General features: G+C 44.8%; 2 protein-coding genes and 1 long non-coding RNA gene across 4 annotated transcripts; 1 reads left to right on the top strand and 2 right to left on the bottom strand.

Annotated features, from left to right (window-relative positions):
* Positions 1-12,064: 12,064 nt before the first annotated feature.
* LOC126991775 (uncharacterized) lies at positions 12,065-75,895 on the bottom strand. Of its 2 annotated transcripts, none has more exons than XM_050850453.1 (13): positions 75,729-75,895; positions 69,096-69,138; positions 54,267-54,401; positions 53,510-53,694; positions 53,111-53,380; positions 46,208-46,303; positions 26,460-26,567; positions 25,981-26,039; positions 25,533-25,782; positions 25,233-25,337; positions 24,960-25,121; positions 13,307-13,499; positions 12,065-13,170 (listed from the first exon to the last, which is right to left on the bottom strand). In XM_050850453.1, exons 1-13 carry the CDS (start codon positions 75,801-75,803, stop codon positions 12,533-12,535), a joined length of 2,319 nt encoding a protein of 772 aa, XP_050706410.1. In that variant the 5' UTR covers positions 75,804-75,895; the 3' UTR covers positions 12,065-12,532. The 2 variants fall into 2 exon arrangements, with proteins under 2 accessions (XP_050706410.1, XP_050706409.1); XM_050850452.1 differs by having other exon boundaries at positions 12,066-13,170; positions 53,510-53,697.
* A 5,735-nt stretch (positions 75,896-81,630) lies between these two features.
* On the bottom strand, positions 81,631-83,501 carry LOC126991776 (uncharacterized). Its single transcript, XR_007745841.1, has 3 exons — positions 83,342-83,501; positions 83,105-83,188; positions 81,631-82,011 (listed from the first exon to the last, which is right to left on the bottom strand). It is a non-coding gene; the product is annotated as an uncharacterized LOC126991776 (long non-coding RNA).
* Positions 83,502-84,235: 734 nt separating this feature from the next.
* LOC126991777 (28S ribosomal protein S10, mitochondrial-like) lies at positions 84,236-119,952 on the top strand. Its single transcript, XM_050850454.1, has 5 exons — positions 84,236-84,381; positions 93,478-93,678; positions 94,447-94,586; positions 106,035-106,233; positions 118,953-119,952. Exons 1-5 carry the CDS (start codon positions 84,334-84,336, stop codon positions 119,007-119,009), a joined length of 645 nt encoding a protein of 214 aa, XP_050706411.1. The 5' UTR covers positions 84,236-84,333; the 3' UTR covers positions 119,010-119,952.
* Positions 119,953-144,179: the final 24,227 nt, after the last annotated feature.

The following is a 144,179-nucleotide window of genomic DNA, read 5'->3' on the forward strand; positions in this document are numbered from 1 at the left end:
GCCTATCGGCGCTATAGACAGCTCGTATAAAAAATAAAAAAAATGAAATGATAAAAAACAGGATGCACACATTTTCAATCGACCAAGGTAAAGTTAGAGGCATACGCTAAGCTGCGCGTGGCCTCGGTGTTCATCTCCGTCTCACTGGCCCTTGCGCTTATGTTAAGTAAGAATCATTACCCCGGGATACAAGGCCAGTGTGACATTCGGGTTACCACACTTTACGGGATCATAAATATTTACATTTTTCTTGTTTCATAAAGATTAAATCCAGCCCTCACTTGACTCAGCAGCATTCACGCAAACACCCAGCGTAAAAAGATCAAATATGACCATTCTTGACTGAACATATGCACACGGACTCTCGCTCGACTGAAAATAAATCACACAACTAAAGATTAAACAAGACTCATTTTTATCACACTTACAAGGATGACTTCCATTTGACTCGACGCAGCACGGAGATTCGCTTGACTATAAATAAAATCATAATATAGATTCTCGCCTGACGACAGCAAAACTAACAGTCACACCATTTATCCTACCATGAATTTATATTAATACCTCTTAGATTATATTTTGTTCCCTACAATTATATTTTTTGTGTACATTGTTAATGAGCTTATTCGTTATTTTCAAAAGTTGCTGTAATATTAACCATCGGAGTTATTAGGCGAGGACCAGAATGGAAATAAGTGTTTATGAATAGGTAGTTTTGTTTCATCCTTAGTAATTTTGTGCGTGTCATCATCTTCATCATCATCATTACCAAACATCATTAGCTCACAGTTTGACAAAGGCCTTTCCCAACGTTCTCCACCTGGTTATATGTCTGATGTTAGAGTGCTCTATTTTGTTCCGGAACATTCTATATTTTTCCTCTGCACCTGGTTATCTGTTGTCAGGGCACTTCATCCTGCCCCAGCATAGTTCCAATTTCAACTCTCTACCTGGGTTTCTGCCTGGTGTTAACACACTCCATACTGCTCCGGCAAAGGTTCTGATTTCATTCATCTATTATTTTTCTCTGCCTTGATATCTACAGTTCCAAGGTTGTCCCTCCGTTCCTTTGGCTGTACATCTGTTAACAGTGATATGCATGATGTGAATATACTTTGCCAATTAAGTTTCCAGTCATGTCAAATCATCACATTAACTAAGGGTCAGGTCTGCATGTAACGGCTAACTCGCCTTCTCATTCGTCGCGGTCGCCAGTAATTGCACAGCCGTCATGGCAACCGCCTTGAGGCACACGGTGTATTAATGAATCAGGCGCTGGACGGCCGGAGGGGGTAAGCCACTGTTGTGGTTCAGATACCATGACCCAGAAATCTCTGGACTCACTCAGGAATAAAAGGAGATAGATAAATAGATAAACAATTAAATAGATAGATATCTAAAAAGAAAACATATGAAGAAATTAACAACAAAAAAAAAAAGAATATTGACTACCTTGACCTGCCAGCTTTAAAAAAAAATACTATTTAAAGCAAGTACTGTGATCCCAACGCAGTCATCCAGTGACCCTCTTGTATCATTCCCTGGAAGATGATAGCTGAGTGATGGTCTTCAGCTGTGTCACCATCACTTATTGAGGCCGCGTGTGCATGCGTTCATAAATCAGACATTGCCAGCCCCGTGGACTGGAAGGAACGGTTCAACGTCCTGACTCACTCGTTCCCCAGGCATTACTTCGATGGGCATGTTTTTTAGCTCTGTGGTAACTACATCGTGTACATAATAAGGACCATCAAGGCCCTGAAACAAAAAGTCACTGACGCCGCTACAAGCTGGCCATTTTAAATTATCGCCCAGTAGCCGAGTGGTTGCCGTGATGACCACCCTTCAACCCGGGGTCTAGTGAAACCCTGAAGAGGATCAAGTGGAGTTCCGGGGGGCAGCATGAACCAGACGAGAATGGCGCCACTATAAAACACTTGCCTGCGCCACTAATACCACTACTACTACTACCACTACTACTACTACCGCTACTACTATATCTACGGCTACTACTACCACAACTACTACTACTATAAACACTAATTATGGGACCACCAATTACGAAAACCTATCTGCGATGTTAGGCCATAAAAAAAAAGAATAAAAATAAAAAGTGAAGAATTTACGAGTTCCAGTTGACATGTTTGGAAACCGACTGCGGTCTTTAGATGTTCTTCATGTAACAAAGCAGCCCATGGGGAAGCGTGATATATATTGTAGACAAGAAAAACTTACTCTTGCTCTTCATTATGTAACAAATTTCATCGATTGATCATTTTATTTGTATATATAAGAGATATTCGAAAATGTAAAGAGGCTTTGTGGTAGATTTCGTAATGCAAAATAAAACATCAACGGGTTAGATTGGTTTCTGCCAAACACTTCACGGACAGTGTCGATAGATTGAGAAAGAAAAATGTATATAGACATAACTTAATACAACGAAGGCTTATAACACCACCGCCAATAGTAGTTTGTATAAAGAGAACAATGCAGGCGATCAAAATGACAATGCTAAAAACTAAACCTGAAATTAAACCTAGGAACGCCTTCTAACCTGCGAGTTCCAGTCAAGAACAACGAGCAATAACAAAAACAAGATCAGGACAGCAGCAGGAGCAACAGAAAAACAACAACAAGACCAAGAAAAGACACAAAAAAAACATGAACACGAAAAACAAGAAAACAAGAAAAAAAGGCGAACAAAAACAAACAAACAAAAAAGATCAGCGAGAATCAAGAAGTAAAATAGAAAGAAAAAAAAACAAGCTCCTATGTATATCCTGGGAGACTAGTGGCTGGGGATCGCGAGGTAAGAGCGTGATTAGACAATGTTGAATTACACACACACACACACACACACACACACACACACACACACACACACACACACACTTTTTACATAAACAGGAAACACGAATATGAGAAAGAGAGAGAGAGAGAGAGAGAGAGAGAGAGAGCGAAGTGTCAACGTCTTTTAGTTGTCCGTTTTTTTTTCCATTTTCTTTTCTTTTTCCTCTTTTTCTTTTTTCTTCTTCCTTTTCATTATCATCGTCGTCGTTATCATCATCACCATCATTTTGTCTTTATCCATGTACCGAAATAGCTCGTCCCTTAAGGCACTGGTGAGAACTCTTTGCTCTCTCTCTCTCTCTCTCTCTCTCTCTCTCTCTCTCTCTCTCTCTCTCTCTCTCTCTCTCTCTCTCTCTCTCTCTCTCTCTCTCTCTCTCTCTCTCTCTCTCTCTCTCTCTCTCTCTCTCTCGTATACAAAGGATGTTGCAAAGTTTAAATTATCTTGTTTGACGTAAGGAGAGAAAGGTTGGACAATTCCTTTCGTTCCGCCCCCCGGGGAGAAAAAAAAAGGAGGTTTGTAAGATTAGATTTATCTCTCTCTCTCTCTCTCTCTCTCTCTCTCTCTCTCTCTCTCTCTCTCTCTCTCTCTCTCTCTCTCTCTCTCTCTCTCTCTCTCTCTCTCTCTCTCTCAACACACACACACACACACACACACACACACACACACACATTGTTTACTTTACACAACAAGGAAACGACACAAAAAGAGAGAGAGAGAGAGAGAGAGAGAGAGAGAGAGAGAGAGATTATCATGGTATTATTAAATTATTCACCTTCTAATACTACTACTACTTCTACTACTACTACTACTTCTACTACTACTACTACTTCTACTACTACTGCTACTTCTACTACTACTACTACTACTACTACTACTACTACTACTACTATCACTGCTACTTTACTTTTCTTCTTGGTTTTCCTTCACACACACACAAGCAAACAAACAAACACATACACAAGCACACACAAACAGACAAATAATCTCGTGTTCTTTTTTTCCTTTAACAACACACACGATGCCCTCGGGGAGTGGAACAAAGAGTGGCAGCAGCTGACGCGCCGCCCGTCCCGTGTTGCAGCGTCATCATTCCCGTGTTCATCTTCAATTTGGAACCATCATCGTCATTCAGTTTCTTATAATCATATTCAGCATTATCATCATTTTTTACTTTTATTTTTTCTCTCATCATCGCTATAATTTCGTGTCTTTCTCATCCTCATCGTATTTATTTCTTCTTCTTTCTTCGTCTTTTTTTTTTTTCAAGCAAGCTTCTAGCCTACATACGCTTTGTGTGTGTGTGTGAGAGAGAGAGAGAGAGAGAGAGAGAGAGAGAGAGAGAGAGAGAGAGAGAGAGAGAGAGAGAGAGAGAGAGAGAGAGAGAGAGAGAGAATGAAAAAAATCAAATGAAGACAAAATTAACAACAACAATGTTTTGTTGTTGTTATTGTTGTAGTTGTTAATTTTTTGTCATCATTTGATTTTTCTCCCCTGATCCGGCCACCGGCCTTTGTATGTGGTTAATATTTTGATTAAGTCAGCGCTCCATCTGCTTCGTTTTCTCTCTTTAGTTCCACATTGACGGCCAAGCATCACCATCACTAACTGTTTTGTTATAATATAGAAATATAGTGGATCAGATTGTCGGAATGACTAATAAGGGGATTGACTGGCCTTGACTCACTCTACACGAGTAGCAAATGGCGTTGCCGATATTCTTGCAGGCGAACAGAAGTTCGAATCTTTAAGCCACTTTTGCTCTGTCTCACTGTGCATGGCTGTGAGACACGGACACTGAGCAGAGACGTGGAGAGGCGTGTCGATGCCTTTGGTACCAAGTGCCTTCGCAGGATTGTGGGGTATCACCAGGATGACTTCGTGTCGTACCAGCGACTACTTCGTCAAAATTAATCAAGAGTTGTTACCAGCCTAGTCAGTGACCACTAATTTCGGCCATATGGGCACGTGGCACGACTCCCGGACATTGATCCTGCTTATAGGGTTGTTTCATTACGAGAAAACCCTGAGTGTAGGAGACCAAGGGGACGCTCACGTAACTCACGGCTGTGGCAAGTTGGTCGATCCTGCCAGAAATGGGTTGTATGGGATAATGGGAAGGCGTAACTGAGTGGGGGCTCGGTCGGAGGGACCGTCGTTGGTGGAGGCGGCGGGTGAGTGAAGCGATGCGTCCCCAGATGTATGCTATTGTTTACTTGTGATTATATTATGCTCTTCTAGAAATCTCGTCGATTGTTTCTTTATCACTTTCTCACACATTTTACATACCACACTGTAATTCAGTTTTTTTTTCCTTTTTTCCACTTTTGTATATAGTGACCACTTCAGCCCTCCGCCACTCCTTTGGTACTTAACCAGTTGTTATTGAGCATTTTATGGTATCATATACCGGACCAACCAGCTGATTTCTGCATTCTTTCAATATATATCCTGAAACTCCATCCGGTCCTACTGCTTTCCTCTCTTCCAGCTCCTCCATTATTTTATATATCTCCTCTTTAGTTACAATGACTTCTTCCATATGAACATTTATCTTGTTATCTTGTGGTTCGTTGAATTGTGATTCTTTTGTAAAAACTTGCTGGAACCTTTTGTTTAGCAACTCAATCATGTCTTTAGGATCTTCGATTATCATATTCCCATCACTCAATTTTTCTATTGTTTCCCTTAGTTTGATTTTTCCATTTATGAATCAATAAAACAGTTTAGGTTCTTCCTTGCACTTTTCGACTATTCTTTTCATATCATTTATCTTCTTCTCTCCTTATTTTCACGTATTCACATCTTGCTATCTTAAAATCTTCTTTATTCCTTTGGTTTTTATTTCTTTTCAATTTCTTCAACGTGTGTGTGTGTGTGTGTGTGTGTGTGTGTGTGTGTGTTACCTAATTGTAGTCTACCGGGCCCGAGCTAAGCTCTAATGGTCCCGTCTCCATATCTCAGTGACATCTCAAGTAATGGACGGCTTAAGGTGCGTCCACACTAGCAACATTTTGTCTACCGACATATTGACAACAAAGTCCGAAACCTTACAGTCAACATCTGGATACATATCGACAACAATGAATGAAACTTTAGGCGAATTTTCGCCGTCAACATTGTATCAACATCGTGTTGGAATGGTGTTGGCCAACATCAGCGACCTCGCCAGAACGCGCCCTGTTGCCTCTGGTCAGCTCATAACAACAAGCAAAATGGCGGGAGCAAGGGATATCGAAGATCTCCCTTCACGTTTACGACTAAGAAGAATGAGTAGACAGCAGTTGGCGAGCCTAATACCGGAGTTCTTCGCCAGCGGTGCCACTCAGGACGCCTTCTTGAGTGAACCAGCAACTGTGATGGCGCTTTATCAAGAATACTTGACGCCACAGTACCACAGGGTGCAGGAATGCCTAACTCTTGCCTTGGCTGCAACTGAAAGGTATTGTACATCTCATTTTTTGGGTATTGTTGAGTAAACTTGCCTCCAATTTTCTAGGCCTGATTGTTGGCGGTAGCGAGTGTTCTAAGGCTAATTGGTTCACGGATATAGAAAGGCAATATCCGTCAGGGTTGCTTTATTGATAAAAGTACACAGGTCATCGACACGGACAAGACATACAAGGAACGTGTTTTGTGTGTATATGCGTGTATGTGAATGTCGTTTAGCGTGAATGACATTTACGTGTTGGTGTGTGTGGTTAACAATATGTAGAAAGAGTGTACAGCAGGACGAGGACAGACGGTAGAAAATAAATGAGTAACAGGAAGAGTTAACAATGAAGACGTGACACAACGGACAGGGCGACGAGGACAGCGACAATGAAAATACATAGACGGCACAGGAGATACAAGACGAGGGGAGACGAAAACATTGCACGCGAATACACTTAACGAGTCTGTGCTGCAGCGCCACATTTTCTTGGGTCACCGGGGAAGCAGAGCACACGGCTTTCAGCGGTGGCTGCTACATGATTATATAAATAGTAATTTTTAATATAGATATCTTATAATGGTTTTAATACGATAGTCAACATGTTGAAGTGTTCATATATGATTTTTTATGCAGATATATCAATTTTTGTGGCGTCAGGAAGGTTTTTCGTCGCGGCGCAAGAAATGAGTCAGATTGGCGAATTTTCGTCGCGACTTCTGATCGAGCTCGAGCAAAAACTACTGAAGCTAGGAAGGCATGCTTGCCGGCAAATGAAAGCTCTATTAATACAGATTAATGATGAGAAAAAAATTGGAAAGCATTATATAAATAAATAAAAAGTTAAAAGCAAAAAACTAGGACGTGTCCAAATCGCGGCAAAAGGGCCGAAAAACAGGCTATGTTGTAACGGCTCGACGACGAACTTGGAATCGATATAAAAAAATCCTTCGAGTTAGTCAAACTACATGCCAAATTACAGCCTTCTAGAGGCAATAGCAAACCCACACTAGACGAAAACGGCAAAGTGTCTGGAGTTCGTTAAAATCGGTCTCGACAGGGTTTACGTTTCGAGCTCTAGCGACGAAACTACTGGGAGTAGGGAAATGTTATGCATCATATTGGAAAGCACATTGGCAGGGCTAAATCATTTGTTAAATACGTTTTTTAACTTCTCAAAAAATGAGCGGGTTTCAAGGATGGGAACTCAAAAACAGGTTTTTTCCGAGTCGTTTTTTGCGAATTTTTCGGTTTTTGACCCTTTCGAGTCGGTTTTCGAGCCCGGTCGCAAATTCAAATATATAGCCCCTTCATTTTGACGTCGATGATACCAAAAACTTTTCTGGACCCCTAGAAATAAGGGAGTTATAGCGATTCGCACCAAAGCGGTTGATTTTCCAAAATTCGTGGTTTAATGACAAGGCTGGGGCAAGTGTCCGTTCCATAGTATAGGGTTCATTGCATATCTACATTCATCCAACCTTTCTTTAATTTTTTGAACACTGCTCGCCTCCACCACCTCTTCCCGCAAGCTGTTCCATGTGTTAACACTTCTAAGTGGTTCTTTTATTAAGTTTCTTTCCATGTCCTCTCAACCCCTGCGTTCTTGCAGTTGAGAAGAGATCATCTCTATTCACCTCATCAAACTTATATACCAACTTATACAGCGTGATCAGATTCCATCTCCCATAACTGGCTCCATCTATACACTCTGTCCAGGTCTTTTCGCAGTTCTTCACAGTCTTCCTCCGTCCTCACTTTTCTTATTAACTTTGTATCGTCTGCAAAAAGGCTCATATAACTTTTTATACCTTTCGGCATATCATTTATATATATTATGAACATTATGGGTGCCAGAACTGAGCCTTGAGGAACTCCACTCTCTACTCTCCACCAATTTGATTTCTCCTCCCTAATCACCGTCCTCATTTCTCTTCCTGTTAAGTAATCCTTCATCCACTATTTAATGTGTGTAATTCACCACGGCCTGATCATGAGTTGGACTCGCTTTCGCCAGCAGGTACCCTCAAGACGTGAGCAAGTGCTCATTGATGTCGATCTCTGGGTCTGTCTACTTCTGTGTGTGTGTGTGTGTGTGTATTTACCTTACCTAGTTGTGACATACGGGAAAAGAGCTACGCTCGCGCTGTCCCGTCTCCATATCCTCTCTTATCCAACTTTTCCTTAAAATCATGAATGTTTCTTGCACAAACCACCTCCTCCTCCAGACTATTCCATAGCTCATTGCTTCTGTTTGGGAAGCTAAACTTTTTCACATCTCGCCTACACGTGGTCGCCCTCAACTTCTTTCCATGTCCTCTCGTTTCTCTCTCGCTCCGCACACACGTCATCTCAGTCCAGATTCTCCACCCCGCTCGCCACCCTGTACACCACTATCAGGTCTCCTCTTTCTCTTCTTCTCTCCAGGGTTGTGAGCCCCATGCTATTGAGTCTCCCCTCATAAGTCCGATCCCTAAGTTTCGGTACCATCTTAGTTGCCGCTCTCTGTACTCTTTCCAGCTTTCTTATGTTCTTCTTTTCGTGAGGAGACCAGACCACTGCTGCATACTCCAACCTTGGCCTTATCATTGTAACTATTATTTTCTTCACCATCTCTTCGTCCAAATACACAAATGCCTTCCTTATGTTCCTCAGCAAATTCATAGTTTGTCCCGTTATCCTGTTGATGTGTTTGTCCGGTGACATGTTCTCTGAGACAGTCACTCCCAAATCTTTTTCTTCCACTCCTCTGCATATTATCTCACTTCCCATCTTATAGTCATATTCACATCTTCTATCACTCCTACCAAACTCTATTTTTTTACATTTCCCAAGGTTGAATTCCATCTGCCATGTACCACTCCACTCCCATATTTTGTACAGGTCCCTCTGCAATGCCTCACAGTCTTTCACATCATTGACTCGTCTCAATAGCTTTGCATCATCTGCAAACAAACTCACATAGCAGGTCACTCTGTCCACCATATCATTTATATAAACAGCAAACATTATTGGTGCCAGCACTGAACCTTGTGGGACCCCACTCCTCACTGGGCACCAGTTGGAAACCTTGTCTTTGATTATTGTCCTCACTTCCCTGTTAGTTAGGAAGTCCTCCAGCCACTTAATAAGTCCATCATCCACTCCACCCCTATTTTAATATTCCAAATTAGTCTTCTGTGCAGTACTTTGTCGAATGCCTTTTTCAAATCCAGGTACACTCCATCCCCCCAGCCTTCTCTCTCTTGTATTAAATCTGTCACCCTTGAGTAGTAACATAACAAGTTGGTGACACAAGATCTCCCTCTCCTGAATCCAAACTGGCAATCCGAGATAATTCTCTCCCTTTCTAAAAAATCTGACCACCTGTTTTTAACTAGCCTCTCACATATCTTCGCAACCACACTAGTGAGTGATATCGGTCTGTAATTTAATGGGTCCTCTCTCTTTCCTCCTTTATATATTGGTACTATGTTTGCTCTCTTCCAATCTTGTGGTACCCTTCCTTCACTCAGGGAGGCGCTCATTATGGAGTGCAGTTTCTCTGCAAGTTGCTCACTACATTCTTTCAGAATCCACCCTGATACTTCATCCGGCCCTGTCGCCTTTCTTACATCCAGCTTGTTCAAGCTTTCCTTGACCTCCTAACTGTATCTCCTGCATAACCCTTCCTCTTTCCTGGCCCAGTGGTTGTACGAATTCGTCTTCCTTTGTGAAAACTTTTTGAAAGCTGTTGTTCATCACTTCTGCCATCTCTGCTGGGTCTTCATATGTAGTTCCATCCATTTTCAGTTTATCAATTGTTTCTCTATTCTTTAATTTGCCGTTCACACGTCTATAAAATAATTTAGGTTGGTCTTTGCATTTGTCGATTATATCTTTTTCATATTTCCGTTTTTCTTCTCTTCTAATCTTTGTATATTCATTCCTTGCTTGTTTGAAATTGTTCCACGCATTCCATCCCTCCAGGCTTCCTCCTTTCTTTTTCTAGCCGCCTCACATCTTTTGTTAAACCACTCCTTTTTACCAACATCCTTTTTGGTTACCTTTGGGACATATCTATTCTCGGCTTCTTTGTACAGCTTTAAAAACTCCTCCCACTTGTCTTGCGTACTCCTGGCTTTGTACAGCCCACTCCAATTTACATTCACAAAAAAAGGTCTCATATTAACAAAGTCTGCCTTAGAGTAGTTCCTTCTCCCTATTTTATGATCCTCTTTTCGGTCAATCCTTCTCTTTTCTTTTACTTCAAATTCCACAATCGCATGGTCACTCTTAGCTATTGGGCAGTCAATTTTAATATTTTTTATTACTTCCGGTTCCTTGCTAAAAACCAGGTCAAGTCTTGATGCCTCTCCTTCTTTCCCAAATCTAGTATGTTCCTTAATCCATTGTGTCAGCACATGTTCCATTGCCAGTTGCAGGAGTCTTCCTCCCCACGACTCTTCTGTTCCCTGCGTTTGCCAATCCTCCCATTCTACCTCTTTGCAATTAAAATCACCCATCAAAATTATTCTCTCACTCTCTCTTAACATTCCATCCAAGCAACTCACTGTGTCTTGGATCATTACTTCATATTCTCGCGCCTTCCATGCATTGGTTCTTGGTGGCACATACCCTACAACATACTGCCTCCTTCTTCCTTCAGCACCCCCAGTTTCCACTTTCAGTACCTCTGCCAAGCCTTCACCCTCAATCACCTTCTCCACCTTAATGCCTTTCCTTACCATCAACATCACACCTCCTCCCTGTTTTCTCTTTCTGTCTCTCCTCCATATATTGTATGAACCTTCTCCAATCTCCACCACCTCAATTGGGTCATACAACTTGGTTTCCGTCAGACCCACAATATCAGGTTCTTTGTCTCTCAAATAGTCGTTTAACTCTATCCACGATGACACTATTCCATTGATATTCGTATATGACACTTTCCATCCTTCCATCCTGCGTGTGTGTGTGCATTTACCTAGTTGTATTTACCTAGTTGTAGTTTTACAGGGCCTGCCTGGGCTTTATGCTCGTGTGGTCCCGTCTCCGTATCTACATTTATCCAACTTTTCCTTAAAGCTTTGCACACTCCTCGACGATACTACATCCTCACTTAGTCTGTTCTAAACCTCTATATTTCTTTGCGGGAAGCAATATTTTTTGCCTCAAGCATCTTCCCTTCCTCAATTTTTTACTATGTCCTCTTGTGTTCCTGGTGGTAATTTCTTCTTTTAATAGTAACTCCTCGTTATCTACTTCTTCCATTTTGCTCAATAATTTGTAGATTTGTATTAGGTCTCCCCTTTCTCTTCTTTGTTCTAGTGTTGGTAAGTCCATTTCCTTTAGTCTTTCCTCATATGTCAATCTCTCCAGCTCTGGAACCATTTTTGTTGCCATCCTTTGTATTCTTTCTAGTTTCTTTGTGTTTCTTCTTATGGGGAGACCACACTGCCCACACTGCCTCTGCATATTCCAATTTTGGTCTGATCATAGTGGTAATTAATTTTTTCATCATATCCTTGTCCATGTAGTGGAATGCTATTCCTATATTTCTCACCATGTTATACGTATCACCGAATATCTGTGTGTGTGTGTGTGTGTGTATGTGTGTGTGTGTGTGTGTGTGTGTGTTAGATGTAGTTATGAATGAGAAAGGAATAACTAATAGGTGACTTTGTAAGCCAAATTTTGATAGAGGGCAACCCTTTCTGGATTCCCAGCCTGTAAGAGATGTGAGGAAAAGTATGACATTTCATTCCAATAATTCAAATGATTTTGCATGAAATTTTAGCAAAAGAAGACAGTAATGCTCAGTTTTTTTTTATTTCTTGTTAAACAAATGAGCTTATAAGGAAGTATATATAAATATTTTTTTAAAGCAAACATGTCTCCACTTATTCCATACAAAAGATACTGAAATGCATTCTATCCTCACTATATCAGTAAAGGAAAGGAAGGAAGGATTATAATAAAGTTCTCCCTGAAAATGTCAAAATAACTTAATACATTCAGCATGCTTAAAAAATGATGAATACGCATACAGTCAGACAACTTTGTGACTCCCTAACCCTGTGCTCACTATCAAATCATGATATCTTCCATTGTAAGAATGTATTAGATGTGTACTAATTAACTACATTATATGCAAGAAACACTCAGTAATAAAACTTATGACTGTAAATCTGAAGAAAATCTTTGAATACAAAAAATAAACACTCCTTCAGAACTCTGTTCCTTAGGGAAAAAAAAAAACAAAAAAACTATGCTTTCTCTGTTGGTGTGCTGGGAGGGGGCACATCCTTGGCCTCCCTTTCAGCACTCAGCAGGCTGGGAGGATTACTTCTGGGAGCCTCACTTTCCGTGGTTTCATTTCCTGATTCCTCCTCAGTGGTTGGCTGGAACATGCTTTCTGACTCACTGCACACCTCCATCTCTGAGGGCTGGTCAGAGGTCTCCTCCTCACCCTCAGCAATACACATGTCACTGAACACTTCCTTGAGGTGGTACTTAAGCGGCATGCTGCACCCCTGGCTGCTGGAGTGGATGATGGGACTGTTCATACAGACCATGGACTCCACTAGAGGGCGCTTGTTCGGGTCTTGAGCCATGATCGTCTTGAGCAGGGCCATGTTGCAGTGGAACTTCATGGTTGCAGTCCTGTAGCTGTCAACTCCTATGCATGCCATCCACAGGACCAGCAAGCCAAATTTGAACACATCACCTGGTTTGCCCAAGTCTTCTTTGGCCATCTTAACACTCCCAAATGGCCAGTCTTTCCCGATTGTACACTCGTGCAGGTCATCAAGGGTTCTCAGTTCTGCATGGCCATTAATCACAAGCACATTTTCTGGGTGTAGATATTTGTAGGCTATCCCCCTCATATGGTAGCAGTACAAGCCTGCAAAAATACACTCTCATTATGCAGTTCCATATGAATCACTGCATAATCACAGTGCTTCATATAAAGAATACTTATATGGAAAAAATATCATAACACAGTTAATAAGTATGAAATGAACGCTCAGTTTGCTCACCCTTTAGAATGTCCTTGGCCAGAGTGTCCAGAGCAAGAGAATTGATGTTTCTGCTGTTGATGATGAAATGATGCAGTGTCTGGGCTCTTTCTCGTGTTTGCATGAACCCACTGCCAGAAGTCTCCAGTTTCTCAATGGCAGCCATCAGCTTTGTGGCCACAGCTGGCACAATCATTTGGGCCAGGCCTTGCCCCTGAATTGAAAGAGTAGTAATTTTCAAATGCAATGTCCTATTTCATTGTGAAGTATAACTGATCATAAATATTACTATGCAGTCATTGTTTTTACCTTTAAAGGCATGCATTACTAGTGTATGAAGTAGCTGCCTATTCTTGCTTCCGAATTTTAAAAAATTCATGTATGTACGTAATTTAAAATTAAACTTCAAAGATTTACAATTACAGGTTGAGAATCCCTTATCCAAAATTCCTGGGAGCGAGAGTGTTGCGGATTTCGGATTTTTTTGGATTTCAGAGTATTTTCATTTGAGTCTAATTAAAATGAAAACTGAAACAGGATTATTCACGAGAGGGTAGCCTACTAATTTTGGGATGCCGACTGCTTATTTCTGGATAAAATATGATACTGTTTATAATGGAGATAGTATTTTACTCCGGAAATCACTAAATGATTGACTTTTCAATTGCCTGTTCTGCACCCGCTGCCGCCCGCCACCACTGTCGCAAAATAGCTCGCAGAGAGGTTCAACTTGCTTACTAGCTGTTCTATATTTTACTCACCACTCACAAATATCACAAGTGAAGAAACTAGGACAAAACCAGGCAAATTGATGTTTTCCCAGCTGTGTATTCGCCCAGTGTGCATGCATATTGAACAGCAGAGCGACTTATTTCTGCGAGGAGGTATTTCTCGCAACACCGAAACGCATATTATGGACTGCTGCTGCCATGTCCCGTCCTGCGCTGCTTTACATATTTCCGCTGCTCCACAATGTGTGCCGAATAAATTTAAGCAAACCAAACCTGACTTTGTACGCCACTTCTTTCCATATTTGGCTGTCTGAATGGTTAAGTAGATAAAATTCATTATTTTAAAACTGTAGTGGGTGCATTTTTCAGTGAACCACAAAATCAGTCCATAAAATTGTTTGTCAAGGGGCATCCTGAAATACGTGTAAAATACACGTCGTAACGTCCCTCCCCCCCTACCTCCTGCCTCCTCCAGCATCGGGCAGTGGCTGTCAGTCATGGCAGGCTAGAGAAATTTTAGGGGTGCCACCCATTCCTTAAATTATGGATTCGTTCTGTATTGGAGAATGGGATGTTGCGCTCCTTATCTTTTTAATGAACCCGTATTCTCCTAGCGTTGCCATATGGCAACACGTTAACTGAAATACTCAAATACTCTTGGCATCTGAGCTAAGTGTTGCCACCAACTTTTGTGCAGTGTGATATGTTTTCCTCTATCCTACAGATATGCTGAGCCCAGTAAACGTTGATTAGTTTCGTGCAGTACTTCATATTGACACCATATATGTTTTCTTTCTATCCAAAATGGCAAGCATGAAAATGTATGTCTGTGATACAGATGGTGTTGAATATATTCTTTTTTCTCGTGGTATTTTAAAGAATAATTATCTGGGCCGGTATTAACCCCTTCCCGGCGGAGGATATATATATATATAGAGATGTTTCGAAATTGGGACTTTTTGTCAGCGCGTCTATATATTGACGTTTGCTCTCATTTGCCCACACTAGATTGTAGCATGGTCTATATATAGATGATTCCTTACCACTAACAAAATTAACAAAATAAATCGTTATTTGGCATCTTAAACCCCGACACACCGACATTGCCTCTCAAGGACAGTCACCACCTGTGCTTTGTCGGTGGTGGATGTGCTATGCACATCAGCTAACACTGGGAATTTATGCATTTTTTTCCTATTTCATTTTATTATTAGTTTATCATGTCAAGGAGAAAGGGACCTCTTAAGCCGGAAGAAATGACTTCTTTGATAGCTGAGGATATAGATGCTGATTTTTTGGATGATTTTGATGATTCTGACTCATCTACTGTCAGTGAGCACACTGATACAGAATCTAAACCTTTATATAAATATATCAATATACATATAACCAATCAAACTTAAATAACATCTATATATAGATTCAAATGTTTGTTCAGTTTTGCGGCAGTCTATATACAGACGTCAATCTGGAATGCCCACTTGCGGGGAATCTATATATACACGTATGGGTGAAAGTTGACAGCGTCTAAAAGGAAACAATTTTTGGGGGGGTAGTACAGACATCTGCCCTGCCGCCAGGAAGGGGTTATTAAAGGGTCCTAGGAGTGAAATTCAACTTTCAAAGGGAGTTTCCTCCTAACTTTGCTGCTAACTTCGGGAAGTCGCGAGTTTACTGCTAGAACTCGCGACTTTACTGCTAGCAGTTGCCGAAAATGTAAAGCTCCTCGTGGAGGACTTTTAACGCTTTAACCTTAGATTACTATCGTTGTCAGACTAACGTGGTTACTATCGATGTCTGGAATTCCAGACAAACTTTGTGGGCTTGAAAGCACATATAGGAATGGTACAGAGTTTAATTACAAAATTTTTACTTAAACTAGAATACGTTCTTAATTCTATGACCTATAAACTTAACATATTACCCAAACATAAAATTACGAAAAAAAAAAAGAAAAAAAAATGTGTGAAACTTGAAAAAAACGCTACCTTTCCCTAATGAAAGCACCACTGTCAGGCAGTGTTGGCTGATTGTCTTGAGTTGTGCCACACATGGAGTTCACACGTCCCCCAAAATGTTCCAGCCTCGGAAGCCCTATTGCCTGCATTATACTTGATATGTTATAATTTCTATTGTATCCAGAATTCCGGACAATTGGGAACAGTTCAGGAATTAAGCACAGGAAAACACAAACGTACCTCAGACACCGAGGGCAGAATGCTAACTGAAATGTCATGACCATACAGCACCGTACGTCTAACAGATTTCCTTTCGCGACGCAAATTAACCCCCCATGCCGGGATTCAGGACAGCGATAGTAATCTAGGGTTAAAAGCTAATTTTTTGGATCTCCTTCAATATAATAACAATAATTGCAGTTGAGTGACGGTCCCTGCGCACTAATTATCATGTCAGACGTGTTGTGCCAATAAAATTACTGACTCCGAGCTGGTGAAAAGGGTTACACAAGACATTAACGCCGATAAGTGGTGAAGATAAGTGGTGAAGGGACCGTGGGCGTCGATGTCGGAAAGGCAGGCCCCAAGGGGCATGGGCCCTTGGGGCCTGTCAGTGATGCTACAAACACAATTACTATGCAAAGTAAAACAAGAACTGGCAAGCTGAGTAACCTCCAGTGAATCAAGCCCAAGACCAAGACGAACAGCTGTTCAGGGGCCCAGGGGAGGCGCTCAGCTACACAGCCCGGCCCAGACACATCAACAGGTGTAGTGCGGTGACTATGCCTGATGAACAAGCCTCCCATAACCCACTTAGCCTGTGGGGTACCTCTTTGGCCGACTCAGTAGGGAGTGGCTTTCTCGTCACGCTGGTCGCGGGTTCAATCCCAGCCCAGGCAGCCGGCGAATACCCTCTCCTGGTCTTGATTAATTTCTCGTGTATTTTTCGATACACGCAGAGGTTGTGTAGAAAAATAGAGGAAAAAGAGGAAATGAAGCTCTCGGGGCTTGACAGTGGTGGCATAGCGGTGGGCATCCTCTCCTGCAATTCTGCTGAGTTTCCCCGAAGGGGTAACAGGTAGGATATGGCCCATGCTCTCCGAGGGTAATAGAAAATGGGAAAATTGGAGGTATGTCTGAAAGGAACATTGTGGAGTTATGTCTCAAAGGGACATTGTCAACACACAGAAATTAATCTGCATAGGGGGAAAAGCCGTGTAGTGCGGCGACTATGCCTGATGAACAAGCCTCCCATAACCCACTTAGCCAGTGGGGTACCTTTTTGGCTGACTCGGTAGGGAGTGGCTCTTTTGTCACGCTAGTCGTGGATTCAATCCCAGCCCAGGCAGCCTGGAAGCTTAAGAACGCTTAACCTCAGACCTTGCTATCATTTCCGATTGGGGTAGAAGGAACCTTGTGTCCTTCAATGCCTCAAAAACTTAATTTCTCCACCTATCAACTCGACACAATCTTTCAAACACCTATCCCCTATTCTTCGACAACACTTAGCTGTCACCTTCTTCAACACTAAATACCCTTGGTCTATCCTTAACTCAAAATCTCAACTGGAAACTTCATATCTCCTCTCTTACTAAATCAACTTCCTCGAGGTTGGGCGTTCTGTATCGTCTCCACCAGTTCTTCTCCCCCGCACAGTTGCTATCCATATACAGGGGTCTTGTCCGCCCTCGTATGGAGTATGTATCTCACGTGTGGGGGGGCTCCAATCACACAGCTCTTCTGGACAAAGTGGAATCTAAGGCTCTTCGTCTCATCAGCTCTCCTTCTCCTACTGATAGTCTTCTACGTACCTCTAAAATTCCGTCGCGATGTTGCCTCTCTATCTTCTATTGCTATTTTCACACTGACTGCTCTTCTGAACTTGCTAACTGCATGCCTCCCCCCCCTCCCGCAGCCCCGCTGCACACGACTTTCTACTCATGCTTATCCCTATACTGTCCAAACCCCTTATGCAAGAGTTAACCAGCATCTTCACTCTTTCATCCCTCATGCTGGCAAACTCTGGAACAATCTTCCTTCATCTGTATTTCCTCCTGCCTACGACTTGAACTCTTTCAAGAGGAGGGTACAGGTAACTCTCGATTTACGCGAGTATTGTGTCCTTGAAGCGGTCGCGTATATCAAAAACAATGTAAATCAAACAAGAGGTAGGTTTCTATAGAAAAATAAATATTCACTTCATTCAGTGGAGAGAGAGAGAGAGAGAGAGAGAGAGAGAGAGAGAGAGAGAGAGAGAGAGAGAGAGAGAGAGAGAGAGAGAGAGAGAGAGAGAGAGAGAGAGAGAGAGAGAGAGAGAGAATATCCATATTACCGAGATATCCACTCAGGCATTCAGTCTCAGCCTCACTCATGTGAGGAAAAAATGAGGGACACCATGAGCGAGTGGCTAGTATTGGTACCGGTACCGAGCAGTCTGGTACTGTACAGTACCGTATAGCTGGTACCGTTAGTACTGGTACTGGTACCGGTACCTGCCCACCCCTATTGCTGAGTAGCGTGGCAGCGTGGGTACTGTATTGTTGTTCAAGTGGCGCGCGGGAAGAACTGAGCTCAGCTGTGTGGTCGAGGTGCTGTGTGAGTCCAGTTGGGTGAGACATCCGGTGGCCACTCCATAAAATATCGCGCATGAGTGAAAAAATGTATAAATTAAACATTTATTTGGATTTTGGACCCTGCGTTATTTCAAAAACGCGTAAACCAAACTCGCATAAATTGAGAGTTACCTGTATCAGGACACCTCTCCTCCCAATATTGACCTCTCTTTTGGCCACTTCTTTTGATTCTTTTTATAGGAGCAGCGAGTAGCGGGCTTTTTTTTTTTTTTATTATTATTGTTTCCTTTTTTTGTGCCCTTGAGCTGTCTTTGTTGTAAAAAAAAAAAAAAATAATAATAATAAAATAAAAACCTCCTGGTCCTGATTAATTTCTCGTGTGTTGTTTTGATACACGCAGAGGTCGTGTAGGAAAATAGAAGAAAAAGAGGAAAATAAGCTCTCGGGGCATGACACAGGTACGTTCAGTACATAATATAAATATGTGTTAGTGTAGGTAAAAAAAAATGGTTTAGAGGCACCTCGCCCTCAGCTCCTCCAACTTAAGTTGTCAGGGGAAAGCAAAGACTGGATTTACTGAGTGAGTGAAGCTCACCTACATCACTGACCTAATCTAACCCACCCAAGGATGGTAACCTATCACAGTTAAATTAGTAACTCCACAGCATAACTTGAATTAGGAAACTAACCTTCTGCTGCCTATTCCTTGGAATTCCATATATTTACTGTTGTTATCCAGAGATAAGTAGGCAGCACACTGTGCTATGAAATAAATTGAAATTAATAATCAATGACTCAGAAAAGGACTGCTCAGTTTATTTAAATAATAGCATCTTAGTACCCACTCACCCCACAAATCTTGTGGCTTAACCAAATTTTACAATTACCTGGGACCGCCTAACTGGAGTTTGTATTATATCTAGACTGTAAGAAGTATATCACAAATGTTTATGAACAATGTTGCAAAAATTGTCCACCTGTTTATTTCTTGTCACCTACTTAAACAACAGCTCTCCGTTGTCATATATGTCTTATTAACCTTCAAGCCTCATTGAAAACCATAGAAGAGAATGTAAAATCAAAACAAGTGTGAAAATAGCCATGTGATTGCGTGGGAACCCTCACAGCCGAGGGCAGCGGAGTAACCCATTCCAATGAAATGTGGAGACACAGGGAGGTCAAGGGGGGTGAAGCCCCTCCATGAGGAGGTTAATGTGTATTGACCTGTCTTTTAGTTACCCTAAGAAGGGCTGGGGGGAATGAAGCCCCCTTATTGGATTTTAGCTGCAGCGAGCCGCAGGTTTTGGCTGCCACTGGACATTGGTGGCTAGTCAGCTGCCTGCGGCTGCTTGGGTTCCCACACATTTCATGGCTATTCTAATATTTAGAGAATAAAATAACACATAACACTAGAAACTGCTTTAGTTTAAGGTAGGTACTTGCGTGTTCTTGTTTTTATATTAGGGTATTCATCTCAATCTCTTCAAGCCGAGGCCAGATGCAGCTATAGCGTATGCCGCAAAATTGCTTCTGAACACTAAAAAATTAAAATGACTTTTGTTGAATTACTTTTTGTTCTTGTGCTTTAGTTGAGGCCTTGAGGGTACTTTGTTAACATTCAACACTTCTTAAGCATTAAGTATAACATCAATAATTAATTTTGATTACTGATTTTCCTACAGAACACATAGGATCAACATGATGTTGATGATGGTGGTGGTGATGATGCAGATGCAGCTTATGGAGGTGGGAAAGTCCACAGTGCTGTGCCTCCAGCATTCCCTGTCAAATACGAGGAGGTGAAGGAGAGAGAGAGACAGGAGCACGTCCTGCACAGCTTCATGAAGGAAGCCGCTAACCAATACCCACCTGGTTACCCTGAATGGGGAAGAATGACTGCATGGATTCCTCCAACAGAGAAGAAGAGAACATCTGCTCAACGTCAAGCAGAGGAGTAAGCAGGTGCCAGGATTATTACTGTTACTCTAGATTGGCCAAGATAAAGTGAGCCAAACTGACAAATTTTGTGGGGCTAAAGTGACTTTGTTACTAATGTAATGGGGCTAGGTTACAAATTTACTTACAGGTTAATTAATATCATAGATAGGTTACATTAGGTTGGTCAGTTAACCCTTAAAGCGCAGGTGTCAGCAATAGTTGACAGCTGGTGTCTGGACTCAACCCGCAGGTGTGGACATTAGTCAACAAGGCATTTTTTGACTTAGCGTGACATCAAATTTAATTTGTTTATGGTGAAGTACGGTAAGCATGTTGTTTTCTTTCAAACAATACCCAGCCATGCTCCCTTGACTAATTATTGGTCAGTGTATGCCTTGTGTTAGCTTTGAGAAGATGTCCGCTAGACATCCCACCTATTCTCACCTTCCAGTAAATTTCATCTCAAGATGGGGGCCCTTTGACCTCAACACCCATCAAGGGCATCAGGAAGGCCTGGAAGTAAATTTTTTAGGGGTGCAGTTCACATAAACTGTATATAAGTTATGCTTTTTATTACTATATCATAGTAGGGAAGTCCACTTGGGGTAGAAAACTGTCCACAATAAAGTGTTTTCAGTGATCCTACTTCAATATTCCGTACTCGCTCTAGCAATGGTTATATAGTCTTCAAATTAACGTCAAAGCCCGCACTTTAAAGGTTAATTAGTATTTAATTGATAGTCACTATGCCTACTCCTTTCTGGGGGAAAAAAGGGTGTCAATATACTATTTTTTAAACAGTTGTTCATTTACTGCAGAAATATATTATCACTTTACGTAGGAAAATCTCTCGTGAACACAATAGTGTGATCAGAATACAGATAAAGCTCCACATATTAAAAACACAGAGTTATTTATAGCAACATGTCACTTGCCGTAACCATCACGGCGTGTGCAACACTTGGCGTGTGGAGGCAAAGTGAAGTTAGACACTATATAACTGCTGATTAGAAAGTTTTGTTGTATGTATTGATGATGAGGAAACTGACGATCAATGTATGTAACACGCCATTATCTTCTGAGTAAAATCAGAATGAATAGAGAAAGATATATAAAGGAGCAGGCTACAGTTATTGCTAAATAAACATGTTATTCAAAATACTATTTACATCTATATCCTTACTCATTTTTATTTTGTATTTGACATTACTCACGTATTTTGCTATGATGATGAATCTTATGATGAAACTGTGACTTTGCTTTTCCTTCTTTGTAAATAAATAAGGACACACTAAGCACTCTACCTCTTGAACACCTTTTATGTGTGAAAGTATCACTGCAAATACCTCAAAGTAAGTGTTCTAGAGCATGAAAATACATATCATTTACATGTGATATTCTGATATTCTGTGAAAAGGAAATGTGCCACCAGCACACCAACAGAGTGGGAGATCAGAAGTTGTTTTATGTGTCTTAACTTCACTCTGCCTCCACATGCTGAGTGTCATGCGTGCCGTGATGGTTGAGGCGAGTGACATGTTGCTATAAATAACTCTGTGTTTACAAAATGTGGAGCTTTATCTGTATTCTGATCACACTATCGTGTTCAAGAGAGATTTTCCTACGTAAGGTGATAATATATTTCTGCAGTAAATGAACAACTGTTGAAAACAGCGAGCATAAGTAAAACATGTTATAAACATTTTTTAACATCTTCACGGTTCAACTCATCGTAATACCATTTTCTTTTTTGTTTTGTCGAGTTTTTACAATACATCTTGATTCTACAGTCACTGCTGAGTCTGATGGTGTCAACCAAAACTGGCTATCTCATATTTGAGGTGAGCTATGGCATATAATAAAGAAACATGTCTCACTCGAGCATGCAAGATGTGGTCCAACGTAAGTGTCTGCGAGAGAGCGGTGCAGCTAATCAGCTGCAAGCTTACCAACCTGCCTAGGCGCCAGGAATCTAGCTTAAGTGAACCTACTATAGTAATCTCTGTCTCTCTCTCTCTCTCTCTCTCTCTCTCTCTCTCTCTCTCTCTCTCTCTCTCTCTCTCTCTCTCTCTCTTGCATTTTCTATCTTTGTCACACACACACACACACACACACACACACACACACACACACACACACTCCTCCTCCTCCTCCTCCTCCCCCATCCCAACCTCCCACCTAATGAGGGTTCGCACCTCAGTCCATTTCTCGCTCCGCCTCCACCTCATTTGACACTAGTAATCTCCAATTTTTTTTGTTTCAATTCTTACAGATACATCATTTTGCCATAATTTTCCCTGTCCCTCTCACTTAATTCATTTCTACAATCAGAAACAACATATCTGTTAAAGTGCAGGGCCTTAAAGCAACGTCACTTGCTGTCAAAATGTATATCTATCTCCAGAGTCTTAATCTGGCCAGTTAATCCCATCCCGTAGAGAGAGATAGAGGCAAGGAGTGCGTTCACACCCATTCGCGCTCCCCTACCACGCTTGCAGATACAAATAGAGAAAGAGAAAGAAAGAGAGAAAGAAAAACAGGAAGAGAAAAGAAACAAAAAGAAAGAAAGAAACATAGATGAGAAAGAACGAAAGAAAGAAAGAAAATTAAAAAGAAATAATTAGAATGAAAAACATATAGACAAAGAGACAGACAGGAAGAGAAAAATGAAAAGAAAGCAAGAAAGAAAGATAGAAAGAAAGATAAAGTAAGAAAGGAAGAAAAAAGAAAGAAAAAGAGAAAAATGAAAATGAGAAAGAATGAATTACAATGAAAAACATATAGACACAAAGAGAAAAAGAAAGAAAGAGAAGAAGAAAGAGAGAAAAAGATAGATAGAAAAAGAAAAAGAAAAGAGAAAATAAAGAAAGACAGGAAGAAAAAAACAAGAAAGAAAGAAAGACAAAAACAAGAGAAAGTAAAAGAAGAGAAAAAAGAAAGAATGAAAGAAAGACAAATAAAGAAATAAAGATAGACAAAGGAATAAAAAGAAAGAGAAAGTGGTTAAAGAGAGAGAAGAACGAAAAAGAAAGAGAAAGTAGAGAAACAAAGAAAGAGAAAGAGAAAGAAGGTTATAAAGAAATAAAGAGATACAAAGAAAGAAAGAAAGAAAGAAAAAATATAGAAAGAAAGAGAAAGAAGGTAAGAAAGAAAGGAGAAAGAAAATGAGAAAGGAAGAATTTTAATGAAAAATATATAGACAGAAAGAGAGACAGACAATAAGAGACAAAGAAATATAGGAAGAAAGAGAGGGAAAGATAAAGATTTAGAAAGAGAAAAAGAGAAAGAAAAAAGGAAGAGAAGGACAGAGACAGAAATAATGAGAAAGAAGGAAAATACATAGACTGAAAGAAAGGGCCTCCCCTTCTTAATCCACACTTCTCCTATTGTCCCCTGGGATGTGCAGGTGTGTGTTGGAAGGGAAGGGTGAGATGCTAGGGGGGTGTCGCAGTGACAGGCTCAGAGCAAAGTTCAAGGGAAAGGCTGAGGAATTGGGAATCTCCCTCCTGCCCAGCCAAAAGTGTTCAAGTGACAACGGCCCCGTCTGTACTTGGCTTAGAGTTCTGGAACGTAGGGATAGATGTGTTGAGGTATAAGTAGCAGAGGTCTGGGCTGAGTGGGTGATGGAGTCTGATGGGCTCCAAGGTTATAGGACTGGACCAGGCAGTTTCAGTTTCCTCTGGGCCTTTTTCTTAAAAATATATGCTTCTCAAAATATGAGAATAACTTAAAAGTTGTAACACAGGTCTAAAGGTGTGCTCTTGTCGCTGCCTGGTATCAAAGAGGGGCATTGGCGATCTTAACTTGCTAAGTCAGAAGCGCCACGTCAGCAAAGATTCACAGACGATAAAAACCCTCTTCACCACGCTTCTGACCCTAATTCTGTGATACAGAATTACCACTTGTTCCCTTGTTTTTGACTGAACATAATCAAATCAATGATGATAATAAACATCTTATACAAATTGGAATATTATCCACAAAGTTCAAGGTAACCTGAATCTTATGACACCAAATTGAACATGATCAGAGTGATAGTATTAGAGTAATTGAGCTCAGAGAAAAAATAACTAGCATTAGTCACCTACTAAAACAAAATGTATGGCACAGGATATAAGGGAACAAATACTCATAGCCTCGGTGTTAATGGAGCTTAAATGGTTTGTGACTATTGTGACTGACAAGCTATTCATCTTCTCTTACTATCCAGAGTTTACATTTTCTGAAGATGTCCCTTTGCTTCTATGTGGTTAGGGATTGCAGTTATTTCTACACATCAAAATTATGACAATTTAATGATCATGAACATGATTTCCCACATATGCCAGCCTGAGACAATATAATGTGCCTTCATATTTCAAGCAAAACTGACTGGCCATGCAGAAAAGATTATTATGTATATCCAGAACCACTTCCTGTAATCAACTTTGAAAGCTCCATTAGTGACTAGAATTGTATAGCATGTAATACTCACTTCATTCTTGAGAAGTAATTCATTACTCAAGGAAGTTTCCAGCTTCTTACATTCATGCCTGTAGTATTCAAATATAAAGTCCGTATTTGTAAATCTGAGGAAAATGTTTGCCATAATATCAATGGCAACATCAGATTTCTTCTGAGCGTGTCTGTTACTAGCCTGTAAGAAATCACAGTATATTAATGAGGTGTTTAGTGTTTACATTCCCAGGCTGTATGGTTCTGCACACTAAATGTCTCATTCCTTTTTTTTTAGAAGTGAAAATCTTACCTTCCATTTCTTAAACATTCCTAGTAATTGCTTGTAGAGTGATTCCTTCACGTCCATTATTTCCTCAACATATGGAGTTTCATTCCTTAGTCTCCTCAAAAGTTTCTGTAAGGAAAAAAGACAATCAACTTGTGTCTTGTGTAAGTTTGTTGCAGAAAAATAGATGTGACAGGTAAGGAAACTAGGTGGTTGACATTCTTGAAGCACAGATTATACCTATAGAGGGTAGCAATGCACAAGAAAAACAAAGAAAACACTGGCAGGACTCAGGAACTTTGTAGCTTTAGAAGAATACCTGACCTGATACTTATCAAGGGATGTATATCCATCTTCACATAGTCCTTGATGCTGTGGAACTCTCTCTCTATATGATAACTTGATGGCTATGTTCAGTGCAGAGTGCCTGGAAGTCAGGTAGGCACTCTCATTGCGCTTCTTCAACATATGGTCAATGAGCTCCATCAATTCAGGAAGTGTGCTGTTCCCTATATCAGGCTTCGTGTTCCGTGGTGCACGTAGTGGTACACGAGGCACAAGGCTGTTTCTGGAGCTGGAAATGGAAACAAAAAAATAAAAGAATGAAAAATATCTCAGGTCATACCATGAACTGTATTCCTAAACAACAGCTGTGCAAGACGGTGTGTGCATGGTGAGGGTGTAAAAAAAGATTGTTAGTAATGTTGACATTTGTTTAAGGGAAAATAAGAACAGTTCCTCCACTAGCTTGAAAAGAAGATAAACTACCAACCTTACAGACACTTTGTCCTGAGAAGAACAGCAAGAAGCTGCTTTTGACACCTTCTTCCTCTGCAAATATAAAGTTTCATCTTCAGTGATACATCTTCCCCTATTGAATAAATGAGGTTGGTCCACACTGAGGCCAGGGATCAGTTAGTCGGCGCAACATCTGTGGTCATATGCCGGACAGAGACAGAAGGGGAAGGAATTATAGAAGTGAACAGATCCCAGGAGACGGGACACAACCCCCGATTAATACCTGGAACTCATTCACTGCTGGGCGGACAGGGGTGTAGGGTATCGGAGAAGCTGCCAAAATTTTTCCACTCCGCCCCGGAATCGAACCTGGGCTCTCTCGGTTGTGAGATGAGTGTGCTATCCACTGCACCACGAAGCCCCCATTCTCAAACAAGCAGACATGCCACAGCCCCTCAAAGTTCATTCAGCAAAATGTCAAGGGTTGGTGTGAAGTGAAACACACAAACTCACCTGGTCATGAGCCCTGGATCTGGATCTGGATCTGGATCTGAACCTGGTGTATTTAGCAAAGCCTGCATCCACAAGTGCATCACTCAGGAATGCATTACCAAAGACAATCTGAAAGTCACACAAAATCATTCTGAATATCAATGAGTGAAATTTCCATGAAATTATTACAAAACATTAATGTGACATAATATAAGCTAAGTTTGTACATGACAAGATCAATCTGTTTATGGATATTTTTCTATAATTTAATGACTTTTTTTTTTATACCTATTTGAAACCCAATCTATCTTCTTAAGAATCATATAACAAATTGCTTTACACAGCCAGGCAAGCAAACACTTCTAATTCAAAACACCTGATTTTTAGTTGCAGTATTGTAGTGCGGCGACTATGCCTGATGAACGAGCCTCCCATAACCCACTTAGCCAGTGGGGTACCTCTTTGGCCGACTCAGTATGGAGTTGCTCTCCCGTCACGCTGGTCGAGGGTTCAATCCCAGGTAGCCGGGGAATACCCTCTCCTTGTTGTGATTAATTTCTCGTGTGTTTCGATACACGCAGAGGACGTGTGGGACCGAGAGAGTAATAGAAAAAAAGAGAATAGAAAATCTCGTCATTAAAGTATAATTGTACCAGTAGCAATTTTTTATGAATGTTTTTTCCTTTTTCCTTACTCAGCATTTTCTAAGCTTTCTAAAACATCTCTGTAACTTTAAAGCTAAAGTTCATTTCACGAAATTGGTCATTATACATTGAATACCTTAACTGAAAACATCAATCAAACTGTAAATATCTCTAAGGACTTCTGAGATTTGATGAAGTATCATTTTGACTTTCCAAGACATTATTCTGAACTAAATGATATTGGAGCCACCTAGATACTGTATCCAGATTATATACTGTACTACCATCTTAGAGTATTAGGCAGGAGGGAGGAGGCGGTGGCCAAGTGGTTAGCATGCAAGCGTGGTGAGCCTGAGGACCTAGCGTGGACTAGGTTCGAGTGCCCACCAAAACACACTGATTTTTCAAGGCATCACTGAGTGGTGGAAGAGTATCCACATGCTGTCTGGATCTTCAATCAACCTTAACTTCTGCGACTTTGGTCAAGAGGAGCATCGAGGGGCAGCATGGGCCAAGCAAGAGTCATACATCACATGGCACCCACTATAAATAAAATTAGCCTGCTCCAATAACGAACGGGCTGGAGCCATCCATGAGGCCCCTCAAGAAAGCCTACTGATGTTACAGGCAGCACAAAAAAAAAGGCATCTCATTCCCTCTTTTTTTCAAAAGGATACGAACCACTCAAAGGTGCAGTTATCATGGGGCACCACCCAACTCATTGTTGCCAAACCCTGAGTAGTGGCCAAGAAGTAACTAGAGAAGCTTCCCTTGATGCCCAGAATTGGAGGAAATGTCGCTGAGGAACCAATGCAGTAATCAGAACACTCCACCTCCAGGGTTGCGCCAATCCCAGAGAGTCACGTGTAAGGTTAGGGAAGTTTTTATTCATTTTTTTTATTATTTTTTACTTACTAGCCTAAAGCACCATTAGGCTTTCTTCAGGGGCCTGGTGGTCGGCCCAAGCCCATCATGGCACAGGCAAGTGTTTATAGTGGCAGCACCTACCTTACAGATTACTCTGTGCATGAGCTCCCTCAGCATTATGTGTTTCACAGTGCTGCTCCTTACATCCTGGCAGTGTAAGGGAAGGGAACAGATCTCATGAACACATGTTGAGGGAACAGCACGTGGCAGGAAACATGGAAACATGGAAACATGGACTAGCAGGCAGCAGAAAGCCTGTTGGCTCATTACTAGGCTGCCTGCGTTCAGTGATTCAATCAATCCGTTTGCCATAGAAGTGGCTTGCAGGGAAGGATTAAAGCACTTGTGTATCTACTCTTGGGAACATTCAGTTCACTCCCGATGCAGCAAAGTGGCAATCAATGCTTTTCTTGAAGGAGTTGATGGTCTCAGCGCTAACCACTTCTGCAGGAAGGCTGTTCCAGTGGCGAACAACTCTATTCGAGAAATAACTCCTGCCGATGTCGGTATTGCATCACTTTGCTTGAATTGTTTTTCCATTGTTTCTTGTTCTCAGGTTGGTTTGTAGCGTGAAGAGTTTGGAGTGATCAACGTTGCTAAGCTTGTTCAGGTACTTAAAGACTTGTATCATGTCTCCCCGCAGGCGTCTTTTCCAACGTGAAGAGGTTGAGTCGCTCGAGTCGCTCTTCATAGGGCTTCGTCCTCAGTGATGGTATCATCTTCGTGGTGCGGCGCTGTACTCTCTCAAGTAATTCAATGTCTTTCCTGTAATTAGGAGACCAGAATTGCACGGCGTATTCCAGGTGGGGCCTTACCAGCGAATTATACAAGGATAACATAACTCCCGGCGTCTTGTATTCGAAGTTCCTCGCTATGAACCCCAGCATTGTATTGGCTTTCTTACAGACGGACTTGCAGTGTTTTATTTGTTTCAAGTCACTGCTGATGGTGACCCCGAGGTCTCTTTCCTCTTGCACAACATGTAGTGGAGGCTGGTATACAGGTGTGAAGGAGTTACTGGATGTTCTGCTGAAGTTATTTGCTTCCTTTAGCACAGGGCTACTCAACTATTATGAGCAAAAGGTCCAGTTAGACAAGATCAAATGTATGCAGTGGTCCAGATAAATACTGTAACTGGATCTCAGGGCCCAGGAGTAAAAAAAGTATAATTGAATAACATGAAGGTCCTGGTGATGGATTCTTGTAAGTGTATTTCCTCAACTAACTGTAGGGCCTAAAGTCAGTCAAGGAAATTCACTTGCAACAATCCATCCCCAGGACCTTCATGTTATTTAATTAATTATATTTTCTACTCCTGGAGCCTGGGGCCAGCTACAACACTCAGAAGGTCCAGATTTAGACTGTGGGCCACCAGCTGAGTAGCCCTGCTCTAGCAATTAAATCATATTCTCTCCATCCTCTCCAACATAGAGCAGCATTTTTTTGTTAGCTTGGGCATTCTGCACTGAGTGTGGGCAGAATAAGTATGATAAAAGCAAGGCCGGGCCAAGCAGGTGCAGGGCCCAATGCAAGGAGTGGTGACGGGGCAACGGCCCCTCTGATTTTGAATGTCAAGCCCAAAGCCCCCCAAAATAAAACAATATTAAAGTTATACTTCATGCATGGACTCAGACAGGCCTCTACGAGAGGGTATAATCTTTTGTGGGGGCTTAGTAGGGTGACCAGCCTTCAAAATATAAGGTGAGTTGGCGATTGTGAGCACAGCCTATGCGTATTGCATTAAATTAGCAATATATTTCAGATACAGCCATATATGCTCGGTAACTTCACGGCGTAAACAAACCGGCCCGGCAATCGGCGCCCGCTGCCACGTAACACAGACGTTAATATGCTGACTCCTCTTCATATAAGGCCACCCCCTTTTGTATTCATTTAAATACCAGCCGCCTTGTTTTAAAGTAAATACTTAAGGGGAGAGTTTGAGCCAAGAATAAGAAATATCCCCCTAAAATTCGATTTTCTGTTTTTTGCATTTCTAATTTGGTCTATGTTCATGGATAACTGTTTTAAAATATCTTAACAGTACGATGCCTGTTTCCAATGGAAATTAGTCATTATCTGACACTATCTCAGGCCTGGAGTGGCACGCGACCGCGGTCTAGAACGAAGGTGTTATGTGTTTATTACGTTATTTATATGATTTTTAGGCAGTTTTTCGATATATGTAGCTGCAAAGCAGCTGACTGACAAAGTTATTGACAAGCTCTCCTCATACAACACAACGGCTGTCAGAGACAAGCATGAGACTGTTGGTAGTGTAACGGTCCAAAAGTGTAACGAGTGAATGAGTATGGAATGCAAGTGAGTGAATGATTATATATTACAACAAACGAGCAAGTGAGCGGATGTGTGGACAGGTGAACAAGTGTGGGTGATAAGTAGAGATTATTGGCATGAATGAGGGTGTGAATGGATGAAAGACTCTTCTGAAATCCCTCATCTCCAGTCTTGAACCCTAGAATGATTATTAGTTAGCTAGCGATAGATTATCTAGTTGTAATGCAGAGAGGGAGCCACGTGAAGAAGGGGGAGGAGCTTAGCAAGGAGCAAAGGCGAAAAGGCGAGGCAGGGAGAAGCACGGGGCAGTGAGGAGACAAGCACCACTACAGCAAGAGGGCAGCCAGGGAGGAGACAGAAACCCTGAGATACAGGCAGACAGTGAGAGGCAGAGAGCAAGACCGACGAGCAGTGAAGGACGCACGTTAAGAGGTGGGCGTGACCGTCCATCACAGCCCTGTGAACACCACCGCAAGCACGGCAGAGGCGAGGCAAGGCACAGAAAAGCTCAGCAAGGCGAGACGAAACAAAAGCACGGCAGAAGCAGCCTCTTCAACAACGCCTTAAACCAGCCTTGCCGTCATAACCACCTCCACGGCTTCTGCAACCACGCCCCAGCTCGTACGCCACCCAACCATGACCTCTTCAACCACGCCTCGTCAACAACGCTGCTGCAGTTACCAGCCCTGGCAGTCTCCACACACCCCCGCCGGCGCCTCAATCGCCCCAGTGCCCTCTTCCATCCTGCACCAGTCAGCACTTCAACACAGATAAGCATTCAAATGTTCCCCAATCTCCCTGATAGATAGTTAGTTAGGTTCAGTAATATGTATGTATTCATTTAAAATTGTCACTCCGCTAACCTCCCAGGAGCTGTAACTATTCATACATTAGATAAGTGACTAAGTTACTGTAAGTGCTATAATTTCAAGCCTGTCAACCTGCCACTTGGGCATTACTGAACACACACCCACACCCACACAGGCACGTTATCACCACTTCCCCCTCGACTAAACATTGTCTCAGAGTGGTTCACCCGGGAATCCATCCACCTTCCATCATTACCGCACTAAAACCCAGAACGAGTCTTCACTTGTCCTGAGGCTTGTCTACACATCATTGACAACCGCTCGGAAATAGCCAGACGACCACCCCGCTACCACATTACCATCTAAACAGTGGCCGTCAGAAGGAATGTAGCGTTGGCTTGAAAAAAAAAGACGTTACAGTAGCATGAGGTCAGCGATAATGGCCAGCTATTATCAACACACTGCCACCAAAAATGAATAACATCGGCTGTGCCCCAAGAGTCAATCGTCATGGTGCTGGGTGCAGAGAAGCCTGGCAAAAGGGGAGAGACCAGCACCACACACTGACAAGAGGATTTACTTGTCCCACATATCATACGACAACCTCAGCCTCATCAGGACAGTGTACCGTGACCTCACAAGACCAGAGCTGCTAGAGAAGTGCCTGAAGGGGAGGACACAGAACAGAAATGAGAGCCTACACGGAAAGGTCTGGAGGAAGGCTTCAGAAGACAAATTCTGTGGCCTACATAGGACTGTCTTTGTGTCCCAGGTCACAATCCTGGAGCATAACTTTGGGCACAGTGAACCCAACCTCCTGACCTCGCTTGGGTTCAAGAGGTCCTCCAACTTCATAGATTCTCTTGAGCGGAAGGAAAAGAGGACAAGCAGAACCAAGAACGAGAAGAGGAAGAAGAAAAGACAAGAAAACAAGCCAGCAAGGCAGCAGAAAAAACATTATAAGCCTGGAGGCTTCTGAGTAAAAACCTATCTACAATGAGTGGGGTGGTGCCCCATGATACCCACACCATCGAGTGTATAATATCCTTTGAGAAAGGAGGGGACCAGGTACCATAACTCAGAAATATCTGTAGAATAAAAAATACATTGCAGAAATAGCATATCAAACATATTATGGTAACGAAATGTAAAAACGATGATTTCTCAAAATGTAAGTTATTGGCATTTTTGGTTAAAATTCTGATAGCCTATAAAAGACATTTCCAATTGGATAAGTTCATTCAATACGGTAATGGTAAGACTATATTTCCATCAAGACAAAACTCTTCTAAGCGTCATAGAATATTTTTTTCATATATTTTACACTGAAACAGCGAAATGTGTTTGGTTACGTAATAAATTTTTTTTATTATATATATGGAAACAAAAAATTGCCAACACATATTGGCCAAATCTTAGCACTGAGGTTACTTTACATTGTCCAATGAACAAAAAAAGCTGAAAACCCATATATAAAAACGTTATTTAGAACTCAAATTCGGTCAAATATTTTCCAGAAAAAAAAAAAATTCCGTCAATCAGGCTCAAACTTTGCCAGAGATGTTAGATTATAGTCTACTTTATTGTGTAAAATTTACAGCCAAAAATATGCAACTTCATATGCTTTCTAAGACTACGCGCCCCTTAAGGTCAGCCGCACAAACTAGATACGTAAGTGGTTTGCTTAGTCGGCCACTCGTTCGAGAAAGTTCTGGAGCAGTGGCCTGGGTGGCAACCCTCTATGACCTTGGACGATGGGGATTACCAATGCTTCGCAAATAATCTGGGGGAATTGATGCTTTAAGCACCTCAATCCCGGAATGGTAGTTACCATTCCGAGAGGAGCGGAGCTCGCTCTCGGCCATGGACAATGCTTTGGATTTAGTGCTGCGACTTCAGTCTCATTCAACTGAATGTTACGGGGTCGTTGCATTCAAGTCCTGGGGACTGCTGGCTGGGGGCGAGCTTGAATATACTCATGCAGTGAATGATTTGAGGTATTTCAGTAGGTAATTTTAAGTAAAATTTATTGACAAACACACTTTTATATATTTTCAACTATGTTTGGATCTAGGGAGGAGAAACTGAATGAGAAGGTTAACCCTAAAGAGTTAACTAGTTTATTACGCAGAAAAAGGAGTGTTCACAAATGCAAGGTCACCATTAACATCAATAAGATAAATGAGTTGAATGAAGCTATCCAGTTGACACCCTCTTTCTGTAAAAAACGATTATCCCCTTCACTTCGACGACACCGACATCGGCGTCCAACGGGCGTTCGACGGCGTCACCATTAGTCCTCTTCTAAACCTCTTAATCCTCTTCCATTTCCTCTTAATCCTCTTCTAAACCTCTTAAGAGGAAATGGAAGAGGATATAAGAGGAATTTAGAGGAGGATTGAGAGGTTTAGAAGAGCATTAATCCTCTTCCATCTCCTCTTGACCCTTTCCATACTGTGATGCCGACGTCTGCGTCACGGATGGAAAGGGTTAAAGGAAATTGAAGCTGAAATTGACCAGGTCAAATGTTATGATAAAGAAATTAATGACCTTATGGAACAGCATGATTTGGGTATTCATGATGAGAAGTACTTTTATGATGAACTTGATTCCCAAGTAGATTACTCAGTGCAAATCAGCACGGACTTGGACCAATATTACATGAATACTCAAAGAGAACTTGCTAGTAATGCTTAAGCTGATAAATTCACGGATGGAAACCTAGGTGAGAGTAAGCCTCCTCCACTACAGTGCAGAACCTTTAGAGGAAAGAAGGATAAATTTGCCTTTAACACCTTCCTAACTCAGTTTAATAATGTTATTGGTTCCAGAGAAAAATTAATGGACTCTGCTAAACAATCCTACCTGTATGGGTACTTAAGAGATTACTCTCTATCCGTAGTCAAACACTTAACCATCTCTGATGCCAACTACCATTTGGCCATTCAGATGTTTAAGCAAGAGTTTCTAGATGTGAAATACATCATAGATGAAACTTACAAGAGCATTTTAAAAGCAACACCTACTGGGGAATTTGACTCTGATTATACTTCTGATAAAGTTTATTTGAACGAAATGAGGTCTTACCTACATGAGTTAACCCTATACGTTCCGACCCCTTGAGATTTTTCGCGCTCGTATAGCCAGCATCGTATTGATTTTTCTGAACAACAATAACGCTCGTGAACACTAAGTACTGCAACCTAATCAATGGTGTAAAGCAATAGTGAATAATGAGTGAAAAGAAACTCTCAAGAAATAAAATCCTTTTCTCCCTCTTCCTCCTATTCTTCCTTCTTTTCTTCTTCTTCCTCCTCTTCCTATTCTTCCTTCTTTTCTTCTTCTTCTTCCTCTTCTTCCTTCTTTTCTTCCTCCTCTTCTTTCTCCTTTTCTTCTTCCTCCTCTTCCTCTTCTTTCTCCTTTTCTTCTTCCTCTTCCTCTTCTTCCTCCTTTTCCTCCTTTTCCTTTTCTCGCTAGCTTCTCGCCTCTTTTTCTTCCTCTTCCTTTTCTTCTGCCTCTTCCTCTTCTTCCTCTTCCCTTCCTTCTTCCTCTTCTTCTTCATCTTCCTCCTCTTCCTGTTCTTCCTCCTTCTTTTCTTCCTGTTCTTCTTCCTTCTTTTCTTCCTCCTCTTCTTCCTCTTACTCTTCTTCCTGCTCTTCCTCCTTTCCTTCCTCCTCTTCTTCCTCCTTTTCCTCTTCTTCCTCCTCTTCTTCTTCTTTCTCCTTTTCCCTCTTCCCTCTTTTCCCCCTCCTCTTCCTCTTCTTCTTTTTCCTTTTCCTCTTCCTCTGCTTCCTACTTTTCCTCCTCTTCCTAGCTTCTCGTCCTACTCTTCTTCCTCATTCTTCCTCTCACTCTTCCTTTTCTTCTTCCTTCTCATCTTCTTCTTCCTTTTTCTTGATTTTGCTCTTCTTCTTCCTCCTCTTCCTCTTTCTCTTCTTCCTCCTCTCCCACCTCTTCCTCTATTTCCTCCTCTTCCTCTTCTTCATCCTCTTCCTCCTTTTCTTCCTCTTCTTCCTACTCTTCCTAGTCTTCCTCTTCTTCCTCCTTATTGTCCCCTTCCCTCTTTTCCTCCTCTTCTTCCTCTTCTTCCTCCTCTTCTTCTATACTTTTCCACCTCTTCCTAGCTTCTCGTCCTCTTCTTCTTCCTCTTCTAGCTTCTTCCTCCTTTTCCTCCCCTACCTCTTCTTCTTCCTCTTCCTTTTCTTCTTCCTCTTTTTCCTCCTCTTCTGCATCTTCCTCTCCTTCCTCTTCTTCTTCCTCCTCTCCCTCCTCTTCCTCTATTTCCTCCTCTTCTTCCTCTTCCTCTTCTTCATCCTCTTCTTCCTCCTTTTGGTGATGATGGTGATGGTGGTGATGATGATGGTGGTGATGATGGTGATGATGGTGATGATGGTGGTGATGATGATGGTGGTGATGATGATGGTGATGATGGTGGTGATGATGATGGTGGTGATGATGATGGTGGTGATGATGGTGGTGGTGATGATGGTGGTGATGATGGTGGTGATGATGATGGTGATGATGGTGGTGATGATGATGGTGGTGATGATGATGGTGATGATGATGGTGATGATGGTGATGGTGGTGATGATTATGGTGGTGATGATGGTGGTGGTGATGATGATGGTGATGATGGTGGTGATGATGATGGTGGTGATGATGATGGTGATGATGGTGGTGGTGATGATGGTGGTGATGATGATGGTGGTGATGGTGATGGTGGTGATGATGATGGTGGTGATGGTGATGATGGTGATGGTGGTGATGATGATGGTGGTGATGGTGATGGTGGTGATGATGATGGTGGTGATGGTGATGATGGTGGTGATGATGATGGTGATGATGATGGTGATGATGGTGATGATGGTGATGGTGGTGATGATGATGGTGGTGATGGTGATGATGGTGTTGGTGGTGTTGATGATGTTGGTGGTGTTGATGATGGTGGTGATGATGATGATGATGGTGATGGTGGTGATGATGATGGTGGTGATGATGATGTTGATGATGGTGATGATGGTGGTGATGATGGTGGTGATGATGATGGTGGTGATGATGATGGTGGTGATGGTGATGGTGGTGATGATGATGGTGGTGATGATGATGGTGGTGATGATGGTGGTGGTGATGATGGTGGTGATGGTGGTGATGATGATGGTGGTGATGATGATGGTGGTGATGGTGATGGTGGTGATGATGATGGTGGTGATGGTGATGATGGTGATGGTGGTGATGATGATGATGGTGGTGATGATGGTGATGATGATGGTGGTGATGATGATGGTGGTGATGATGATGATGATGATGGTGCTGATGATGATGCTGATGATGTTGGTGATGATGGTGATGGTGATGATTTTGGTGTTGATGATGATGATGGTGGTGATGATGGTGGTGATGATGATGGTGGTGATGATGATGGTGGTGATGATGGTGGTGATGATGATGGTGATGATGGTGGTGATGATGATGGTGGTGATGATGGTGATGATGGTGGTGATGATGATGGTGGTGATGATGGTGATGATGGTGATGGTGGTGATGATTATGGTGGTGATGATGGTGGTGGTGATGATGGTGGTGGTGATGATGATGGTGGTGATGATGATGGTGGTGATAATGATGGTGGTGATGATGATGGTGGTGATGATTATGGTGGTGATGATGGTGGTGGTGATGATGGTGGTGGTGATGATGATGGTGGTGATGATGATGGTGATGATGATGATGGTGGTGGTGATGATGGTGGTGATGATGGTGGTGATGATGATGGTGGTGATGATGGTGGTGATGATGATGATGGTGGTGATGATGGTGGTCGTGATGGTGGCGTTGATGATAAGTGTCAGAGAGAGAGAGAGAGAGAGAGAGAGAGAGAGGCCAGTCATAGGCTATTTGACCGTTTGAACCTAGCTCCCCTCTCTTCCATCTTTCATAGTATTTTTTATTACGCTAAATTTTTTTGCCGATAAGAGTATATTTGCTTATATTGAAAGGAACTGAATATGAATGACATGAATATTTCAAGCAAGTGACACTGGCACTGATATTATTTTGGTATTATCATTGTTGCCTGGTTAATATATATATATATATATATATATATATATATATATATATATATATATATATATATATATATATATATATATATATATATATATATATATATATATATATATATATATATATATATATATATATATATATATATATATATATATATATATATATATATATATATATATATATATATATATATATATATATATATATATATATATATATCTATGAAAGATGGAAGAGGGAGCTAGGTTCAAGCGGTCAAATAGCCTATGACTGGCCTCTCTCTCTCTCTCTCTCTCTCTGACTCCAAGCACGTACGTTTTTTCTTTATTAGCTATATATAGGAATTGTCTGGCCAAAGTACAAGAAATTAACATATGTACGAGACACAGTTATCACCTTATGGTAGTGTCAAAAGTATTGTATGTGCCATAATTGTCATCGCCTCGCCGCAATCACAAGCTCGTGTCGCCAACTGCCGTTGAATAACTCTCGCACACAGCGGGCTGTGTACGTTTTTAATATGTTTTATTACAGCTAGCTTGTTTGTTGGTCTGTTTAGTGTATCAGCTAAAGCTTTGTTAACATAAAAGATGCAGAACATGCAGTATAGCACTATACAATACAGGTATATTAATACTTATAACAGTAATAATATCGTCATCCGGAGGCGTTTGAACGTTGGTTTTTTTTTCACAGCGTATCGCCGTGCTTCAAAATGATTCGCGTCGGTGTTTCTAAATATTCGTGTTTAGCAAGATAACGGAGGCTCCTATGGTTATTTTTGATATCGCATCTTAATCTACGGTATTTTCTACGTTTATCAGTAGGTCTGTTTTTCTTTTAAACTTGGTAATAAAAAAAAAATGATCGTTTTGACAAAAATCCTCAGGGGGGGGCAAATGTGGCCCGGGTCGGAACGAATAGGGTTAAAGGCTCATCATGTTGACCTACTAGCAGAAGAAACTGCTGGACACTCATTAATCAGTCACACTGTTTTGAACAGCCTACCAGTGACCTTAAAGAGAGAGTTGGTACATAGGCTGTCCAACAATTATCCTACCTTAACTGACATTTTTGCCAATAGTAACGAGGCAATAAAATTTTTAATTAATACTGCACCGGTTAAGAAAAAGACCTTTGACAAACCTAACAATAAACCTTCAAGTAAGTATGCCAAATCAGTAAGTCCTAGTAAAAATAAGGATGATAAAGAAGGTAAGAGCACAATGAAAACTCTAAATCATTCAATAAGGCTCAAATATCAGCTTGTAAGTTGTGCGATTCGAAAGGGCATTCTCTGGGTAAATGTTCTAAGTTCCCCAAATATGAAGATAAAGTCGAAAGACCTAGAGATTTGTCCTTATGTACAAGGTGTGCTGGTTCAGGACATGTTGAATCTGCTTGTTATGGCAAACAAATTAAATTGAAGTTTGCAAGTCAGTTGTGTAAAAGGAAGGAACACACAACTCCTCTGTGTCCTTTGCAGAATAATTCAGACCCCAAACCAAAGGCCAGTGTAAGTTTGTGTCTGGCTCAGAGAAGCCTTGATTTATCTAAGTTGCTTCCCACTATGACATTGACTTTAAAAAATAAAAAAAATGTAGGAAAGTAAGATGCTTAATAGACACAGGAAGCCAAAGGTCTTACATATCAGAAACAGCTGCTAAAGATCTATGCCAGGATGTCAATGAATTACATGCCTTGGAATGTGAAGTAGGCACTTACCTAGGCCAAGAGACAAAAGAATTTAAGCAAATGTCCACAGGAATAAAACTACTAGATAAAAAAATAGATTCTGTCCCTTTGTTAGTGGACAGAACTCTAAATATAACCATTGAAGTCCCAGGAATGAATGAAGTTATTAATTACTTCAAACATAAGAACATTGGCCTTTTAGATGAGACCTTCTATGAAAAAGGAAATCATGAAACAATAACTGGATATGCTTTTGGGAATTGATACCTTCCAGTACATGTCCTCAGTAACATGGAAGGAACTTCTAGGTGGTTCCAGTCTGGTAATAAATAAAAAAGCAGCCCCTATGGACACAGTATTTAACTTTCTGAATAATAACCAGAGTAAAACTTTGATAAAATCCTTGAAAAAGAGCAATGAAGTCACTAAGCCCGCAAACCAAAACAATGATCAACCTAGTAATGGATCCTCTTAAGTCATACTTTAACCCTTTAGAACATATTTTGGAGGATAGTGAGGTTGATTATGGACTAGAACATCTCTTTAGTTTAGAATCCATGGGCATAAAGAAGGACGACCAAGAATTGGTGTCCTTTGATAAAGACAAATTGATAAGTTTAAAGAAGGTATAACTTTCAAGGACAGATATTCCAACGTAGAATTGCCCTTGTATCCTGATAAAATAAAATCAGTCCCTCCAAATAAATTTGTTGCTCTAAAGGTACTAGACCGGACAGTGGATCACCTAAAAAGAAAGGGGCTCATCAACAAATACCAAGAGGTGTTTGATAAACAACTTGAGGATGGAATAAAAGAAGAAATTCAAGTAAAACCTTCTGATTATGATAAATATATCTGGATTCCTCATAGGCCTGTCATTAAGATGGAAGAGCAGGTTACAACTAAAATAAGACCTGTCTTCAATTGTTCTTCGAAAACTAATAAAGAATTACCCTCGCTTAACAAGGCAGCTTATCCTGGAATAGACTTAATGGGTTCTATCCTAAAATTGCTTTTTTACTTCAGAACAAATAAAACAGTAATGCTTAGTGATATAAAGCAAGCATTCCTGATGGTCAAATTAAAGAATGAAGCTGACCAGAATAGATTTTGCTTGTTCTGGAAGAGAGGAGACAAACTAGTAACTTATCATTATAAAAATATAGTTTTTGGTTATACTTCGTCTTCTTTCATACTAAACTATATCATGAAACATCATGCAGAGACATTTCCAGAAGATAAATGCAAGCAAATACTAACAAATAATTTTTACGTGGACAATTTGCTGATAACTGGCAATGATCAAACTGAAATGAAAAACTTGTAAAAGCTAGCAAGGATGAACCAAGGAGGATTTATATTAAGGTCTTGAAACTCTAATTCAACTGAACTGAGAGACCAAATGGGTTCTGATGGCAGACTAGTAGAGCATACATGTGAAGAGGATGAAGGACTAGGATACAGATACAATGTAAAAAAGGATACAATGAGTCTTGCCCCTTGTAAGATAAGACTCCGAGGCAGATACTAAAAGAAAAAATCTCTGTCTAATGAGAAAAATATGGAAACTAAATGTTGGCTGGGATGAAAAACTACCCAAAGAAATAACAGACAAAATAAAAAGTTTAAGCTGAGACTTAGAAACGTTGTCCGAACATTCCTTCCCCATACAAGCACTCAATGAGCAAAATTCTTATTGACTGCATATCTTTTGTGATGGCTCAGTAGAGTCCTATGGCTTTGTAGCCTATGCTCTGAGTGAAGATAATTAGGCCTATACCTCTTTTCTAAAGCAAAGGTAGCTCCTCTAAATAAGAGAAATGAGAACAGTCTCCCTAATCTAGAATTGATGGGTGTAATTTTAGCATTTAAATGTTTACCAGTGATTTTAGAAGCCTACAGTAATATGCAATCCCAATTTATAAACATCTCTGTTGATGCCCAGGTTATCCTAAATTGGCTGATTACCAAGGAACCCAAAGTAAAGTCCAAATTTGTCAGGAACAGAGTATTGGAGGTAGAAAGCCTGAAGAGTGAAATCACAAAACAATTTAAACTCCCTGTGGCATATCACTATGTAAACACAGCAGAAAATCCTGCTGATATGACCACTAAGGGATTAACGTACAGTAAGTACTTAAGCAAACTAAAATTCTGGCTTGAAGGTCCAGACTGGCTAACAAATCATTCTGAGAAGTGGCCTCAATACCCTTTGCTAAGCATCTCTCCTGATCATAAACATCAGATAAGTACTTCCTTTACTTCCCAAAATAATAAAGTAAATATTCTGATTATGATCAATTATTGAGAAGCACAGGATACTTATTTTAGTTCCTAAGCAAATTAAAGGGTTATGATCTTAGAAAGAAAGCCAATGAATACTGGATCAAAATAGTTCAAGCAGAATGTTTTGCTGATGAAATTGCCTTTTTGAGAGTGCCATCAATAATGCTAATAGAGTTCCTCCTTTAGTAATGAATCTGAACTTATTCCTAGATGAAAGGGGAATCCTAAGATCTAGAGGTAGAATAGCAAAGTGTTTGTACTTCAATTTCGATGTGCATAACCCTATAATGCTCCCCAGAAAGCACAGGTTCACATCATTAGTAATAAATTACTGCCACTTGAAAGTACAACATTTAGGCATAGGCACTACTCTAAATTACCTAAGGGAACAAGGATATTGGATCCCTAAAGGTAGGGCAGCAGTCAAGTCAGAGTTGAGCAACTGCACCACATGTAGCCTACCAAGTATAATGCATTAGCATTTGAGTATCCTAAATTTACTAACATGCCCAAGCACCACATGAACTTGGTTAAGCCCTTTATGCACGTAGGTGTAGATTACACAGGTCCCTTTTGGGTTAAAAAAGAAAGCAGTGACAATACAGAAAAAATGTATATATGTACTGGTATTTACTTGTCTCAATATAAGAGGAGTCCACTTTGAACTGCTCCCTGATATGTCTTCTAAAAACTTTATTTTGGCCTTTCAAAGATTTTGCAATAGGTACTGCATTCCACAGTACTTGTATAGTGATAATGCCAAGTCATTTTTAAAAGGTGGATCTATACTTGAAAACTCTCTACGGTCCAAGGAATTTCAATCCAAGCTAGAGAAGTGTAATATAAAACATGTTAGAATTCCTTTATAGCTTGGGTTGGCTCGACCTGGGAAAGACTAATCAGAGTATTGAAAGGCAGCCTTTATAAGGCAGTAGGAAGAGCCAAGTTGACACACTTTGAGCTTTTAACAACACTCTCTAACATTTGACTTGCCATAAACTCAAGGCCTTTGACATACAGATAGTCTAGAGTTCATAACACCCAGTTTCTTCCTTAGACTACATAGCAATTCCTCACTGATACTAAGAGAAGATGCTAGTCAGGTCTGGACTGACGATTGTAATGGCCCGAAATGCACTACAATTGTAATGGTATTTTTCCCCATGTAAACAGAGTTAACGTGGGATGTTTGCACATCCGATTATATATGTATGTGGATTTCTCATGACTGATTGTGAGAGAGAGAGATTTACATAGATTTACATAGAAAATCAGACCACACAGACCCCATGGTCCAGACTTGGTGGTCTGTCCTTAAACCTAAGTGATTTTACATTAATCAGAAGACTCCAAAACGTTGCGTTTCTACTCTAGTTGATATTAAGTTGAAGGACGTGACGGTCGAGCTTATTTTTGAAGGAGTCAATCGTGTTACACTGGACCACTGATGGTGGAAGCTTATTCCATTCTCGCACTACAACGTTGGTGAAGAAAAATTTGGTGCAGTCTGAATTTACTTGTCTACATCTGAGTTTTACGCCATTGTTCCTCGTCATAAAGTGTCATCGATCATAAACAATGTTGATCTGTCTACATTCGTGAATCCATTAAGTATTTTAAAACATTCGATCAATTTTCCTCGGAGACGTTTCTCAAGAGAGAAAAGGTTAAGGGTAGAAAGCCTTTCTTCGTAGGATTTGTTGCGCAAGGAAGGGATAATTTTCGTTGCCCGACGCTGAACACCTTCTAATTTAGCAATATCCTTTGCATGATGGGGAGACCAAAACTGTACCGCATATTCCAAGTGGGGTCTGACTAAACTGTTGTAGAGCAGGAGTATTACATCTTTATTCTTGAAAAAAAAAGTTTCTTTTAATGAAGCCCAACATTCTGTTCGCTTTATTTGCTGCATCGATGCATTGCTGTGAGAATTTGAGGTTTGACGCTATTTTGACCCCCAAGTCCTTGACGCATTGAACGCTTTTGAGTTTAACGCCGCGCATTTCGTAATCAAACTTCTTATTCCTCGTTCCAACTTGAAGGACCTGGCACTTGTCTACGTTAAAGGGCATCTCCCATCTATCCGACCAAGCTGAAATTTTGTGCAAATCCTCTTGGAGGCTTTGCCTGTCTTCGTCAGTGAGAACCGAGTTACCAATCTTTGTGTCGTCTGCAAATTTACTAATGAGAGAGAGAGAGAGAGAGAGAGAGAGAGAGAGAGAGAGAGAGAGAGAGAGAGAGAGAGAGAGAGAGAGAGAGAGAGAGAGAGAGAGAGAGAGAGAGAGATAATTTACATAGATTTACATAGAAAATCAGACCACACAGACCCCATGGTCCAGACTAGGTGGTCTGTGTGAGTCCACGGACACATCTCTCCAGGATGTCTTTCGATGTGAGATCATCATAGACTAATCTAATCTTCCTCTCTGCCACTTCACCAATGTTGATCACCAGGGATTTCTTGTGCTTTATTTCATCTTTCCTCTTGCCTTCAGCTAGTGCTTTTTGGTAGAAGCACCATGAGTCAAGGCCTTCTTTGCAAAGTCCATGGCGGGGATTTTCATCAGTACTGAATATGTGATGGAAGCTACTCATAACAGCCTTCTTCATTGTCACAAAATCTGTGCCAGCATTATCCCTGATATGTTTGCCAAAATAACTTTGCATTTTGTCGATGGCTTTGTCAGTCAGCTTGTCCCGTCCACCAAGAAGACTCCTTCGAACTTTTGTACCCTTCCTCGTTGTCGTGTCCACCTTTTCCTGGTCCCGTAATTTCCTGAGCTTTGTCCCCAGTCTCTTCTGCACGTGGTTGATGCACTCCAGCTTGACAACTTTAGTATGTTTGTAAGGGCCATTCCCGTTGTTCATGGCCAAAAGAGCTTTGTAAGTACTGGCATCTCCATCTGAAACCAAGTTTTCATACTCGAATTTCATTTCTCGAGATTGTGAAAAGAGACGTCGGGCTGCTTCTGCCTCCATCCCACCAGACGGACCTTCATAATTGATTGTGCATTCTCTATCATCGTGCTTGGTCTTCCACCTGTTGTACTCCTCTTGAGTGATCTTAGAAATTCTGAGCTGATGCTTTCTGATGGTGCAGTGGTAACAGTACTTGGTCAGAAGTTCATAGTCGATGACGAAGCCCATGTGCACCTCAATTAGGACGCCCATGCCAACTTTGGATGTGTGACCTCTCTTCATCCAGGTCCCATCAAACGACACGTCAACCTTCAGGACACCATCTTCATCAGGTTTATTGTTAGTTCGCTCTTCATAGCACTTCCTGATAGCTGCGAGAATTTTTGCTTGTTTGCTGTCATAGTGCTTTTTCATCTCATCAAATAAGTACTTCAGGTGTCTGTAATACTTGAAGTGGCCAATTGGTTGCATTCCTAGGGCACCCATCATTCTTCTCATGCCTGCAAATCCAACATCATCTATCACAGACAGGTATGTCAATGATATGTTGGTCCTCAAGATCTTGGATGTCTGACGCCCAGCTATCACTGCTTCCGGTTTCGAAGTGTTCTTGAAGTTACAGCTTGTGCAGTGCATGACTATGGTGTTTTCGTATGCATCAGGCTTGAAACTATAATCATAGGCAGGATCTGGGCATGAACAATGAGAGGAAAGTAGGCTTTTCAGCCTCCTTTTCGTCAGCATGACAATCTCGTCGTCACTTTCCACATCTTCATCTCTAGTCTCCATGTCTAGAAGATTTTCTCTAGCAGAGAGTAACGAGGTATCTTCTGTGTCCTTTCCTTGACTCTCCTTTGCGTGGGATGTGCTGGGCTGTGATGTGCTTGCCGTGGGAGTGACGAGTGTGGCGGAGAGTGGTGGTGGCGAGTGCGTGGGCGGCACGGGTTCATCTGACGCGGTGGTGGTGTCAGGTTCAGCATACTGTATTTTTCTCCGTTTCACATCGATGCTCTTCATCCAGGCATTCTTACTCTGCTTCTTCCTCTTAGATACCCGTCCCATGGCTGTGAGCAGGCAAAAAGCAGGAAACAGCGGGAAAATAAGCAGCGGTCTCGAGTCTACGCGAGGACAGATGGCGAGCGTCTACTCTCCTTCACAGCTTGGCAGGCACTAGCATCTCGGGCTTCTCGGCTGACAGTCCCAGATCCCCACACACACTAGCTTTAAGTGTTGCCATATCATGTTCACCAAAAAATATAAGGATTTTGCCGTTCTTTCCACAGTTTTGGGGGAAAGAACCCGACGCTATCGATGTAAACAAACACACATGGTTGAGTACCGGACCTTTAAATGGGATTTAAACCAAAAGTATCGCGTGTTTTACCATAAATCTTTGTGAAATGATAGCCAATGTGTAACCCAACCACATTTTTTTTTTCACAAAAAGTAATATTTTTCATATTTTTTCGGTCTTCAAACCGGACGCTCCCCTTAAGTAAATAGTGAGAACCCAACAGGGAGATTTCAATGACTACATATTTGTAAGATTATTTATTTAACAGTATACAGTGTATAGTATGTATATCTGAAGAATAATGCTATTTATGGTATTTCATGCTGCTTTGTGTATGTATATATCGTCCTTTCCTTAGGAACAGCTGAACTGTTCATGGGTTGACCGTCAATGTTTGGAGTGGTGCCGCGAAAATTATTTTGGGGCCGACTCTATGCATTTGGGGGATATCCACAAATGTGGGAATCCACAAATAGTGAATCCACAAACGGGGCTATTTCTTCCAGGTAGCTTAAGATCTGTATTATATTGTTGTAACCCAAGGTTTATGCTCTGTCATTTTTGATAATGATATTATGAGGTAAATATTTGTCACTGTGGTTCGACCAATCAGCTAACAAAATATAAGGTTCATTGTTAAAATTTTGCGAATTCATATTTTCCATTCTACAATATCAATCAAATTCTTGCACAGGCAGATTGCCTTAGGAACAGCACAGACAAAAGATGAAAGTGACTCCACCCACAAAAGCATCAGGACTTGATAATAGTATGCTGTGCAAAATTATACTCCCAAACAAGCTGTGTTGACGTCAGGCAGCAACTTACCTCAACATGGATCAGGCCTCTGCCAGATGGGGGGTAAGACACTTCAGCCGTCAGCCTCTGGTTATTCATGATTTGGCTCTTCAGAAATGCCTTGGCCTGAAAATTAGGGTGCATCAACTAGTATAAAAGCTGAATTGTGTGGAAATCAAATGAATATGATACTGTGGGTAAATATCATACAGCATAAATGGTCACCTTTATAAATCTGCTGTTATAACACCATGAAAAACAATACTTGTGAGTGGTAGTTTCTTTGTGAGTAGACTGCCATGACCCTGAGATTATTCTTGAGAAGAGTGACTGGTTGATTTTTGAAAATCGTTATTAATGATTATATTGATGTGAAAATATTATGGAAAGTCAAAGCCACTATACAGATGAGAGCTACTACAGTCCAAGTCTTCTAATCTCCAACCACTTCTCCTCCTCCTCCCACATCCAGACCAGATTTTTTAAACTTATCTCCTACAATTTTTATTGTACAGTTATGTGCCTCACATACAAGGAAGGTCAAACTGTGATCTTTGGCGTAATGTAACCAACGCAATTTTCGATAAAGATTTTTTCTTCATGAAAAATTTTGGCATAAAAATGGAAAAAATATTTGCAAATATTTTTGTCACCAAACTACAAAAAATCTGGTTGCTACATTGAACTACTGGGCTTCTGTTTTTGCTGAGTGTTTGTTTCACTGAAATTGATGCATAAATGACTGAAAAGATATACAGTATTTCAAAGGTGAAGAAATCATGTTTTGAGATTTTTTTATCATTATTATTATTATTTCATTTATTTATTTATTATTATTTTTTTTTTTTTTTGCGTATTTGCCTATGGCGCTGGTAAGCTTGCTTGATGGGGCCTGATGGTCGGCCCCAGCCCATCGTGGCGCAGGCAAGTGTTTATAGTGGCGCCATCTTGCATTGGCTCATGCTGCCCCCCCAAAGCTCATCTTTGATTCTAGTATCTAGAGTCCGGGTTGATAGGTGGTCTTCTGGACAGTGTATGGATAGTCTTAGATCACTCGGCAGTGACTAAAAAATCCCAGCTTGTGGCACCGGGCGAGGCACGAACCCGCGTCGTCTTGGACACAGCGCCGTCACACTATCCACTCAGCCACCGCCTCCCCATCTGTTATGGCCTGTTAAAGTTTCAAATACTTTCCAAGACTTTTTTCCCATTCTATAAGGTCAGTTTTGATATGTCATTTGATGTGTTTTCTATCCTCTTTTCATATCAAAATAAATAATTACAGTTTTTTCTTATTATGAGCATGAAGGATTCATTGAAGGTCAGAAAGTCATTGTTATTTCAGGATCCTGTCCCCACTTTCAGGGGTTGCCTTTTTTGAGAGGGTCTCAGAGTTGTTCCTCTTTGTTGACAGGTTGTTTTTAGAATTCTCCTGCAGCATTCATTTATTCACACAGGGACAGCACGAATATAAAATCATTTTCTATCCTCTAGGCTCTTGCTAATGATTTCATTTTTCATTCATTATCATTTCATTTTTGCTGTCAGGCTCTTCTTGTTCCTTCTGATAATGTTGATCATAAAACATACCTTGATAAACCATGCTCCTGAGAAGTAGAAGGAACAAGCAAGACTGATTCTCGGGACACTGGAAAGTCATGGATCATGCGGGAGCTCCATGACATGAGTCACAGGACACATGGCTTTGCTCATGGACCATTTCCTCTAACTTCCTCCATTTGTTTGTTATGCTTTTCCTCTTCTCTCTGACAAGAGATGGTTGTCTCTTCTTTACTGATGTTCAAGACCAGGGGCGGGTAACCTCCGGCCCGCGGGCCAAATCCTGCCCGAGAAGGCCTAGCGTCTGGCCCGCCACCCTGCCCGGCATTAATATTGCAATCCGGCCCGCGAAACCCCAGACAAGAAACAAAACAAAAATCTGCCAAACAGCATCTACTGACAGATACTGTTCGGCAACTCCGCGCCTCACTCTGCCCTCGGATCCTGCCAGACGCCAGTGTCCGTTGGACTTTCTGCTGCCGAGAAGAAGGACGTCATCGTTAGACTGTCAGGCAACCTGCAGAAAACAGCTTTGCACATCCGCAAGCAAACTGCAGAGGCGCGCCAGTTATGAGGTCTCCCGCTTCCTTGTTCGCCGGATGAAGCCATTCGCATATGGGGACTTCATCAAGGAGTGCCTCGTCTCTGTGGTGGACTCTGTCTGTCCAGAGCAGCGTTCTGCCTTTGAGAGCGTGTGCCTTTCGTCCCGCACCGTTCTTCATCACATAGAGGAGGTGTTGGACAACATGCACGACTCACTCAAGACCCGCAGCTCAACCCTCGTCGCCTTCTCCCTCACTCTTGATGAATGCACCGACACGAAGGACATGGCCCAGCTGGCTGTTTTCATCCGTGGGGTCACCGCTGACCTCCAGGTGTGTGAGGAGTTCCTCCAGCTTGTCCCACTGCGTGGCACCACCACTGAGCAAGACATCTTCGACACCATGCTTCAGTGTGTGAAGCAGCACTCCCTGGATCTCTCCCGTCTTGTGTGCGTGACGAATGAAGCCCCGTTCACACTGTGCCGACTCTGGGCCAAGACAACCCAGCGACTACTGCATTTGACAAGTCGACTCACACGCTCCAAGAATTTTTAGGCGTCTTGGTGTCGGCTAGCATGATTGCCAACTGTTTGAGACATTCTGCCAACTAGTTGGCAGAATGTCTGTGGCATGCTGCCAACTAGTCTCAAGACGAGTCTCAACGGTCAATTTTTTAAATGGCGCCATGTCTATGACAACCACGAATATGCTGACCGATTGGCCGACAGTCTTGACGACAGTCTTCCGGATAGTCTGTCAACTGGTTGGCTGACAGTTGCCAAGGAGTTGGCCAACGGTCTTCCTGACCGTCTGCGCGACTGTCTTGGCGACCATGGCATCTTGGCGAGCCTTGCCGATTCTTAAAATACGGAATCGCTCTGTATTCAAGAATGAAATGTATCGTTCCGTTTTGAACCAATAGGAATGGCATTTGTTCCATATAGTATTTTATTATCTGAATGGTCAAGCTGATAATTAAGTATCTTAAAATTGTAGTGAACATATTTTTCGGTTAATCACAAAACCAGCCTGTAAAATTTGTCAAAGGTTCGTTCTAAAATACATGTAAAATACGCGACGTAACGTCCCTCCCCCAGCAGCGTGCTGCAGCTGTCACTCATTGCATGCTCAAGAAATTTTAGGGTTGCCACCCGTTCATTTAAATATGGATCCATTCTGTATTGGAGAGTGAGATGTAGCATTCCACATTTTTCTGACCTCAGGGTGGCAACCCTAGTTGTGTCATTCAACACAAGAGAGATCGAGGCAAAAGGAGTGCGTGCATGCATACTGTGCGGCTCCCAAGTTTGTGCCAGTGAAATGTAACCATGCCCAGTTGTTATTGTGCTTGTGATTGCAAAATAAATATATAAATTTCGTGATGGCGGCAGTGTTAGCCAATATTTCTGAGCCGACAGTCATCACGAACGTCCTTCATTAGACAAAGACTGTCTTCATGACAGTCCCTCATCATTCTTAAGTAGTCGGCACAGACGACTGTGCCGACAGGAAACTGTAAAAATTTGAGAAATGGCCCCGACAGTCGTCACGACTGTCTCAAGACAAGCCAAGACTGTTGACGACAGTCGTCACGACTGCCCCAAGCCTCCCTCAGACCTCAACCGGAAGTGATGGTTGGTCCAGACTCTTGCTGACTCTTGTCGTGAAAGTTTAGCATGGAATACTTTTTTGCGCTACCCCTCACAACTCCAGACTCCCATCATGACGTCGGCACAGCAGTCTCAAGACCTCTTTCAAGACATGCCCGACCCTTTCACATCAACACCCAAGACCTCGTGTACCCTAGAGTCGTGGGTTGTCTTGGCCCAGAGTCGGCACAGTGTGAACATGGGCTTGATGGTGCCCGGGCAATGATTGGGGAGAAGAAGAGTGCCGCTTCGCTGCTAGTGCGCCACTGTGAGGCCGCCGGACACACTCAGCCCATCCACAAGGTGCACTGCATCATCCACCAAGAGGCCCTGTGCGCCAAGTCTGCCAACCTCTTTGATGTCATGTCTGTCATAGTGAAGGTCGTCAACTCCATCCTCTCCCACAGCCTTAGCCACCACCGGTTCCAGGTACTGATGGACGAGGTGAACGTGAACTACAATGACCTGCTCTACTTCTGTGAGGTCCGCTGGCTGAGTTGTGGGGCCATGCTGTCCCATGTGTGCAACCTGCAGCAGGAGATCGCCACCTTCCTCCGTCAGAAGAACCTTCCCCACGCTGATCACTTCTCCGACCTGCGATGGCTCATTCACCTGGCCCTGCTCACGGACGTCACTAAGCATCTGAACGCCCTTAAAGTGAAGCTGCAAGGCAAAGACATTCTCATGGCAGACATGCACGCACACATCACCGCCTTCGAGATTAAGCTGCGCTTGTGGGAGGATCAGTTGGCTATTGGTCAGTTTGTGCATTTTCCTCACTTTGCTGCTTGTGCCCCTGACGACATGGACCTGGACACTTACGTTAATGTCGTCGCCTCTCTGTGGGAGGAATTTGCTTCCCGTTTCGCAGGTGTCAGGCCGCTGGCTGCGGACTTCAAGCTTTTCACCGCCCCCTTTGAATTCCCCATGGATGATGCCCCTGCCTACCTGCAGATGGAGTTGGTGGAGCTGCAGTGCAACAATGAACAGAAGGCAAAGTTCCACACCTCTGTCATGCCCCGAGAGCTGTATTTTCTCTTTTTCTATTTTCCTACACGTCTTCTGCGTGTATCGAAACACATGAGAAATTAATCACGACAAGGTGAGGTTATTTGCCGGCTGCCTGGGCTGGGATTGAACCCACGACCAACGTGACGGGAGAGCCACTCCTTACTGAGTCGGCCAAAGAGGTACCCCACTGGCTAAGTGGGTTATGGGAGACTCGTTCATCAGGCATAGTCGCCGCACTACACGACTTTCCCCTCTATGTAGATTAATTTCTGTGTGTTGAGACCTTTAGACTGTGACCCATTTTGGTGCACTATTTCACAATGTCCCCGTATAGACATACCTCCAACACTTTCCATTTTCTATTACCCTCGGAGCATGGGCCATCCTACCTGTTATCCCTTCGGGGAAACTCAACAGAACTGCAGGAGAGGATACCCACCGCTATGCCACCACTGTCATGCCCCAAGAGCTGTATTTTCTCTTTTTCTTATTCTCCAACACGTCCTCTGCATGTATCGAAACACACAAGAAATTAATCAAGATCAGGGTATTCGCCGGCTGCCTGGGATTGAACCTGCGACCAGCGTGACAGGAGAGCCACTCCTTACTGAGTCGGCCAAAGAGGTACCCCACTGGCTAAGTGGGTTATGGGAGGCTCATTCATCAGGCATAGTCGCTGCACTACACCTCTTGTCCGCTGTCCTTCATCCGTGACCTCGTCCTTCCTTCTAGCAATTTTCCAAAATACATTGTGCATGTTCAACGCATCATGGCCATGTTTGGCAGCACCTACTGTTGCAAACAGCTCTTCTCCAAAATGAAGTACATGAAGTCTCACTTTTGCTCCCAACTCTCGGACCACCACCTCAACGACATTCTTCTCTTGTCTACCTCGTCCATCGAGCCGGGCATTGAAACACTTATTCATGGCAAGTAGCACCAGCCGTCTCACTGATTTGTATGTTTTTCAATAAAATTCTTGTATACAGGTAACTCTCGATTTACGTGAGTATTGCGTCCTTGAAGAGGTCGCAGAAATCAAAAACAATGTAAATCAAACAAGAGGTAGGTTTCTGTCGAAAAATAAATATTCACTTCATTCAGTGGAGAGAGAGAGAGAGAGAGAGAGAGAGAGAGAGAGAGAGAGAGAGAGAGAGAGAGAGAGAGAGAGAGAGAGAGAGAGAGAGAGAGAGAGAGAGAGAGAGAGAGAGAGAAAATATCCATATCACCGATATATCCCCTCAGGCACTCAGTCTCAGCCTCACTCGTGTGAGGAAGAAATGAGGGACGCCATGAGCGACTGGCTAGTATTGGTACCGGTACCGAGCAGTCTGGTACCAGTTCCGTACCGTATAGCTGGTACCGTTAGTACCGGTACTGGTACCGGTACCTGCCCACCCCTATTGTTGAGTAGCGTGGCAGCGTGGGTACTGTATTGTTGTTCAAGTGGCGCGCAGGAAGAACTGAGCTCAGCTGTGTGGCCGCGGCGCCGTGTGAGTCCAGTTGCGTGAGACATATGGTGGCCACTCCATAAGATATCGCATATAAGTGGAAAAAACGTGTAAATTAAACATTTATTTGGATTTTGGACCCCGCGTTAATTAAAAAACCCGTAAACCAAACTCGCGTAAATCAAGAGTTACCTATATAATGTATTGTATAAAGTCACTTTGGGGATCTCGTTTGTCACTCCGGCCCGCGGCCTGCTCCCAAAAGTCTCATCTGGCTCTCACTCTGAAAAGGTTGCCCGCCCCTGTTCTAGACGGTTTGATAAGTCTGTTCTGGTGTACAGGCAGCATGTAAAAGAGAAGATGAAGAGTTGTGGATGAGATGTACTAATCCTACCTTCCTCTTTGAGCTTACACTGCTGCTGTGCACTACACTCCCCAGTTACAAATACAAGAGTCTAAGCTGCTGAGTAGAGATGTGTTCTGAAACATATCATTGAAATATATGCAGTTTTTTACAACATAGAAAAACTTAGCAAAGCAGTAGCTTCGCAAGTTGAAGAAACACAGAGTAGGGGTTATACTTTGGGGCCATATAATTCAGCAGATATGGGGAATATAAATACAAAACTTCATCATGATGTTGCCAGATATTGTAGCTCTGCCTGGAGAATTTTCACCAGAAAGTTATATTTTGACCCACCTCCCCAACCCTTGACTCACCTGATAATTCTTTTCATCATCTTCAAGGTAGATTCGACTCAGATAGTAGAGCCTGGCCTTGGGGGTCTCTGAGGCAATTTCCCTGGTGATGAGGGCCAGCTGTGACAAAGCCACACACTTCATGCTGCCCACCTCCATCAAGTTAACATGCCAGTGCTCTGGAGGGGATGACTGCTCCTCGCCCTCCATCCTCAGCGAGCAGCAGCTGGCGGTGCAATGGCTCCTCACCATCACACGCTCCCAGCAGCCATTCACCTTCAGTGCATAGATCTGTAGGCAAGCAAACCCAAGTAACCTTCTCAGTTTTACAATATGACAGATGTATATAATGTTTATCAGACAAAAGCACCATAGCTTATGTGAAGAGCAGTGGCAGTACATGTGGATGACTGCACTCACCATCCTGGGCACCACCCTCTCAGCCATGGTGGGAGATTCCCCCAGCTGGGCTGCCAAGGCGGTTCTCACTTCAGTGGCCTTCTCTCGGCTTTTCTCCGTCACCGCGAAGAAACCAGTCCCCGAGATCACCTCCGTCACCCACATGTACCGGACAGCCCTCCTCATGTGTGACCGTGGTCTTCCCTCTGCTGAGGAAGGGAGTTAGTGTCTCATTCACTCTCCCAAACTATTCACAGTGAGGCTAACAAGGGAGTACATATGTACTGGATGGCCGCCCTTATGTGTGACTGTGGTCCCCTGCTGAGGAAAGGAGTCATTGGCTCACCCACTCACCCAAGCTATTCAAAGTGAGGCTAACAAGGGAGTACATAATATGTACTGGACAGCCCTTCTCATGAGTGGCTGTGGTCTTCCCTCTGCTTCCCAAGCTACTCACCATGAGGCTAACAATTAATGGAGTGCACATGTACTGGATGGGCCTCCTCATGAGTGACTGTATTCTTCCCTCTGCTGAGGAAGGGAGTTGGTGCCTCACCCATGCACCTAAGCTACTGGCCAGCTCCTCATGAGTGACTGGCCTTCCCTCTGCTGAGGGAGTTAGTGCCTTACCCACTCTCCCATGCTACTCACCATGAGGCTAACAAGGGAGTAATACATGTTTTTAAATGCATCATTCAAAACAAAACAAAACAATTCAGCACCAGCTTGGTGCTGCTACTAGGATAATAGCGGTGCCAATGGTATCTAGGAGACTCACTGTCTGCTCCACCCTCTGACTTCCTCTGTGTGATTGTCAACATGGACAGGCTCTTCTGCACATAGCACTGCTGGCATAGGGACTCCAGACTCTTGTTGGGGGTGTGACTGAGAGAACGTTGCCCCTCCAACCATCCTGAAATGAACAGACTTAATAGATTTCAAATACACAGACCCTATGGTCCAGACTAGGTGATCTACCCTTAAAAATGCCCACCAAGACTTCACATTTCTGCCTTAGTAAATATTAAGGTGGAGGAGGAAGTGGTTGGGTTTGTTTTCAAATGAATCAAATAGGTTGCATTGAACGAGAGAGAGAGAGAGAGAGAGAGAGAGAGAGAGAGAGAGATGTGGGGGGGAGGGACAGATCCTGCAAATTACCGTCCCATCTCGCTCCCGTCAGTGGTCAGTAAGATGCTGGAGTGGATCATTGCTGAGCAGCTGACAAGCCACCTGGAGGAGCACCACCTCATGTCCACACACACGGGTCAGCCACCGATCTGTGTGGACGTGGGAGGACGGAGCTCCCGAGGGATTTTAACTTTTTAAAGGCGTTTTCAGTAGTGTCACCGTCAAGTCAAACGATCACAAACAAAACAGCATTTTTACTGAAAACGAATTACAGCCCCGCTGCCAGACAACAAGCGCCACCACCCAGGAATAACTCGTGTACATCACTCTTCGGACCCAAATACTCAAGAGAGCACATTGTTGGAGGTAGGAAGATAGAGGAATTCAACGATTTGTTCCTAGAGGATGACTACATATCACCTGTGCTTAATCCTTTGTATATCCCCCTCATCCAGCAGCACAGGCGAATTCTTGGTGGGAGAAGTTGTGTTTACAGTTCGCCTGTACGAGTTCTGAGCCAACTCTAATTTTCTCCTTGTTTTAGCTTGATGTCAACTATAATATTCCAAAATTATATACAGTCATCCATCAAATACTGGTAACTCTCGATTTACGCGAGTATTGTGTCCTTTAAGAGGTCGCATAAATCAAAAACAATGTAAATCAAACAAGAGGTAGGTTTCTGTCAAAAAATAAATATTCACTTCATTCAGTGGAGAGAGAGAGAGAGAGAGAGAGAGAGAGAGAGAGAGAGAGAGAGAGAGAGAGAGAGAGAGAGAGAGAATATCCATATCACCGAGATATCCACTTAGGCACTCAGTCTCAGCCTCACTCGTGTGAGGAAGAAATGAGAGACACCATGAGCGACTGGCTAGTATTGGTACCGGTACCGAGCAGTCTGATACCGGTACCGTACAATATAGCTGGTACCGTTAGTACCAGTACTGGTACCGGTACCTGCCCATCCCTATTGTTGAGTAGCGTGGCAGCGTGGGTACTGTATTGTTGTACAGCTGTGTGGCCGCGGTGCCGTGTGAGTCCAGTTGCGTGAGACATATGGTGGCCATTCCATAAAATATCGCGTATAAGTGGAAAAAACGTGTAAATTAAACATTTATTTGGATTTCGGACCCCGCGTTATTTATAAAAAAAAACGCGTAAACCAAACTCGCGTAAATCGAGTTACCTGTAGTACGGTTTCGGTTTTATACGGATTGTCATAGATTTTTATAGGATTTTTAAATTTCCCGTTCGTCACACCAAGTAGCCATGGCGTGAGTGGCAACACTGTTCTAACAGACTGCTACCCATGCACATCCCTCAGTCCATCTGTGTGCACAACATCAGGAACATTGTTTTGTCAGATTGAAACCTTTGTGCTTTCCCTAAGTCCATGTGTGTGCACAACCTCAGCTATGCTTCTCCATTACCACATAACATGAACATGGGACCCAAGAGACAAGACAAAACACCTACTAAATCCACCCCAAAGTGTTCGTGAAATGTATTCACCTTGCAGAAGAATTCAGATTTAGAAGAAGTTACGTTTTGGTATGAGTTAAGTTGCGGTAGAGAGAGCATACCACGTGAATCTGGGTTCCGCCTGGTTGAGCTTCTACTCGCCGGCCAAAGTTGCCAGTTATGCATTATCTGCTGTAGTGTTTCCACGCTGGGCAACTTAGCCATCCTGGCAGCGGTCCCTTCCACATTGTCAGCGAGCGAGCTGAGCCATGTCATACACTCAAACTCTCCGGATTACTCTCTACCACAGTTTCTATTGCTCTCTAATTCATACTTGAAATAAGATACGAAACGGTAATTGTGGAGATTGACTCTGCGCCTCGAAAATACGACATTACACCTCCATATTATATAGCTAACCCCATCACTACGGCCGGGCCAAAACAGCGCCCCGCGTCATAGCCGAGATCGCCACGTGCGCCAAATTTCAAATGTCGCTATTGAATATAACAAGTGTTCAGCCATGAACTCAACATAATCATCATGTATTATATATGAAAACATGCAGAATTAAATGGTGCACATAAAGAAACTCACTACGGCTGGGCCAAAACAACGTCCCGCGCCGTATCCGGGATGGCCGCGCGCGCCAAATTTCAAACGTCACTATTGAACATAACAAGTTTTCAGCCATAAACTCAACACAATCATCATGTATTATATATGAAAACATGCAGAATTAAATGGTGCACATAAAGAAACATAAATTAATTGATAATAATGAGATGTAAGCATAAATATAGATAAAATAACTCGTATATTGGCTAAAGCGAGACAGGATGCAGTATGCGTGTCCTTGGGTATGGTACGGGGCACGCAAGGACGCAGTATACGCGTCCTTGTGTTGAAGGGGTTAAGGGACGCATATTTAAACTACTGCAACTGAATTTTAAATAACCTGACCTCTAATGGGGGGGGTTCGCCCCCTTCGACACCCCCAGCGTGGTAATTACACGTACTACACTGTGACTGCAGAAGAAAATGTATAACTGGCAACTTGGGCCCATGGGTAACAGCTGAGCCAGGTGGGACTCGGATTCCGTAGGAGTGCCCAGGAGTGTTTCTGGGGGGGGGGCACCAATTTTATACGGATTTTCGAATAGTACGGGAGTCCTGGGTCCCTAACCCCCGTACTATTTGAGGGACGACTGTATTTCCTCACACGCACATGATGATTATGTTAAGAGAGGATGCAAGAAATGCACCAACATATGAAAAAACAGCTCTGCTCCGGGATTACATAGCCACGAATTAGAGTCGGACAACGCTTATATGTAACGGATTTCGGATAGAACGGACAAGGTCCGAGGGTCAGAAATCATGGGACCGACCAAGAATAGTTCTTGAACCAACCGCACCCCGTAACTGCAACAGCGTCGGCTAGCCACCTCGCCCTCCTCCCTTCAACTGCTGTCCCATCCATCGGTAACTGTAGTCTTTTTCAGCCCACCTAATGAAATGTTTTCCTCCTTGTGGTTTCCATTCAAATGAAGAACATATTTACACAAGAAAGTCTGATGCATCAATCCAGGACATAAATGTAATGGAAAATAGCCAAGTGTTTGTGTGTGTCGGTACTGACACAATTTAAAGGGATCGATGGGGCAAAGCCCTCGTTAGGTATTGTAGTTTTAGTTTTAGTTTTTTACAACAAAGGAGACAGCTCAAAGGCACAAAAAAAAAGAAACTATAATAAAAAAAGCCCGCTACTCGCTGCTCCTATAAAAAGAATCAAAAGAGGTGGCCGAAAGAGAGGTCAATTTCGGGAGGAGAGGTGTCCTGATACCCTCCTCTTGAAAGAGTTCAAGTCGTAGGCAGGAGGAAATACAGATGAAGGAAGATTGTTCCAGAGTTTACCAGCGTGAGGGATGAAAAAGTGAAGATGCTGGTTAACTCTTGCATAAGGGGTTTGGACAGTATAGGGATGAGCATGAGTAGAAAGTCGTGTGCAGCGGGGCCGCGGGAGGGGGGGAGGCATGCAGTTAGCAAGTTCAGAAGAGCAGTCAGCGTGAAAATAGCATAGCTGGGCACGATAACAGAAAACCTTATTCCCGATAACTGATAACTGATAATGGAAAACCTTATCGGTGATAACCGATTTTCGTTAACTGGAGACACAAATATAGGCGATAACCGATACCCGATATAAATCCACAATTCCGATACTAGCTAGCGATAAGTCCAATAGGCGAAAATGATATTATATTGATATTTCAAATAAAAAACATAGATGAATTCAAATTTTCATTATCTGTATTTTAGAAAACTTACAAAACCGGAAAACCACACATTGACACGTACCTATGGACGGTAATACTAGAAACGCCTGAACCGGTTTTGTGTTATTTGGCGTCCCCACCGTCAAAAGCTGGCGCTTTTGTTTACAAACACTGGTCTCTTGTGAACTGGGCATGCTCAGACCAGCAAGCGTAGACCTGTACAGTCTCACAAAGCTTTTTAACTGTAATAAAGAGTTGCTGGAAGGCTGAATCAGACATACAGTACCACTACCACCATCCCCGCTGTTTCTACAACGACACTCTGTACGAGTTGTATTTATATGTACAGAGTGTCGTTCTAGAAACAGCGAGGATGGTGGTACTGTTTGTCTGATTCAGCCTTCCAGCAACTACTCTTAATGTGTTAAAAAGCTTTGTGAGACTGTACAAGGCTACGCTTACTGGTCTGAACATGCGCAGTTCACGAGACCAGTATTTGTAAGACGATGGGACACCAAATAACACAACATCGGGTGCCTTCAGTGCCATGGCATGCTCACAAACGAATATGGAATATCAAATTTGAGGAAGTGAATAATCATTTTGGGGAGAGTTCAATGATTTTTCTCTTTGATATATTTATTTTTGAGTCTAACATAAAGAAATAACCTAGTGATTTAATGTTGATGATCTAAGTATGAAATCTCTTCACCGAAGATATTTCATACCCCGAAGTTTTTTCAAACACTGGGCGCCCGGGCCACGCCTGTGCAGTAGGGAGGAAACAACGGGGTTTTTTCTGAGAGGCGGAAAAAAGTAGCGATTATCGCTAGTTTGGTTACAAAAGTAACGAAGATACCGATACATATTTAAATAAGTAGCGGATGTCCGATAACCTGATTTTGTTATCAGCGACAACGCCCAGCTATGGAAAATAGCGATAGAAGATAGAAAGAGAGGCAACATTGCGACGGAATTTTAGAGGTAGAAGACTATCAGTAGGAGGAGAGCTGATGAGATGAAGAGCCTTAGATTCCACTCTGCCCAGAAGAGCTGTGTGAGTGGAGCCCCCCACACGTGAGATGCATACTTCATACGAGGGTGGACAAGGCCCCTGTATATGGATAGCAACTGTGCGGGGGAGAAGAACTGGTGGAGACGATACAGAACGCCCAACCTCGAGGAAGCTGATTTAGCGAGAGAGGAGATATGAAGTTTCCAGTTGAGATTTTGAGTTAAGGATAGACCGAGGATATTTAGTGTTGAAGAAGGTTACAGCTGAGTGTTGTTGAAGAATAGGGGATAGGTGTTTGGAAGATTGTGTCGAGTTGATAAGTGGAGAAATTGAGTTTTTGAGGCATTGAAGGACACAAGGTTCCTTCTGCCCCAATCGGATATGATAGCAAGGTCTGAGGTTAAGCGTTCTGCACCTTCCAGTCTGGAATCGTGTACTTCCTGTTGGGATGGCCTTCTTTTGAAAGAAGTTAAATAATGCAGAGTGGAGTTGTCGGTGTATGAGTGGACAGTTTGTTATGGAAAGAAGATCATTGATGAATAACAGGAAGAGAGTGGGTGATGGGACAGAGCCCTGTGGAACACCACTGTTGATAGGTTTAGGGGAAGAACAGTGACCGTCTACCACCGCAGAGATAGAACGACCAGAAAGGAAACTGGAGATAAAGGAGCAGAGAGAGGGATAGAATCCGAAAGAGGGCAGTTTAGAAAGCAAAGACTTGTGCCAGACTCTATCGAAGGCTTTCGATATGTCTAGCGCAACAGAGAAAGTTTCACCGAAACGGCTAAGAGAGGATGACCAAGAGTCAGTTAAGAGCAAGAAGATCGCCAGTAGAATGCCCCTTGTGGAACCCATACTGGCAATCAGATAGAAGGTTAGAAGTGGAAAGGTGCTTTTGAATCTTCCTGTTAAGGATTGATTCAAAAGCTTTAGATAGACAGGAAAGTAAAGCTATAGGGCGGTAGTTTGAGGGATTGAAACGGTCACCCTTCTTAGGCACAGGCTGTGCAAAGGCATACTTCCAGCAGGAAGGAAAGGTAGATGTTGATAGGCAGAGACGAAAGAGTTTGACCAGGCAGGGTGTCAGCACGGAAGCACAGTTTTTAAGGACAATAGGAGGCACTCCATCAGGTCCTTAAGCCTTCTGAGAGTTGAGGCCAGAGAGGGCACAGAAGACATCATTCTTAAGAATCTTAATAACAGGCATGAAAGAGTCAGAGGGGGGATGAGTAGGAGGAATATGCCCAGAATCGTCCAGGGTGGAGTTCTTACAGAAAGTTTGAGTGAAGAGTTCAGTCTTAGAAATAGATGAGACGGCAGTACTCCCGTCAGGGTTAAGGAGAGGAGGGATAAAAGAAGAAGTGAAATTGGTGGAGATATTTTTGTTTAGGTGCCAGAAGTCACGGGAAGAATTAGAAGAAGCAAGGTGTTGATATTTTCTATTGATAAAAGAGGTTTTGGTAAGTCGGAGAATAGATTTGGCACGATTCCAGGCTGAAATGTAAAGTTCATGGTTAGAAGGAGTGCAAAGGTTAGGAGGTTTGGTTAGCTTAATTTTTTTCGGCACGTGGTGTGGGGTGGCAGAATTACTGTGGAAATTCGCAGTGCAAGACGGGACAGGGCAGCGGTGAGGGTGGTCCACTACATGGGCTGGTGTTGCAAGATATACCTCCTCGTAGAAATAAGTCACTCTGCTGTACAACACACATGCACACTGGTGGAATACGCAGCAGGAAAAACATTAATTTGCCTGATTTTGTTCTAGTTTGTCCACTTATGATCTCTGAGCAGTAAATGAAATATAGGTAAGGAAAGTTGAACCTCTTTCTGTGAGCTATTTCGCGGCTGCGGGCGTCGTCAGGTGTGCACGGCGGCAGGCAGAAGCGGGTGTACAACAGGCATTGGAAAGTCAATCATTTAATGGACAGAAACAGTTAGCAGATTACTTCATAACACACACACACACACACACACAAATAAATAAAAAAACGTCTGCCAGTGCGAAATGGGCGCACTTGTAAAATTTACCCATACTTGCAACAATGCGGCCCCCCACAGTACTCCACTGCCAGCCTGGCAGCCTCAGTGCCTTGCAGTCTGTCATCAAGTGTGCTGTGTGGCTATACAGACAACGTACAGACAACATACACAATAAAAAAGACTATATACCTACGTTTGTCGCTATTATTTTACATATATAGTAGAGCCCCATTTAGCGCGAAAATTAGGTGGATGAATGCGGTCGCGCTAACTGAATTCGCGAAAATTGAATAAAGTAACCAATATGAAAAAAAATATTTGGTGCACACGTGGGTCTGACTTTTGGGTTTGATAATTACTCAAAATAATCACTCACATTAAAAAAAAAAAAAAACTACGATTGGCTGAGCTCTGAAAACACTCTTGTGATTCGCTGGGAGTCCGATGACGTCATCGCCGGCGCTCACCCGGTCAGCGGCCTCGCTGCCTTTAGGCAGTCTCACACTTGGACAACAGGCAAATCCAAATTTTACAGGTGTGCGTGCGTCACACACGGCCAGGTAAGGGCTCTCGCGGCTTGTGCCGCGCATCATGGCGACCTGTGCCGCGCATCATGGCGGCTTGTGCTGCGCATCATGGCGGCTTATGCTGCGCATCATGGCGGCTTGTGCCGTGCATCATGGCGGCTTGTGCCGTGCATCATGGCGGCTTGTGCCGCGCATCATGGCAGCTTGTGCCGCGCATCATGGCGGCTTGTGCCGCGCATCATGGCGGCTTGTGCTGCGCATCATGGCGGCTTGTGCCGCGCATCATGGCGGCTTGTGCCGCTCATCATGGCGGCTTGGCGCAATTTTCAAAATTCAGTCGTGGTGGCTGCTCGCGCTAACTGAAGCTTTCGCGCTAATTAATTTTTTTCTTGGTAGATGGTGGCTCACGCTAATTGCGGTTCGCGCTAATTGATCTCGCGCTAAGTGGGGCTCTACTGTACTTAAATTTCCGCTGCTTACAATGGACTTTCAGCATTAACGGACCAAGTTCCCCCCCCATTAATGTTTACTTTTTTGTGCCCTTGAGCTGTCTCCTTTGTTGTAAAAAAAAAAAAAAAAAAAAAATTACATCGAGGGTTTACGATAATTACTTACGTTTGTTAGGATAATAGAAACGTATCGTATGTGCGAGTAAGACAGAAATTGGTGAACTAACAACAGAGGAAACCCAAGTCAGTTTAAAAATATATTATATAAAAATATATTTTGGTCCAGTCATCTTGAAATTATAATATGATAATTATGGTACTGTTATACACAAAACATAGCCTAATCAAGACCGTAGAGGGAATTTAAAGCTAAGGCGTACTCTTCCCGTAAGTCTATCTATAATACACTAAATGCTAATAGATTTCACATTATGTGTGGTGTCTATGTGGAAAAATGTGGTTTGCCTCCTCCCAATGTTTGCCATGGCCAACAAATTGTGGCAGGTGAACTTTTATTTCTTTCAATGTCAAAGAATCAGCATGCTTGCTTTTTTTCGTCAGATTCTGAGTTCTATAGATACCCTCTCACTATGTGAAGAAAACATATAGCCTACGCGATATGGCTCAGTTTCCCATCTGACATGGCATTATATAAAAAGGCTCAGTTTCCCATCATACACCACAATTAATAAACATGGTTTATCACCTTCATCACATCACAGATGACAAATGACAGTAAAAAGGAATGGAACAAACTGGGTGGAAAAGAAAGCAAAGGAAGGTTGATGGTTGGAGGAAAGATAAGGAGATATGACTGAGGAAATAAAACAGCCTTCAACTGCTGCAGCAACTTCCCTACTACAATGAGTTACTGCTGCTTTTACTACTACTACTACTACTACCTATAATAATAATAACAGTAGTAGTAGTAGTAGTAGTAGTAGTAGTAGTAGTAGTAGTGGTGGTGGTGGTGGTGGTATAGTCTATTCTACCACCATTGAGGCGAGAGGCCCCTCCCTATAGACAATGTAGGAAGAGCATACCCGCTCTGTTGCTGGTGATTGGTTGACACCTAAGCCAATTTGTGTTGGGCAAAATTAACCTGTTGGAGAGCAGGAACTCAACAGGAATTCGTTATTCTACTAAAGTTTCTTCATATTCTGTTTAATACGTGTAATACATCAACAAATGATAATTGTGAATACATTTGCTGTCACATAACATAAAAAGTAATAAGCATCTGTAATCGTGGAGCAGATATTGATTGAGGGAAGGGAAAATTCAAAACAACCTGAGTGATGGTGGGAGCAGAGCAAGTCACCTCAAAATGCCCACCAACACCAATTCAACACCCTCCCCCTCCAGCCATTCTTACTTACACATGATGTTTTGTAGCAAATTTTTGGCTTCTCTCTCTCTCTCTCTCTCTCTCTCTCTCTCTCTCTCTCTCTCTCTCATTTTATATCTGAGGTGAGTCGAGAAATGAGATAATGGGAGGTTGGTGAATAATGGAGGTGGAAGGGATGTCATAGGCACTGAATGTGAACTTTTATTTGGTAAAGCAACTCAGGGAGACTGTAAAGAAGGATGGAAGGATTAGACAGAGAGAGTGAGTGAGTGAGTGAGTGAGTGAGTGTGTGTGTGTGTGTGTGTGTACACACAGGTACCCTCCCGACATGAGCAAGTGCTCTTTATTGTCGATCTATGGGTACTGCCAGAACCTCACACACCACACACCCCATCCCCCTTGTTCAAGGGGGAGACAGTAACCACTTCTATTCAACGGATATAATCCAGCCTGAGCGGGCACGAACCGCCGCCCTGTCAGACCGTGAAGCCTGGCTGAGCAGCGCTCTAACCAGTTGCGCCACAGAGGTGTGTGTGTGTGTGTGTGTGTGTGTGTGTGTGTGTGTGTGTGTGTGTGTATTTATCTATTTGTATGAGTAGTATGCAGGGCCTGAACTCAAGCTCAGTCAGTTTTGTCTCTCAATCTATATTTGTCCAACTTTTCCTTCATTTTATGGAAACTGCCTGCTTCAACAATGTCTTTGCTAGTCCATTCCATGTATCTACACTCCGGTATGGAAATCTGAACTTCTTTAGGTCTTTCAAGCAAGTCACCTTTCTCAATTTCTTACTGTGTCCTCTTAGTTTCCTCCTCCCTTCCATCTCACTTAAATCATCTATCCAACACCTCCTTTCCACTTGTATTCCTGTACAATGCATCAGGTATCCTCTTTCTCTTCTTTCTTCCAGTGTTAGTAAGCACAGTTCCTCTGATCTAGTCTTGTATGGCAGGATTGATAGTTCTGGTACCATCTTAGTTGCGATGCTTTGAATCCTTTCGAGTTTCCTTATATGGTGACCAGACAACTGCTGCATACTCCAGCCTTGGTCTAATCAATGTTATTATTTTCTTCATCATGTCCCCATCCAAGTAGTGAAATACAACTCTAATATTTTGCAGCAGACTATATGTTTCTCTGAATATCTTGTTTATATGCTTCTCAGGTGTCAGTGTATCTTGTATTATAATTCCTAAGTCTTTTTCTCCCTTCACTGTGTTGATGATTGTTCCTCCCATCTTATACACTCCATTTGGTCTATTTTTACTCTTGCCCATTTTCAATGTGACACTTCATTGAACTTCATTTCCCATTTTTTACTCCATTTATGTATTTTATTTAAATCTTCCTGCAGTTTATTACAATCATCCTCACCTCTTATTTTTCTAGCAGTTTGGCATCATCTCCAAACATACTCATGTAACTCTACTTTTTCTGGCATACCATTTATATACGTATATTAAAAACATTATAGGCACTAACACTGATCCCTGTGGAACACCACTTGTGATCGTTCTCCATTCTGATATTTTATCTTTCAACACAGTTTTCATTTTTCTATTTGCTAGGTAATTTTTCATCTATTCTGCCATTTTTTCCCCCAATCCTCCTCTGTCACCGCTGAGTGGCCTAAGACTACCCACATGCTGTTCTGAAGACCACCTATCAACCTGGATTCTCTCTCTAAAGAGAAGCTCAAAGATGAGCTCCGGGGGGAAGCATGAACCAAGCAAGACAGTGCCATTATAAACACTTGCCTGCACCACAACTGGCTGGGGCTGACAATCAGGCCCCACCAAGAAAGGCTACTGGTACCATAGGCACCCCCCAAAAAAATGGATACATAAAAAAAATCACAATCATAATAAGTATAATAACATAAATAAGAAATTCTAACAGTATTGTGTATATGCCTAATATGAGGAGCCAAAGTCCTAACCGGGCACATGCACACAAACACATGTTGATCACTCATGGTTGCAGCTGGGCAAAAAATACATTGTTTCATCACCTCACTGTGATGAAATGACACCTGGGAGGCCATATATCATGCATATCATAGATGAAGAATTCGAATAAACAATATGATATACGTATTTCACATTTGTACTGTTGCAGTAGTTTTTGTGAAATTTGAAGTGGAAGAAAACTCAATCTGAGCAAAACCACCCAGACTGTGGACGACAACCATCAGACACACCCGACCTGTAAGGGTTAAGAAAATAACTTGCAGTGGCTAACTTGAAGAAAAAATTGCAGAAATTAGAATTTTCTGACAAATTGTTGTAAAGTGACAGGGTCTTTTTTTTTTTTTTTTTTTACAGAAAAGGAGACAGTTCAAGGGCGTTAAAAAAAAAAAAAAAAAAAAAAAAAAAACAATAATGAAAAAAAAAAAAGCCCACTACTTACTGCTCCTGAATAGAATACAGATAAAGAGGAGTGGCCAAAAAGAGAGGTCAATTTCAGGAGGAGAGGTGTCCTGATACCCTCCTCTTGAAAGAGTTCAAGTCATAGGCAGGAGGAAATACAGATGAAGGAATATTGTTCCAGAGTTTACCAGCGTGAGGGATGAAAGAGTGAAGATGCTGGTTAACTCTTGCATAAGGGGTTTTAACAGTATAGGGATGAGCTTGATTAGAAAGTCGTGTGAGGCGAGGCCGTGGGAGGGGGGGAGGCATGCAGTTAGCAAGTTCAGAAGAGCAGTCAGCGTGAAAATAGCGATAGAAGATAGGAAGAGAGGCAACATCGCGACGGAATTTAAGAGGTAGAAGACTGTCAGTAAGAGGAGGAGAGCTGATGAGACGAAGAGCCTAAGACTCCACTCTGTCCAATAGAGCTTTGTGAGTGGAGCCCCCTCGACACGTGAGATGCATACTCCATGTGAGGGCAGACAAGGCCCCTGCATATGGATAGCAACTGTGCGGGGTAGAAGAACTGGCGGAGATGATACAGAACGCCCAACCTCGAGGAAGCTGATTTAAGCCCCAAATACACTGCCGAATTTTGGCCACGAACTTGATGCCGAATCAGTTTGTGAAAAAATTCAGCAACCGGTTCGCCAACATGACCAAGATTCTTACAGTTCGTGACCATTCGGCGACATGTCGGCAACATGTCGGCGAATGCTCAAGACAATTCGGGGACAGTTTGGAGACATGTCGCCGACTATTCGGCATCCATGTCGCCGAGCTCAAAATCTGAAATTTTAACTTTTTTTTTGTCACAATAACTGGCGACAAGTCTCCGAATTGTCTTCGCATGTCCCCGAAGTGTCGGCGACATGTCGGGGACAATTCTCCGACAGTGCCAAGATTTCTGACAGCTGATCATCTGATGCCCATGTGGCATATAAAAGCACGGGAATCCGCGCCTACCTCATGGACTACTACAACACCCGGGGAGCAGTGACCTGGCAGGACAGAATTGTGGGTGAGTAAATACCAATATGTATGATAGTATGTGTAATAAAATGTATAAATGTGACTTGTTTTGCTCTCCTATAAATATTTTAGAATGAATGAATGTTTACGTAATATTAATAAACAAACCAGTAACTGAAAGAAGAAATAAATCTAAATAACTGAAAATGAAACAAAGGTTAAATAATGGCAGAATAATGAGATAAAGAAAGAAATAAAGTAATAAATAGAAAATTAGTCATGAAATAAATAAAAATGTTAGTTCCATACCTATTTTATATATTCATGATTCTTGTTTTTCATATTTTCTTGTTTACTATTTATTATTATAGTATTATTTTATTCCGTATATGTGTATATAAATATATATATATATATATATATATATATATATATATATATATATATATATATATATATATATATATATATAGATAGATAGATAGATAGATAGATAGATAGATAGATAGATAGATATAGATAGATAGATAGATAGATATAGATATAAATAGATAGATAAGATAGATAGATACAGATATAGACAGATAGATAGATAGAAAGATAACACATAAATAGATAGATAGATAGATAGATAGATGGATAGACAGATAGACAGACCCCCGTGTACACCTCCCACTGCGACCCGTTTGCCGTGTCGTGATTAATTTGCCGAATATTCGGGGACATGTCCCCGAACAGTCTTAGCCATTCGGCGACATGTCGGAGACATGTCTCCGAATAGTCGGCAATATGTCAGCGACAAATTTGCCAATAAAATTTAAATTTCAACAGTCTAAATTCAGTGACAATTCGCCGAACACTGCGAATTGGACGCCGAATTTTGTCTGCGACGTCGGTGACATTTCAGCGACAATACGGCGTCCATTTTGCATTCGTGCACATTTGGCGAACGGCCACGAATTTTTCATGGAACATGAAACTTTCGTGGCGGTCATGACCAACTGTCAAAAGTCTTGTGGTGGACACAGACATGTCCCCGAACGGCTAAGAACAGTCAAGAAAGATGCCGAACTTGTTCGCGACACAGGATGACTTGCATATTCGCGCACATTCGTGGGCCAAAATTCGGCAGTGTATTTGGGGCTTTAGTGAGAGAGATGTGAAGTTTCCAGTTAAGATTTTGAGTTAAGGATAGACCGAGGATATTTAGTGTTGAAGAAGGTGACAGCTGAGTGTTTTCGAAGAATAGGGGATAGGTGTTTGAAAGATTGTGTCGAGTTGATAGGTGGAAAAATTGAGTTTTTGAGGCATTGAGGACACAAGGTTCCTTCTACCCCAGCTGGAAATGATAGCAAGGTCTGAGGTTAAGCGTTCTGCAGCCTCCAGTCTAGAGTCATGTACTTCCTGTTGGGATGGTCTTCTATTGAAAAAAGTTGAATAATGCAGAATGGAATCGTCGGCGTATGAGTGGACAGGACAGTTTGTTATGGAAAGAAGATCATTGATGAATAAAAGGAAGAGAGTGGGTGATAGGACAGAGCCTTGTGGAACACCACTGTTAATAGGTTTAGGGGAAGAACAGTGACCGTCTACCACCGCAGATATAGTACAATAGATCTAACATGAAAAGCATTAAACACCAGAGGGCAACAATTTCTTTAGTAGTGTTCATAATGGCACCCACTTGGCTCCCAAGTGAGTTCCTGGCACCACCCAACCACATGCAAACACAGACCTCTTTTTCTGTATTTGACATTCTGCAAATTAAAAACAAAATCAACCACTCAGCTTCAGTGTTTGTGACAATTCTATCATTTGGATTTTTCTAAAAACATTAAGTTATTAATTACTCCTGAAGCCACCCTGCTGCTCCCCTACCATCCTATTTTCCTTCATCCCCCCCCCCCCCCCATGTCTAATCACTGCTGCCAGGTGCATGGTACTGCCCACTTTGGGAATCACTGTTTTAAAAGATAAATACCAATATCCTCTCAAACCTTCCAGACACAAGATAAAATAAACCTTCCTTGTCCTTCACTCACTTGGTCCCACAGTTCTCCTCATATGTCGGCCGAGATCATGACTCTGAAAATAAATGCAAGAAATGAGTATACAATTTATGTAGGTGGGAAAAATAAAAAATAAATTAATACAACAAATAAATGAATGTATAAGATATATATAAAATAACTATGCAACAATTAAGTAGGGTGAATTTCCAGTCTTTTGCCAACTTCATTCCAGTGGTTGGGACTATTTTTTTTCTTATAGATCATAATGATCTATTCGTCTTTTGTTATAACTGTTTACATCACAAATTCCTTCTTTCTGTGATAATAATTGTTTTCTACACTTAATCTTACCACTGTCTGATGCTCATCATGCCACATTTTGCTGTGATTTGCCACTCTCGCCAATCACCACCACCACGTACTACACATAACGAACAGGATACAATTTAAGTACATATCAAAATAAGTTAAATCTAACAAATCAATTTATAACTGACCCCTAATGGGATGGGTTTTGCCTCCCTTTGACCCCCACCCACCTGCTACAGGGAGCTTTAAATTGCCACCCCTACATTTTAGTGAATGAAAAAAATACATTATTGCAGAAACAAGTAATTTGCAACAGAAATGGTACTAAGAAATCTTGAAGCTCTATCAGAAAAAAAACTGTCGATCACCTGAGAGTTGGTAAAAGATGAGTACATAATACCTGAATTACTCCATAAGATTAGTACAGAAATTCTAAGGCAAATAAAAAATGACATGAATGAATTAAAAGCAATATATGTAGCAAATGAATAGCTAATTCATTTGCTTCATTTATTTATTTTAATTCATTCATGTCATTTATATAATGCCTTTTAAAAAATATATACAAGTACATGAATACAACAAATATGATATTATGAATATAAACAATCACATACCAACATTAATATATATATATATATATATATATATATATATATATATATATATATATATATATATATATATATATATATATATATATATATATATATATATATATATATATATATATATATATATATATATATATATATATATATATATATATATATATATATATATATATATATATATATATATATATATATATATATATATATATATATATATATATATAGATATATATATCTATAGATATATATATCTATATATATATATATATATATATATATATAGATATATATATATATATCTATATATAGTGATATAGTTATATAGTTATATAGTTATATAGTTATATATATATATATATATATATATATATATATATATATATATATATATATATATATATATATATATATATATATATATATATATATATAGTTATATATATATAGTTATATATATATAGTTATATATATAGTTATATATATATATATTTTTTACGTTGTTGCCTATTGTGCCGGTAGGCATCTTCCCGGTGGGGCCTGATGGTCGGCCCAAGGCTTCTTCCAGGTGGGGCCTGATGGTCGGCCCAGCCCATTCTGGCGCAGGCGAGTGTTTATAGTGGCGCCATCTTGCATTGGCATTGGCATTGTATATATATATATATATATATATATATATATATATATATATATATATATATATATATATATATATACAGTCATCCCCCGCCGTTCGCGGGTATTTCGTTCCCGGACTTCGGCGCGATGCGCGAAACCGCGAACGGCGGGACTATAACCCTATGGGAAAATATGCATTTGGTGAAGTCACCTCTGACACGTCATATAAAACATGTTTTTTTCGTTCCCAAAAGTAGCCCAATTTGCGATAAGTAGCCCAATCTGGCAACACTGCAGTGTGGCGGCGCGTGAATTTTTTTTAGGATAATGTTGCTATGAGAAAATCTCGACCAATAGCAGTCGTCCCTGAGTGAGCTGCTGGCCAATAGGAAAGCATGACGTCACAGTCTAACCGTGACGTCACTCAGGAGCAACCTAAAGGCGGTGTCACACTAGCACTTTTTCCGTCAACTTTTCCGTCGTTTTCTGAAAATCGTCAATATCTTGGCTGCGGCCTGTCACACACAAACGGTGTTTCGTCTGAAACTTTCCGTCGGCACAGACCATGGAATGTAAACAAACATGGAGTCCACGCTGCGGCAAAGATACGCTGCTCTGAACCTAATACTGTGTATTGTGAGACTTAGACGAGCTAAACAAGCCAAAAAGCGTGCATGGATGCGCTCATGGTTGGCTCGTCGGGAAAGAGAAAGTGTGTACCACAGGCTGTTAAAAGAGCTGAGTTTAGAGGATCATGAGACTCTGAAGAATTGGATCAGGTTGGACAAGAGCCAGTACCACAGACTTCTGGAGTTAGTGACACCTCTCATTGCCAGAAGTGACACCAGGATGAGGAAGGCTGTCACTGCAGGAGAGCGTTTGAGACAGGTTGAAGCCACGCGGAAAGTCTCGGTCTTGGTCTTGGAAATGTAAACAAAGGCGGAAATTTGCAGGCGGAAACGATCCTGATCGTCTGACAAATTCATGCGATAAGTTCATGCGGAACGATGAAAAATCGACGGAAAAAGTGCTAGTGTGACACCGCCTTAACGTCCATTGCCCCGCCTCCCTCCTCTCTCCCTTCCCCCCTCCTCTCTGCCTCCCTCCCTCCCTCCTCTCTGCCTTCCTCCCTCCTCTCTCCCTTCCCCTCCTCTCCTCCCTCCTCCTCTCTGCCTTCCTATTTAGCGTCAGTATACGCGAAACGTATATAACTGGGGCCGCGTATAAGCAAGGGTCTGAATTAGTTGACCGCGAAACCGCGATGGGTGAGACCGCGATAGACCGCGATATATATATATATATGTATATATATATATATATATATATATATATATATATATATATATATATATATATATATATATATATATATATATATATATCTATATATATATATATATATATATATATATATATATATATATATATATATATATATACATATATATATATATATATATATATATATATATATATATATATATATATATATATATATATATATATATATATATATATATATATATATATATATATATATATATATATATTTATATATATATATATATATATACATATATATATATATATATATATATATATATATATATATATATATATATATATATATATATATATATATATATATATATTCTCTCATAACAGAGAATGATGTTTTGTTTGATTATATATAAGTTTTAATATTTTTAATTAACCATTTGTTAGCTATGCTCACCAGAAATCATTTGTTTCCTGAATTTCCCTCCACCCTCACCGTAAGACAAACTACTAATTTCCATGGAGAAACAATGCAAATTAATAACACATCAAAACTCACCAGAAACACAACAGTTTTATCCTCACAATACACAGACATGAGGAAAATAATCACTATAGCCCTCACAAGATCATGAGGGAGGCGGACTCTTGCCTCCGCCTCAACTACTACCGTACTGAAAACAAAGCATTCCAAAGCATATTGCAAGTATTTATTAAAAGTCATTAAGCAAATCTTTTTTTTATATTCTGCCTATGACACCAGTAGGCTTTCATGGTGGGGTCTGATGGGTGGCCCCAGCCCGTTAAGAAACACGCAAGTGTTTATAGAGGTGCCCTCTTACTTGGTTCATGCTGTCCAGCAGTGCTTATCTTTGATCCTATTTTATTGAAAATCTGAAATCTGAGTTGATAGTTGGTCTTCAGGACGACGTGTAGGTAGTCCTAGGCCACTTGGGGGTGACTAAAATTTGTGATCTTGTCGCGGCAGGTGGGATGCAAACCCAGGTCCTCTGGACGCTGCACCCACACGCTGACCACTCAGCCACCACTACCCCTACTAATTAAGCTATAGCATCATCTAATGGAGAGTGGTTTGACCCCCAACCCCCTCTTATCTTAAAATCTAACCAAACCCATCACACCCAAACCTCCATGAGCGGCTCTGTGGTCTAGAGGTCAGCATGCCTGGCTGCTACTCCAAGGGCTGGATTCGAATCCCAGCCTGAGCAGTTGGCGTGCAGCTCACCCTGCTGCTTATCTTCCCTTCCTGGTTGGTCGATAAATGGGTACCTGGGGAAACCTGGGGAAGGTAAACTGTGGCAGTCCCAGATTTCACATTAGCCCGTGTCCCAGGGTAAACGGTTCTTGCCGAACACAGGCTCAAAGAGCCAACGGATCGGAGATGAGCACCGTAGCCACGCGCAGCTATACTAGCGTATGCACCTATGTACCTTTACCTTTACCTTTTGACCCCTCACTGGGTCAGGTCAGCAGGCAACGGTTACACAGACAGGTACAAGTCTCTAACTGTGCAGAGGTTCTCAAACTGGGTGCCACGGACAGTGCCTAGGGGTGCCACAAGATCATCATGAATTTTGAATCATTCTTTTTTTTCCTCTTTTTATGTTAGTCTGTATTTATAACTCTTAAGTTAATCTAATTCAACTGATGAGTTCTGTTTGGGCATGAACTGTACTGTATGTTAATTTTGGTTTGAGTATGGATATACAGTAATCCCTCGCCATATCGCGGTTCACTTATCGCGGTCTCGCTGTTTCGCGGATTTTAAAATTGTTATATATTTAGTTTCGTATCGCGGATTTTTCGCTATATTGCGGGATTTTGCGGTATAGAGGTATTTTAATATATTATTTTACTTATTTTGCAGTAAAAGAAGCATTTTCTAGCCTAGAAAATTGTAAACAATATAAAAAAATAAAGTATTAATAAGAACATATTAAAGTAATATTAAATTGAAATAAAATACGTAGCGCACAGCAGATGAGTAGACACAGACTCGCACAGATGTATAGCGCAGCTACGGCCGCATCCGCTTGAGCTAGTTTGCCCACGTGTGATCGTACACGGCACACTATTCGCTGATGCATGGGAGGCGACCAATCAGACCACTATGTTCTGTATCCTGGGCGCTGACTGGCTCAGCGACCGTAGCATTTGTTGGTTCGTCAGTGGTTACCTCGAAGACAAAGGGAAAGTGTGTTACAGCTTGCTACCGTTAAATGCTCGAGAAGTTGGCAGTGAGGACCCAGACAGGATAAGGCAATGACTCCCCTTGAACAAGACTAAAGTCCTAAACTTGCTCAAAATGATTACTCCAAGCTTATCTAGTTTCGTGGAACTCTTTGCGGTACTGGAATAAACACGTGGAGAGCTACTGAACTGAACAGCTGATCCGCTCTTCTTCTTGTGACCACAACTTATCGACCACACGAGTAATCGACATGTTGGTGACTGAGTTTCTGACTAGAATTTCGATGAGTTTCCCGTGAAATGCAGCCGACTTTGAATCTCTCGAGAAACTAGTGGTTGGGTGACCTTGTTCACACGGGCTGAGGCGAGATTCACAGAGATATGCGTGCTTATGTAAATAACATATAAAATATAATATAAATTAAATAAATAATAAAATAAATATATGGTCGCTACTTCGCGGATTTTCGCCTATCGCGGGGGGTTCTGGAACCTAACCCCCGCGATAAACGAGGGATTACTGTATAATAATTTTAATTCATTAATTAAAGTAATTTAAACATATACAATTGTGTATAAGAAGTTAAGCTTAAGAATCGTTTTAGTACCGTGCCAGTATTTCATTACCTACCTTTATTTATTTAATTTTTTGGGGGGGGATTTCCTTGGGGATATAACCCAAGGGAGGAAGGCGTTATGAAATATCACTAGCTTTTCATATATCTTTTCAACAAACGTTCAACAATCATGGAAACGCTTTCAAAATCCATTTCAAGGACTATTTATTGTTGAAAATAGGTTATAATATTATTCACGAAAGCGTAGCCTCCTCTGGCGGCGGCCGCGGCGGCGCTGCAGCTGGCGTTGCGAGAAATACTTCCTCGCAGAAATAAGTTGCATAAACATGTGTGTGTGTGTGTGTGGGGGGGGGGGGGTCGAGAGGAGCGAAGCCCCCCGTTAGCAGGTCGTAAAGTTCTGTTGGAGTAGTTTAAATATGCTCCCCCACCCTAAACCCTCTGCGAGCTATTTTGCGGCTGCGGCGGCGGCACCGTCGCCGCGGCCGCCGCCAGAGAAGGCTGCGCTTTCGTGATTATATTATCCCCTATTTTCAACAATAAATAGTTCTTGATCAGGATTTTGGAAGCGTTTCCATGATTGTTGAAGGTTTGAAGAAAAGATATATGAAGAGCTAGTGATGTTTCATAAGGTAGGTAATGAAATACTGGCACTGTACTAAAACGAATCTTTACCTTAGTTAATTCATGTGAGGAGGGGGGGGGGTGCGCCACAAAAGGGTTTATATAAGTTCAGGGTGCAATCACTGAAAAAAGACCGAGAACTTTTGCGAGTCTATATAACGGGTCAGTCCTGCGTGCGGCGGGTGTGCAGCATCACCTGCACGGTTCAGTGGCCAGGTGGAGGTACAGCCTCTGAACACCCCCGCGGCCTGCCCGCGCTGGTGTGCGGTGCCTCGCGTGGCAGGGGTGGGCGAGGCAACGCCACGCCGCCGAGGCCACTGCCTCGGGGCGCCATCTTGCTCCGCGAACACAGTTTCGTCAGTCACCGCCTTGACGCACACGTCTGCAACTTACTCTGTGCATGGAAGAGACAAAGAACACGGCGCAGCAACAGTTACCGGCAGGGAGGAGTTGCTGTCATGCCCGGCGTGTGCCAGGCGTAGGGGCGCCGCATGCTGGATGCCGCACGCCATGCTGAGCGTCTCGTCTCGTCGGGGCAGAGCGGCGTCCCTTCCCCTTAGGCACTCACTACACACTGAGGCGGCGAGGTCGTTTACTGGCCGACGCGGCGAGCCAGAGACGTCGTGGTTCATTCTTCACTTTTTTTTTTAGGTAATCCATTTAATTTTGTTACTCATTATTATATTAAAATCTTGTTGTTCATGCCAAGCTATCTTATTTCTTTTAAACTGATTTCTTTTAGCACACTTTTTCCGGTTGATTGCGCTGGGGCCATATTAATAAAGACTCCTATGAGTACTTTTACGGTAGAAGGGGCTATATAACAAAGAGTTAAGGTTTTATGGTATTCATAAACTCATTTACAAGCATATTAGATTGATTATTTAGGATGATACCTATGAATTACCCCTGCTTGTCGACAAGTTACCGACATAAACATCAAACAAACCAGCGTTGTCAGTCGTACAATAATTGTCGTACAAATACGGAAATCTGACCGTTTGTACTGTTGTGCTGGAAGCTTCCCCCGGGGTCTATGGGCCTCTGGAAGACTCCAGGAGGAGCGAGCAAGGGGCGGGTATGTCTGATAGACATACCATTCACGTTCTGCTCCGTCTTCCGAGTTAGCCTCTATGTATCTGTCAGTATTTAGCCAGCGCCTTTTGGATACAGAGTGCAAAAGATACCAGTCCAAGCAAACCTGGGCCACGTTCAATGAACGGATTGATTAACACTGAGCAAACGAATCATAATCGCTTCGTTTCATAGCAAAGCAATTAAAGGGCCCCAACTACGAATATGTTTATTTCACTGAGTGTTTATTTCACTATGAATATGTTTATTTCACTGTGAGTGTATATATCACTATGAATATGTTTATTTCACTATGATCACCTTTGTGGCACCTTATTGCCCCCATTTAAGACTGTTGGCTATTACTGTAGGCTGTCTCAATTAAATTTTGATCAGTCTATTTGATCTTTCAGTGCCATTCAAAATCTGTCACAAAAAGGTTATTGATTACATTATTCAGCCTTTTTTTGGAAGGATGTACAACAATATAGATGCAAATACGATAAATTTGACTGGTATAGTACGATATTTTGGGCAAATTCACCTGGCAACGCTGAATAAAACCCAGCGCTAGGGATGGGCAGGTACCGCTAATTTGAGTACCGGTAGTACCGTTACCGAAAACTTAGGTACCGTCAGTACCGGTACTCAAAGGAGTATTTTTTTTATCTTAATGACTTCTGATGAAATTCCCAAATAAATTTCCTGTAAAGAAAACTCTCTCTCTCTCTCTCTCTCTCTCTCTCTCTCTCTCTCTCTCTCTCTCTCTGAATGAAGTGAATATTTATTTTTTTCGATAAAAAAATAGTATGTATAGTTATTATGGATGTACTCGATCATAGTCTAATAACAATAACAATATATATTAGCAACCTAAAAAAGAAAAAAGAATCGGACATGAAGAATTATCCAGTAACTACAATAAATAAATAAGATAATAAAATAATGGAAACGGGAGCTGTGATGGAAACGAAAAGCAGGACAAAATGGTGGGAACTTGGGGAGACGGTCAGCGAGGCAATGACTCAGCAGCGAGCACAACATTCAAGGCTTAAAGCGTCTCTACAGGGCCCACACCGCATGGAGACGGGCGATCCTCAGTGCCGAGTGATCATGAGTCTTCCCGGCACTGGGTACCGGTACCGGGTGCCGGCTGAATAGATTCTTCTCGGCACCCGGTATCGGTACCGAGTGCCGAGAAGAATCGATTCAGCCGGCACCCGGTACCGGTACCGGGTGCCGAGAAGAATCTATTCAGCCGGCACCCGTTACCGGTACCCAGTGCCGGGAAGACTCATGATCACTAGGGATGGGCAAGTACCGTTAATTTGAGTACTGGTAGTACCGGTACCGAAAACTCAGGTACCGGTACCGGTACCCGAAGGAGTTTTTTTTTTTTATCTCTATGACTTCTGATGAAATTCCCAAATAAATTTCCTGTAAATAAAACTCTCTCTCTCTCTCTCTCTCTCTCTCTCTCTCTCTCTCTCTCTCTCTCTCTCTCTCTCTCTCTCTCTGAATGAAGTGAATATTTATTTTTTCGATAAAAAAATAGCATGTATAGTTATTATGGATGTACTCGATCATAGTCTAATAACAATAACAATATTTATTAGCAACCTAAAAAAGAAAAAGAATCGGACATGAAGAATTATCCAGTAACTCCAATAAATAGATAAAATAATAAAATAATGGAAACGGGAGCTGTGATGGAAACGGAAAGCAGGACAAAATGGTGGGAACTTGGGGAGACGGTCAGCGAGGCAGTGACTCAGCGTCTCCATACAGGGCCCATACCGCGTGATACCACATGGAGGCGGGCGAGCGCCGAGCGTCACTAAGATCCAGACGGTACCGGTACTAGCGGCAATGCGCAGTGCCGAGTGATCATGACGCTTCCCGGCACCCAAGTGATCATGAAGCTTCGCGGTACCAGGTACCGGTACCTGGTACCGTGAATAATCGGTTCCTCGCGGTAACCGGTACCGGTACCTGGTACCGCGAGGAATCGATTCCTCGCGGTACCAGGTACCGGTACCGGTTACCGCGAGGAACCGCTCGCCCGTCTCCATGCGGTATGGGCCCTGTAGAAACGCTTTAAGCCTTGAATGTTGTGCTCGCTGCTGAGTCACTGGGCCGGTCTTACAGTCCTTTCGGGAGCGGCAAAACGAAAACGCGCACCAGGTTCGTTGGCTGGCGTACGAAAGCCAGGCGCCCGTCTTACACTCAAAGATTTACGCTCCCCAACGAGACCCGCACCGAACCTAAATCGTCGGCAGTGTTGGTATAACTGGTCGGGCGAGGTTGGCGAGCGTGAGCGTGAAAACGTAAACAAAGTCACGTGATTTATCGGCGCGTACCATGAACTGTGCAGCGACCACTGTCGTTTTTCTCGAGATAAATCATGTTTTCAGCATTACCTCGTCTCTAGGTAGAGTTGTGGGCATTCCTCAAAGCTGCGTGCGGCCTCTGTGTTTGTCCGCTATACTTGTCCTTGAATCTGTGGTGGGTAATAATAATAATGACAGGGCCAGTGTGACATCTCTGCTACTCGCAGTTTATCTTCCCAAAGTTTTCCTAGATACCCATTAGTTAGTCAGCCCAAAAGGGTGCATGAACAGCTGGGTGAGCTGCGTGTCGACTGATCAAGCTGAGATTCATACACGGACACACGGATTTGCTGCTGAACCTCCTTACCAATGCACCAGTGTTTCTTTAATCTTCTCCTGGGCATTTTTGACATGCAGTCCTCCCAGCTGTTCACTCTCCTTTTCAGTGTGATAAAAAAGGGGGAGTAGAGGATAAAACACCCCAAGGACGAATATTTACAAAATTTTGGGTAAATATTTTAGCTCTGCCACTTCAAAATATCATGCACTCTTCCAAACTGTGGGCAAAGGGCAAAAATAAATGCACTTGAACCATAATATGAAAGTGTACATTATAAGTAACTAACCATGTAGTGCGGCGACGGCCTGATGAACGAGCCTCCCATAACCCATGCATGCACTTAGCCAGTGGGGTACCCCTTTGGCCGACTCGGTAAGGAGTGGCTCTCCCGTCACGCTGGTCGCGGGTTCAATCCCAGGCAGCCGGGGAATACCCTCACTCTTGATTAATTTCTCGTGTTATTTCGATACACGCAGAGGCCGTGTTGAGAAATAGGAAGGATGGAAAGTAAGCTCGTCGGGGCATTACAACCTAACCAGACGTAACATAACCAAACCAAAACCAAAAGTGTTTTAATTATGTTTTACCATGTAGATATCATTACAAAATAAAATTTCTACAGTGTAGATACTTTTCCTTGTAGATAACAAGCCAAAGTATGGTGTAGATATTTTTGTTCTTGTAGATAACAAGCCAAAGTAGCACCACCTAACCACTGCACTGACAGTGCTGGCAGGGTTATGTTAGGTCTGCTTAGATTAGTTAGTCTTCTTTAGTACTTCTATTGAACTACTTGTTTGTTTATTTTCTTCAAATTGTAATGGTTTTGAGTATTATTAATCTGAAAACAGTAAGAAAAAAAGCAGGGGAAATTGTTTCTTCACTCAAGAATTGGATACTTGGGAAAACCTGGGAAAAGTAAACTGATGACTCCTGTCACACTAGCCATGTCCCAGGATAATTAGTTCTTACCAACAACCAGCTCTAGGGCCAGTGAGATGGAGATGAGCAATGAGGCCACATGCAGCTATAGCATATGCCCCCAACACTACCTTTATTTATTTAGCTTGGGGTACACATCACAATGTCATCCACAAATATTATGGTCCACGGAGACTGCTGCCTGACCTCATCCGTCAGCCTGTACATCACTACTGAGAATGAACAGGCTGATTCTAGGTGTAGTCCAACCTCGACCAAACAGACGTAACCTAACCAAACCTAACTACTGCGGCCACCGCCCCGACTGTCCAGTGCACTGACAGTGCTGGTACGGTTATGTTAGGTTTGCTTGGATTAGTTAGTTTTCTTTATTACTTATATTGAATTACTTATTTGTATATTTGTTCAAATTATAATGGTTTTGAGTATTATTAATCTAAAAATACTAAGAAATAAAATGGGGAATTGTTTCTTCACTCAAAGAAATGGATATTTGGGATAACCTGGGGAAAGTAAGCTGATAACTCTCCTGTTATACTACTCATGTCCCAGGATAAATAGTTCTTACCAACAACCAGCTCTAGGGCCAATAAGATGGAGATGAGCAATGAGGCCACATGCCGCTAAAGCATATGCCCCAAACTTTACCTTTATTAATTTAGCATGGGGTAAAGAATTTATCATTATTTTATATTAATATTTTATTGATAATATAGTTTTATTTACCCTTGGTACGTGTGATGAAAAAAGGATTACACAGTCTAATAATTTATTTTTCCATGTTGAAAATACAGGTAAATTTATTACCAAATAAAGATTTTCTTACAGCAAAAGGTCTTTTATGATATCTGTAACTTAACTGCTCTTTGATGCTAGAAATGGACACAGTCACCACAGGACAGCCCAGGGGTTTGTCCTGGAGCAGAAATATCGGATGATCGTGTCACCATTCTCCCTACATTCCATCTGGCCTGTACGGTACTCTTTTCTTCCTTTCTGTAGCACACGTTCCATTGCTTTGTTCTGTTAAGCCCTAGTATTTGAACTTATCTACCTTTGCCAGCTCCACTCACTGAAACCTCACAGTACCATTTCCGTAGGGCTCACTCACATGTACTCCTCCTGCTGATTTCCATCCCTCATATACAGTGCATACCTCCACCTCTCTAGTTCATTTTTAGTTTCTTCCCTGCCTTCATTAAATATCACAACGTCATCCACAAATATCATGCATGGTCTACAGAGATTGCTGCCTGACCTCATCCATCAGCCTGTACATCACTACTGAGAATGAGCGGACTGATCCTAGGTGTAGTCTAACCTTGACCCTGACACCCTTTGTAACTCCTTCCATACCAGCAACATCATAAACTTTTTCGGACACATGGTGTGCTTCCTCTGATAGAGAAATTATATGTAGAAAGGGTACCAGGTATATCAGTTGACATCTCCAATAGCCCTGCTACCTGATGACAACAATTTATATGCAGTCAGCTATGGTGAAGAGGAAATTGCTTGTGACCAGGTATTTCACTGTGACAAGCATCTTAAGATTCAGAAGAATTCCACATCCTGTGGGAGAGACATATATGTACAAAAAGTATTATTAAAAAAAAAAAAATGCTGTCATGTTGAAATTAGGATGAAAATAACTTCTTTTTTTTTTTTTTTTTTTTTTACGTCGTTGCCTGTTGCGCCGGTAGGCATCTTCCTGATGGGGCCTGATGGTCGGCCCAAGGCTTCTTCCAGGTGGGGCCTGATGGTCGGCCCAGCCCGTTCTGGCGCAGGCGAGTGTTTATAGTGGCGCCATCTTGCATTGGCTCATGCTGCCCCCCGGAACTCGTTCTTGATTCGCTTGGACGGCTTCCTCTAGAGTCCGGATTGATGGGTGGTCTTCAGGACAGCATGTGGGTAGTTTTAAGCCACTCGGCGGTGACTGAAAAATCCGAGTGGTAGCGTGGGGATTCGAACCCGCGTCGTCCATTACGCGGCGAATGTGGGCCCAGTACGCTACCAGTTCGGCCACCGCCTACCCTAAATGTTGGGTGTGCAGAAAACAAGAGAACTGAGAAAGAAACAAGCTGGAAAATTTAAACAGAAGTACAATATAACAGTGACTGAGGGACAGAGTGATGAATGGAAGAACAAATTTTAATGCTAATGCAGCTATAGCATATGCCCCCAACTTTAACTTTTTAAAACTGAAAGATAGGAAGGGGGCCGAGCCAAACCTAACCTGCACAAGCCTACATAACCTACCAGAAGAGTTTGGCCTGACCTGAGTGATATACTTCAGAGACACTGACTTCATTTTTGGGGTAACCTATATATGATGCTTTATCGTATGAAAATAATTGTTGCACCAGAATACAACAACGAGAACAATGGAGCGAAATATTTACAGAATAACAACACAGCTATTTCAAGAGAATATAAAAAAATCTCCTTAACAGCCATGCTCATAAATTACTCAGAAATTAATACTCTAGTCAGTATTTTAAATAAGTGAGAAAAATCATCTTATTGCTGTGGAAACTTAATTGCTGTGAAGTAGCTGTCAGGGCAAATGACACTATCTTAGAGCTGCAGCTCAACATTAGGATAGTAACCTATCACTGGTAAGGATAATAACCTATTGCTGCTAAAATAAAATATGGCGACTTAATAGATTGAGAATTATATATGATTCCACGGAACTAAGCAAACCTAATAATTAGTAACCTAATGCCGTTTAACTGAATCTATCAGAGCTAAAATAGTTACCTTTCACTGTAAAACAGTAGCCTAACACCTCTTATCTAGTTATTCATAGCACAAACAGTCGTACTGAAATAAACTGGTGACCACCCGTGATGGGTGTAATTCTATGGTTTTTGTTTTCCTCCCCCTCTGCCTGGGACCAACTATTATGAATAGTTCATTATACCTTGAATGTTTTTTGGGTGGCTGTCTTATATATTCTTAATATTTCATAATAGAATTCATGTTGATTGAGTGCCACCAAATCCACAAGTATGCAATTGTTTATATTGTTAATAAAACAAACTATATGAGCCACGAAAACAACTACATACAACATTTTCAAAAAGAAATGTCAATAGATAAATAAAACACTTGATATACTTACCGAAAATATCCATTGCGTTGGCTGAGACGACAGACTGTTGTGCTGGCAGTGTACGATACGCTGCCCAATAAAATGTTTGTACAACTAAAAGAAAGGTGTTTTGAATAATTATTTGCCTTGTATATGCTTTCTGAATGCTAGGTATGTCATATCATTGCAGATTTACTCATTTACTTTGAATTTATTGGTTACAAATCTCGTTTTCGTCACCTCAACCGTTCCCCAAAATCTCCTTACCAAAACGCCGATTTTTCGTTCGCGAGCGACCGAAAAGCAGCCGTCGAGAGCGACTGTAAGATCCCGCGCGGAAGGCTTTCGTTCGCTAGCCAGCGAACGAAAACGGGCCACACCACCCCCTCTTCGGTTGATCCGATGTTTATTAAAGAATCTCTAGCCATCTATATTATGCAATGAATGTTTCCGCGCTGCGCCGCGTAATTTTCCGCCGGCCCACGCTGCAGCAGCGTGCCTACTAAATTTAAACTAACCAAACCTGACTTTGCATAACCTACCTAACTGGGGGGGGGGGGGGGGAGGTCTGCTCTCATCGACCCCCCTTTCATTTGCGACGGAAAAGCAATACACTTACACTTAAGTACACTTAAGTACATAACGCAGTCCAGTCAAAATGACTCTATGCTGCGCTCACTTGGTGATCCTCGAAGTGTTGACAGTGGGTTGGCTGTGGTGGCGGCTTGGCGGGGTCATATTTAAATGCTAATCTCTTCCAATGGTTATCCAGACGATTTTTGAAAGAAATCAGCGATCTGGCCTCAGCAACCTCAGCTGGGAGATTATTCCATAGTGGGACTGTTCTGTAGTAAAAACTGTTCCGCTGCACTCCATAGACACCATCAACAGCAGTGTGTTGTATGGACACAAAAAAATACTTCATATATGGGACTTAGCCCCCCTCGCCCCCCATCTATTTTCCGAAAGTCACTTGTTATTGCACTGCATTCAGGAAAAGAATCCATGTTGTAAGTATTAACTTCGCCAGAAGAGGGTATATATACCCTTTCGTGAATATTATCCAGAAAGGGTTCATATTTTGCCCATGAAAACATTATCTGCGTCGTGAAAATAATACGCCTACTTCAGCTGCATATTTCCCGTTTGTTCTGCATGTTTGTTTTATTTTGATCTGCTGCTGTTATGAAGGCCTGACATGGGAGAGATCCCAAGTCCGCTGTGACATCAAGATCAGGATCACAACCCAAACACCGACGATGCTCCGTCCGGCGAGTCGGCTGCTGCTCCTCGGCGCCCGCCCCGCGGTGAGTACTGGCTGGACACACGCTGGGCTGACCCGCACAAGACACACCAGTGCCGTGCGTGGCTCACAGAAGGGTTACAGCAGAGCGTGGAGCGAGATGGGTGGCGGGAAGCAGATGGTGTGGCGGTGGGGCGCACACACGCCCTGCCCCGTAGACTTGATGGACTGGCAAAGATAGGAAATATATCAAAGGAGAAGAGGGGACTCGCCACCCCCAGCCTCGAGCAGGAAGGGTGCAGATATTGCGGCACACAGGCATTTTGGTGTGGTCGTCCCTGAAGAGGCCCACACAGACCCTGCCGCCCAGCCACTGGTCGTGGCGGTGGTTGGGGGGCATTTGTTGGGTATTATTTTACATTGTTCCTCGTCTCACAGCGGTACTTCTCACACTTCTCATCGGTTAGATCTCATTATTCTATGCATTTTGAACCCCATATATGTGTGTCACGACTCGCAAACTGCTAGAAACACTGCTAGCGATTTTTGAAAAGTTAGTTTCTTGTGGCCACCTTGGAGTGCAGTGGGGGGGCTGGGAGGGAGAGCGAAACACCTAGGCAGGTCGATAAGCCCCCCTTGTTAGTTATGTTATACATCAAGTTAGGTTGGGGTAGTTTATATTTATTTGACACGCAGTGTGGGGTGACGGAAATACGCAGCGAAGGATGGGACATGACGGCGGCGTGGGCTGGTGTTGCTAGAAATATCTCCTCGCAGAAATAAGTTGCTCTGTTGTCCACCATGTATGCGTGCTGGGGAAATACACAGCAGGAAAACATTAATTTGCCTGGTTTTGTTCCAATTTGTCCACTTGTGATCTCTGTGAGCAGTGAGTGAAATATAGAAACAGTAAACAAGTTGAACCTTTTTGCAAGATATTTTGCAGTGGCAGCGATGGGTGCACAACAGGCATTGAAAAGTCTCATTTATTAGTGATTTAATGGGAAAACTACTGATTTGCAATGGTAGCGGTTATCATATTCGTTCAGAACATACCTAAATCTACCAGAAATAAATATTCTCTTCATGAATTGTGAGACGAGAAGCAATGTAAAAATTTACCCATTTGTTGTGCATCCAGAACTACACGCAATTCATTCTGCTGGCTGATACAATATATGGTATTATTCTAGTGTTTGCCCATACTCACCCCTCGCACCACACAAGGTAATTATTGAAAATACGTAATATACGTAATATCGAAAATACGATATTACGTCTCCATATTGTACTTAACCCCCATGGCGTCGGAACATTTCCCACCCGTGACCCCCCCCAGCGTCGGCACTTTTCAAATTTTTTTTTCTCCCATTATGTCAGAAATGCTGAAAAAACATAGGTTTAAGTCATGAAAAGTGTCAAAAATGACATCTGAGTCACGGTGTGTGTCGTAAATTGTCACGTCGTATATGTACGACGCCGACGCTGGGAAGGTGACTCAGCCTGTGTAGTACATGTACGACGCCGACGCTGTGAGGGTTAAGGGCATATTATACATACGGACGATGTGTTTACATGGCGATGCCATTGCAATATGAGCAGCGTTGCCAACGATCCGGTTGGCAATGATACGCTAGGTGAGACCAGGTCCACCACGCGTGGTTATTATTATTATTATTTTTTTGGAACACGCACCTTTACCTAATACTATTTCCGATGGTACGTTAGGTTAGCGATGGTACACTTAGTTAGCCATTAGCCCACGCATGTGAGACCAGGTCCACCACGTGTGGTTATTTTTTTTTTTAGAACACACACCTTTACCTAATACTATTACCGATGTTACGCTTGGTTAGCGATGGTACGCTTAGTTAGCCATTAGCCCACGCATGTGAGACCAGGTCCACCACGCGTGTTTTTTTTTTTTTTAGAACACGCACCTGTAAGAGGGGGGGGGGGTCCAGGGGGGGGCGCAGCCCCCCTTTGGTTAGCAGGTCGTAAAGTTCGGTTGGAGTAGTTTAAATATGCTCCCCCACCCAAATACCCTGAGTTCACGCAGGTCCCCCAAGATCGTAGGGGGAAGGGGATTAATTCGGCTTCTTTACTTCTAAGTACTTTTTTTTTTTTTACTATGATATATGGAGGCGTATTATCATATTCTGGAGGCGCGGAGTCAATATCCACAATCACCTTGTATACTGGGAATATGAGCCCGTGAAGCAGATTCAAAATCCGGTCAGTAAGGATTCACATGTTCGAACAGCTCAGGCAAGAGGTTCGAGAGCCTGCACTTCCTGCACAAGCCTCAGTGGTGTTAAAGGCGCGGTGTTGGATGGATCCCGGCTAGCCGGTGGTTTTACTTGTGTCAGTGATAAACAATGAAGATACAATGTGTTTGGTGCCACGGACTCTACTTGGAGGACAGAAACCTTGCGATGAGGTGACAACCTACTAGTGAGAGGGCATGAGTGTGGTGAAGGCGGTTTATGTGAGCACAGATGGCCGCTGGTGCCACGCCAGATGGTGAGGTGAGCATCGTTTGGTGGGTTCACTACGCTTCTCTCCCAAAACAAGCTTGGGGATCCACTGAGTGCGTGGTTTCCGTATGGGAAACACTAAATTCGTCGCAAACGCTTATTTTAGTGGTGGTAGGAGGAAAAATTCCCTAAATTTAGGGAATTTTCCTAGATCTAGGGAGTTTTTATCCCCCCCTACCCCCCTACTAAAAAATACGCGAATGCGACGGATTTCGTGTCCCCCACCTGAAACCCCGCATTCCCACCAGGTCCCCAGGCTTGTTTGGGGGGAACACAAAGGAAGAACAAACAACAGCAGACCTGCTGGTCCTTACGAGGTTGTTTGTGACAAGCTACACTAACTATCTAATCAAAGGTGGAAGATGAAGGACAGCAAAGGCGAAGGCTCCTCCCCACCCCCCCATCCCTCCAGCCAAAGCTGGCAGGAAAGGAAAAAGAACCATGCAGCATGGAAAAACTGCATGGAATTTATGTACCACTAACCGGGCGATAAAAGCGGACAAGGACACCAGTATTCGAAAGAACTTAACGTTATTACGACAATGAGTAATATCTTAGTTGCTGGTTGGATTCAAAACACTTGTCTAATCTATTCTTGAAGGCCGTAACTGTTGTACTATCAACGACATCACAGGGTAGAGAGTTCCAAACATTAACAACTCGATTGAAGAAGAAGTGTTTAGCCATGATGCGAGAATCTTTTACCACTTATCTTCAAATTGTGATTTCTTCTTGTTCTATTTGATCGATCAATTGTAAAGTAATCTTCCGCATTAATATCACTGAATCCTTTGAACATTTTAAACACTTCTATTAGATCGCCTCGCATTCTTCGTTTTGATAGGCTGAATAAATTTACTTCTTTAAGCCTTTGTTCATATGACAAATTTCTCAACCTAGGAATCATCTTTGTTACTCTTTGTTGGACCCGTTCCAACTTTTCTATGTCTTTTCTGTAGTAGGGAGACCAAAACTGTACACAGTACTCTAGACGGGGTCGAACCAACGAATACAGTTTTAATATTACTTTTTCCGATTTATTTTTAAAGACTCGTCCGATGAAGCCAACCAATTTGTTTGCAGTTTTAACTACCTCTGAACAATGTTGACCGGGCTTTAAATCGCTTGATACAGTGATCCCAAGATCCTTTTCTTTACTTACTGCAGAAAGTTGTTTGCCATTCATTACGTACCGAACGCGATTGTTATTTTTTCCGATGTGCAACACTTTACATTTCTCAACGTTAAATTTCATTTGCCATTGATTGGCCCAACGTGCAAGTCGATCTATATCTAATTGTAAAGCTTCTTCGTCGAGTATCGCAGTTACTTTACTAGCAATTTTTGTGTCATCAGCAAATTTTGATACTTTGCAAGTGAGCCCATCATCGATATCATTAACATAAATTAAGAAGAGCATGGGGCCAAGCACTGATCCTTGACGCCGCTTTGACATCGAGCCAGTTAGATGTAACACCGTTTAGAACTACTCTGTTTCGCCAGAGAGCCAGTCATAAGCCAATTGTGAATGTTACCGAGATACCGTGCCAATAGTTTGCTGAGCAATCGTTGGTGGGGACCTTATCAAATGCCTTTTGAAAATCCAGATATATGATATCTACTGATCTGCTTCTTTGAACACCTCAAAATATAGTGAAAAAATCAAGTTAGTCAAACACTTAACGTTTACTACGGAAGCCATGTTGCTAATTATTTATTATATTATTTTCTTGAAGAATTTCACCATATTGTCGCGAATGATAGTCTCCATTAACTTACAAACAATCGATGTCAGGCTAATTGGTCGATAGTTTCCTGGATGAGACTTGTCCCCCTTTTTGAAAATTGGTGTGACATTTGCAAGTTTCCAATCCGACGGAACTTTTCCAGCTGTTAAAGATTTATTGAATATGATGGAAAGCGGTTTACAAATTTCATGTTTGATTTCTTTTAAGACCCTAGGGGTAATTTTGTCTGGACCAGGAGCTTTGCTTACTTTAATCTTTTCAGTTGTGCGTAAAATGTCACTTTCTACGATGAGCACACCACTTAACATCTTTTCGGTCCTTCTAACCTCCGGCGGTTGAGGTGATAAACAATCTTCGTCGGGGGGAGTATGGGCAAACACTAGAATTTTACCCAATATATGTTGATAGATTTCAGCATGATAATAATCACTGACAACTGTCACAAATTTCATTTCTGATATGTTTCTTTGTTGAATGATGTGGTTAGCATAAAAAAAAAAAAGTCCCTCAATAAATAAAACTTTGCTTCCTGACACAAATATATAAATATTGTAATGCTACACCATTTCTTATCTAAGTACTGTAAACTGGGGTGACTTTGGACAAAAAGTGGATAAAAAATTGATAAGTTTCTTAATGGTAACATATGGCAACATTTCTAAGGAGCGCAGATGAGGAGCTTTGAGCGATTTTTATTTGTTAGCGTACTCTGATGGGAGAGGAAAAAAGTACAGTTTTCTCGGTGTAACTCGGGAACTAATAGGTGTATGAGAAATTTGAGGATACTATAAGAATCCTCACTAAATTCCGCTTCGAAACATATTCGTCTAAAAAAGTTGGCCCACAAAATTTCAAGCTAGCAAGTGGGGAAGAGTTGGTACTTCGGATCTATTGTCTACAGTACTCTAGACGGAGACTTGAAACAAGTTTGTATTGTTTATATATATATTTTCCTCTATTTTTATTTGCACATGTTCTGGTACAAGTCTTTATGAAGCCATTGATACCAAATTTATTGGATATATCTGTGAGGGTAAAATACGTCTGGGAATGTAGAGTATCGCATCGGCTAAAAAAGGCCAGTCGGGCCTGAGAAATGCATGGTGAGTGGAACGGAAACTTATTGGAAACTTACGGTGCGCGAGAGGGTTAAAATACCTACTATAAAAATAAATACAGGTAACTCGATTTACGCGAGTCTGGTTTACGCTTTTTTTTAAATAACGCGGGGTCCAAAATCCAAATAAATGTTTAATTTACACGTTTTTTCACTTATACGCGATATTTTATGGAGTGGCTACCAGATGTCTCACGCAACTGGACTCACACGGCGCCGCAGCAACACAGATGAGCTCAGTTCTTCCCGCGCGCCATTTGAACAACAATACAGTACCCACGCTGCCGCACTACTCAACAATAGGGGTGGGCAGGTACCAGTACTAACGGTACCAGCTATACGGTAAGGTACCAGTACTAGTCTGCTTGGTACCGGTACCAGTACTAGCCAGTTGCTCATGGTGTCCCTCATTTCTTCACATGAGTGAGGCTGAGACTGAGTGCCTGAGTGGATATCTTGGTGATATGGATATTCTCTCTCTCTCTCTCTCTCTCTCTCTCTCTCTCTCTCTCTCTCTCTCCACTGAATGAAGTGAATATTTATTTTTCAATAGAAACCTACCTCTTGTTTGATTTACATTGTTTTTGATTTACGTGACCTCTTGAAGGACACAATACTCGCGTAAATTGAGAGTTACCTGTACTATCAGCCTCGGTTTACGAGCTTAATTTGTTCCTGAATTTTACTCGCAAACCAAAAGGCTCGAAAACCAAAACGTTTGTTAAAAATACTGTTAAAAACACAAACAACACACACTGTAGTGCTGAAAACTCAAAGTTCGCACACTAGAACACAAATAGGGTAAGGTAACCAGTAGGTACGCAAAAAATCGGCGATTTTTTTACACTCTGACCTGTACCCGCTATACTATTTAAGCAAACTACATCAATTATTGTTTGCAAATAAAGGAATGGCTATAGTTTCATGTGGTACAAGCATTTTTCGAATAAGATTTAACTGTACAGAAAAAATGGTGTATAAAGTTAGTCAAAGACGTTTAGGCCTACCCTACCCATTAGGTACTCACCTTGTCCAGTAGGTACTCAAAAAATTATAACTAAAAAACTACAACAGCTAGAAGAGTCCTTGATATTTTATTCATTCAACCTCCCTTTATATGTTAGTTTATTTGTTTTTGTGATCGCAGCAGTAATTAATGTATTCATGTAAAGGTGATGAAAACACAAAAAAATACTTTATTCTCTAATTTCTTAATTCAAATACGCTCCTCTGTCCAAGTATAGGCATAATGTTGATTTGGTTACTAAAAACAATAACCTGAGTACTACAATTACTGAATTACATTTTAGTAACTCTGAAAAAAATAAATATAATGCTGCATATAAAACACTAAGAAAAGTGCTCCCTCCGTTATGTGAAGAAATTATCCATCCATGTAAATGAAAAGAATTATTGGGCATTTTTCAGAAAATAACTCAAAAGCATAAGTAAATCTAAAATATAGATATTGAATCTAATTGGATCCTGAATAGGCTCTAATCAGTTGTTAAACTTAATCAAGTGAAATGTATATTGTAAAGGAAAAACTTTAGTTTTAGTGAATAAGAATATAGGACTTCCTTCAAACAAAATAGCAGTTATCACTTTACAATTTGAAGTGGGAGATAAGTATTTCCTTTATAGAAGTAGTAAATGCAAATCCATGAACACGGCCGTGCACTCTGGATTTGGGGTTCTAGTACAGCTAGCTCACATGCTCTGTGAGGATATGATAGTTCGCCGCCAGTCTGGGGACGCACGAGAGTACCTACTGGACAACATGCACTGCGTGCACTACTGGACAGCCAGTGGGTAAGTTTGATGAGGTGGCACACAGACAGTTTTCACAGGACAGTGCTTCTTGTTCTCATATGCCATAGAGCTGAGTTGTATTGCTGTGGATTGTGGCATACGTCTCTCTAGCAGTCATTTGAAAATGGGGCATGCACCTACTGGTCAAGTCTTGATTTCCTTGGCCATTATGTTCGAACCTTTTTTCCCGTGTATAGATATGTACTGGAATAAAACCAACACCTATTTCTTGAAGTTTACCCTCCCAAATCAACCTGCAAAAAGGAAAAAGAAAAAAAAAATACACCGGAAACAAGGCAGACAACAAAAACGAAATTTGCAATCCTTAGCATTTCCCTAAGAAAACTACCACATTTCCTAATTGCATTCTTTTAGGGTACATAGTTTTTATGATATACATGTTATTTGTGGGATACTTCTGTATATGATGGAGGGATGGTTGAAGTATAATATGATATGAAGTTTGTTGATTTTGCTTTGGTCTTTTTTTGTGGGGACATTTTTAAATGCCAAATGCGTACGTACTGGACCACTGCGTACCTACTGGTTACCTTACCCTAAAAGCGGACATGAGCAAGTGGGTACTACCTTTGTGAGTGTACAATGCGGACTGAGACCCCATTCCCATTGTTTACTGCTCTGAGCGCCCTCGTCTTGTGGTGAAGAATGGGAACCCATGTATGCGCGCATCTTTGACTTATACAAACAGGATACTCGTACACTGAGTCACCCCTCGTAAACCAAGACAATTTTGTACAAAAAGGATACTCATACACCAAGTCACCCCTCGTAAACCAAGGCATTTTTTGTACAACCAGGATACTCGTACACCGAGTCACCGCTTGTAAACCAAGGCATTTTTGTGAATTTCCTTTGTTCATCAATCAAAACACTTGTAAAGCAAGGCACTCGTAAACCGAGGTATTACTGTATCTGCATGCACTAGACAAAGTTCTTCCGAAAATGATGGTGCAGATATGTTAGGAAGGAAGGGAGGCACACACTTTTTTTTTTACCAAGCTGTAAGTGCCAAACTAGTGGCTTCCTTTTATAAGGATAGGACACAAACACACACACACACACACACACACACACAAACACCACTCCATGGTGCAACTGGTTAGATCGCTGTGCTGCCAGGCTTCACAGCCTGACAGGTTGGCGGTTCGAGCCCGCTCAGGTCGGATTCTTTCTGTTGAATAGGAGTGGTTACTCTCCCCCCTCGAGCAAGGGGGATGGGGTGTGTGGTGTGTGGGGTCCTGGCATTACCCAGAGATTGACTATAAAAGAGCACTTGCTCATGTCGGGAGGGAACATGTTGGTGATTACGAGTCCATCTCGTGATCAGGCTGTGGTGAATTACACACACACAGATCCACACCCACGCCCGCTTGTTTAGCACTTACAACTTGGTATAAAATAGTGCATGCCTCCTTTCTTTCTTACCATATCTGGAATCTGATGACACCATCATGTTCAGAAGAACATTGTATGTAACCTGCTGCTGTATGGTTTTATAGTATTTTGATGACGATGAAAAATCAGTATGGAATAAAAAGTATAATCATTTATAATTTATATCTATGTCTGACTTTAACTCTCATTATCATGGTCTTAACTTGAGAAGTTTTATGCTGCTAACTGTGTACTTAAATCCATATCAGGAACCCATTATTTCAAGAAGGGCAAATTAGAAACAAATGGTACATTGACTGTCAGTCTGCTGTTTGAAGTTGAAAAAACGAGTTTAGCTCCTCATCTATTTAACCCCTCTCCCAGCACCATCATGTGCTTCAAGTAGATGACTGCATCAAACAGATGTTTTATGAGACATCAGGTACCCCTACTTTCCTCTGCTATGTCAGTGTACATATATTTACTACTCAATAATTACTGATTTAACTCTGCACCTTGTATTGTTGTAACAAGCTTGGCACTATACACAGGTGGATGCTGGGGTGCCAGGAGGTGCTTCATGGGTCAGGGTCACACCCCTCGCTGCCACTGCCACACACAGCAGGGGAGTAGCCAGCAGCTCCTCTGCCCTAGCTGGCCTGTTTCTGCCAGCTGGTCTCAGGCACCCCTACACCACACCTGCTCTGCTCAGACCCATCCATACCTCACCCACACCAGCCTCAGATGCCTCAGTAAGTGATGTTTCTTGCTGCTGTCTTTTGTATATGACTGTTCAGCTGTCAGTGCTCCTCTATTCTACTTTCTACTCCTCTTCATCGTTTTTCTCCATTTTCCTGCTGCTCCTCCTCCTCTGAAGTTATTTTGACCCAGAAATTACTGTATTACCAGCAGAAAATTGGATTTATTTCTAGAAGCATTAGTAACTAGAGTGCCTAAGTTATCCTCAATTGTAGGTATCTGGCACTGGTTAGGCCTCACCTGGATTATGCTGTTCTGTTTTGGTGCCCCAATCACAGAAGAAATATAGATTCCCTCAAATCAGACTTAAAAAGCTTACTGTATAGAGAAAGTGGAAAGAAGCTCACGTTCTTTGGAAAGACATTACCTGGGAGATGATTTAACTTAAGTTTTTAAATGGGCTAAAATCAGTAAAGGTGACTTAGATGAAGTATTGAAAATGGTGTCAGGTCAGGATGGCCCTAGACCATGACAGCCCTCCCTGATGGGCCCATACTTACCATGATGGCCCTCCCTAACAACCCCACACATACCATGGCGAGTCCCCCGGACAGCTCTTCACTTACCCATACTACCTTCCCTAATAGCACCATACTGACTTAGTTTAGTTTAAAACCCGCTCAGGAGCTGCCGTTTGTAGGGTGTCTGTCCCCTGCTAGCCTTATATCCTTATATCCTTGTGTATCCTTCATTTTGTCCTTCTCCCCCTCTTTCTCTTTCTGCTCCTTCTCCTTTGTCTCTACCTTTCCTTCCTCCTCCAGACATTGGTAGAGGTGGAGGCTGACCACCTGTACAGCTGTGTGGAGGTGGAGTGCCGCAGCCATGAGCCAGCTGTCCTCCGTTCCTACCTCAAGTTTGTTAGCACAGCCGCTGGCCACCTGGATGTCCCACTGGAGGAAATGTGAGTGGAGGGAGGAAGGAAGATGTGAGTAGAGAGGGGGAGAAAGGTGTGAGTGGAGGGAGGGAGGAAGGTGTGAGTGGAGGGAGGGAGGAAGGTGTGAGTGGAGGGAGGGAGAGAGGAAGGTGTGAGTGGAGGGAGGGAGAGAGGAAGGTGTGAGTGGAGGGAGGGAGGAAAGTGTGAGTGGAGGGAAGGAGGAAGGTGTGAGTGGAGGGAGGGAGGAAGGTGTGAGTGGAGGGAGGGAGGAAGGTGTGAGTGGAGGGAGGGAGGAAGGTGTGTGGAGGGAGGGAGGAAGGAAGGTGTGAGTGGAGGGAGGGGAGGAAGGTGTGAGTGGAGGGGAGGGAGGGAGGAAGGTGTGGAGGGAGGGAGGAAGGAGGGAGGGAGGAGGAAGGTGTGAGGGAGGAAGGAGGAAGGTGTGAGTGGAGGGAGGAGGAGGAAGGTGAGGAGGGAAGGAGGAAGGTGGGAGGGAGGGAAGGAGGAAGGTGTGAGTGGGAGGAGGAGGAAGGTGTGAGGGAGGAGGGAGGAGGAAGGTGGATGAGGGAGGGAGGAAGGTGGAGTGGAGGGAAGGAGGAAGGTGTGAGTGGAGGAGGGAGGAAGGTGTGAGGGAGGGGAGGAGGTAGGTGTGAGTGGAGGGAGGGAGGAAGGTGTGAGTGGAGGGAGGGAGGGAGGAAGGTGTGAGTGGAGGGAGGGAGGAAGGTGTGAGTGGAGGGAGGGAGGAAGGTGTGAGTGGAGGGAGGGAGGAAGGTGTGAGTGGAGGGAGGGAGGAAGGTGTGAGTGGAGGGACGGAGGAAGGTGTGAGTGGAGGGACGGAGGAAGGTGTGAGTGGAGGGAGGGAGGAAGGTGTGTGTGGTGGGAGGGAGGAAGGTGTGAGTGGAGGGAAGGAGGAAGGTGTGAGTGGAGGGAGGGAGGTGTGAGTGGAGGGAAGGAGGAAGGTGGAGTGGAGGAGGGAGGGAGGAGGTGTGAGGAGGGAAGGAGGAAGGTGTGAGGGAGGAGAGAGGAAGGTGTGAGTGGAAGGAGGGAATGAGGAAAGTGTGAGTGGAGGGAAGGAGGAAGGTGTGAGTGGATCGAAGGAGGAAGGTGTGAGGGAGGAAGGAGGAAGGTGTGAGTGGAGGGAAGGAGGAAGGTGTGAGTGGAGGGAAGGAGGAAGGTGTGAGTGGAGGGAGGGAGGAAGGTGAGTGGAGGGAAGGAGGAAGGTGTGAGTGGAGGGAAGGAGGAAGGTGTGAGTGGAGGGAAGGAGGAAGGTGTGAGTGGAGGGAAGGAGGAAGGTGTGAGTGGAGGGAGGGAGGGAGGAAGGTGTGAGTGGAGGGAGGAAGGTGTGAGTGGAGGGAGGGAGGGAGGAAGGTGTGAGTGGAGGGAGGGAGGAAGGTGAGGAGGAGGGAGGAGGAAGGTGGAGTGGAGGGAAGGAGGAAGGTGGAGGGAGGGAGGGAGGAAGGTGTGAGTGGAGGGAAGGAGGAAGGTGTGAGTGGAGGGAAGGAGGAAGGTGTGAGTGGAGGGAAGGAGGAAGGTGTGAGTGGAGGGAAGGAGGAAGGTGTGAGTGGAGGGAAGGAGGAAGGTGTGAGTGGAGGGAGGGAGGAAGGTGTGAGTGGAGGGAGGGAGGGAGGAAGGTGTGAGTGGAGGGAGGGAAGGAGGAAGGTGTGAGTGGAGGGAGGGAGGAAGGTGTGAGTGGAGGGAAGGAGGAAGGTGTGAGTGGAGGGAGGAAGGTGTGAGTGGAGGGAGGGGAGGAAGGTGGAGGGAGGGAAGGAGGAAGGTGGAGGGAGGGAGGGAGGAAGGTGTGAGTGGAGGGAAGGAGGAAGGTGTGAGTGGAGGGAGGGAGGAAGGTGTGTATGGAGGGAGGGAGAGAGGAATGTGTGAGTGGAGGGAGGGAGAGAGGGAGGAGTGAGTGGAGGGATGGAGGAAGGTGTGAGTGGAGGGAGGGAAGGAGGAAGGTGTGAGTGGAAGGAGGGAAGGAGGAAGGTGGAGGGAGGAGGGAGGAAGGTGTGGAGGGAGGGAAGGAGGAAGGTGTGAGTGGAGGGAGGGGAGGGAAGGTGGAGAGGGAGGGAGGAAGGTGGGAGGGAAGGAGGAAGGTGTGAGTGGAGGGAGGGAGGAAGGTGTGAGTGGAGGGAGGGAGGAAGGTGTGAGTGGAGGGAGGGAGGAAGGTGTGAGTGGAGGGAGGGAGGAAGGTGTGAGTGGAGGGAAGGAGGGAGGGAGGGAGGAAGGTGTGAGTGGAGGAGGAGGAGGTGTGAGGGAGGGAAGGAGGAAGGTGAGGGAGGGAGGAGGGAGGAAGGTGAGGGAGGGAGGGAGGGAAGGAGGGAGGGAGGAAGGGAGGGAATGAGGGAGGGAGGGAGGAAGGTGGAGTGGAGGGACGGAGGAAGGTGGAGGGAGGGAAGGAGGAAGGTGTGAGTGGAGGGAGGGAGGAAGGTGAGGTGGAGGGAGGGGAGGAGGAAGGTGGGAGGGAGGGAGGGAGGAGGTGAGGGAGGGAGGGAGGAGGAAGGTGTGAGGGAGGGAGGGAGAGAGGGAGGGAAGGTGTGAGGTGGAGGGAAGGAGGAAGGAGGGAGGAGGGAGGAGGTGGAGGGAGGGAGGGAGGAAGGAGGGACGGAAGGAGGAATGGGTGAGTGGACGGAGGGAGTGAGGAAGGTGTGAGTGGAGGGAGGGAGAGAGAGGGAAGGGGGAGGGAGGGAGGAAGGAAGAGAGAGGGAAGGGGGAGGGAGGGAGGGAGGGAGGAAGGTGTGAGGGAGGGAGGGAGGGAGGAGGGGAGGGAAGGTGGTGGGAGGGAGGAGGGAGGAAGGTGTGAGTGGAGGGAGGGAGGGAGGAAGGTGTGAGTGGAGGGAGGGAGGGAGGAAGGTGTGAGTGGAGGGAGGGAGGGAGGAAGGTGTGAGTGGAGGGAGGGAGGGAGGAAGGTGTGAGTGGAGGGAGGGAGGGAGGAAGGTGTGAGGGAGGGGAGGGAGGGAGGTGGGAGGGAGGGAGGAGGAGGTGTGAGGGAGGAGGGAGGAAGGTGTGAGTGGAGGGAGGGAGGAAGGTGGGAAGGAAGGAGGAAGGGGAAGGTGTGAGGGGAGGGAGGGAGGAAGGTGGGAGGGAGGGAGGGGAGAGGAGGGTGTGAGGGAGGGAGGGAGGGAGGAAGGTGTGGGGAGGAGGGAGAGGAAGGTGGAGGGAGGGAGGAGGAAGGTGAGGGAGGGAGGGAGGAAGGTGTGAGGGAGGGAGGGGAGGAAGGTGTGAGGGAGGGAGGGGAGGAGGAAGGTGGAGGGAGGAGGGAGGGAGAAGGGGGAGGAGGGAGAGAGGAAGGTGTGAGTGGAGTGAGGGAGGAAGGTGGGAGGGAAGGAGGAGGAAGGTGGAGTGGAGGGAGGAGGAAGGTGTGAGTGGAGGGAGGGAGGAAGGTGTGAGTGGAGGGAGGGAGGAAGGTGTGAGGAGAGAGAGAGGGAGGAGGGAAGGTGTGGAGGGGAGGGAGGAGGGGAGGGAGGAGGAGTGGAGGGAGGGAGGGAGGAAGGTGTGAGGGAGGGAGGAGGAGGACGGTGAGGGAGGGAGGAGGGAAGGTGTGAGTGGAGGGAGGGAGGAGGAAGGTGGGAGGGAGGGAGGGAGGAGGGAAGGTGTGAGGGAGGAGGAGGAAGGTGTGGGGAGGAGGGAGGGAGGGAGGTGGAGGGAGGGAGGGAAGGTGTGAGGGAGGGAAGGAGGAAGGTGGAGGGAGGAGGAGGAAGGTGTGAGGGAGGGAGGAGGAGGAAGGTGAGGGAGGGAGGAGGAAGGTGTGGAGGGAGGAGGAAGGAGGAAGGTGGAGGGAGGGAGGGAGGAAGGTGTGAGTGGAGGGAGGGAGGAAGGTGTGTGGAGGGAGGGAGGAAGGTGTGAGAGGAGGGAGGGGGAGGAAGGTGTGAGGGAGGGAGGGGGAGGAAGGTGTGGAGGGAGGGAGGGAGGAAGGTGTGAGGGAGGGAGGAGGAAGGTGTGGAGGGGAGGGAGGAAGGGTGTGAGGGAGGGAAGGAGGAAGGTGGAGGGAGGGAAGGAGGAAGGTGGAGGGAGGGAAGGAGGAAGGTGGAGGAGGGAGGGAGGAAGGTGAGTGGAGGGAGGGAGGGAAGGTGTGAGGGAGGGAGGGAGGAAGGTGTGAGTGGAGGGAGGGAGGAAGGTGGAGGGAGGGAAGGAGGAAGGTGGAGGGAGGGAAGGGAGGAAGGTGGAGTGGAGGGAGGAGGAAGGTGGAGGGAGGGAAGGAGGAAGGTGGAGGAGGGAAGGAGGAAGGTGTGAGGGAGGGAAGGAGGAAGGTGTGAGGAGGGAAGGAGGAAGGTGGGAGGGAGGGAAGGAGGAAGGTGTGGAGGAGGGAAGGAGGAAGGTGGGAGGGAGGGAGGGAGGAAGGTGTGAGGGAGGGAAGGAGGAAGGGGAGGGAGGGAAGGAGGAAGGTGTGAGTGGAGGAAGGAGGAAGGTGTGAGGGAGGGAGGAAGGTGTGAGGGAGGGAAGGGGAGGAAGGTGTGAGGGAGGGAGGGAGGAAGGTGTGAGGGAGGGAAGGAGGAAGGTGGAGGGAGGGAAGGAGGAAGGTGAGGGAGGGAAGGAGGAAGGTGGAGGAGGGAGGGAGGAAGGTGGAGTGGAGGGAAGGAGGAAGGTGAGGAGGAGGGAGGGAGGAAGGTGGAGTGGAGGGAAGGAGGAAGGTGTGAGGGAGGAAGGAGGAAGGTGGGAGGGAGGGAAGGAGGAAGGTGGAGTGGGAGGGAAGGAGGAAGGTGTGAGGGAGGGAGGGAGGAAGGTGGAGGAGGGAGGAGGAGGAAGGTGGGAGTGGAGGGAAGGAGGAAGGTGAGTGGAGGGAAGGAGGAAGGTGAGGGAGGAGGAGGGAGGAGGAGGTGAGGGAGGGAAGGAGGAAGGTGTGAGGGAGGGAAGGAGGAAGGTGTGAGGGAGGGAGGGAGGAAGGTGGAGGGAGGGAAGGAGGAAGGTGTGAGGGAGGGAGGGAGGAAGGTGGAGGGAGAGGGAGGAAGGTGGGAGGGAGGGAGGGAGGAAGGGGAGGGAGGGAGGGAGGAAGGTGAGGGAGGGAGGGAGGGAGGAAGGTGGGAGGGAGGGAAGGAGGAAGGTGGGAGGGAGGGAGGAGGAAGGTGTGAGGGAGGGAGGAGGAGGAGGGAGGGAAGGAGGGAGGGAGGAAGGTGGAGGGAGGGAAGGAGGAAGGTGGGAGGGAGGGAGGGAGGTGGGGAGGGAGGAGGGAGGAAGGTGGAGGGAGGGAGGAGGAAGGGGAGGGAGGGAGGGAGGAAGGTGTGGAGGGAGGAGGAGGAAGGGGAGGGAGGGAAGGAGGAAGGTGTGGGGAGGGAGGAGGAAGGTGTGAGGGAGGGGGAAGGAGGAAGGTGGAGGGAGGGAAGGAGGAAGGTGGGAGAGGGAGAGGGAGGGAGGGAAGGGAGTGGAGGGAGGGAGAGAGGGAGGAAGGTGGAGGGAGGGAGGGAGGAGGAAGGTGGAGTGGAGAGGAGGGAGGGAGGAGGAAGGTGGGAGGGAGGGAGGGAGGAAGGGAGGAGGAGGAGGAGGGAGGGGAGGAGGAGGGAGGTGAGGGAGGGAAGGAGGAAGGGAGGGAGGGGAGGAGGAAGAGAGGGAGGGAGGGAGGGAGGAAGGGGAGGCAGGGAGGGAGGGAGGAAGGGGAGGGAGGGAGGGAGGAAGGGAGGGAGGAAAGGAGGGAGGGAGGGAGGGAGGGAGGGAGGGAGGAACGGAGGGAGGGAGGGAGGGAGGGAGGGAGGAAAGGAGGGAGGGAGGGAGGGAGGGAGGGAGGTGGGAGGAGGGAGGGAGGAAGGTGGAGGGAGGGAGGGAGGAAGGTGAGGGAGGGAGGAGGAGGGAGGAAGGGGAGGGAGGGAGGGAGGGAGGAGGAAGGTGGGAGGGAGGAGGGAGGGAGGAAGGTGTGAGGGAGGGAGGAGGGAGGAAGGAGGGAGGGAGGGAGGGAGGGAGGAAGGTGGAGGAGGAGGGAGGGAGGGAGGAGGAGGGAAGGAGGGAGGGGAGGGAGGGAGAGGAAGGTGTGAGGGAGGGAGGGAGGAGGAAGGTGGGAGGGAGGGAGGGAGGAGGAAGGGAGGGAGGAGGGAGGGAGGAGGAAGGTGAGGGGAGGAGGGAGGGAGGAAGGTGTGGAGGGAGGGGAGGGAGGAGGAAGGTGGGAGGGAGGGAGGGAGGAAGGGAGGGAAGGAAGGATGGAGGGAGGGAGGGAGGGAAGGATGGAGGGAGGGAGGAAGGGAGAGGAGGGAGGGAGGGAGGGAGGAAGGGAGGGAGGGAGGGAGGGAGGAAGGGAGGGAGGGAGTGAGGAAGGTGTGAGGGAGGAGGAGGAGAGGAAGGTGGAGGGAGGGAGGAGGAGGTGGAGGGAGGGAGGAAGGTGGAGAGGGAGGGAGGGAGGAAGGTGTGAGGGAGGGAGGGAGGAGGAAGGAGGGAGGGAGGAGGAAGGTGGAGGGAGGGAGGGAGGAAGGTGGGAGGGAGAGGGGAGGGAGGGAGGGGAGGAGGGAGGTGAGGAGGAGGGAGGGAGGGAGGAAGGTGGAGGGGAGGGAGGGAGGGAGGGAGGAAGGTGGAGGGAGGGAGGGAGGGGAGGGAGGTGGGAGGGAGGGAGGGAGGGAGGAAGGTGGAGGGAGGGAGAGGCAGGAAGGTGGGAGGGAGGAGGGAGGAGGAAGGTGGAGGGAGGGAGGGGAGGGAGGAGGTGGAGAGGAGGGAGGGAGGGGAGGAAGGTGGGAGGGAGGGAGGAGGAGGAAGGTGTGAGGGAGGGAGGAGAAGGGAGAGGAGGGGAGGGAGGGAGGGAGGGAGGTGGAGGGAGGGAGGGAGGAGGAGGAGGAAGGTGTGGAGGAGGGAGGGAGGGAGGAGGGAGGAAGGTGGAGGGGAGGGAGGAAGGTGGAGGGAGGGAGGAGAGGAAGGTGAGGGAGGGAGGGAGGAGGAAGGAGGAGGGAGGGAGGGAGGTGGGGAGGGAGGGAGGGAAGGTGTGAGGGAGGGAGGGAGGAAGGTGTGAGGGAGGGGGAGGAGGTAGGTGAGGAGGGAGGGAGGGAGGAAGGTGGGAGGGGAGGGAGGGAGGAAGGTGTGAGGGAGGGAGGGAGGAAGGTGGGAGGGAGGGAGGAGGAGGAAGGCGGAGGGAGGGAGGGAGGGAGGAGGTGGAGGGAGGAAGGAGGAAGGTGGGAGGGAGGGAGGAAGGTGAGGAGGGAGGGAGGGAGAGGAGGGAGGAGGAAGGTGGAGGGAGGGAGGGAGGGAGGAAGGTGGAGGGAGGAGGGAGGAAGGTGGGGAGGAGGGAGGGAGGAGGGAGGAAGGTGGGGGAGGGAGGGAGGAAGGTGTGGAGGAGGGAGGGAGGAGGAAGGTGGGAGGGAGGGAGGGAGGAGGAAGGTGGGAGGAGGGAGGGAGGAGGTGAGGGAGGGAGGAGGGAGGAAGGTGAGGGAGGGAGGGAGGAGGAAGGTGGGAGGGAGGAGGAGGAAGGGGAGGGAGGAGGGAAGGTGTGAGGGAGGGAGGGAGGGAGGAAGGGGAGGGAGGAGGGGAGGGAGGAAGGTGGAGGGAGGGAGGAGGAGGAGGAAGGTGTGGGGAGGGAGGGAGGGAGGAAGGTGTGAGGGAGGGGGAGGAAGGTGGGAGGGAGGGAGGGAGGAGGAAGGTGGGGAGGGAGGGAGGGAGGGAGGAAGGTGGAGGAGGGAGGGAGGAGGAAGGTGAGGGAGGGAGGAAGGGAGGGAGGGAGGAGGAGGAAGGTGGAGGGAGGGAGGGAGGGGAGGAAGGTGTGGAGGGAGGGAGGGAGGAGGAAGGTGGGAGGGAGGGAGGGAGGGAGGAAGGTGGGAGGGAGGGAGGGAGGGAGGAAGGTGAGGGAGGGAGGGAGGGAGGAAGGTGGAGGGAGGGAGGAGGGAGGGAGGGAGGAAGGTGAGGGAGGGAGGGAGGGAGGGAGGAAGGAGGGAGGAGGGGAGGGAGGAGGAGGGAGGGAGGGAGGAGGGAGGGGGAGGGGAGGGAGGGAGGAGGAAGGAGGGAGGGAGGAAGGTGTGAGGGAGGGAGGAGGGAGGAAGGTGTGAGTGGAGGAGGGAGGGAGGAAGGTGGGAGGGAGGGAGGAAGGTGTGAGGGAGGGAGAGAGGGAGGGAGGAAGGGAGGAAGGAAGGAAGGAAGGAAGGAAGGAAGGAAGGAAGGAAGGGAGGGAGAGAGGGAGGGAGGAAGGGAGGGAGGGAGGAAGGGAGGAAGGGAGGAAGGGAGGGAGGAAGGGAGGAAGGTGAGGGAGGAGGGGAGGAGAAGGTGTGAGGGAGGGAGGGAGGAAGGTGGAGGGAGGAGGGAGGGAGAGGAAGGTGTGGGAGGGAGGAGGGAGGGAGGAGGGGGGGAGGGAGGAGGAGGGGGAGGGAGGGAGGGAGGAGGAGGGAGGGAAGGGGAGGGGAGGGAGGGAGGAAGGTGGGAGAGGGAGGAGGAGGAGGAAGGAGTGGAGGGAGGAGGAGGAGGGAGGGGAGGGAAGGTGGGAGGGAGGGAGGGAGGGAGTGGGGGGAGGGAGGGAGGGAGGAAGGTGTGAGGGAGGGAGGAGGGAGGAGGGAGGAGTGGGAGGGAGGGAGGGAGGGAGGAAGGTGTGAGTGGAGGGAGGGAGGGAGGTGTGAGTGGAGGGAGGGAGAGAGGAAGGTGTGAGTGGAGGGAGGGAGAGAGGGAGGTGTGAGTGGAGGGAGGGAGGAAGGGGAGGGAGGAGGAAGGTGTGAGTGGAGGGAGGGAGGAAGGTGGGAGGGAAGGAGGAAGGTGTGAGTGGAGGGAGGGAGGGAGGAAGGTGTGAGTGGAGGGAGGGAGGGAGGAAGGTGTGAGTGGAGGGAGGAAGGGAGGGAAGGTGAGGGAGGGAGGGGAGGGAGGAGGAGGAGGAGGAGGGAGGGAGGAAGGTGTGAGGGAGGGAGGGAGGAGGGAGGGAGGAGGAAGGTGTGAGAGGGAGGAGGAGGAAGGGGAGGGAGGAGGGGAGGAGGGAGGGAGGGAGGGAAGGAGGAGGGAGGAGGGAGGAAGGTGAGGAGGGAGGGAGGAGGGAGGGAGGGAGGAAGGTGTGAGTGGAGGGAGGGAGGGAGGAAGGTGTGAGTGGAGGGAGGGAGGGAGGAAGGTGTGAGTGGAGGGGAAGGAGGGAGGAGGGAGGGAGGGAGGGAGGAGGGGAGGGATGGAGGAGGGAGGGAGGAGGGAGGGAGGGAGGAAGGTGTGAGTGGAGGGAGGGAGGAAGGAAGACAGGGAGGAGGGAGGGAGGAGGGAGGAAGGTGGGAGGGAGGAGGGAGGGAAGGTGGAGGGAGGGAGGAAGGTGTGAGGGAGGAGTGGAGGAGGAGGAGGAAGGTGGAGGGAGGGAGGAGGAGGAAGGAGGGAGGAGGAAGGTGAGGAGAGAGGGAAAGGAGAGGGTAAAGGTTGAGAAACTTTCTGTAAACATTGTAAACTTTCTTGGAATATTTCTGAGAATTTTTAGGGGTTGGAATTTTGGATTTTTATAATTTTTTGTTTTAAGAAATGAATTTTTTTTCCCTGAATAATAGCAACATGAATATCATCATTTATCAGAGGAGTGAAGACCTTGGAAACTTCTTTGGATAATAACGGGAACATGGCCCGGGGATCACTGCCACCACGTGTCTAGCTATTTTTGGGAGCTGGTTTGGTCTGTGACAATCTGACCCCTAAAGCAGGTGGTACTTGATGACATGGTTACATTTAGAAGGCAGACTCCTGACCTGATCTGTCAACTCTTGCAGCCTTATTCATTGCTACTTAACCCTTTCATTGCTAAACGCTTGCAGCGAGCATTAGGCGTATTTGCTGGTGGTGCTAAACGCTCGCTGCAAGCTCCACCCGCACTCAAATCTCCCGCGTATGAGAGGGTTCCAACACTAATTCTCACAACACAGGATTGCCAATTGAGTGGGTTTTTCACTAAATTTGGTGGAAAATCATATCAGCCCAGCGCGGCAAATCTACGGACGAGCAACTGGTGGATGTTCTGGCCCAATAAAGCGGCATTTTTGCATAGCTTCACCTATCACCTGACTGATTCTTTGACCAAATAGATGTTAATATTGCAGTTGGCAATACTCCCTTGCCAGAGTCTGAAGGAGAGATGTCCGCAGTTCTCTCAATATGGCTGATCATCCCGCACGCACTGACGTAAGTGTTAACATTCAACACTCCCTGAACGCGCATGTACGTTCACAAGAGAGGCATACATAACCGGCTCCTATAGATCTGGACCTCCTCTTTCCAGTGGTGTTTTTGGTTTTTAGCTGTGATGAATAGTTTTTGAGATGCAGAGGTTAAAAGAGACCCCCCATTGGGCTGCCCGACTGCGCCTGAGGGGATAGTCGCGTCCGCACCGCGCGCAAGGAAAGGGTTAATCCCTACTTGTGGAGGATTTATATATATAGATGCTTCAAAAATGGGACTATTTGGCGTTTGCTCATGTGAGTACACTAGTTTGTAGGAAGATTTATGTTTAGACACTTGCTTCTTACTCACATGATCATTGGTATAATATGGCATTTGGCATTTTAGGTTTGCTTCTTTAACTGGGAACTGCTCTATTTTTTCAGTTATCCTCTGTGCATTACTGCCTGAGGGCACAGCTTTGACCAAAGGAAATTACTACTTAGTTACATACGGAAAATGTTAAAAATACAAAATGAAGAAACCTGGAGGAAGGGAGGGAAACCACAACTGGGTTACTATCATCATCATCATTTCATCGACGCCTACTCCTAGGAGCTCCCACCAGGGGATGGCCACGGCAGTGGCAGTATCGTAATCAATGAGGACTGGGTTACTAATCTTGGACATTGCCATAGCAATGCGTGTGAATGACTGACTCCTTGACATACATATACACTGTAAGAACATGCATTTTGGCAAGAACTATCCAAAACATCTATATATAGGTGCATATTTAACTTTCATTTTACAACAGTCTATATAAAGATGTCAGTCTGGAATGCATCAAATGTGAGGAAACTATATATATAGACACATGGATTATTTGTGACGGTGTCTATTTATAGACAATTTTTTGTTTGGTGGTACACCCTTCCTCCCTTCCACTGGGAGGGGGTTAACATATTGAGAACTTTTATACTTGGTCAATATAGGTTGATGTTAGTGCTTAAGCCTGGAGTATTTTGAATTTGCATAACTTTTTCAGCTTCTTATAAAGACTCCTTCTCTTTCATTGATGTTGAAATGTATCATGTTCCCTACTGGAGTCTTATTTAATTAAGAAACCAACTCTATGCTCCTTCCCATTTACAAGACATTAGTATTGCAAGATATGTCCATCACGCAATACTCTGGCATTTCACCTGTCCTTCTAACCTCGCTGTGTCTTGTGACTTACCACTTAATATCCTTCATTTAAACAATACAGCCAAGTTACTTTTCTTTGCCAAAGTCCTAACAGTGTACAATGCCTGGCAGTCTGATTGTACCTACTCTAGAGCAGGTCTGGCCACCACTGTGGTCAGGTACTCCAACACTGCTGAGGACTGGGAGCCTTATGAGAAAAGTGTTTATCATTGTTTGTAAGGTTTAACCACTCTACACTACTCTCACATGACTCTTGTCTTCCTCCTGCTTCAGTGAGTGGCCCAAGAAGCACATCAAGCGCTGGACGCTCCTCAAGTCTGTGCACATCCACAAGAAGCATCGCGTGCAGTACGAGGCGCGGACGCACTTCTTGATCATGAGGTTCAGGCGGCTGACGGGCTCCACTGCAGACACCTTCCTTGAGTACATCCAGCGCAACCTTCCCGAGGGTGTGGCCATGAAGGTGACAATGGTGAGTGGTGGTGGCTGATGATAGTTATGATGGGTGATTAGTTTGCCTCATTTTTTCTTCTAGCTTTCAGAGTGATGGTGATGGTTATGGTTGGTTAACTTCTTTTAGCTCCTGAGTGATAGGGGTTGTAGTTTGTTAGCTTCCCTCTTCATTTTATCCTTCTTTATTTTTTTCCCAGGCAACCCCCATTATTTGACAACTCACTCTTTCAACATTTCAAAATACCTATCCAACTTTGTTGAGTTGACATGCAGTCCCCTCTATCTTGACATTTGTTTTTTCATATTCAGTGTCATATATTGCTGTACTTGCAGGCTTCAAAGATGGACTCCATTTTCAAGAAATAGTAGAGATAGTCATCGAGTTAAGAAGTAAACAATAAGCAAATGAGCGCGCAAGACCATCATCCAAGCAATGATGCCAAGTCCATGAGTACCTCCCTAAAACAATCCATGCCAGGTTATGTGACACTGACTAGTATAGGGGCTTTACTGTACTAATATTATCGGCCTAGTCATATGTTCCATCCCAAGGGGGTAGCTACAGACATCTCCAGCCAACTGCTGCCATTTGTGGTTGAGGTTGCTTCGGTTGATGAGCATATAATGCGAGTGAAGCTGAAGCACACTGGGCTTCATGTCTCTTGTTGCAGTGTACACTCCTACCGAGATGCGTGAAACTGAAGAGAAGGAGACGTTCTACGTCAAACTCGACTCCGTATTACACCAGTGCCCTTCCTGGGACACACTCATTGTCCTGGCTGACTTCAATGCTACTTCTGGCACTGACAGGGTTGGGTACGAGCTATGTGTTGGTCCCCATGGTTCTGGTACCAGGAACATCAACAGCTCTCTCCTCCTGAATTTTGCAAAATCCAGAAGGTTGAGAATTGCAGGTTCCTGGTACCAGAGACCAGAGCTGGACTTGGTATAATGATGCCGGAGGGGTATCTAAGGAGATTGACCACATCCTCGTAAGTACTTGTTGGAGGATCCTTCAGAACTGCAGGGTTTACCGAAGTGTTGAGTTCTTTGCAACTGACCATAGGCTTGTTGTTGCAATGCTCAAGCTTCATGTCAGGTCAAGAAAAATCCCGAGATGCAACACTACTGTGTTCCATCTTGAGAGGCTGAAGGACCTGACATGTGCTCAGGAGTATGCAGTGACAGTCTCAAATCGGTTCGATGTGCTCAGCACCCTGGAGGACCCTGTAGAACTGTAGGATATCTTCAAATGTGAGACTCTGCAAGCTGCTAAAGGAGTACATTGGAGAGCACCTGAGATCTAGGAGTGGCTTTGCCTTAGTGGAAACGCTGGAGAATATTGAGGAGAGTCGCGCTGCCAGACTTGCTGGGAATCAGGACCAATACAGGGCTCTGTCGCGTAGGACTAAAGCTCTCCTGAGGAGACAAGGAGAGGTATGTCAGGGGTCTCGCAGAGGAAGTCAAGGGCCATTTAAATGCAAATAATCTCTGACCTGCTTACTGAGCCCTGAAGAAACTCCGCTCCAAGTCTCCCTTTCAGGTGAGCGCTATCCGAACAACTGACGGCTACCTCGTGTCGGACACGGATGGGCAGAGGGCTCGTTAGGCTGAGTGAGTACTTTGAGCAGCTGTACATGGCGGACCCTCCACGTGGGCAGCTTCCAGTTGCTGGGTTGCAGGTGGCGGATGCTGATCTACCCATCAACGAAAGCCCACCCTCTCTGACTGAGGTCAGAGAGGCTGTGGCAAAGCTGAGTGGTGGACAGGCACCTGGCACCTGTAATATCAGTGTAGAGCTGCTCAAAGCTGGAGGTGAGGCCATGATCCGTGGGTTGCATGCAGTCTTGGCTGCTGTATGGCAGTCCAGTACCATTCCTCCTGACTGGAAGAGGGGGCTGGTCGTCCCTATCTGGAAAGGGAAAGGGGACCACCAGGACTGCAACAACTACCGTGGTATTACACTGCTCATTGTGCCGGGTAAGATGCTTCCCCACCTATTGCTGATGCGAATTTGCAGCCAGCTGCTGAAGATGCAGAGACCTGCACAAGCAATGTCTATCCCAAGAAGGCGTTTGATTCAGTGCATTGCGAGGCACTCTGGGATCTGCGACTCCGTGGGATTCCTGAGGACTGCAAAAAGGGCAAAGTTCGCTACCGCCTAAGCAAATCCAATCTTAAAGAGGCATGAAAGATAGGTCACTGAGGAGAGGTGTCTCATCCCTCTTGAAAGAGTTCTGAAATGCCCTCCCTTGAAATACAGATGAAGGAAGATTGTTCCAGAGTTTAATAGCGTGAGGGATGTGATTTCCAATGCTGGTGTGAGCTGTATAAGGGTTTTGGACAGTATAGGATGAGCATGAGTAGAAAGTCGAAAGGCAGCGGGGCCGTGGAGGGGGGGGGAGGCATGCACAGTAAAGTTCAGAAGGGCCATGTGGAAATATCGAGAAGATAGTAAGAGAGTGGACATTAAGGGTGAAATTAGTGAGTGCAGAATATCAGTATGAGTGAGGGAGAGCTGAGGAGACGAAGAGCTCTTGCTCTACTCTGTCCAGAAGAGCTGTGTAGGGAGCCCCCCTGTGGAGGTGGAGATACCTGATAAGATGCATGCAAGGCTCTCCCGGACAGGGCCAACTGTGCAGGGAGAAGAGCTGCTGAGACGGGTACAGAACGGAAGGCCTCGAGGAAGCTGATTTAGTAAGAGATGAGATATGAAGTTTCCTGGCCTGACTGGCCTGTATTCTGGGACAGAGTGTGCTGTGAAGTGAGGGGGGGGCGCTTGTCCAGCTTCTTTCCCATGAATGCTGGAGTGAGGCAGGGCTGTGTCCTTACCCCATCGCTTTTCAACAACATTCAGGAGCATTTGAAAGAAACATAATTCACGACTACTTGTGGGTTCACAAATCACAGGTCATGCCTCTTAATTCACCAATCTTCTACAATAAATTATTTGAGGCGGGGTCTTGGGAGATGAAGTATGATCATCTATCTTGAGATTTTAGTAGCGTTTCTTAAGTTCCTCCTGTTCTTGTTGTAGCAAATTACAAGTTGCAGTTCCCAGAGGTGAGATTTTGAACTGGGGTCAAGGGTTGAAGCAACAATAGGAAACAAAGAGTGCTGATCAATGGTAAAAAGATCTGACTGGGGATGTGTTATGGGTGGGGTCTAAGGTTGGGGTATAAGGGAGTTGATTTGTTTATTATTTATCAATGAGTTGAACACGGAATTAGTAGTGATGTTTAATAGTGCAAGATGATACCAATATGGGTAAGAGTAATTGGCTAGGAAGTAAAATTTGGAAATATTCTCAAGAGTGAACTCAGCAGATTATGTGACTGGGGATAAATGGCAGATGGGTTTCAGATGGAGGAGTGCAGTAATTCTGAGGTGTGGGTAGGAACAACCCCTCACATAACTATTGCCAAAGCCAACCTCCTCATAAATGAGTCTGGGTGCGAGAGAATTTAGGGTCTAGGTGAGCTCTGATCTCAAGTCCAAGGGCACAATGCACTCAAGCTAGAAATGAATCGATAGGTGCTGGGACTTGTTCAAGGCGTAAAGCAACAGAGTGAGTCTTCCTCAACTATATTTACAATTAGTTAGACCTCATCTTCTCTATGGGACAGTTCTGATCAGGTTACTATAGAATGGATATCAAAATGTGTTAGATATCAAATGTTAGAATGGATGACTAAGATGATTCAGGGGATGAGAAAGGGGTTGAGAAAGGAAAATTCTGAGGACAGTTAAAAACAGTTAATTCTCTAGAAAAGTGAAGAATGCGTGAGTGTATGATTGAATGACTGAAATGGATGAATGCTTGAGGCTTTAATAAAGGAGACAAGGTTTTGGTAGTAAGAAGTAAGAGATGAGACACGAAAGAGCGGAAAGGTTTAAACTAAATTCAAGATTCAACAGGGACATAGGCAAAGAATTGGTTTACTAACAGGGTGGTGGATTGGTGGAATAGGCATGAAGTCATGTGAGGTGGAGTGCCCATACAGTATCACATTCAAAATCAAAATAGACTAGATAAATTCCAGCGATGTTGGGTGGGGTTGGATACCACGGGGAGCCAGGGTCCGGGCACCCCGCCTCTCTCAGACAGGCCGGCCTCTTGCAGACTCCTGCGTTCTTATGTTCTTATGTTCTTATGTTGTATGGACTGGGTACTGGGTAGAGTTGTAGACCAGAGTCATTGCGGAGCATCTATCAGCAATACCAGGGTCACTGACCTTGTTTTTGCCTATGGTGCAGTAATCCTGGCAGAGTCGCTGGAGGTTTTGGTGATGGCTCTCGAGGCACTGCACGAGGAGCTAAAGCCCTTGGGACTTCAGGTCTTCTGGGCCAAGACCAAGGTACAGGTGTTTGGAGGCTTGCTAGATGAAACAGTACAGTCTGTTCATACGTGTGGAGAGGACGTTGAGATCTCAGAAAGTTTCACGTACCTTGGTAGCGTAGTTCATAACAACGGTGAGTCTCGCCAGGAAGTCTTACGGTGGATTGGCCTGGCTCACAGTATTATGGACTCACTCAACACGAGTATATGGTGTTGTCGATACCTGTGCAGAAAGACAAAGATCCAGATCTTCAAGTCCCTTGTGCTCCCTGTCTAACTCTATGGTTGTGAGACATGGACACTAAATGGGGACTGGGAGAGGCAGATTAATGCCTTTGGTAATAAATGTCTACACAGAATCATGGGATATTGCTGGAATGACTTTGTGTCAAACCGACGACTACTCTGTGAGACTGATTCGACATATGAGGCGTCCGGAGGTAAAGGGGCGACGTCACCAAATCTGTAATTTTCAGTTAAGTGTACCATACGATAGGCACACGCATTTTCTGTGATTTCCAAAAACAGTGCAAGGTATACTGACCCTTATAACAAGAGAATCGAGGGTGTACTAGTAATAAGTGCGAACAAGAATTCCTTATTATCATGTAGTGGTTGTCGGAGGTAAAGAGGTGGCATCGCCAGCAGCATGGGAACAAATGAGGAGCTGGTTTTCCCGCCCTACCCGCTGCTCCGCCAATCACAGGCCGCGCTGCCCACCAGGCGGAGCATCTGAGTTAAAGCCCAGGAAGTAAACATTGTTCTCAGGGACTCCTCACATTATTATTATAAAAATTCATAAAAAATTTGCATTTTGGTTTAAAATGAAATGGTTCATACTGTAGTTTAGGTAAACAACATCGATTTAAAAAATCCACATACATTATATTCCAATTATCATAACCAATTTCCAAATGGGGGTATAAAAATTTAGCTATAAAATTGATTTATTTTTCAATACAAAAGAAAAATAAATTGTTCTCATTATACAGCTAGGCCATACAATTAAAATGAATACAAACAAAAACTTCGTAAGTCAAGAGGAAAGTGCAGTACATGTCGCTAAACTTTGAATGAGATATACTCAAAACTAGGTTTTGGTGATGTCGCCCCTTTACCTCCGGACGCCTCATATATTACCTGCATAGTCCGTCAACGGCAACTCCGGCTATATGGACACATAGCATGTTACCTTGAAGTTGATCCTGCTCATCGGGTTGTCTCTGTAAGAGACAATCCTGAGTGAAGGAGGCCAAGGGGACGCCCATGGAGTTCGTGGCTTGAGCAAGTCGATAGATTCTGCCGGGAGGTACTCAGGTTGGGAAGGGGGCCTGCATGGAGACTTGCCCGGAGGGACCCCTGGGCTTGGCATCGTAGGGTGGGCGAGGCGACACGCCACCCGGCGTATGCCCCCATTGATTGATTGATAGTCATATGTGCGAGTAGTCATGAGTTGCATACGTCATAACTCAAGGACTATCTTTGCCTCTAATTTCTAAGTATATGAATAGGCATACAACTACAAAGGTATACTGTGAATTCAAATGCAAATATGGGGGATTCATGAAAGTATTTAAAAAATATTTTTTTTTATAAAAAATGCTTCTAGCTAACTCGGCCCAGTACTGTGTAAAAAAAGTCTTGCAATGTTAAAATAACTTTTTACTCTTGTTTTTATCATTCTTAATTAAAACTGGAGGTGAATTTCAAAGTTTCAAGAGTGAGGAATATATCATCAAATTGAGAAGACATTTAAAAATTTTCCAACTTTGAATCCATCAAACTAAAGGTTACTAAAACGAAGGGCTTACTACCCATATGTAAATAAGTCATATGTTTTATATATTGAATTATCAAATACATACTTGTAGGGTGTAAAATATAGTAAATGATTTTTATTTTTACAGCAAGGGAGACAAGCTCAAGAGCAACAAAACAAAAAAGCCCGCTAAGCGCTGCTCCAACAAAACGAAACTAAATACCAAAAGAGAGGTCAATTTTGGGAGAAAAGGTGTCTTGACACTCCTCTCTTGAAAGTGGTTTAGTAGGCAGGAGGAAATACAGATGGAGGAAGGCTGTTCCAGAATTTACCAGCAGAAGGGATAACAGAATGAAGATGCTGATTAACTCTTGCATAAGGGATTGACTCCACTCTGTCCAAGAGAGCTGTGTGTATGTGGAGTCCCCCCACACACGAGATGTATACTCCATATGAGGGTGGCCTTGTAAATGGACAGAATCTGTGCTGGGGAAAAGAACCGGTGGAGACGATACAAAATGCCCAACTTCGAGAAAGCTGATTTAGTAAGAGAGATGTGAAGTTTCCAGTTAAGATTTTGAGTTCAGGATAGACTGAGGATATTTAGTGTAGGAGAAGGTGACAGATGAATGTTGTTGAAGAATAGGGGATAGGTGTTTGGAAGATAGTTGAGTTGAATTTTTCAAGTGTTAAAGGGTACCAGGTTCCTTCCATCCCAATCAGAAATGATAGCAAGGTCTGAGGACATGCATTCTGCAGTCTCCAATCTGGAGTCTTGTATTTCCAGTTAGGAGGGTCTTCTGTTGAAAGAACTTGAATAATACAGAGTAGAGTCATCAGCGTAGGAGTGGATTGGACAGTTTGTTGCGGATGAATAAAAGAGAGTGGGAGATAGGACAGAGCCCTGTGGGACACCACTGTTGATAGGTTTAGGGGAAGAAAAGTGAGTCTACAACAGCAGAGATAGAACATCCAGAAAGGAAACTGGAGATAAAAGTACAGAGAGAGGGATAGAATCCGTAGGAGAGTAGTTTAGAAAGCAAAGATTTGTGCTAGTCTTTGTCAGCAGCTTTCAAGATGTTTAAGGCAACGGCAAAAGTTTCACTGAAATGGCTAAAAGAGGATGACCAGGAGTCAGGAAGGCAAGAAGATCACCAGTAGAATGCCCCTTGTGGAACCCATACCAGCAATCAGATTGATCAGAAGTTGATAGATTCTTATGAAACTTACAGTTAAGGATTGATTCAAAAGCTTTAGATAGCCAAGAAAGTAAAACTATAGGGTGGTAGTTTGAGGGATTGGAATGGTCACCCTTCTTAGGTACAGGCTGCAGGAAGGAAAGGTAGATGTTGAAAGGCAGAGACAAAAAGAGTTTGACCAGGCAGGGTGTCAGCACAGAAGCAGAGTTTTTTAGGACAATAGGAGGCACTCCATCAGGTCCATAAGCCTTCTGGGGATTGAGGCCAGAGAGGGCATAGAAAACATAGCTCTTAAGAATTTTAATAACAATAATGGAGTGCCTCTTTAAAAACTGTGCTTCCATACTGACACCCTGCCTGTCAACATCTACCTTTCCTTCCTGCTGGAAGTATGCCAACATACAGCCTGTGCCTAAGAAGGGTGACTGCTCCAATCCCTCAAACTGCTGCCCTATAGCTTTACATTCCTGTCTTTCTAAAGTTTTGAATTAATCCTTAATGGGAAGATTCATAAGCATCTATTTACTTCTGACCTTCTATCTGATCGCTGGTATGGGTTCTGCAAGGGGCGTCATACTGGTGATCTTGCATTCTTCTCACTCCTGGTCATCCTCTCTTAGCCGTTTCAGTGAAATTTTTTGCTGTTGCCTTAGACATATCAAAAGTTTTTGATAGAGTCTGGCACAAATCTTTGCTGTCTAAACTACCCTGCTACAGATTCTATCCCTCTCTCTGTACTTTTATCCCCAGTTTCCTTTCCGGCCGTTCTATCTCTGCTGTGGTAGATGGTCACTGTTCTTCCCCTAAACCTATCAACAGTGGTGTCCCACACGGATCTGTCCTATCACCCACTCTCTTCCTGTTATTCATCAATGATCTTTCCACAACAAACTGTCCTATCCACTCATATGCTGATGACTCCACTCTGCATTATTCAACTTCTTTCAACAGAAGACCCTCCCAACAGGAATTTCAAAACTTCAGACTGGAGGCTTCAGAATGCTTAACCTCAGACCTTCCTATCATTTCTGACTGGAGTAGAAGGGACCCTGGTGTCCTTCAATGCCTCAAAAACTCAATTTCTTCACTTATCAACTCAACACAATCTTCCAAACACCTATCCCCTATTCTTCGACAACACTCAGCTGTCACCTCCTACACTAAACATCCTCAGTCTAGCCTTAACTCAAAATCTTAACTGGAAACTTCATATCTCCTCTCTTACTAAATTAGCTTCCTCGAGATTAGGCGTTCTGTATCATCTCTGCCAGTTGTTTTCCACCGCACAGATGCTATCCATATACACCCCCTTGTATAGAGTATGTATCTCACGTGTAGGGGAGCTCCTCACACACAGCTCTCTTGGACAGAGTGGAGTCTATGGCTCTTCATCCCATCAGTTCCTCTCCTCTTACTGACAGTCTCCTACCTCTTAAATTCCACCGCTGTGTTGCATCTCTTTCTACCGATATTTTCTTGCTGACTGCCCTTCTGAACTTGCTAATTGCATGCTTCCTCCCCCTCCTGTAGCCCTGCTGCACTGGACTTTCTACTCTTGCTCACCCCTATACTGTCTAAATCCCTTATGCAAGAGTTAACCAGCATCTCCATTCTTTTATCCCTTCTGCTGATAAACTCTAGAGGAGCCCTCCTTGGTCTGTATTTCCTCCTGCCTATGACTTGAACTCTTTCAAAAGAGGAGTGTCAAGACACCTCTTCTCCCGAAACTGACCACTCTTTTGGCCTCTCGGAGTGGCACTTAGCAGGCTTTTTTGTTTTATTGCCCTTGAGCTGTCTCCCTTGCTGTAAAAAAGTAGGCATAATGGAGTCAGAGGGGCGATAAGTGGGAGGAATGTGCCCTGAATCATCTAGAGTGAAGTTTTTGCAGAAAGTCTGAGCAGAGTTCAGCCTTTGAGGTAGATGTGACAGCAGTTCTGCCATCAGGACTAAGGTGAGGTGGGATAGATGAAGTAAAATTGTGTGAGATAATTTTGGCTAGGTGCCAGAAATCTCTGAAATGATTAGAGAAAGCAAGGTTGCAACACTTTCTAGTTATGAAAAAGTTTTTGGTTAGTGAATAGTTTTGGCAGGTCTGGGTGGAAATGTAAAGATTGTGATTAGCAGGAGTGTGAAGGTTCTGGTACCTTTTGTAAGCTGCCTCTCTATCTTTGATAGCACAAGAATAGGTGTGATTGAACTAAGGCTTTTTAGCATGAGGAGTAGAGAAAGTGCATGGAATGTGTGCCTCCATTCCAGAGACCTCCGTGTTGTGCTGGGCACACACAGAGGGGTCTCTTCTGGAAGCAGTAATCATTCCACAGGAAGTTGGAAAAGTACATCCTCAGGTCGTCTCACTGAGCTGAAGCAAAATGCCAGAAGCATCGTCTCTTCAATGGGTCCAGAGGCTGTACATGAGCGATAGTACAAAATACAGAAATAAGGTTGTGATTGGAGGAGTCCAACGGAAAGAATAGTTTAACAGAGTAAGCCGGAGGGCTAGAGGTTAGGAAAAGGTCTAGTATGTTGGGCGTGTCTCCAAGGCGGTCAGGAATGCGTGTAGGGTGCTGAACCAACTGCTCTAAATCTGAGGAGAGCAAAGTTGTTGGTTTGTTCACCAGGATTACCAACACCGCAGCTGCAAAGGAAAGAAAGGCAGATGAGTAGTGAGTCATGATGGGATGGAAAAAGTAATAGAAGTAGTCATATCTTGGTTTACAAGTTTAACCATTCCAGAATTTTGGTCGCACACCAAAACACTTGTAAACCAAAACGAATTTCTCCGTTGAAATTAATGTAAATCCCATTAATAGGTCCTATACCTAATATATATATATATATATATATATATATATATATATATATATATATATATATATATATATATATATATATATATATATATATATATATATATATATATATATATATATATATATATATATATATATATATATATATATATATATATATATGATTTTACATGTAAATTTATCCAGAATTGAAGTAATTTTACTAACTAATTGCAATAATAAATAATATAATGTAAAACACAAATCAATGTGTTATGGTTGTTATGAAGATTCCCGCAACTGCTAAAAGAGGTGTAGGCTTCGCACACCAGGGTTTAGAAGCTTCAGTTTCCCTATTCTTGAGGCACCAGAACTACGTTCGACCACCAGCGTAAGGCTAACTCGACATATCATCTGAGATGGAGGGTGAACGGGAGTCAGTCACGTCCAAGAGGGCATACAAGCCACTGAGGCTCGCACCCTATTCGTGTTGCGAGCATAGTATCCCCTGTTCGTGTTTTCTTATTTGCAGCACCATCTCTTTTAACCATCTTTCTCGGGGACATTGTTAAAGCACAAACAATGCACACTGTAGTGCTGAAAACACTAAGATAGCACACACAAGCACAAATGCAATCGGACATTAGTACACGGATATTATCTCTACGAGTTTACAACGTGGATTGAGACTAGGGTTGCCAACCTTTCCTTAAAATATAGAATGCCATTTGTCCATATTTGGCTGTCTAAATGGTTAAGCAGATAAAATTCAGTATTTTAAAATGTAGTGAGTGCATTTTTTGGTGAACCACAAAACCAGTCCATAAAATTATGTTTGTCAAGTGTTGTCCTGAAATATGTGTAAAATGCGTGTCGTAACGTTGCTCCCCCTTTTCTCTTGCCTTCACCAGCAGTGACTGTCAGTCATGGCAAGCTAGAGAAATTTTAGGGTTGCCACCCGTTTCTTAAAATATGGATTCTTTCTATATTGGAGAATGGGATGTTGCATTCCTTATTCTTTTTTAGCTCAAGGTGGCAACTCTAACTGAGACTATTTCCATTGTTCTCCTCTTTGAGCACACTCGTCTTGCGGCGAACAAAGGGAACCCACGCTCACGTCTTCAACTTGTACAAAAAAAAACACCAGGCCTCGTTGAAAGACCGACTTGGTTGGCTAGGCTGACGTCAGCTGATAGAGTCAGCCTATCAGCATCCTCTCCTCCCGTTCATGAGCGGTCACTCAGCAAGGTTACATTACGCATTCACTCAACTCTTGTTTGACATATGTTTTCATTCTCTCAAACTTTGTCTTACACTCTCATTTACTCCTTCTCCTGTCTCACACACACAAAATAACTGACTCACAACCTTCCAACCCTAAAGCGACGACGGTAACGATTTTGTTATGTTTGAAGTAAATGGATGGCAAGTTAAGACCGTAGACCTGATCAACTCACCGCCAGGTGCTATGTGATCGTCACGCTTTGCTGAATGCTCGTCACTGGCAACGCAGTTTATAAGTGGTATTTGGCATCTCAAGTACTTGATACTCTCTTTGTCAGAAAGCAGTGACGCGTCGATGTGTGCATATCTGTGCAGATTATTTCTTCCATTTCTCTCATTCATTGGTAAGTATTTTGCTTCAATTAATTTGTCGTGGTTGCCAAATCTTTTGTGAAAATAAAGGAATAAAAGCAGTAAATCATTCGCATTTATAAAGTCACATTTAGGTTACCTATTCACACGTAACTTTTTTGTTGACTTCGACCTTCGCAAGTAAAAATACACGTTAGGCAAAAATGGTTTCCATTTTAATCTACCGCAGCGTAATGCCATGAGTCAAGATGATGGCAAGGATCTCAGGCAGTCAGATGATGATTTTTATGAGGATGTACCTGGTTTTGATACTTATGTAAACTACTTGATTATGAACAAATATCACATACACACACACACACATATTTATATATATACATACATACACACACACAGAGAGAGAGAGAGAGAGAGAGAGAGAGAGAGAGAGAGAGAGAGAGAGAGAGAGAGAGAGAGAGAGAGAGAGAGAGAGAGAGAGAGAGAGAGAGAGAGAGAGAGAGAGAGAGAGAGAGAGAGAGAGAGAGAGAGAGAGAGAGAGAGAGAGAGAGAGAGAGAGAGAGAGAGAGAGAGAGAGAGAGAGAGAGAGAGAGAGAGAGAGAGAGAGAGAGAGAGAGAGAGAGAGAGAGAGAGAGAGAGAGAGAGAGAGAGAGAGAGAGAGAGAGAGAGAGAGAGAGAGAGAGAGAGAGAGAGAGAGAGAGAGAGAGAGAGAGAGAGAGAGAGAGAGAGAGAGAGAGAGAGAGAGAGAGAGAGAGAGAGAGAGAGAGAGAGAGAGAGAGAGAGAGAGAGAGAGAGAGAGAGAGAGAGAGAGAGAGACTTAAATGCAGGAAGGACGAGTGAGACGTTTTCGTCACGTTTGAGAAAATCCATGAATATTGAAATATCTATAAAAAAAATTATATACATGTCAACTGTGCAGCAAAATGAACATAAAGGGAGCATCAGATATTTTTTTTATCAGTGAGAAAATAATTCAGGCATTAAAGGGTTAATTCACTTATACTTGCCACCCACACTCTCCCATTCTTTCATTTATTCACTCACTTTTCTTCCACACAGCACGAGCTTGAGAAACTCCCACAGCACGTCAAGCCGTCCCCAGAGGTGGTGGCGTGAGGTTGCCTGCTGTTCCTCAGTATCCTCTCAGCACTCCTTGCATTTTTTTATTCACACCGTTGGAGGCACATAAAAGACTTGTTTGTTGATTAAGATACTCAGCAGTGGTGTGTAGAATTTCTTCAGAGGGTAGAACTAGGAGAGAAAGACCAAAGAAAACTTGCAACTAGTTAGTGCAGACCTGCAGGCAGTGCAACCTGTAGCTTTTCTGAAGCAACCTACCACTTTTTTCTCCTTTCCAATCATCCCACACTATATGCCCCTGAAAATGTAACTTGCACTGTATAATCTTTTATCCTCCATGAAAATAACTTACCAATTTATACATTATCATTTAGAAATGCAAAAAGAAAGAGTAATTGCTGGTGATTAGAGGCTCTGCACAATGAGTGTAATGAGTGCATAGGAATGGCTGGTCCTGCCTACAGATACTAGGCCTAAACAGAGGCTATTGCAAATCAAGCAGAATGGAGGGCTTCTAGGAGAACAACGCTGGCACATGGACGCTTGTATGGAGCCTTTCAGACTGAGTACAGAATCACCATAGTAATGTCCAGGGGAACATTGATTTGAAAGTGTATACAACACAGTGTATTTTGAAATGTTACAATATTTAGAATAAAAAAATCTTGTTAAAGTTTAGCTCATCTATACATTCTTGGAGCTTCAGTTTTGTAATGCATTATGGACATGTTTGGTAATCATGGTGTCGAGTCATTGCTCTTTAAGACAGAGGACACTTGATGCAGCGTGTTGCTGGCAAAATCTGCTTTGGCTGTGGTCATACTTGCAGCCTTGTGATTCTAGAGGGCTCAATTCTGCTGCAGGGTGATGAATGAAAGAGGGGCACTTTGGATGTTGGAGTAGGAAATTGTTTTTGTAACACGGAACAATGTATGTAAATTGTATAAATAGTATGATCAATTTTAAATTTTGTTAGTTACATGTTTTTTTTTCCCCCATGATCAAGTAATTATCATATTGCTTGCCTGTCTTTATATCCACATTTGTGATGAGATCTTGAGATGCTGTGGCAATAAGAAGGGTCCTGTAACTTAATTAATAACATGGCCATAATAAACAAGGGATAGAGACTGGTGTGGGGTAGATGGGAGGCAAGCTGCAGTTAAGTGGGACCCATCCTGTATCCCATCAAGCACATCAACATATGGCAGGGAATTATATCAAATGTAAACATACTCACCCCTAACCACCATGGAAAGGAATTTGAAGGTTTTGAATTCACAGACAGGAATCTTGCCCACAGCCTGAAAAGAGGAGCACATATGGAAGGATCAAAAGATAAAGAAGTGGTAAGTATTAGAGGTTGGCAGTGTACTAAACACTGCAGGAGGAATTTGTCAAAGTGAAATAAAGGCAAACTATAAGTATAGTGTAAGAAAAAAATATGAATAGAAAGCAATGAATGCAAGTGCTGTGTCTGAAATAAAGTTAGGAAACGAAGAACTGAAAGAGAAAAAAATCAAAGAAAAATGGGGGCAATATGAGAAAAGGACTTAAGTTATGGAAAGAGTGAATGAAGAAGATAAAACAATCATAAGGGTTGGAAGAAAGTACAGGGAGAAAAAAAAAACGAAAGGAATACTGGGGTGAAGTGAAGAAAGGTCAACGTTACAGGAAGAGTGAATGAAGGAGATAAAACATGATCATAAGGGTTGAAAAAAGTACAGGAAGAGAAAGTGGATCCCAATGAAATTTTCAAGCAGCAGAACCATATGAGGAAAATCAGAAAACTAAATAGAGCAGTCAAAGGTAATCAAGGACAATAAGGATTTCTGGACATGACGGACAAACGGAGGCATATGCTGCATGATTTTTGGATCTTACCAGGTAGCGGCGACGGGCCAAATTTGTGGCTTTACCATGTAGCAGCGACGGTCCAAATTTGTCCCATGGTATTTTTGGAAAGGGTCTACCATGGGACATCCAAAAATGGGTATCTTAAAGTTGGCCAGTGGTGGTTGTAGATTATATTAACCCCTTTTGTCTGAAAATTGACTCCGTTTTTCTGCAAAATATTGGGGTAGGAGAACGTGAATTGGCTGTAGCTCCTCTCATACTGGGCCTACAATAAAGAACTATATATCAAAATGATGCTATTGATCTATACATTTATTTGATATCAAACAATCTTAACCCTTTCACTACGGCCGGGCGAAAGCGGCGCCCTGCTCCGTAGGGTAGGTTCTGGACGAACCGTACATATGGATGTACCGTACAAAAGCTCTCAAGACCACATATATTATTTTAAGCTAGTTAACGTCTAAAGAGTGAAAGAGAAAACGGAGTCACACAGCTCCGTCCCTCCATTTGAGCGCGGCAACCAACAGCGCATGAATGAGGTGAGTTTTTCGGTTTTTCGCATTCCTGATGTAATATTTTGCCTCTAAATTATGGTTTGTGGTGCTTATGAATATGCTAGGAGTGTGAAGGTTAGGTATTGTACACCTAAATATGACTATATGTGATGATATGACGAGGTTTTAGTGATGTAGTACACCACGTGTGTCGGTAAAGTTTGTTTTCATAATGGCTGCCTGTGGATGTTTCGTACAGCTTGGCTTTTAAGTGTACGGAGTCTCCACATGTAAACAAAGATATTTATGCTGTTTGTGTGTTGAACTTTATTTGAAAATTGACAGATAGGCTACAGCAATATAGTCTAGGATAGCATAAGGTATCTCATATGAAATTTAAAGATTCTGTTGCTTATCTAAATATTGTTTTCATTGTAATTGTTTTGTTGTTGTGTCCAGTTCAAGAATGGTGAAGGACACACTTGAATATAATAATGTATAGTATAGATATATGCCTTGTGACCTTTATTTATGTTATTTATTTCAGATTGAGCCAGGATGCCACGCAAGTTCATTCCCAAGAACCTCCGGGAGACAGACCGGACCAACCTCGAACTGGCATTCAACTACAGGATTGAGCATAACACCAGCATACGGAGGGCAGCTCGGGAGTTTGGTGTCAAGGTTATGACTCTGCAGGATGCCTTCACAAGGAGCAAAGCCAAATCTGATGGGCACACCTTTGTAATTCCCCAAGAAATTTTTAACAAGATTTTCAACAAGAATCAGGAGGAAATGTTGTGCAAATATGCCATACATGTGGCAAGACTGTTCTATGGGATGACTCGCAAGGAATTTCGCCGACTTGCATATGAGTATGCTGTGGCTTGCAAGTGCTCCAATATCCCTGCAAAGTGGCATGCCACACAACTGGCAAACGAAAATTGGCTCCAGCGTTTCATCAGGTTTCCCTACTCTCTTCTTTCATATAATATCAAGTAGGCATTTTTGTTTGTTTTAAGCCTTGTAAGCTTTTTAAGGCAAAGAAGATAATGTAACCATATTTTTTCTCAACTTTTTGTGTAATAAAGGAAGATTAAAATTAAATCGCATTCTTTATTTCAACATATTTATCTTTTTATGTTGCAAATCATTTAAAATCAACATTGGGGTCTATTTTAACGGAATCTGGTGGCAAATTACAAATTTATTTAATTGTCTATTTTTTACAATTTTTTTGTTTGAGGCCTCATATACGTGTACGGATCGTCCATACCTGTGGACGATCCGTACACTTCGAGATATTATTTTTAAAGCTTCATTTCACCAACTTATATTGTGGTGAAAAAACTGTGCTTACGAGAGAATATGGCGCAATGATTGTACTTTATAGTGATCACTTCAAATTTAGGTTAATTCACTAAAAAAAAAAATTATGAATAAAAAAAAAAAACTGTACGGTTCGTCCAGAACCTACCCTATACAGGCTGGCTGTGCACGGCAAATTTCAAACGTCACTTCTAATTATAACAAGTTTTCAACCATAATCTCAACACAATCATCATGTACTATATATAAAAACATGCAAATTTAAATGGTGCACATAAAGAAACATAATTCTCTCTCTCTCTCACACACACACACAACACACACTGGAGGGAGAGGTAGAAGGAAGGATGGAAGGAAGAATGAAAGAGAACAGATACAGTGGGATTGCTGTAAGGGAGGAAGGGAGGGGAGGCTGCGTCCTTGAGCCGAGGGGTTGGTGAGATAAGCACTCACTACCCAGCCACTTGGCAACTCAGAGGAACTCCACACACACACACATATATAATTTCTTTCTCATTATTTTTGTTATTTTCTCTTAGAATTGATTGTTACTGTCAAGTACAAATGCGTGCAAGACACACTTACGTTATTACACTATAATAACATTGAAAGTCAAATAAGACATCGTATCACATACTGAGTCTCTAGGTAGAGCCAGAACAGAATATGGAATCACTCAGCAACAACTAAAACAAAATGTAATTACGACACTGATGTCGGCGTCGCCATATATGTATTACACTGGGCGCTTAATGACACCGATGTCGGCGTCGCCGTACAGATTAATAACTTTGACATTAGAGGTCACCATATGTTAAAAGGTCAAGGTCAGCCCCTTGAAATGCCGGATTTGGGTTTCGGCAATATTTTTGCTGAATAAGACATCAAAATTGGTCAAAGGTCCACTAAATACACATGGAATATAAAGAAGAGATACATAGAAAGTTTCAAAAAAAGATGGGAATCTATGGCAACTATATTACTGATATAATTCAAGTCAATATGAAGCGGTTCCTCAGACATCCACCAGTTAAAATTTTGCCGATAGATGGCTCACCAATATATCCACTGACATTTATTTTATTAACTTGGTGTGTGCACCTGTATTGCCTTTGCAACACATTATCAAACCTTTAATCTGTCTCAAGTATATATATACACCACCCTGTCACTCAAAAGCACTATATATGCCGCTACCTTTGGAACGAGAAGGACATTGGATCCGTGATCATGGGTAATGCCACTGATTTTATTTTGAGTTTCTTAAAAATGAATATACCTAAGGCCCTTTCAAAGTCAAACAATGCAGAAAAGTTAACATTATTTCCATCATGTAACAGATCCTGTGAGATTTCAGGCAGGTATGCTTCATCTCAAGAATGTTGGCTGTTTATTATAATATGGTCTCCACTAAATTCTGAAATATAGCTAAAGCAAACAAGTGAGTGACCACATTTTGGAAAGGGAGGCAACACTTCCACATTATCAATTCTATTTTCCTCGCTAGTCAGGACAATATCAAGAATGTTTCCAGAACTTAAAAATGTTGGTTGCTTAATCCATTGAGTCAGGCCTATAAGAGGGTGAAACAGTCAAGAAATCTCAAGTCAGTGGGAGAAGACCTAGAATTATTCCCATCCCATTTTAAAGTTGGAAAATTAAAATCTTCCATCAGGATTATCTCCTTACTATTACAAAAAGACAGAATACCCCTAGTAAGATCATCATCCAAAGCTGTTGTTTTAGAAGGAGGGCGGTATACCATCATGATATGTATACATTTAAGTCCCTCAAGTGAGCAGCAATTACATTAGGACAAATGTAATCATAAACTGTGCATTTCAAAGAGTTAGAAACAAAAAGACACACACCATGCTTGTTGATTGTACTATTTGAATCACATCTAAACAACTGATACCCTTTAATTGATGCATAAGAATCAGGTACATTATTGCCTAATCAGGTTTCACTTATACCAATAATATCCAAAGCTTTTTTCTGATATAAGGTCCTTTACAAAATTAAGTTCATTATGCAAGCAATTTACATTAACATGGCCTATACTCAAACTGGTAAAAGATTTAAGGGGACGATTTGATTATAAATTTGAGGACCAAGAGATCTGGCCCTGAGACTCACCTTGAATTATTGGCGTTACGAGCAGCTGCCCGTCTTTCAAACAAGATCGACCTGTCTGGTTGTATGTAAGATCTCTGTGAATAAAAATTCTACTATATTCTGGAATATCCTTCAATGTCTTGGCTTTAGTCAGGAGATCCCTCCGACTGTTGTCATCCTGCCCTCCCCTGGGAGGACAAATCAACAACAACAACAATCCACTTTGGCCCTGCAAATGTGCTTATCCATGTTAATACATTTCATACCCACAAATGGTATTTCAAATCCAAGTGGTCTAGCAGAGATTCTCTTACATTCAGTGGTGGCTTCCTCCACAGTGGGAGCAGTAAGACCTTTGAATATAACTGAGTTTACACTTCTCTCTCTCATTCAGCTCAATAACCTCCTTCCTGACTAAGTCTTGGGTAACATTTGAGGAGACCTGATCATCCAATCTTTGGGCAAGACCAGACATCTGTTGGACCAAGGAACCAACACTTGCAGCAAGATTATGCACAGTCATAAACAGCTGAAAGAGAGCAGCACCATCCTGACCACCGCCACCACCACCAGGATGCCTCTCCACCCGACACTTGGTGCACACATACCTCAAACCACCACCATCCACCTCACTTACTACTGCAGCGATAGAAGACTCAGAAATACCCATAAACTGAGGGGTGGGGTGAAACCATTGAGGGCAATCATCAGAACCAATAGCTTCATCACCAATCTGAAGAGAACAGAGACCGCTGACACAGGAACCATCACCACCGGCGCCAACAATAGCTGAGCCGACCACCCGCGAAGCACTAGCACCATGACTTCCCCCGGAACCAACGACACCCTGGAGGACAGGGGAGTCCAGACGACCACCGTGGAGGCCCCCAAGGTCACCCTGGAGGACAGGGGAGTCCAGACGACCACCGTGGAGGCCCCCAAGGACACCATGGAGGACAGGGGAGTCCAGACGACCACCGTGGAGGCCCCCAAGGACACCATGGAGGACAGGGGAGTCCAGACGACCACCGTGGAGGCCCCCAAGGACACCCTGGAGGACAGGGGAGTCCAGACGACCACCGTGGAGGCCCCCAAGGACACCATGGAGGACAGGGGAGTCCAGACGACCACCGTGGAGGCTCCCAAGGACACCCTGGAGGACAGAGGAGTCCAGACGACCACCGTGGAGGCCCCCAAGGACACCATGGAGGACAGGGGAGTCCAGACGACCACCGTGGAGGCTCCCAAGGACACCCTGGAGGACAGAGGAGTCCAGACGACCACCGTGGAGGCTCCCAAGGACACCCTGGAGGACAGGGGAGTCCAGACGACCACCGTGGAGGCCCCCAAGGACACCCTGGAGGACAGGGGAGTCCAGACGACCACCGTGGAGGCCCCCAAGGACACCATGGAGGACAGGGGAGTCCAGACGACCACCGTGGAGGCCCCCAAGGACACCCTGGAGGACAGGGGAGTCCAGACGACCACCGTGGAGGCCCCCAAGGACACCCTGGAGGACAGAGGAGTCCAGACGACCACCGTGGAGGCCCCCAAGGACACCCTGGAGGACAGGGGAGTCCAGACGACCACCGTGGAGGCCCCCAAGGTCACCCTGGAGGACAGGGGAGTCCAGACGACCACCGTGGAGGCCCCCAAGGACACCATGGAGGACAGGGGAGTCCAGACGACCACCGTGGTGGCCGCCACGGACACCCTGGAGGACAGTGGAGTCCAGACGACCACCGTGGAGGCCCCCAAGGACACCCTGGAGGACAGAGGAGTCCAGACGACCACCGTGGAGGCCCCCAAGGTCACCCTGGAGGACAGGGGAGTCCAGACGACCACCGTGGAGGCCCCCAAGGACACCATGGAGGACAGGGGAGTCCAGACGACCACCGTGGAGGCCCCCAAGGTCACCCTGGAGGACAGGGGAGTCCAGACGACCACCGTGGAGGCCCCCAAGGTCACCCTGGAGGACAGGGGAGTCCAGACGACCACCGTGGAGCCCCCCAAGGTCACCCTGGAGGACAGGGGAGTCCAGACGACCACCGTGGAGGCCCCCAAGGTCACCCTGGAGGACAGGGGAGTCCAGACGACCACCGTGGAGGCCCCCAAGGACACCCTGGAGGACAGGGGAGTCCAGACGACCACCGTGGAGGCCCCCAAGGACACCCTGGAGGACAGGGGAGTCCAGACGACCACCGTGGAGGCCCCCAAGGTCACCCTGGAGGACAGGGGAGTCCAGACGACCACCGTGGAGGCCCCCAAGGACACCCTGGAGGACAGGGGAGTCCAGACGACCACCGTGGAGGCCCCCAAGGTCACCCTGGAGGACAGGGGATTCCAAACGACCACCGTGGCTACCCCCAAGGACAGGGGAGTCCAGACGACCACTGTGGCTACCCCCAAGGACACCCTGGAGGACAGGGGAGTCCAGGCGACCACTGTGGAGGCCCCCAAGGTCACCCTGGAAGACAGGGGAGTCCAAACGACCACCGTGGCTGCCCCCAAGGACACCCTGGAGGACAGGAGAGTCCAAACGACCACTGTGGCTGCCTCCAAGGACATCCTGGAGGACAGGGGAGTCTAAACAACAGCTGTGGCTGCCCCCAAGGACACCCTGGAGGGCAGGGGAGTCCAGACAACAGCCATGGCTGCCCCCAAGGAGGACCATGTGGAGAGAGAGGTTCGGACTGCTGAGACCCCCAAGGAAAGACCAGACCAAGCGACAGAAACAGCAAGGCCTTGACGAACAACAGAAATGAAGGTGAAGAGGGCCCCCATCCGCATCATAGGAGACAGTATGATGAAGAATGCTCACTGGCACGTTAAATGCAACATGGACGGCAGTGGCTGCACCAGCATGAGTGGTGCTCAGATCAGGAACATTAAAAAAAGAGTGCAGCATGAAGCGGCCGACTTGAAAGACGGACTGCTGATCGTCCAGGGTGGTGGGAACGCCCTGAAGTACGTCGGACAAGAAGACACAGTGAAGGACGTAGTAGACTCCGTGAAGGCAGTGGAAGGAAAAGGAATGAAGGTGGCAGTTGTGGGAATTATGAGACGCCCAAGGGAAGGACCACAGTACAAGAGACTGCGCCAATCCAATAACAAGAGGATCCAAGAAGAAATAATGATGAAGATGAAGATTGAATGGACGCAAGGAAAGAAGGGCGACGTCAGTTTCATCAACATGGATGGAGTCCTGAGGGGAGACACAGCGTACGACATGGATGGCGTGCACCTGAGCGGCAACGGGAACAGAAGGATGGGGGAGTGCCTGCGTGAATGGGTGCGGATGAAGTCGCTGTATGCAGTGGAGACAGTATGAACGGGTATAAATGATGTAGCGCGGAAGAGTAGATACACAGTCCAGGCAAGTGAATGCATGAAAATTGGATATTTGAATGTGAGTGGCTGGGGTGTGGGCAAACGTGAAGACATGTATAAGGAACTGGATGAAAGGAAGTATGATATAATAGGCTTGACTGAGACACACCTGAGAGGCGACGTGCAGACTGAGGGGAGTGAGTATGTGATGATTGGGAAGGAGCGAAAGAAACATTAGACTATGGGAGGAGGCGTAGCCTTCCTCCACCGCAAAAATGAGACTCTGAAGGTGGAAGAGCTAGATGTAGGTAACAGTGTTAGCAGTGAAGATGTATTGGCCGTGAGTGTGGAATGCAAGAATAAAAAGGGCAGACTAGAAAGAGTAGTAATGGTTGTTGTGTATATGACTGTAGAGGGTGAAAGAGCAGCAAGGGAAAACAGGGGAAAGTACAATATTCTTAGAAAAGTTGTGAGAGAGCATGCAGGAGAGAGAGTGATTGTTATGGGTGATATGAATGCACATACAGGTATGTTAGGTGAACGTATAAATCGGAATGGAGAAATGCTAGCTGAGCTTGTAAGTGAAATGGACTTAGAGAACCTGAATGCAACTCTGGCTGAGGGACGTGTGACCTGGAGTGCAAAAAATCAGGAGTCTGCGATTGATTATGTACTGGTAAATGGGAGAATGCGTGAATGTGTGTCTCGTATGTGGATAGATGAAGAGGGAATGATTGATATTGTGTCTGATCATAATATGTTGACCGTGGAGTGCGGGCTGAATGGTAGAAATGAAATGAAAGAAAAGGACAGGAAGAAAAAGTGGAGACAGATGTAGGGTGGGAAAATTTTCTGGTAGATTTGAGTGAAAGAAATTGGGAGCTGGGTAGTTTGAATGATGTGGACGCTTTGAATGAAAGGCTTGTAGAGAATGTGAGAGGAGCTGCAGCCCAACATGTAGGGTATGTGAGAATGAATGGTAGGAAGCGTGTAAGAAAACCATGGTGGAACGATGATATTAGGGCAGCTAGAAAAGAACGAAAGAGACTGAATAGACTGTGTAGACGAATGAGGAGAAGGAGGCAAGAAAGCGAAGAAGCTGAGGGTGAATACCAGAATGCATGGGAAAGCTATGTGAGACACCAACGACTGACAAAGCGGAAGATCATGAGTGCAAAGGTTCAGTGTGAAAGAAGTGTGATTCAGACCCTGAGAGAGAAAGGGCTTGAGGGAGGTCGTGAGTGGTATAGATTCCTGAGAGGTGAGAGTTTAAGTGACAGTGAGAATGTGGAAAGTCTGAAGATGAATGGTAAAAAAATTACAGATAAGGAGAAAATGAGAGAGTCAATTAGGGAGTTTTGGGAAGAAATAGGAGGAGTAGGGGAAGTATTTGGTGTTAGAGAAGGTTGTGTGACTATGGAGAGGAAAGATGCAAATGAGCTGAATGAAAGAATCAGCAGGGAGGAAGTTGAGAGATGTGTGAAGAGACAGAAGAATGGTAAGGTTGCAGGACCAGATGAGATCCCGTATGAGTTGTATAAAAATGGAGGTGAGGCTGTGATTGAGAGGATGACTGAGTTATTCAACCAGGTATGGGAAGAAGAGAGAGTGCCAAGTAAATGGAATGAATGTAGAGTGACTCTGATCCACAAGGGTGGACATAAGAGTAAGCAAGAATTAAAGAACTATAGGCCAATCTCTCTGGTAAACTCAATAGGAAAAATCTTTAGTGCTGTGTTGAATGAAAGGTTGTGTAAATGGATTGAGAGTGCCAGGGTGCTGGGTGAGGAGCAGAACGGGTTCCAAGTGGACAGGCGAGCGGAAGATAATATGTTTGTTGTGAATGAGCTGATTGAAAGGAAAAAGAGAGAGGGAGGGAAACTGTACTTAGGCTTCCTAGATATAGAGAAAGCTTATGACAGAGTGAAAAGAGATGTGTTGTGCAGAGTGCTTGAAAAAGTTGGGCTAAGTGATAAGATTGTTAATATAATTAGAAGTATGTATGTAGGAACAAGAGCAAAGTATAGACTAGGTGATCTAGAGACAGGTTGGGTGAAGAGTGAAAGAGGAGTGAGACAAGGCTGTACATTATCACCAACCTTATTTAGTCTTTTCACAGAGGAGTTAGCAGTCAGAATGAGGAGAACAAATGCAGGAGTGAGAATTGGAGAGGATAAAGTATGTGGTGTTGTATGCGGATGATGTGGTGGTTATGAGCGAGTCTGCTGAAGAACTACAGTCTCCTAGATGTGGTAGGGGGTTATGGAAGGGATTTTGGGGTTAGGTTCAGTAGTGAGAATAGCAAAGTAATGACAGTAAATAGGTCAGAGAATGTGAGAGAAACAACTTGGAGACTGGAAGGGAATGAGTTGGAACAGACAGTAGAATACAAGAATCTAGGGGTGTGGATGGATGTGAATGGATGCGACGGGGCCAAGAATGACATGATAAGTATGACGAACCAGTGGGTAGGCCGTCTGGGGGGTGTAGCGAGGATGAGAGCGAGCAAGTATGATGTCATCCGTGAGGTTTGGAAGAGTGTGGCTGTCCCGAGCATTATGTATGGAATGGATGTGGTGACATGGAACGAGAGTGAGATAGAGAAACTGAAAGTGGGGCAGAATAGGGTAGCAAGAATGGCACTGAATGCACCAAGGTTTGCGGCAGTAGAGGCTCTTAGGGGTGACATGGGATGGGACACTTTTAGGGAAAGACTAGTGAAGGCAACCCTGAGGTATAAAGTGAGACTGGAGCGAATGGAGGATGCAAGATTAGCAAGAAAAGTATACTTGTGGAATATAAGAGATGGCAAATGGGCGAATAAATGTGGGCGAATGATAGACAGAAATGTTATGCTATGGAAGGTGGGTGTACCGACCCTTTGAAGATAGACAGAATGTGTTTGAATGGAGAATAACAAACATAAATGTTGAGGGTTTTGAGTGGGATGTAAGAAAGTGGAAGAATGTGATAGATATGGCAGTTAAAGATGAGGGATTGAGCAAGTGGAAGAATGAGATGGAAAGAAAGGAAACTCTCGACTGGTACAGGGAGAAAGAGGCCCCAAAGTGTGAGGTGTGGTATGAGGAAAGCCTGGGAGGTGATCATCTTTTCCGTGCTAGAGCGCAGTGTCTGGATGTGAATGCAAGGAACTATAGATGGTCTGAGTCCCGCAGCAAAGTGTGCCAGATGTGTGACAGGGGTGTGGACGAGACTGTGCAGCATGTAGTGCTGGAATGTAAGGAGTATGACAAGGAGAGAACGAAGATGATGCATGTGTTTCTGAGTGAGATGGGACGTGGAGTGAATGGGAGGACTGGAAGGGAGTGGATGGTGCTGCTGCTGGGGCTCAGTGGAGAGACGAGTGGACGAGTGATTGAGGCAGTGAAAGAGTTCTTGGAGAGCATGTGGCGTGCAAGATGTAGGCAATGATATCTTGCCCCGAGTAGCTGAACACCGATTTTCTGTATTTTTTTTTTTTCTTTCACAGGAGCTCAGTCTCGTCTACGCGGTAGGGATGGGCAAGTACCGTTAATTTGAGTACCGGTAATACCGGTACCGAAAACTCAAGTACCGTTAGTACCGGTACCGGTACCGGTACCCAAAGGAGTTTTTTTTTCTTAATGACTTCTGATGAAATTCCCAAACAAATTTCCTGTAAAGAAAACTCTCTTCCTTCAACTTAATATCAACTAGAGTAGAAATGCAACGTTTAGGAGCCTTCTGATTAATGTGAAATCACTTAGGTTTAAAGACAGACCACCTAGTCTGGACCATGGGGTCTGTGTGGTCTAATTTTCTATGTAAATCTATGTAAATCTCTCTCTCTCTCTCTCTCTCTCTCTCTCTCTCTCTCTCTCTCTCTCTCTGAATGAAGTGAATATTTATTTTTTCGAAAAAAAATAGCATGTATAGTTATTATGGATGTACTCGATCATAGTCTAATAACAATAAAAATATTTATTAGCAACCTAAAAAAGAAAAAGAATCGGACATGAAGAATTATCCAGTAACTCCAATAAATAAATAAAATAATAAAATAATGGAAACGGGAGCTGTGATGGAAACGGAAAGCAGGACAAAATGGTGGGAACTTGGGGAGACGGTCAGCGGGGCAGTGACTCAGCGTCTACACACAGGGCCCATACCACATGGAGGCGGGCGAGCACCGAGCGTCACTAAGATCCTAACGGCAATGCGCAGTGCCGAGTGATCATTAAGCTTCCCGGAACCCAAGTGATCATGATGCTTCGCGGTACCAGTACCGATATCAGTTATCGATACCAGTACCGGCGAGTGATCATTAACCTTATCGGTACCAGGTACCGGTACCTGGTACCGATAACTGGTATCGGTACTGGTACCGCGAAGCATCATGATCACTTGGGTTCCGGGAAGCTTAATGATCACTCGCCGGTACTGGTATCGATAACTGATATCGGTACTGGTACCGCGAAGCATCATGATCACTTGGGTTCCGGGATGCATGATATAGAGCAAAATCTTTAATATCAGTAGAAAGTATAATGAAACTGAAAACCTGAAGGAATAATGAAGATATGATGAGAAAATGATGAGGAAATGAAGAAAAAATCATGTGAAGACTTAGATATCAACTGTTAAGATGCATAACATAGAGAGAAATCTGTAATATCAGTAGAAAGTATAATGAAACTGTGAAAACCTGAAGAAATAATGAAGATATGATGAGAAAATGATGAAGAAATGAAGAAAAAATAATGTGAAGACTTAGTACTGGTACCGCGAAGCATCATGATCACTTGGGTTCCGGGAAGCTTAATGATCACTCGCCGGTACTGGTATCGATAACTGATATCGGTACTGGTACCGCGAAGCATCATGATCACTTGGGTTCCGGGAAGCTTAATGATCACTCGGCACTGCGCATTGCCGTTAGGATCTTAGTGACGCTCGGTGCTCGCCCGCCTCCATGTGGTATGGGCCCTGTGTGTAGACGCTGAGTCACTGCCCCGCTGACCGTCTCCCCAAGTTCCCACCATTTTGTCCTGCTTTCCGTTTCCATCACAGCTCCCGTTTCCATTATTTTATTATTTTACTCTAGTTACTGGATAATTTTTCATGTCCGATTCTTTTTCTTTCTTAGGTTGCTAATAAATATTGTTATTGTTATTAGACTATGATCGAGTACCCACTACCCATATCACCGAGATATCCACTCACTAAGTGGTGATCTCTCTCTCTCTCTCTCTCTCTCTCTCTCTCTCTCTCTCTCTCTCTCTCTCTCGCCTGCTACACCTCCAATATTTAATCATCTTATATAATTCATCATGCAATTCTTTATAGCCAGAAACTCTCGCCAAGGGATTCAAACTTTTTTCGTTAATGCTTTATTGGATAAATATGATCTCTCTCTCTCTCTCTCTCTCTCTCTCTCTCTCTCTCTCTCTCTCTAAAAGTTAACGAGTCATACGAATTTAACAGTGGCAAGAAAAAGAAAACGAAGTCTTGGGTTAAAAGTTAGTGAGTCCCACGAGTCTTTAGAAAACGCTAATATATATTGTTATTGTTATTAGACTATGATCGAGTACCCACTACCCATATCACCGAGATATCCACTTACTAAGTGGTGATCTCTCTCTCTCTCTGAATGAAGTGAATATTTATTTTTTCGATAAAAAAATAGCATGTATAGTTATTATGGATGTACTCGATCATAGTCTAATAACAATAACAATATTTATTAGCAACCTAAAAAAAAAATCGGACATGAAGAATTATCAATAAATCCAATAAATAAATCCGAGCAACTGGTACCGGTACCGAGCAATCTGGTACCGGTACCGTACCGTTTAGCTGGTACCGTTAGTACCGGTACTGGTACCGGTACCTGCCCACCCCTACTACGCGGCCGTGCTGTGTAGACGTGCGTTGTCCTGTGCTCCGTCCGTGGATGCCCTGCCTTCCACGGAATAAACGGTGTCTAGAGGACATGGCTAACGACCATCCCTACTCGGCGGCTTCCGGGCAGTGTCCTGCCCCTGAGGAACGGCGCCTGTGGTCTGAGGAGACTGAAGAGATGGCCGACTCTGCCGAACTTGACCCTCGCCTTTGTTCGGAGGACCACGTGGCCAGCGCTAGCAAGCGGCTCAAGCCGGATAATCCTGGCTGCCTCTCCCCCACTGCCTCTCCTGTTAAAGCTGCCACCGCACCCATGGAGGGTGTGCAGTCTGGTAGCTCTGAGACTGTCCTGGTCGACGGTGAGGTGCCCCTGGAGGACACGCACCCAGCCGCGGCCCCGCGCCAACCCACCCGCCGCCGCCTAGACTTCCCCGCCGAGGCCGGGCTGACACCAGCCCAGCAATACACGTGGTTTGCATCTCTACTGATGCAGCACGGTGAGTTGGAGCCGCTCTTCAAGGAGGGTAGGCTCCGACTTTATCTCACGGTCAGGGACGACGTCGCCTTCTACAAGCGACTCCTCACTGAGGGGTTCCTCGACGTAGTTTTGGTCGAAAATGCAGCGGAGCGGCAGCACACTGTCATCATCCACAATGTGCCGCTCTACATGAATGCCAACCTCACTGAGACCCCAGACAACTTTCTGTGGTTAAAGCGCAGGTATGCGGGCACGGCCCCTCGCCCGCAGCTTCTTGGAGCAGTGGTTGGCCACGTCCCGACAGAGGTGCACCTCCTCGGGGTGGGTCGTAAGGCTGTGGAGCCCTACACGGCGGAGCCCGACATCTGTCGCCACTGTTGCCGGTGGGGCCATCAGGAGTGGCGCTGCAGATCGGCCCCTCGGTGCCGGTATTGTGCGGGCACGCACAAATCAGCTCTGTGCCTCCAGAAGATCCAGGCGGGCACACCCGTCCCCCGTAAGTGCTGCAACTGTGGTGGTGAGCATAACGCCCACTACCACTCCTGCCCGATGAAGCCTAAACCATCTCGGGTCGCGGCGCCTGACCACCACCCTCAGCAAGGCCGCCCTAGGCTTGTGTTCCGCCCTGCTCCTCTCCCTCAGTCTTCGGCCTGGGCCCGGGGGGCTCCCACAACGTCCGAGTTTCCGCCCCTGCCGGGCTCGTCCGCCCCTGCTGCCCCAGCCTCACCCGCTGCCACCCCTGTGCCTCGCCAGGCTCCTGCTCCGGCACCCCAGCCACAGCCTACCGTCCCCCCTGTGCCGGCTGCCAGTTCCCCCGCTGTCGATGGGTCGACCCCTGTCCTCCATCAGATCCTCGCTGCAGTCACCCAGCTGCAGGAGACGCTGGCTGCAACGATCTCCAGGGTGGCGGCCTTGAGCAGCAGTCTCCACGCCCCGCCTGTGCGTGAGCTCTCCTCCATCCCGGCCCCTGCTCCAGCTTCAGCCCCGGCCCCGTGCCCTGCCCTGCCGTCTGCTGGTGAGGCCATGGACGCCGATAGTGGGGACAGTGTGGTTCCCCCTGCGGGCCAGATGCAGAACACCCCTGCAACCCCACCGGCTGTGGTGACTGCAGCTGCCGAGGGAACGGCCGAACCTCGCCCTGGCCAGACGGGTCCTTCACCTGCTGATCCTCCACTGCAGTGGGAGGCCACACTCCAGGTGCTGCTGGCGCAGTTTGCTTCCCTGACTCAGCAGGTGGCTGAGCTCCATCATCGGATCACCCCACTCCTTGACCGGCAACCACCCCCTCCTGACCAGTGAGTGTGTCCGCCTCTTAACTTGGAATGTCAACGGGCTACATGCCCGCTTCACTGACCTTCACTCCTATGTCATCACTCATAGGCCAGATATCGTTGCTCTTCAGGAGGTTGGGCCACGGGTGTCGGACCTGAGGGGGTATGATTTATATGTCTTAGATGGCGCAGCAGGCAGTACCCGGGGGATGGCTACGTATGTCAGACAGGGGACGGCGATAGTTTTTGAGGACATGGGTATTAATGAGGGCATTGAATATATCACTGTTTCTTTACTCCATATGGGTGAAACCCTATTTTTTGTTAACACGTATGTTCATGCGGGGGCTTTAAATCTTGCTAACTTTCCTAATTATGTTCATGAGGAGCCGACTGTTCTTGTGGGGGATCTTAACTCACGCCACCGAGATCTTGGTAGTCACCGCACCAATAATGTCAATGGTGTCCGCTGGAAGGCTTTCCTTGATGCCTCCGAGACGGCTGTCCTCACGGGGGATAATGTGCCCACACATGTTCAGGGGGGCAGGTTAGACTATGTCACTCTCTTTAACATGCCAGCTTTTACTGCCCAGACCCTTATTTCCAGGTGTTTGCTGAGTGACCACTTTGCCCTGGAGACGACCATCCCGATCCAGCCTGCCCCTGCTGTGTCCCGGAAGCGGTTGGCTGTCCCTGCTGCCCGGATGCCGCGCCTCGTTGCCGAAGTCGGGGCGTGGTACCATACTGTGAAGGGATCCTTTACCGACGCCGCCTCGCTGTACCACGGCCTGCTGGACACCGTCGAGAGTTTTGTTGCAGCTGGCAGGGCCCCTCCAAGGCCCGCCAAGCGCCGCCTGCAGACCTACGCCTCGGACCCGGCTGTCTCCAACTGTCAGCGGACCCTTGCCTCGTACCAGCGGCGCTGGCAGCAGGACCCCGCCGATCGGGCTGCCCGCGATGCCATGGTCGCTGTGGCGCGCCACCTCACTGAACTCAGACAAGAAGCCCGGTCACGACACTGGGTCGCCTTCCTTGCCAGCGTGCGCAAGACCTGCTTCCTGCGGGAGGTTTGGCACCATGTCAACAGGGTGAGAGGGAGGACCAAACGGCTGGTGAGTGACCCTGACCCTGCGGGCCAGGCCCAGGACCTGATGCGCCAGTGGCAGAGGGCCTCCTCCCTTGGTGGTCTCCCTGCACAACACCAGGCCGAACTTGCCCGCCACAGGGAGCGGCGAATGGCCCTCGTTCAGCACCACGTCACACTTCTGGATGACACATGTGTCCCCATTACCCACGATGAACTCCTTCTTGCCGTCAAACATGGCAAGTCGACAGCCCCGGGCCACGACGGGTTGACTTACGACATTCTTAATGCCTTACTCGTTGTGCAAGGTGACAACCCCCTGCTTGACCTGTTCAACATGTCGTTTGCCGCAGGTTGCCTCCCCCCTCCGTGGAAAGCTGCATTGATCGTTCCCATCCCCAAGGGTGATGGCACCTTTCGCCCTATCTCCCTGACGAGCTGTGTGTGTAAACTGTTAGAGCGGGTGAACTTGAACAGACTTCTCTATAAGCTGGGGGACCGGCTCTCCCCAAACTTACATGGGTTTATGAAGGGCCGTTCCACAAGTGACTGTTTTCTTAAGTGCCTTAGTAATCCAGACGTGAATTGTCGCGCTTTGTGGACTTAAAAGGGGCCTTTGATAGGGCCAACAAGGATGTCATAATGGAGGAACTCACTCTGCAGGGTGTCCGTGGAAGACTCTTAAGCTGGATCAGGGACTATTTGTATGGTAGGAGGGCGCAAGTGGTCTTCCAGGGTGCTACCTCCACGGAGGAAGTGTTTGAGCTGGGCACACCGCAAGGGGGTGTCCTCAGCCCCATGCTTTTCAACATTTTAATGGACAAAATTGCTCGGTGGCCCTTTCCGGGCAATACTCAGGTCATTATCTATGCAGATGACATCCTTGTGCAATGCAGCAGTCCTGCTCTTCTCAGTTTAGCTTTGGAGCAGCTGTCAGCGCTGTGTGAACAAATGGGCCTTGTCATCAATGAAACTAAGACGAAATTTCAAGCCAGTGGGAGGAGAGTTTCTCATCTGCCCAGCATTAATGGCACTCCTTTAGCTAGAGTTCCTACATACAAGTACTTAGGCGCCCTGTCTGTCAGCTTCCAGAAATCTGTGCAGAGCGTCACTCATGTTCAGAACATCTGCCTTCCTAGGTTAGCTCCTCTTAAGGTTTTGGCTAACAGGGGCCTTGGAGTCGGCATCCCTGTCCTCAGGATGTTTTACCTTTCTGTCGTCAGGTCCCTCATTGATTATGCTGCCCCTGTTTTGGTACAGTTTAGTGCGGCACAACTTCACCCCTTGGAACTTATTCAAAATGAGGCCATGCGCCTCATTCTGGGGTGCCCCAGAACTGCAAAACTTGAGGTCATGAGGGCAGAACTGAATCTGCCTCGTGTTGTGGACAGAATCTGGGAAATTACTTGTCGCACCGTCAGCCGCCTGCTTCGTGCTGGTGCAGTGCCCCTTCACCAGGCACTGGTAACTCTGCACCATGACTCCAGGGCTCCTGTTACCTCCTACCTTAGGAAAATTTATCTCATGTTAGCAGAGACGGGTGTGTTAGAAGCGTGCTTAGGCCTAGTTTACTCCCCGGCCCAACCTGCCTGGCCTCCCTATCGTGTCAGTGTCGACGTTGAACAACTCCCTTTCCCTCCCATGTCCTCCAGGATCACTTCATGGTCAAACTGTCCAAGTACCCCCGTGTTCGGGCTGTCCATGTGTACTGTGATGGCTCCGTAGATGGCAGCAGGTCGGGCTGTGGCGTGTTTATCCGGGATTACGCTTCCCCCACCCAGTACACTGACATTGAGGTTACCAGGCGGCTGCCGGGGTACCTGTCCTCGACCCGGGCTGAGCTGCATGCCATCCTTGAGGCTCTCCACACTGTAGCAGCTTTGCACGAAAATGTCTACTTGTTTGTCGATAGCCAGGCTGCATTGCATGAACTTGTGTCCTCCTCCCCTGCCGACTGTGATCTTGTAGCTAAGTGCCTGACTGCCGTCCGTGCCCTTGAGGCCGCAGGTGCCACGGTCCACTTCACCTGGGTGCCCTCTCATGTGGGCATCCAGCTCAATGAGAAGGCAGACTGCCTTGCTCGACGAGCCCTTCAGGATGACACAGTGGACCCTGGCACTGACTATACGCTTAGCTATGTTAAGAATAGACTTAGGTATTATTCACGTGATAGCATTGCTACCCAACTCAGACACTGCTGTGACAATGGCAGCGCCAGCAGCCTCCACTATGTTAGTGTCTCCCAGCGCTGTGTTTACCCCTATGGGCGACACAGTGCCCCTCAGGATGTGGTAGCAATGCGCCTTAGGCTAGGCTATAGGTACTACTGGGAGGTTAGTAACTCCCCTGGTGTCTGCTGCACGCTCTGTGCCAGGCCGAGGGGCCACACACTGCATCACTATGTCATGGAATGCCCTCTCATTGCTAAGTTTAAGCCACGGGACTGCCTTGACCTGCCCCAGACAATTTGTTGGCTCCTGAACCATGATGTCCTCCCTGCTATCCTCAAGGAACACCCTCAGTTTGCACCAAGGTGGTGATGCCGTGTGTGGCAGCCTGAACTACTGCCGTGCTATACAAGGCTGTGATCTCTGCAGTATTTTACTTTAAGGACTAGTATTTACTCTATCTCTGTGTTCATTCCCATCTAGTGCTTGGGCAATGTTCTCCGTCCCCACATTTTATTGTCTTATTGTCCAGGGGGAGGTACTGCCCCCTCCCTTGTTGTGCTTTCCTTCCTACCATTGTATCTTTTTAATTTCATGGTGCTACCTACACATGTATTAATAGTTGTATAATCACACTCTGTCCTGCCTGGGGGTTGGGATGGCATGTTCCTCCCTTCTCCCTTGTTGTTTACCTGCAACAATAAACTATCAATCAATCAATCACAGGAGCTGCCGATACAAAGGCCTGGCTGGGGAGAAATCCCAAGCCACCTGTGACATCAAGATCAAGATCAAGCAATCCTACCACCACCACCTCTATCTCTCTTACCAGAAGGCATGGCTCAATAGGTAGCTCAATAGGCCGACGATTTCTAACTTTCCTAGATGGGATAGGCATAACTTAAAAAGAGGCATAACTTGAAAAGTAGACATTTGCAACGGAATGAGGTACAAAATAATTCAATTCAGTACATGTATCACCAGAAAAAGATAAAGAACATGAGAAAATCGTTGCTTTCGCCAAGTTCAGGAAATGTAAACCACAACAACGGGATTACCTTACTGGCCAGATGATGGTTTTGGTGGCGCTACTGCTGCTGCTGCCTCTCCTCCCTATAATACAGGGCAGTTTACAGTCTGGGCACCGTACTTCTAAAGGAAGGACACCATGACTTCTTTGTCGTCCAGATAAAATTGATTAATAAACTCCCAGTAGTTGTCAGTACAACCAGCACACACCGTGGCCATCTTCAAACTGACTGGCAAACATTAACTTACTGCTCGAATGAACCGCAGTTTCGAAACACCAAACACGGTATTTCTTTACAACTACTGCTTCACCCCCACCGCCGCCCCCCCACTCCGTCCCACGCTGGGTATTCCAATGGCCCACACCGAATGTCGAATATATTTAAACTATCCCAACCCAACTTTACATAACCTAACCTCTAACTGAGGTCCCTATTGATCCCCCTCTTAACCAAGGGGGGCTTGGCCCCCCCACACTATAACGATCTTGGGGGACCCGTGAGAATTCGGGGAGTTCTGGTGAGGGAGCATATTTAAATTATTCCCACAGAACTTTACGACCTAACTAACTGCGAGGGGGCTTTGCCCCCCTCGACCCCCCTCTTAACCAAGGGGGCTTCGCCCCCCCAGGACCCCTCCTCCCACCACATAGTAACGATCTTGGGGGACCCGTGAGAATTCGGGGTGTTCTGGTGGGGGAGCATATTTAAATTATTCCAACCGAACTTTAATTACGACCTGACTAACTGAGGGGGGCTTTGCCCCCCTCAACCCCCCTCCTAACCAAAGGGGGCTTCGCCCCCCCTGGACACCCCCTCCCCCTGCCCCCACATAAAGATCTTGGGAGACCCGTGAGAATTCGAGGGTTCTGGTGGGGGAGCATATTTAAATTATTCCAACCGAACTTTATGACCTAGCTAACTGAGGGGGGGCTTCGCCCCCCTCGACCCACCCTCCTAACCAAGGGGGGCTCAGCCCCCCCTGGACCCCCCCTCCCCCACATTATAACGATCTTGGGGGACCCATGAGAATTCGGGGGGTTCTGGTGGGGGAGCATATTTAAATTATTCCAACCGAACTTGACGACCTAACTAACTGTGGTCGCCCCCCCTCGACCCCACTCCTAACCAAGGCCCTGGAACCCCCTCCCTTTAAATAATATATAATCCCTTACCTTTACTGGACGGAATATATATTGCAGCCGCCGGCCAGTCTTCTGAACCCTTTTTATAGCAGCAATGATTAGCGGTATTTTTTAAATGATTGTTTCCATTTTTTTGCCTCTGAGGTGTTTCCTTTGCTGTAAAAAATGAAATGACAATGCTGCTCACCTCCCCAGGTATTTTTGCTATATGTAGCGGATCGTTGGCAACACTGTTCACTTCCTTATGCTCGCTTCCGCAGCGGATCGTTGGCAACACTGCTCACTCGTAGCGGATCGTTGGCAACAATGCTTTCCTCCCAATGTCCGCCTCCGCCGCTCCCATCAAAACAAATGTAGGCTATGCCTTTTCACTGGTGTTCTAATGTGATTCTGTTGATTACTTGACATGATTTGAAATGCACATTACTCGATTTCCCACTCCCCCACCCAAAAACCTCGTGTTCCCACAGGTCCCCCCAAGATCGTTGAGGGCAGGGGATAGGCGCATAACTTGAAAAGAAGTACAAAATCGTGCAATTCACTACATTTATCACCAGGAAAACCTGAACCACGTGAGAAAATCGTTGGTTGGGTGAAACCGTAAATTGTCCAAAATTACGCAGCGCGGGATGGATTTGGGCAGCTGTGTGTGTGTGTGTGTGTGTGTGGTGGTGGTGGTGGGGGGGGGGGGGGGGTTGACACGCCAGATACTCGTCACCAGACCGGCTGCAGCGGCTGCTAGGTTATGTTATAATTGATTACAAGAGTATACTGTTGTGCCGGAAGCTTCCCCCGGCGACCATAGGCCTCTAGAAGGCTCCCGGAGAAACGAGCCGTCCGCGCCCCACGGGGCGCGGCCAGGCGCCAGGCGGGAAGTGTTGCCAACTCGCATATATTTTTGCTACATGTTCTTGTATGATCTGAAATATACTGTAATATTCTAGACTGTACTGTTCTGGATATATATAGGAGAAGAGGGCGAGAGAGGGCCAGTCCCAGTCATAGTAAGCTAGTGGTAAGTGAAGAGTCCGAGTGAAGTGTACTACTAAAGAAGAATATTAAACTACAGAAGCTGTGCAAAGTGTTTACATATCTCCCTCCCACGGAGTCTCCTGACGGCGACACGGAACCCAAGTAACACGTCCGGCATTACAATACGTTTAGGGACTTTTCCTACTTTCGAGACCAGGGAATTTTCCATATTTTAGGGATTTTTAGGGAAATTGTGTGAAGCAAATGCTATGCACTCTACATGCTATTTTTTTTGGGATATTAGAAGCAGTAGTTAGCTAGATTAACCATTATGTTAATTAGTATATAACACCTGCCCTTATTTGTCCCGGGGTAATGAGATCTTATAACTCACCACAGGCTCGAGCCAACGATATGGGGACGAGCTGTCACGAGCACCGAGGCCGTATGCAGGACTCGACAGTCAGCTATCTTGGTGACCGGACCTCGCTCCCAGCCTGCCGTCCGATTTCACTGGTGTCCAGACCAGAGTGCTTCCCAACCCACCCCTAGCTCTGCACGACATCCCTGGCAGCCCCTGAATGTCGTCAGACCCGAGAGAAGGCCGCAAGGCCGTCTCCGTGCACCTACTTCCACCCGGGGCCTCCCATGCCGACCCTGAACAGCCGCCCTCGCCCGCCGAGACCATGGACGCCACCACCACCACCTTCAAACGCCAACGCTCTCCAGACGGTGATGTACCCACCAACAAAATCAAACAACACGTGTCTTACCACACTCCTGACCCCATCAACCCACCCCATGTGCCCATCCTCCAACCCGCAGCCCAGTTCCTCCCTGCATCCACACCTGCCTTCACCTTCGCCAAACACCCTGGCCCTGACGGCAAGTCGCCCTTAGGCTACGTCCGCACTAGGCAGCGGAACGCTGCTTCGGTTTTTCGCTGCCGCTGCCTGTGCTATCTGCATTAGGCTGTTTTTCGCTGCCGCTGCCTGTGCTATCTGCAGCTATTTTTCGCTGCTCGCAGTGTTTCGCTGCCGCTGCCTTTTGGTTTCAGAGTGCTCCTGACTACGGTCGAATGCGGTTGTGTTGCAGTGCTATTAAATATGAAAACTTTGACGAAAAAAGTGGCAATTGCGTACTTGTTGCGTAAGAAACAACAAGAAAAAAAGAAAAAAAAAATTGGGTTCATCCTCTTTTCCAAAACAAAACAAAAAAAATATTCAGTTAATATTTCATGGCGTACAGGGATATTTCACTTACGATAGAACAACTCGCAGCACCTTCCTCCATCACTGCTTGAAACTGACTGAGCGCTGCCGCAGCGGTCTCTAGGTAGTGCAGACAGCTCCATAGAAATGCATATACCACCTAAACAGAAGCAGCGCAACGCTGCTTCTGTTTCTGTAGGAACGCTGCTCGTGTCGAGGCAGCGTTTCGCTGCTTGTATGAAGCAGCGGCTAGTGCGTACAGCTCCATAGGATTACATGTATGACCAACACTCAGGCAGCGGCAGCGAAAAACAGAAGCAGCGTTCCGCTGCCTAGTGCGGACGTAGCCTTAGTGATGTGTATGATGTCATTCACCCACAAGCGCTGCTTCATCCATCCGGCCAAGGTGGCCACAGCACTACACGGTTCCATCTTTCAAAAGAAGATGATTGAGGGGACCCTGAAGATCACAAACGGGGGGTATGGGGTACGTTTCGAGGTAGCAAACCTCGACAACCTATCCCAGACGCCAGAGTCTGTGACCTCTCTGGGGGATTGGCCCGTCCGTTGACCGTCCCAGACCCGACCCACAAACCCACTTACGGACGGATCTACCCTGTTGACACAGACATTCTAGACAAGCTGACTGTTTTGGGAGGATCCCCTTCAATGCCAATTGCCATATGCCGACTCCCAGGCAAATTCATTGAAGGCGCCAGAACTCCAGGTCTGGCGATCCGTATCAAGTTCAAGGGCCCCCTTCCCTCAAATGTAGCTATAGAGAGCATGGCCTACACAGTGAGACCTCACACCATCCCTGTCCTCCAATGCTTCCACT

This window comes from Eriocheir sinensis, unplaced genomic scaffold, assembly GCF_024679095.1.
Source record: "Eriocheir sinensis breed Jianghai 21 unplaced genomic scaffold, ASM2467909v1 Scaffold336, whole genome shotgun sequence".
NCBI lineage: Eukaryota > Metazoa > Arthropoda > Malacostraca > Decapoda > Varunidae > Eriocheir > Eriocheir sinensis.

What these genes read in the sequence shown, in the direction of transcription:
- LOC126991775 (XM_050850452.1), bottom strand. Translation starts at nt 75,803, where the DNA reads ATGGCGTGCGGCATCCAGCATGCGGCGCCCCTACGCCTGGCACACGCC. An exon ending in GTCAGAGGGTGGAGCAGACA is followed by an intron (nt 53,698 to 54,266) that starts GTGAGTCTCCTA and finishes TCCCTTCCTCAG; the next exon opens with CAGAGGGAAGACCACGGTCA. An exon ending in AGAGGGTGGTGCCCAGGATG is followed by an intron (nt 53,381 to 53,509) that starts GTGAGTGCAGTC and finishes GCTTGCCTACAG; the next exon opens with ATCTATGCACTGAAGGTGAA.
- LOC126991777 (XM_050850454.1), top strand. Translation starts at nt 84,334, where the DNA reads ATGCTCCGTCCGGCGAGTCGGCTGCTGCTCCTCGGCGCCCGCCCCGCG. An exon ending in GATGTCCCACTGGAGGAAAT is followed by an intron (nt 94,587 to 106,034) that starts GTGAGTGGAGGG and finishes CTCCTGCTTCAG; the next exon opens with TGAGTGGCCCAAGAAGCACA. An exon ending in TGGCCATGAAGGTGACAATG is followed by an intron (nt 106,234 to 118,952) that starts GTGAGTGGTGGT and finishes TCTTCCACACAG; the next exon opens with CACGAGCTTGAGAAACTCCC.